Genomic DNA, 144,179 nt, shown 5'->3' with positions numbered 1-144,179 from the left:
CCGCACAGTCCTTCCGTGTTGTCCATGTCGTCGGGCGACGGGAAGATCTGGACGTTCATCGTCTTCCAGAAAGTTCCCACATGGTAGTCTACGTTGATCATGGTGCCTTGTGGCAGGTAGAACTGAACAACGGAATAAGCGATTATGAGACCTTTAAGTTATCATAATTAAATTAAAATAAACGGACGTTCCGTGATCGAGGCCGAACGAAACAACGGAATGATCGATTAGTGGGAATTTCAAGTTATCCCAATTAAATATAAATAAACGGACGTTTTATCATCGTCCTATAAACTAAATAACGGAATGAGCGATTAGTGGGACTTTCGTGTTATCCCAATTAAATTTCAAGAAACGGACGTTTTATCATTGTGGTAGAATAAAACAACTGAATGAGCGATTAGTGAGATTTTAAAACCATGGAAAGAAGATACAAATAAATATAACTTTTATCCTCATGATAAGCGACAGATAGAATTAAATGACAATTATCATTTAGTTATATATGCCGATCTTGTAATCATTGTGTGTATTTGATAGCATCGTCCTTCTTCGAAAACAAAAATAATACAATTAAACAACAAAATATTTACCCCATGATTCTTTTTTTAAATTACATTTTAAATTAAATTTACTTACTTATGTCCCATGTGGTATGAACAACGAAATAACTGAATAAGTGAATGTATATCTATTAATACAACCTTCATTAGTAAACATGTTAATTTTCAAAGCTATTTATTTGAGTAAATGGTCCGACACTTACTGATTGCATGTAACCTAGAAGTTCCCTACCGACACTTTCTGTATGCATGTACCCGGGGAGTTCCCTACCGACACTTACTGTATGCATGTTGCCTGTGAGTTCCCTTCCGACACTTACTGTCTGAATGTACCTTGGGAGTTCACAAACGACACTTACTGTGCTCATGTACCAGGGGAGTTCCCTACCGACACTTACCTTATGTATGTACCCTGGGAGTTCCCTACCTACACTTACTGTATGCATGTACCCTGGGAGTTCCCTACCGACACTTTCTGTTTGCATGTACCCTGAGAGTTCCCTTTCCGACACTTACTGTATGCATGTTCCCTGGGAGTTCCCTTCCGACACTGACTGTATGCATGTACCCTGGGAGTTCCTTTCCGACACTTACTGTATGCATGTTCCCTGGGAGTTGCCTTCTGACAGTTACTGTATGCATGTTCCCGGGGAGTTCCCTACCAACACTTACTGTATGCATGTACCCTATGAGTTCCCTACCAACACTTACTGTATGCATGTACCCTTGGAGTTCCCTACCGACACTAACTGTATGCATGTACAATGGGAGTTCCCTACCGACACTTACTGTATGCATGTACCCTGGGAGTTCCCTTCTGAAACTTACTGTATGCGTGTACCCTGGGAGTTCTCTACCGGCACTTACTGTATGCATGTACCAGGGGGAGTTCCCTTCTGACACTTACTGTATGCATGTACCCTGGGAGTTCCCTTCTGACACTTACTGTATGCATGTACCCTGGGAGTTCCTTTCCGACACTTACTGTATGCATGTACCCGGGGAGTTCCCTAGCGACACTTACTGTTGCATGTACACGGGGAGTTCCCTACCGACACTTACTGTATGCATGTACACGGGGAGTTCCCTACCGACACTTACTGTATGCATGTACACGGGGCGTTCCCTACCGACACGTACTGTATGCATGTACCCTGGGAGTTCCCTACTGACAGTTACTGTATGCATATACCCGGGGCGTTCCCTACCGACACTTACTGTATGCATGTACCCTGGGAGTTCCCTACCGACACTTACTGTATACATGTACCCGGGGAGTTCCTTACCGACACTTACTGTATGCATGTACTCGGGGCGTTCCCTACCGACACTAACTGTATGGATGTACTCTGGAAGTTCCCTACTGACACTTACTGTATGAATGTAACCTGGTAGTTCCCTTCTGACTCTTACTGTATGCATGTACCCTGGGAGTTCCCTATCGACACTTATTGTATGCATGTACACGGGGATTTCCCTACTGACACTTACTGTATGCATGTACCCTGGAAGTTCCCTACTGACACTTACTGTACTTAGTTACCGGGGAGTTCCCTATCGACACTTACTGTATGCATGTACCCTGGGAGTTCCCTACCGACACGTACTGTATGCATGTACACTGGGAGCTCTCTACCGACACTTACTGTATTAAGTAACCGGGGAGTTTCCTACCGACACTTACTGTATGCATGTACCCTGGGAGTTCCCTACCGACACTTACTGTATGCATGTACCCTGGGAGTTCCCTACCGACACGTACTGTATGCATGTACCCTGGGAGTTTCCTACCGACACTTACTGTATGCATGTACCCTGGGAGTTCCCTACCGACACTTACTGTATGCATGTACCCTGGGAGTACTGTATGCATGTACCCTGGGAGTTCCCTACCGACACTTACTGTACTTAGTAACCGGGGAGTTTCCTACCGATACTTACTGTATGCATGTACCCTCGGAGTTCCCTTCTGACACTAACCGTATGCATGTACCCGGGTTGTTCCCTAACACTCATGATCTTCTCCGTATTCTGGATCGTCTTGATCATGTGGTAACCACCACAATGGTTGATAGCGAACACGTCCTTGCCCGCATTCACAGTCACACCACATGTGCAAGCCCCTCCTCGATTGCATATCTCGGTTTCTATTTCGACCTGACGTAAACAAAACAACCACACTACTCTTTTTGACCGACCTGACGTAAACCTTAATACAAATCAAAATACTCATTTTCAGGCAAATGTATGTACATGTTTCTTTTAAGCCACCAGCTTGACCTCAACAGCGTGTAGCATCTGCAACTGTAAGCCTAGTGTCAGTACCAAAGATCACGTTCAGTGTACACGATTTGAATGGAATTGATAGGATTATCTTACCATAATGTAGTTTTTCATCATACTTTCCAAACTTGACTTTAGCATATTTGCTAATGTTTCAACTATGAGTCAACTGCAACCAACGTGATACAACTATTTAATATCAAACATCTTTTTCGTCAAGACATTGCCTTTGTTATTGTAAAATGTTGTACATACACTAAATGTTTGCATACGTATATTTTGAAACTCAGATTGACATGCACATACATGTATATCTATTACATGAGCATTCAACATAGTAAAAAATATTTAGAGAAATCAGCATGGTATATATATATATATATATATATATATATATATATATATATATATATATATATATATATATATATATATATGTGTGTGTGTGTGTGTGTGTGTGTGTGTGTTCAACATTTAGGACTGCAAATTAAGCAATTTATCATAAAACACTTGAACAGCAAACCACTATTTTTACCCTAAAACTGTGTATACAATAAACAGGCAGTCATCTTTATTGTTTTATCAAATTTGTCCGTAAAATAGAACAGGCGAGTCGTGTTTTAAAGACATCAGTAATACAACAAAGGGCGATTGCGGAACATATTTCTAAGTGTCTAGTAATTACCCGAATAGGAAGTGTTTTGTGTTTGTACAGCGTATAGTTCCCGGCATTGTTCAGGCTGAAGTAGCTGCAAACGTAAAGTTACGGATATTATGTTCAGAGATATTTTTACTTTCACAAATTGATTGCCAAAAAACACTTCGTTATTCAATGCAAATTTCATATAGGTTCTAGAATAGTGTGTGGTAATCATAAATCAGCTAAGAGATGAATTCTAATTAAATATTTTCTGGTCTTTTTTTACAAACCCAACACATTCACAGATATTGCAGCTGGGATAACCATATATGACAAGTAAATGGAAATATGTGTTGTTTTAATTAATTTGATCATATGGGTTTATCTTGAATGGAACATTTAATTTTCATAGCATGTGATAATTGTATGCAATTTTGTATAAGGCTTGTTTATTAAACGGAAAAAAAACATATTTCGTTATTCGTTTAATGGTTTTCTCAACATAAGTACACTTACACCCCGTCGAAAGTTCCAATTCTAGGATCGTTGTTTGAATAACAGTAGTTATGCATCCAGTAGTTTTTGAAGTCGTCGACCTCGACCTATCAAACAATTAAAACTATTGACTTAATACGGTGTAATTACTTATTATTGGTCTTAAACGATTTATCTTAAAGCCTCTATAACGCTTACAATCAACACAAATTTCGTAAAGTATTTCGTAAATTAAATTAAATTTGGTTCTTGTTTAAGAAATGGGGCGTCCACTGAAATTCTAAAGAAATAAAACCCTGAGCGAAGCTTATCAATCTTCTGATAATTCTTAATTCTGATTCCAAACAGCAATGGCATTATTTACTCAGACAGTCACTAATCAATTTACCGCAATCAACTCAAAATGTGATGCCACTACTACTACAGTGAACGCTATTAAACTTAAACCCACACAATCAAAGTCCCAAAATAATGCGTTTTAAATATAATTCATGAAACATTAGAAGGAACAAACCGAATACGTTGGCGTAGAATCTATAATTACTAATGCATTTAGTTCTTTTCAAAGCTATTCAGACATTCATGCGCCTCTGTCCGGCAGAACAAAATAGTGTATAATGAATTATTAGCTCGTCATAAAAGTAATTATCAAATAAGAGCGTTTCTGAGAACATAAATCCATATGATTAATTTCGAGACGCAACTTGTTGCTGTCTCACATATGTCATGTTTTTCATGCACAAAAATGTGGACTCGTGTTATGAACGTTTAAAATCCACGTCAAATACTCTTAATGTATAAACTGTTTATCAAATAATCAAATGGAATTTTAGATACAAGTTAGTCCATAACACGTTACATGAATTATTCACTTAAATGGTTTATTTCATCGGCAAATGATTTAAATTGATGCAAGTGTCGAGAAATAAGGGTTTATATTTTAGATTAATTCATAATGTGAACAAACAATTTTGATTGTCTTAGACGTTTTACTAAAACCACTAAGGTGAATACATCGTCTTATAACATTATCAGCGATTATATTTGACATGTAAAGGTATATGTAAAACTTATAAAAGATGTATCGTGGAACTTTATCATTTTTAATGTTTTGTATGTCGATTCAACTACATTAGAAATGAAGTAAATTCCCCATACTAAGCATTTGATCAGTTACTGTGTTCCTTCTAAATGTGAACCAAAGAAAAAAATACCTTGATTTTCGTATTAAGTTTACAGTTGTCCCAGAACTCATCCACCTTTCCAAAGCCTTCTATCTCCATGGTCAGCGTAAACGTGTCTTTTAGCTCAAACCAGTTGTTGTTTTTTGTTGTAATCTTTATCGACTTGTTCATACTGTCAGTGGTGCTCGCAATATTATTGGCACCTTCAACGATGTCTCCGCACATGCTTTTGTGCTGAAAGCCAGGAAAAACCAGGAACACATCAATTCATTGAAACAAGGTATTTAAATTTGCTGCGGTTATAAGTATTAAAACGTTACTGTTTGGATGTGTGCGTTTGTTTTATTGTGTTTTTTAAACATTTATTTTCGTTTATTTTACTGCTTTGGTTATTACGTGACTTTATAAGTCAGTCAGTGGGTAAATAGTTTTAATCGCAGAAAGCTGTTGCATCTGTGTTGACTAGGGTCCGATGGGAGTTTAATATAGTTGAACTTGATTTTTTGATCGGTGTTTACGGTCAATTGTATTCATGAACAACAGTCGAATATGTAGTTGTATTGTTATAATACGATTTAGTGGCCGTTTCTATGGTCTTAATTTGTAAAAAAAATATATATTTCTTGTCAAATACTTTGAATACCAAAAAATGTCAAGCCTTAGATAACTAAGAGGTTCTTTAGTTAGGGTAAGTGGCCAACTGCCATACAAAATAAACATACAAGATTACACGACAAAAAAACTTTCACATGTGTTTATATTTTCGGTTTTGTTTTCAAGTACATGACGCTTACCCGCGCGGCCAGCGTTGAGTTTTCGCATTTATAAGCATCACTTTCATCATAGACTTTTACGTTGATTCCACATTTTGTTCCCGGTTGACACAGGATAGGGACGTTGATGGTGTAGAGGATTTCCGCACTGGCTCCTCGGTTCAGTGTAACGTATGTAGTTTTAATCTGCAAAGAAATAGCAACAAGGTATAAACGCATATTGTTTGTTTGTGCAATAATTAATCACGTGCTTATATGTTATTGCTGCCTAACTTGTATGTCTGAATAGTCGTTTACGGGAGGGGTCTCCGTGAGTACTTAAAATAAATCTTATATACAAAGACACAATTATAAATTGAATGATACAGCCATGTTTAACAGAATATAAATGACACCACGATCCACACATTCAAATGAATATGTTATAATACAAATCCTGTTCCATTTCAATAGACTTTTTCTGTGCATTTAAGTTCTTATAGAATCACAAATCGCTGATTCAGTTTGGTACACACTTAATATTCTCCTTGACAAAAGACAAGACTAAAAATTGAATATTTTAGGATACAAGTACTGTTTAATTTAAATAGACTGTTTTCTGGGCATTGAAGCCGTTTTAATGGAAACCCACGTCGCTGAATCAGTTTGGTACTCAGTCAATATTGTCTATGACAAAAGACGAAGACTTAACATAATCTACCTTGATGATGTCCTCATACTTGCTTGCTACGGCAGGCAGAAGAGATTTTCCGGTGGCATCAACAACCGTAACTGCACATCTCCACTGCAAAGTAAGTATTAAATCATTCTATAGGCTAATTAAACATGCGGAAGGTAACTGCACATTCCGATTGCAAAGTAAGTACGTAGTCATGCTAAAGCAGGGTGCAGGATCACGTGACTTTGTTGGGTTTTCCCAGTTAAACGTTATTTGATGTAACACACCGGTAAGTGCTTTTTTTCAAAATAACTTATTAAAACATTTTTTCTTAAGAATTTAAACTAGTGCATAACATACAGATTTTTTTGCTGCTTATGACAATGTGAAATATATTAGAATTATTTAATGTAATAAGCCTGTGTTCTTGTTCAAAAAGTCCATGTATTCTGCACGACTATGGGTCACGCCAGGTGAAATTTTTGTCACCGATTCAGACGTATTCAAGGATTGATTCGTATACCTTAAGATATCGGCACAAGCTGGAAGAAAATCTGTCTTTTATGCACTAAAAATTTTTGGATATGCATTTTAATAACTTGAGATATTTTGGAAATATAAAGTTCATAACGCTGTTTTTACATTCTGACTAGCCCGTGTGTAAACCCCCGAAAACTCCGTTAATTTTGCACCCTGTTTAGTTTTTTCAAATTTCCGAACGATTGCTCTACAGACCCTTTAACATGGCATGTTCATGTTCAAATTGGTACACGGTGTCTTAAAGGTAATATTTAAAACAGCATGTTTAACGGTTTTGAATAATCCGCGGCATTTCAATTCAAATATATTCAATAATCTTCGTTCTGGACAGACCGGGTTTTCGTTAAGAATAGAAGGCATTCAAACAAAAAAGTTCATAAAAGCGAAACTTGTCGTCCCTGAGAAGCCTTTGTACCGGCTAATATTTGATGGTTCTTAGCGCATATGTGTTAAGCCCGGTTTTCAAAGACCGAGATTAACATAATCCACATGTTTCACCATGAAAAAGTTTAAAACCAATACAGCTATTGTACAACGATGTTTGTAGTTAAGTTGAGTAAAAAATCATAATTGAACATTGAGCTTTACCGCTGCATATTGTATACACTTATATTATTTTTAATGATTATTAAGTATATTCAAATTCAACATTTTGGACAGTCATGCGGTGAAATAGTACTCAAATGACACTTGTATATTACTAAATAGTATGCGAATAATATTTTGGAAAATGATGATGACACCGGTTGTTGTTGATTTCTGTTAATTGGAATAATTAAACTTACCCTGCGATTAATGGCACACGTTTTAGATAGCGTAGAATTTGCGCGATAGGCGGCTACAAGATTGGACACGGAAACAGCGTTGAAACCGGCAACGTCCGCCTTTGATATGCCTGTCGTATATACCGGGGTTGATACCGAATCCACGTACCTAAACCAAACACCCATGTATATACTATGATAGTAAATGACAATACGTATGCGTTATGCAGTAGTGCATAAACTGTCACTTTAAAGAAGGATAATGTAATGTTTCATTACACATATGCTAATTAAGAAATATGAATTGCATAACCGCATTGACTTTTAGCATGCACGTCACATTATTGTTTTCCATGCATTTAAATAAGTAATGGCAAAAAGTATTGATAGTAAATTGAAGCATTTTATCACCAAAAATAAAACTTTCATAACTACAACGTCAGCTATCTAGTAATACATGTTTTTTTATTTTTTCCAAAATTGTGATACATTTTAAATTCATTGTTTGAAGAACGGATTGTACAATTCGCCAGTGTGCATAATACTGGCCGGTCTCTTTTTCAAACGATGTTAATGGACATAGCTTAACAGGACATCTTTGTTGGATAAAATATCCAGATATGAAATAAAATGGCATTTAGCTATATTGAAGCGAGTATAAACGATTTAGTTTATTGAATATTGAATATTTAAGTCTCAAAAACTTAAACAAACATATGAATATGACCGAGGAATATTTCAACAATAATTAAATATCTTTATATGGCATAAAAAACAAAAAATATTGTCCCTCTCTTTAAAATTTATAACGATCAATTTAATGACAATACCGACACGTTTAATAGAATTTATTATTGAACTCAAATTGTGTCCATGGTTCGTATGAACACATCTTTTCAGATAAGTAGGGATTTTCAACCAAAGCACATGTCTTGTGTCTACGATTGAATAGTCTGCTGTTAAGCAAAACAGTATTTCCAATGAATACCGTTGTTGTTTCGTTTATTTTCTGCTACTACTTCCTTTGAAATTGTCTTCTAGTTGTTTCTAGTCTTTCATAAATCAACGTTTTAGCCCTTGTTATACCCCTTTAATTAAAGTGTTTATTTTATTTTTCAAAGCTCATTACATATTTTCCATTAGTCAGATTTTCAAATCTTAAAATGAATATTTCGTCATAAAAATAGGTAAATCAGATACAAACCATCCCACAACATAGTACCGCGTCTCGTTCTTGTTTTCAAACAAGCATTCTGCAAACGACTTGTACGATCCATCTTGTTGCTGTTTGTATATCATGTCAAGGACGACGTCAACCGGGGAAATCGGATCTTGTTTTGTGTGTGTGTCAGAAACAATTGAAAACCATTTTATGTTAAAGGAACTTTCACAGTTTCACAGTTGGACAGTTGTTTACAGACTTTATACTATCCAAACGACAAATTGCTGCACAGTGAATATATAAAAGCGACTTTTACTTGATATGAGAATAATTCGTGTATTCTTTAAACATGTAGCGCAATCTCTACAGTTTCGAAATAGTAGTTTCTAAAAAGTGAATTTGATCTTTCAAATGAAACATTTTAATTGCCAATAAGTCTACATGCAGCATGTCATAATAATTGCAAAGTGAACACTGACAAATATGCCTTTACTGCCTAATTTTAAAGAAAGGATTGTTTAACAATATTTGCTTTTAATAATGAATTTAATGCGGAACTTTATTGAATGAAAATATTGAAATATAGACATTTCAGTTCGTTTATATCGTATAGTTTAGAAAGATTTTTTTACATGAATGCTGTTGTCTATGGATTTATTAAACAATGAACTGTAAACGTGTCGTCGTTACCTGTCATATTTGGACCGGGTGTCCAATCGCCTGAAAACAATGGGCAAATCATAATAAGTATTATCTTATGTTCTATCCCAAGTCTCAGGTATCTTAATGCTGTGATATTTGTTAGTTTTCATCAACATGCGAAATCCTGATTGAAAACCATACATCCATTACTTTCTTATACTTACAAAATACATGTGTACTTGGACTGAATTGTAGGCAAGGTATTGATTTATAAACTATCCATTTACACTGCATGTCTGTATATAATTAATATCCATTACTTATGATACTTATGTATTAGTCGGGAACATATTGTTTGTAAAGCATACAAGTAAATTGCCTTGTTTAACATTTGTAGTTGTATGTACATTTCTACAGACAATTATTCAAAATGTTATTCTGAGTTTTCACAAGACACTTTTTCTTCGTCCCTATGTATGCATGTTGTACATCACAATTTCAAATTATAGATTGAAAAGTGTGTCTGTCCTACGGACCGTCTCAAAATTCCTTTACGGAAATCGATACTTTAATACAGTTCGTAGCATGACTTATTCATACAAGAATTAAAGCAACAGATAAGTAAATGTCTTTTTGAGGAAATATACATCTTATTTCGTTTGTAGTTGTATTTTTAGAACGATTTCATAATCACTTTTCGCTTTACTATAGTTCTTTTTTTAACAGTGACAGTTTACTGTAAACGTGTAATCTTTACCTGTCATATTTGGTCCAGGTGTCCAATTCTCTGTAAACAGGCAAATCATCTTCAGCATTATCACAAGTGCGACCCCATGTATCAAGAATCTTCATTTTATGATAATTTTTCTTTTTGATATCGTATCCATGCGATAAAGACTCACACACAAAGTATTTTCTACTTCTTACAAAATACATTCGAACTATGGGCCTTTAATGTGGGCACGATATTTATTTATGAACAATACACTGCACGTCTGCATAAAACTTGAACCAATATATAAGTATTTATATCAACAAAACAAGGCACGTCTGTAAGCAGTTTATTTCGTTTGTTGTTTGGATTTTACAACGATTATATGATAACTTTCCGCTTTACAATATTTGTGTACATTGGCTGTTTATTTTAAACGTATTATCTTTACCTGTCATATTTGTTCCGTGTGTCCAATTCCCTGAAAAAATATGCAAATAATTATCAGCATTATCTCAAGTGCTATTTTAAGTCTCAAGTATACCAATAAGTTTTGGAATCGGAGACATACAGAAAGCAGTGTTTGAATAAACAATCATTCGATAATGATCGACGGGCTTTAAGGAACGTTGGAAGTAAAATAACTCCAAAAGTTTATGGAAGTTTTTTTACAAACTTTATGATATCAAAACGGCAAATTGCTGCACAGTGAATAGACAAAAACGATAGTTACTTGATCTCAACAGAATTTAGTTGTTGTACGATGAATATAAATTGCTGCACACACACGTTTTTCGTTTTTGAAAAAAAAACACTATAACATTATCTTTTCATAAAATTAAACTTATTGAAACCAATGATTCCTAATGAAATGTATATCACACATTGAAGATATAAACACTCAAGAAAAATGACAAACCTCTTGCACAATCATGGTGCCATTTAAAAACCGTTAAATGTATATTAACCTTAAATAAGGATTCACATTTTTAAATAAGAAATATTAAAAGAATAATAATGGCAATCATTCATAAGTCGTTGTTGTTGCTGGTGTAGCTAAAAGAATAACAGTCATACTTATCAGTATAAGTGTAATTACACGTTGGCATGCATACGTGAGTTTCTTGCAAAACAGTGTTCGGTTATTTATTGTGACAACAAAGTGACAACATTAAAACTTGTTATTCTTATTTTTATCTTATTGTTTGTAAGAATCCGTGTTGCAACTATTGCAGTTAAATATTCCGACAATTGTACTGGGAGTGCTTAACAAAAACAGTGCAAGTAAGCTAAGCTGATTCATTTACGAATAACCAAATGTTACCTAGGTCTTTTACACTTATGACGACTGTCGTTCTGTCTGAATTTTTATAACAGCTGTAGTTTCCAATCGTTGTTGTATTGAAGTGTATTATGGAAACATACACTTCACTTAGGTCTGCGTTTGAGGACATGTTGTATACACCATTATACGTTGGAAGGACAAAGCATGTGAAGGAGTGAAATCCATCGTGACAGAATCCTATTGCATATGCATGATTACAGGTTACTTCTTGTGTTTCTCCAAGTATCCATTGAAATTTAAACACCAGCTGTAGATTTGTTACGCCCACATCAACCAATTGTTCTGTATATGAAGCTAGAAATAATAACAAGGTTAAAGTTATGACACCGTTTTGTGTTTTTACAGTAGGAACATGCACGGTACAGGTCGTAAAATAAATATACTCATATCCGTGGGTTGATAAATTGAGATATATATAAATATATAACAACGTCAAAATGTCATGGAAATAACGTCATATCAATTATGACGTCATAGCGTCAATAAATATTCAACAGAAATTTAATTGGGGTTTAAATACATGTATAAAATGTTGTTCTTTGGCTAACCTAGCTGAAATATTGTTTGAAAATAGCTAGGTATATATATATATATATATATATATATATATATATATATATATATATATATATATATATATATGTATTCTTTCTACAGTTTCGAAAAAGTTATTAAAATCGTAATTTGAGCTTACACAAAAACATTTTCTTCGCCCATAAGTATGCATGCATCATGTTACAATTTCAAAGTTTACACAGACCCAGACCCAGTGGGCATCAAAGTTGCTGCAACGTTGTATTTAGGTTGCATTCGAACGTTGCAGTTTGGTTTTACGAAGGGTCTAAATGCAAGTTTTCCCGACGTTTTTTCCAAACGTTGCCGCAACGTTTTTTCCAAACGTTGCTGCAACGTTGTATTTAGGTCGGATTAAAACGCAGTATTTTTAAATTCTATTTTTTTTAATAATATAAAAAATTAAAACTGTTTACTGCCAACCGTTCTTTCGATTATTATCGGCAGTTATGGAACATAATCGAGTTCGTTTCATACAAACAACCATTATTTGATGCCTAGAGAAAGTTACATGAAACGAATCGAACCCACCAACTCCCGATCACTAGGCAGATACCGCATCCACGACACCACGGCGACTGTTGAATGTTACAGACAAAAATGTTGACTATTAATATTTGGTTGAAACTTTGAAACTAGATTCTACCATTTAAATGCATAACACAACTTAAGCAACATATTTTATCCGGCGATTTTGAGTAAAGTTTATATTTAGCATCGTAAAGGTTAAGCAACTGATTTGTAAAATTAAAAAAAAAATTCTAAAATGTACAAGAAATCATAGGCATGAACTGTATTATTATAAAGTACGATTCCTACTCGGGGAGCGTTTCATTATCCCCTCTGTAGACACCAAGTACTGGTTCTTTCTAGGAAACGGACTCGACAGTGTGCATATCTGCCGATAATACTCGAAAGAGCGATTGGCAGTATATAGTTTGTTTATTTTTTTATTATAATTTAAACAAAAGAAACACTACGTTTAAATGCAAACTAAATACAACGTTGCAGCAACGTTGGAAAAAACGTCGGGAAAACTTTTATATAGACCATTGGTACAACCAAACTGCAACGTTCGAATTCAACCTAAATACAACGTTGCAGCAACGTTGGAAAAAAAAGTTGCAGCAACGTTGGAAAAAAACGTCTGGAAAACTTCATATAGACCATTGGCACAACCAAACTGCAACGTTCGAATGAAACCTAAATACAACGTTGCAGCAACGTTGGATGCCCACTGCGAAACTGCAACGTTTGAATGCAACCTTAATACAACGTTGCAGCAACTTTGGAAAAAAACGTTGCAGCAAAGTTGGAAAAAAACGTCGGGAAAACTTTCATATACACCATTGTGACAACCAAACTGTTTGATGAAACGTCCGTGTAATGTTTTGTATGCAACGTTTTGGCAACGTTCGGTAATGGTTGCCGACGTTGCGACCTAAATATTACGTTGCAGCAACGTTCGCACAACATTTAATGCCCACTGGGGACAAGTGTGCCAATCGTAGAGACCCTACACTGTTTCCCTTATGTGATTAGATAGTTTATAAGTATTTTAGTATCGTGTTTTAAATAATAAATTTAACACGGAAATAAAAATAACTATTAGGAAAAATTGATTGCAATTCTACTAAGATGTGTAAAATGAACGTAAATTATCAAGTATAAGGTGTATAACTATTAAATTAAATCAAACACAATCTCCTTTACCTTATTATCTAAAACATTCATATTTCAGAACAAACAATAATATCCACTACAAACACTATCATATAATGATATAGAATAAGTGTACATGCAATTAATTTAACGACAAGATTTGATGACACTGCGTTAGAAAAGGAATACTCAAACCCAATAGATTAAATAAGGATTATCACTCATCACCAACATAAAGTATTTTATTTGATGCGCATGACCAATATCCTACACGAGACGGGAAAATACATCCTGCCAAAGATATCAGTAGAACTATTATTAAAACGTGGGTAACGGCCCATTAACGGAAATTGCACAGCACTGGTTAAGGGAATACTTGATCTCAATAGACATAATGAAGCAGGAATTTTTCCCCAACAACAATGTCTTTATTTGAGGCGAGCGACTAATTATCTATACAGGACAATTCAAACGTAAAATAGTGATGTCCAAAAGAGCCAAACAAAAATGGCATTGTGCGTTAATCGATACAGGATAGGACAAGTTTCGCAGTGGTGTTCGATATAAGTAAGTTCAATTATGTAATATATTTCCCACGTCAACTAGTCCACGGAATCTTAGGGACTAAAGCCAAGTCTTGTTACCATCAGATATGATTACCCAATGCAGCTCAATACAAAAAAGCAAAACACAACACTGACATAAAATCGAGTTAAATCTGGATTCACCGCCGTTAAACGATCATTACACAAAATTTGCGCATTTTAGCCACAAACTCTGTTAACATGACACCTTATATTTCAGATCATACCTAACTTCCCTTGTGTTGTTGATAGAAGGGCAGCGACGAACAGGATCTGCTTCAACGTGGTATGTGGATACATACCGTTCATCTTCTGAAAATATTTTATTAAATTCATTGAAAGCATGACACGTATGCATCATTTCTGTCATATATCTGTCGGCTGAGGCTGTACGCAGTAGAGCTAGTTTTTTACGCGGATAAAACATATAAATGATAACACTTGCACCTAGTTTGTATGACAATTTTCTGTAGATAAACTAACTTGATAGTTTTATATATTTTATAGATGAAATGTATTTCTTTTTTATTGTTTTAATACATTTTTTATACTTACGGAACTAGTACACTTAAATATTTTGTGTAGAATTCGATTCACGCATCACACTTTGACATTCATGTTTATAGGTTCTGCATTTAAAGTTATATTTAAAAAAAATGATAGAGACGCTAGTTTGGTATGTGATTAATTCTGGTATAAGTATGAGGTAATAATGGCCCTCAAATCGGTTTAAACACCTTTTTTTCAAGTTACGATTTCAAGGCGGTGATCACAGTTTTGATCACTTAATGTTTACAGCTGATGTTCTGTTATAAGAGAAGTGAGTAAGGACAAGAATTTTTATCACGATATTGTTTCTGAAATTTTAATTGTGTTTCAAAACCTTCAACAAGTTGGTTAGTGCAGAGTGAATACAGAATAACTTATTTTCTTACGTAGCTTCAATATTGTCATATTTCGGTCTTCAGCGACTATAGGCAGTAAAGTTATTTGTTGTTATGTGGGTGAAACACATTTATGATCTTGTTTACACCCGCATTGTTTTTCAAGTTTCTGGAGATACATCGCTCGCTTGATAGATAAAGTATAAATGGACTTTATTGCTTTTTATGCTGATAACTTAAAAACATATTGAATCTCTTATTGTTTTGAAAGATTTAAAGATGCTAGCGACAATAGTAAACTAAAATTGGGTATGTAGTATTCGATGATTCACGTGTCACGTTATACATGTAGTGGATAAGAAACACTAGTTTCTGGATTTTTATTATTTGCTTTATTGAGTGAATAATACAACTCTATTGGAAATGTTTGTAATATTTCGATGTATCATTTTATCGTTTATTTGCGTTACGGAATACACGGTACGTATAAAAAACGAATAACGTGAAAGGTCTTAAGTTGCTAATTGACTTTAATGTTGTTAATGTTCGCCTCTTCGGTTTATATTTCTTAACTATTCCATTATTACCAATTCATTTTTTAGTCATAACCAGATCTAGAACGTTTTACGAAATTAGCGTTCCACGGTCACATATGTTATTTTTTTGGAACGACGGTAGGCGGTGTGGTTGCACCGCGTCTTATTAGATGTCACATGTGAAGTGCTCATATTCGATAGTCATTCCCAAGTATCAGCAATTGTTGTGGTGGTGATTTTATCAAAAGATTTAGAAGGATTAGTACAAATATGAATAAAAGCAAACGTAGATTTTTAATGGCCTGCGTGTAGTTATTGGTGTTGTTATTGCTGATACATTGAAGGCAATTGCTCTATCAATAACAATAGAAATAGCGGTCTGAATATGCTGCGTTTTTGTTATTTTTTATGGAGAAAAAAATGTGGAAAAAAGTACAACCATGGACAGAACTGCATGTGCTAAAATGTATTTTATCACACAATTTACATAAGCAGGACGCTGAACCCTTTTTTTAATTCCTACTATCTTCAAATGATTCCTTCAAGATGGTGAATAGCATATAAGATGTTGAATAGATCTTTAAATTTGCATTTAATATAGTGATTACAAATTCGCAATACAAACGATAATACGAGTTCATTAGATTAACCATGATTTTTATTTTTCTATTTATGAACAGGTACAATATCTCCATGTCCCTTCGAAATAAAGAGACATTCAGCTCTTCTCTGATCAAGATGCAAAAAGGTAAATATAAACAAGGACACCTTATCTAAATAAAATAAAATATAAAATATTACTGGCATTTTTTAAAAATGGTTTTATTATTGTCATATTGTTGAGCGATAAATAACAGAAACGATTATACGCGGCCTATCAAATGATCTTCCATCTTGCTTATTCAGCGGTTCATGGCAGATGGTTTAAGGTTAGATCATTTTTATATCAATTAATCTGAACAAAATATGTGTGTTCATTTCGCGCATTTTGTTTACCTTGGATTAGATCGAAAATGCTTTAAAACCATTTTATTTTATTTCGCTAGCTCGCTTCAAATGATTTTTGAAAATTTCGTCAAACACATGATAATTGTGTTGTGGCCTACGCGTTGTTTAATAAGTACGTAACTGGGTCCAAATATAATTTAAAGAATTTAATAAATTAATGTGCGGCGAACCATTATTGGCTAAACAAACTACACACCGTGTTAATGTCGGTGGAAATACTTTTGTTTGTATTCATTATGGTTTTATATGCTTGCGGAAACATAATTTGTTTGTAATTAAGAATAGTGGTGATTGTTATTAAAAGTCCAGGTTTGTTAATACCCATAACAAATCGAATTCAAATGAAATTATATTATATTAAACTAAAATATTAAGTGCGTAATCCATTGAGATAAAGGAGTAGTAGTAGTAGTAGTAGTAGTAAGTAGTAGTAGTATAGTAGTAGTATAGAAGTAGTATAGTAGTAGTAGATAGTAGTAGTAGTAGTAGTAGTAGTAGTAGTAGTGTAGTAGTAGTAGTAGTATAGTAGTAGTAGTAAGGATGTAGTAGAAGTAGGAGTAGTGAGTAGTAATAGTAGTAGTAGTAGTAGAAGTAGTACGTAGTAGTTGTTCGTAGCGTAGTAGTAGTTGTAGTGTTGTATAGTCGTAGTAGTCGTACGTTCGTAGTAGTCTAGTAGTCGTCGTAGTCGTCGTCGAGTAGGCGTCGTCGTCGTAGTGTCGTCGTCGTCGTCCGTGTGCGTAGTCGTCGTCGTCGTCTTCGTCGTCGTCGCTCGTCTTCGTAGTCGTCGTCGTCGTCTCGTGTCGTCGTTCGTCGTGTAGTCGTCGTAGTCTGTCGTATCGTCGTCTTGTCGTAGTCGTCGGCGTAGTAGTCGCCGTCGTAGTCGTCGTCGTCGTCGTCGTAGTCTCGTCGTCGTAGTCGTCGTCGCCGTCGTCGTCGTCGTCGTCGTCGTCGCCGTCGTCGTCGTCGTCGTCGTCGTCGTCGTCGTCCTAGTCGTTTCCGCCGTAGTCGCCGTAGTAGCCGAAGTCGTAGAAGTCGTAGAAATAGTAGTCGCAGTAGTAGTTGTTACCGTATTTACAGCAGTAAAATCCCAGTTTGTTTAAGTTTTCGTTATATTTTATTTGTTGAAGCCGTTTAGTCAAATCAATCTTATGTTCCAAGTATCAAGAAATATCGGAATGTGTAAAGACTCACATAATCATTTTGTTTAAAGTAAGATTGTCGTCCGTTCAAATCTCTTTTCACACATTGTTGTGTGCTCATCATTGGTTGAAAAAATATTTTTCCAATTATCGATTGTTTGAAACTTTTCTCCCTGGTACGATCACATTTCTTTTGTTCACATTCCATTTGAAAACTTTTTAAAACTGACAAATGTTAATGGGTCGTTCTTAATCTTTAAAAATGTAAAACGTATCGTAATTAGAATTTCTAAATTTAAATGAAGGAGCGTCACAATTAGATTTTGAGAATGGAATGAGATTCGAATTTAGAGTTCGATAAATGTCAAATAGCACTTGAATAAAGTTATCCTATATTGCATCATAATTGCTTTTAAATCCGTTTTTATATTGTAGAGGCAAACTTAAAACGAAAGATATCGGTTTCTCTAAATAGGCGATCTATAAAACAAATACCATTTCGCACATCAACCCTTTGGGTATGTTGGAAACCTCAGATATGTAAGAAAACGATCTTGTATTTACTTGCATAGAAAGTGACTTATACTTTCAAATGAAGTCGTGATTAAAATTCATTTTAGTAAATTTTCTGTTTAAGCTTTTAATCCCTTATATTCGTAAATATACTTTAAAGTCGGCAATAAGGACGTTTGTACAACTCCAAGAAAATGTTTTAGCTTTCATGACGAAAGTGGTTTATAGGTCCATGTTTTGATAACAGCTGGCATCAATTAACGAGAAGATGCTATAATAATTTACCGTAAAGCAGCATATCGTATACTTAGTCAGTACGTTGTCGGTCAGGTTGAAAAAAGTGTGTTACTATTACAATAAATTACTTATTGATCTCTTCATTCATAAAAATATCAAACCGCGTGACAACGACGAGTATAAATGATGCCTGAGCATATTATTGTACACGCATTACTGCTATGGAGTATTGATTTACGTGATCAGCTAGATATTGCGTTCCGTACATGGACAGTCTCTTCCGTTGTATAGATCGCCTTTAATGATTAAATTGATCGTCTGTACCAACAATAATAGTAAACCAAAAATGCACGTTTTAAATGTCATGACAAAAGTTCATGATTGTAATAAAGTATTGCTTCATAAATGGTGTTGAAAGTATTTTTTCAAAACGAATTTAATACCAAACGTATTACAGTACTGACTTAGTTTACCCACTGCCAATTTGACATTGATTAAAACATTGGGATTTCAGCCTATTAAACGGTTAAATGTTAACCTTCACTTAAATGTATAATAAAGTAAAACGATTTACGTGATCAATAGTCTGTATCTTTTTTTAAAGTATACAAAAAATTAAACTCTATACATTTAGGACAATGCATGCTTGTCGTCAAAACTTCATATTGCCAATTGTCGATATACTATGCATTTACGGATAGTACGAAATATTCGTGACAACGTTCCAGTTTATTGTCAATGTGTATGTGCATTATGAATAACGATCATTTGTTAATGGCTATTTTTCACGTTTTGCGTTGAATATTTATAATATGCATTTTAACTTCAATAATGTGAGTGTTTTGCTTTTATAACTACATATGAGATGTTTGCTGGATGATAGATATCAAATACTAGAATCACATTTTTCGTATACAATGTATATTTCATTCGTCACGTATCACATATATTTTCACATCTATAGCTTTAATTTACATTTCACATGATTCACATAACACATGTATCACGCAAATTTATCGTATTGCCTCTACAGATTGCATAAATAGTTAACATTTGCTCAATTCAAGTGTCTGTTTTGAACGTATCACAATTACGCAAGCGCGTTAAAATAAGAATTACAATTGTACTGAGGCAACGAATTTGCATATTCCTAAATCAGAAAATGATTGTTGGATGCTTACTAATATTTTTACTCAATTTTCTTATTTCTGGTATTTACATTTATATATTGTACTGCTAATATATTTAAACAAATACATATAAATTGATTTTAAATAATGTAGGTGAAACAAAACACATTTAAGTACAAAGATAAGCATAAATATAAATATGTTGTCTACTTTTACTAGTATTCACTGGTATCTTTTTTCCCAAAAGATGTTAATACTACTTTTAGAAAATGAAAGTTCAATTGGCATGATTTGTTTATGATTGTCATTATTACAGCAGCAAAAGATAACATTTTTAAATTAATGACAATTTGATTAAACAGTTTTGTTCGTTTTGCCTGTACACGCAAATGAAACTTTCCGACATTATGTTGCTTTAAAAAATATTGAGCGTCATTTAATATTTAATTCCTTTGATTGTGTGTAAAATACCCAAATATCCACTATCTTAATATCTAGTTAGTGCACATACATAATACAGAATACGGTAGCATAGAGTACACTATTTAAACGCAAAGTATTTGAATTTTGATTCGGACAAATAGATGCGGGTACATACAATGAAATAAAAAGTAAAAGACGCCAAAAAAAAATTAAAAAAGTAACTAACTAAATAAATAAGAACACAATTATTGAAATGAAACACGCGCTGGCAAGACACGTGGCTTAACGTGAAGGTTTAATTTATCTCTTACAAATGTACACAAACACCGATTATAAAGATTCAGTTATCATAAAAACTTTACAACTAATTTGTAAATAAAACACGTAAACAAGGAACGTTTAAAATATTATAGCATTCAATTGCACAAGCAAATATAAAAGAAGCTTACCAATTTTATAATATCGTATGCGAACACTTTTGAAACAACAAAACAAGATCACATCTTTAAAATAATAATGGAATATCGTAGGTCTTTTCCTGATGCGCGTATAATTGAAATCCAAGGACATAAAACCTATCAATAAGTGTTTATTTACATATAAAGAACAATGACAATCTAACTATATTTTTAAATAAGGACACGTTTTATCTGAACTAAAGAATCTACTTGAAAAGTAAATAACCTACGCTGACATACGAATATCCCGTTATGCTTGTTCAAATTACAAAAATTGTTCTAATTGTTTTTCTTTCTTAATGACTAAATATTTTTTTAATGTATTCAATGTCTTTTAAGCTTGACGTCCTGTGGCAATATGCCTCAATAGTTCATTTAAATGGGTATCGACAATTATCGATATTGCGAAACTCCTCATTGTTCTTTTTCATTGTGTACACGCCGGTCTTACTTACCTGTGAACAAACGCGAAAGGAATTGGGTGTAGCACTTCTTTTACGAGTGAAAAGTGAAAGCGAAAATAGGTCAGGTAATCGTGCTTCTGATAATCGCTATCAGTCTTAATAGAGATTTAAAATCACATTTTAATATAATTAAATAACATTTCTTTAAACAACAGTCCGTTTTTAACACACAATAAAACACGATTTTTCTTTCATTATTAACATTTTCATTCCTACGCAGAACTACTTTGGCAGAAGCATAATTCCACAAACCAGGGATGTGTGATGCGTCTTAGTATAGAGGTGACAATAACGTAGTGACGTCACCGTCTATGTATAAAATGTTTCTTTTTTGAATAGCATGGTCTTCCGACAATGTTTACGCTACAGGATGTAAATTGTTGAACGTCGATAAATGGTTCCTGAAAATATATAAAATTAATAGTCAATGAAGATTTTTTTAGATTCTTACTCACGTGTTGTTTGCTGCATTTGTTGCAAAATATAATATACAAATCATATGTCAGTACGCTTTTCTTCGTATTGGTTCACAAACACATAGGGACGGTTAATTTGTTAATTATTAATATGCACGTTCAGAAAATGTTAACTATGAGGTAAATTGATAAATAGTACTGTTGTGCGCTTAGGTGTCGGATCGACATTTTTTGTTCAATTACTAAATGCGTTAGCGGCTGTGTTCTAGATGAAATAACAACAATCTGTGTGACTAATCGCGCTGTAGTTTAACATCAAATTTGTCAACAAATCGCCGCCAACTTGAAGAAAACGTTTTTGTTTTTATGCCCCCGGATCGAAAGATCGGGTGTATATTGTTTTTGGTCTGTCTGTCTGTCTGTCTGTCAGTCAGTCAGTCATTGTATGTGTTTGTCACAAAACTTTAACCTTGGTTTAACTTTTATTACTTTCGCAATATTGAAGATAGCAACTTCATATTTGGCATGAATGTGTATCTCATGGAGCTGCACATTTTGAGTGGTGAAAAGTCAAGGTCAATGTCATCTTTCAAGGTCAAAGGTCAAATATCATTATATTTTTCGTTCCTAAAACTTTAACCTTCGTTAAAGTTTGGTCATAACTTTACTATTAAAGATAGCAACTTGATATTTGGCATGCATGTGTATCTCATGGAGCTGCACATTTTGAGTGGCTAAAGGTCAGGGTCAAGGTCATCGTTCAAGGTCAAAGGTCAAATTTATGGCTTCAAAGCGGCGCAATAGGGGGCATTGTGTTTCTGACAAACACATCTCTTGTTTGTTATTTCTTTGATGTCATGTGTTTTTGAAATGTGTAATGCACTCTTCAAATAGTCTCATTAGTTTCTACTACATAAAGAGCTGTAGATTAAATGTTGTGCTTCATTTAACATTTTAGATAAAATGTCAAAAAATCTACAAAATTTATTCCAAAATGGCGACGATTCGTTGACCAAATTGATGATTCACAGACTGCAAATACCCACCCGTGTTATTCTCTTCTTCTTTTGTGTCTTCGTCACCTTCATTATCATTATCCTCTTAATCATAATCAAAGCATTGCCTTTCTCAGACTTTTTATAACATCATAATCATGACACTTCCTTCAATGTTCCGCTTTGCGCATGTGTATTACCGATTACAGGATAGTACTTAACTTTTCATAAACAATATGCGAGAAATGTTTTTTAAAATATATTTATATTGCATCGAAAATCGATTTTTCCATACGATTCTATCAATATAACTTCACTACATACATTTCTACTTGAAAACGGTGAATATATTTTGTGTTTGAACATAATTATTTATAATTATAATGAAAACCCGTTTAAACTGTAAGGACACTATTTTGAACAATACTGTAGAGACACGTTGTAATTAGGGTACACTGAGGCAGACATTGGCGTGGCTTTCCATGCGACATGCTTCCATGAATGCCACAAACTGTTTGTAGAAGTCCTCACTTTTTGGTACTTTTTGCATAACTTTCTATTTAATACGTCACGGTCCGTGCTTATTTTTCGTCATCTTATTTTAGCTTGGCAGAGCTAACATATCACAATTGGAAATAATTCGGAGCAGGATGCAAAATACAATCATGTATACTTATACGAGTATAACTTGATCTTAATGATAAATGGTGAAGGAACCGCTATGTTATGTTGTTTGTTATCGCTAGCTTGTCGGCACGTCTCCAATTCTTAGAAGCTTAGTTAGAAACCGCCGAAAATTTTGAAACATGTACCGATCACACCATGCAATCGACTAACGCATTGTCTGTGGTTCATCCATCGGCTGCGGTACTGTATACATGTCGGGTAAAAGCGGAGTGTAAGTATTTCCCTATTCTTTATATTTACGTAATGAATTGAGCAGATTTGCGTGTGTTCTTTGAGAACCTAAGTAAGAATGACTTTGTGAACGTAATCCTAACCTTTCTAGCTGCTTACTTTTATTGAAATACGTTAGAATGTGGTCAAAAATCAAACAAAATTCACCACTCCCACTGTCAAACTCTAATTACACAGGATTTAGACCAAAGATAAATATAAACAACAATTTGTTGAAATTTTTAATCATTTCTCTTCGGCTGTTCCAAATTATAGCATCCCACTTGAACATACAACATTTTTATCAACGTTTAAATTCGAGTGGGGTTTGAAAAACGGCTCAAGACAACGTCCGTGGCTACTTATTAGATGGTCATGACATCGGCTGCGAAAATGAAATTATGCTCAAGCCATCGGATGCGGCAATAAAAATTGGCATGATGAGATGTGGACCTTACTCATTGACCATATTCTAGAAAACTATCAGATATTTTGATTACAAAAACAGTTTTATGATTTTAATTCGTATTTTGAAATAAAATAAGATGGGTGAGTGGATTTCGTTTGTAATAATTCATACTTGACATTATTGAAACAAGTCATTTGCACGCAATATGTCTCCACAACATGTAGAGTACACTTGACTCTCGCTATGCCGAAGTCGGATATATCGAAGTAATGGAAACTTCGAACATAAATGTTCATTCCCTTCTAAAATTTGAGAAACAAGGTGTTTCATAATTGACACGCGTGAATGAATTTACAAACTTAAAGACAGCTGCATGAAGGTTGACAGTAATGTTGCAATTTCCTACTGGAGAGCTTTCAGCATCGTTTGTCCCATGTATCTAGTTATAACTAGTCAGAAGTGTACAAATGTCGTGTCTCGCGTTCAAAGGGCGACACACGATATGTTGCGCGATACACGAAGCGACACATATTATTTTGCGCGATACTCAAAGCGACATGCGATATTTTGCTCGACACACGAAGCGACACACAATATTTTGCGCGATACACGAAGCGACGCGCGATTTTTACCACGATATATCGCCTTTTTGTGCTACCTTAACAAAGGCGATATTTCATGGTACATTCTCGAGCGTCAGTTCGTGTATTTCGCAAAATATCGTGTGACGCTTTGAGTATACGGCAACATATCGTGTGTCGCTTCGTGTGTCGCGCAAAATAGTGTGTGTCGCTTTGAGTACCTAGCAAAATATCTTGTATCGCGATGCAAAAAGCGAAACACGATATTTTGCGCGATACTTAAAGCGACACACGATATTTTGCTCGACACACGAAGCGACACACGATATTTTGCGCGATACACGGAGCGACACGCGATATTTACCACGATATATCGCTTTTTTGCATATTAAAATATCTTGTGTCCTACACAAGTGCGATATTTCGAGGTACATTAGCGCGCGTCGCTTTTTGTATTTCGCAAAATTTCGTGTGTCGCTTTCAGTATCGCGCAAAATATCGTGTGTCGCTTCGTGTTCCATTGGGTAAGAAATATAAGAATGTTCTTCACCGGCAACAAGGTGAGAATACCAGTAGTTATAACGATTAAGGATTACACACAATTAATTTTACCCAATCTGTATACGTCTTCGGCATAGCGAGAGTCAAGTGTACGCTACATGATGTGGAGACATATTGCGTGAAAATAACTTGTTTCAATAATGTCAAAGTATGAATTATTTAAAAAGACTCCACTCACCCATCCCATTTTATTTCAAAATACGAACCAAAATCTGAAAACTATTTATGTAATCAAAATATCTGATAGTTCTATCGAATATGGTCAATGAGTAACGTCTACATCTCATCATGTCAATTTTTATTGCCGCAGCCGATGGCTTGAGCATAATTTTATTTTCGCAGCCGATTTCATGACCATCTAATAAATAACCACGGCCGTTGTTTTGAGCCGTTTTTCCAACCCCGCTCGAATTTAAATGTTGATAAAAATGTTGTGTGTTCATGTGGAATGCTGTAATTTTGAATAACCGAAGAGAAATGATTAAATATTTCAATAAAATGTTGTTCACATTTATCTTTGGTCTTAATCCTGTGAAATTAGAGTTTGACAGAGAGAGTGGTGAATTTTGTTTGATTTTTGACCATATTCTAACGGATTTCTCTAGAAGTAAGCAGCTAGAAAGGTAAGGATTACGTTCTCAAAGTCATTATTACTTAGGCTCTCAAAGAACACACGCAAATCTGCTTAATTCATTACGTAAACTATAAAGAATAGTGAAATACTTGCATTCCGCTTTTACCCGACATGTATACAGTACCGCAGCCGATGGATGAACCACAGACGATGCGTTAGTCGATTGCACGATGTGCGATTGTGATGAGCGCGGCGAATGCCAAATGAAGTAGCGATACAGGGCGATTCAAAAGCGTTTATTCAATAGTTCGCATTAGTTTGGGAAGTGTTAATCAATGTTTGTTGGCGTCGCACTGAAGTGCGGCGACTAGTATGTAATGCGTTTTTTTCGCTTGTGGGAGGAGAAGTTATTTTACGGATCAATATATATATTTTGTTTTAAGAATATCTGACATAGTGGTGCTTTTTTGTGTAAATTAGTGTAAATAAGTACTGCATTTTTGCCTATTACATTTATTGCCAATAATGCAAAGCTTATTGTTTTAATTAATAACTGATCACAGGGGAAAGATCAAATGGACTGGGCAAATACGCGAAACTTTCTGGTTTTGTATAAAAACAAAACATAATCAAAATATATTTATTTTGTGGTGTTCTAACAAAAGCGCAGACTTTTGCTGTTAGAGTTTTAGTTAACGCGTATTTTCTTCAATTTTACAAGACGACAGCGATTACACGGTTTATTGCTTTATTGATAACCGTTACACTACAGTCACTTGTTAAGGCAGTAGGTGCCTAGTGAGATCGGGAATAGTCGGTCGATATCGCCGTATTCGGAAAGCGTTTCGGCTATAAGCGATATATACGGTAAAGTCCGGAAATTATACTAAATACACGAAATAAATTTGTATTTTTTTTTATTTAAGAGTTAAATTATCTCTTTAAGATTTAAAAACTATACATTACAGATATATGTTAAATTAATTCGTTTCATAAAATATTTGTGTCCATGACGTCACGGTTGTTGACAATTTCTTAGCAAAATGGAAGTGCAAAATAAAAGCGATCGACAACGTTGTGTTCGATAACAATTATTCATTTACCGAGCTCTGCGATGGCGATTTGTGTGAAAATGACTGACGTAAAAGCTATTCGAATTTGCTAAATGGCGTGAAAAGAGTAAGCAGAAGTGGGTGGGGGGATGGAAGAAGATTGATTGACTCGTTGAGCTGGAGGTTTTGCTAAACAAATTACAGTATGGTCAGTTTTGTAATCTGTGTCCCATTTCTTTGACAATATATAACATTGTTGGCGAACTACAAAATGGCCTCAGTGGTTATTTGTACGTTGTTTGTGAAAACCCTGACTGTAGAACTAGAAAAGTCAACCGTGTTGCTTATAGAAAGCAGCATCATCTCAAGATCAGGGGAATGCCATGCTTTGACGTACATACCAAGCTTGGAACAGGTATGCATGTCTTCATTTTTCAACCTGCCATTTCTATCAATGTTTAATCATTGTACAATTGCCATTGATCTTTGGACTTCTTACACATTTTCAGACCCCTTAAAATTCCAAGTGTCATTCCCAGTGAATATTTGTTTATCGTGTAATATATAAGGAAACATTCCGGTGTCCATCATATTCAGTTTTCAAATTTAGTTTCGCATTTGTGTTGTTAAATCCAATTGATTGCTCATTCATGTTATTTAATAATGTAATGATGATACGAATGGATTCTATGAAAATACATTGTGACGTCATTATTAAGTAACTACGGCCTCATTTCGTTTTCATGTTCGTATCATTTTCAATTCTCTTTTCAGCAATGAAAGTCAGTTTGCGCAGGCCGGTGAAGGTAAATAACTTCCTCATCACTCTAAACATAACGCTTATTGCAAAAAAAAATCTTAAGAAGATGGAGGATCGTGCTGGTGAGGCCATCAAGAAAATCTCAACTGCGTCATCTAACAAGGCTGCCATTGATGCGTATGAGAAAGAAATGGAGTAAGTGTAAAAACTAACTTTTAATATAATGTTATTGACTATTCTGGTGCCAAATTTTAGTATTTGTTCTCATCAACTGTCTTCTTATTTCCTATTCCAGATGAACATGAAACATATTCATAATAATTGTTTTATTACAGGCACTGTTTTCATAGTTTGTTAAAATTACATTGTTTTAAAGATTTTTGGTTAGAACCCCAGGGCAGGCACATTGTTAAAAATATTTGTGATTGTTATTATAAATATTTAAAGCTATTCCAAATATTACAATTGTTTGAAATATATTCATTACCTTTAGTAATAAATCTTATGAAGGAGGATAGATATATTAAAATTCTGAGCTATTCATATAAACGGTGAATTCTTCTCACAAGCTATAATTTGAATTCAACGACTTGTCAATATGTAATGTGCCTGTTGTGCTGAAAATTGATTTTTCTCATAACCAACGATCATATAAGGCGTCAGAATGAAACTTAAAGGGGAATTATACAATTCATGAAATAAGCATTGTGTGAATTTAATTTTGTATTTCAGTTCGAGGTACAGTAATGCCTGATATTACTCAGATTGCTGCTGTGCATTTGAAGACGGGTTTTAACTTATCGACATATGTGAAGACAACAGTGCCAATCTCTTCCGAAGCTCAGTAAGTGATTGGCATCTCTGTTGATGATATGGCATAATGCGTGTAAATGGTGGAAGTGTTGATAGTGTATCTATTAAAACTACTATACATGATTGTATTAAGTGGCTTGCAAAGTTTCCCAGAGCCATTTTTGTTGCTCATAATGGGCGCAGGTTTGTTTTTCCGGTTTTGGTTAGTGAATTGCTGAACACACACTGTTTTGAAACGTTTTGTTATTGTGAAAGCAGTTTTGTTGACTCTTTGTCGGTTTTCAAACATCGTATCCTGGACAGTCACACACACAAAAAGATCTAGTGAACGTGTTCTCCCTGCAACCTGCAACGCCCACAGTACTCCTGATGATGTTGAAGCTCTGGGATCTTTGCTTAAAACATTTAAAATTACTGACAATATGGCCCACATCTTTACTGTTACTGCAATCCATAATTCAGTTTGTTAAAGTCATGAAAAGCCTTAAAGGCAAAGAACATTAGATTGTTAGACGTGCTGTTGCATCGAGGAACTATAAAGCGACCAACAGCTGAAAACATTGCGGGATATGGACTGGCCTTGTGTCATTTGAAAGCTATATTTTCTAGTTCCAGAGAAAATGACTTTAGGGATACTTTCATTGCTAAAAACAATGAAGGACTACCGAAAGTCACAAACGCAAAAAATATTTTATCTGAGGTGGTCCCTAAAATCGGACAGTTTTTCAGTGACAAAAAGTGACGTAACGAGATAATATGGCATTCAAATGACACGCGGCCAGTCAAAATCACGCAATAGCATTATACTGATACTAAATCACACCGTTCAATCGATTAACGCAACGTCTGAGGTTCATCCATCAGCTGCGGAAGTGAATACATGCGGAGTGTAAGTTTTTCCCCATTCTTTATATTTTACGTATTGAATTGAGTAGATTTGCGTGTGTTCTGTCAGAGCCGAAGTAAGAATGACTTTGTGAACGTAATCCTTACCTTCCTAGTTGCTTACTTTTAAAGAAATACGTTAGAATGTGGTCAAAAATCAAACAAAATTCACCACTCCCTCTGTCAAACTCTAATTACACAGGATTTAGACCAAAGATAAATATGAACAACATTTTATTGAAATATTTAATCATTTCTCTTCGGTAATTCCAAATTACAGCATCTAACATGAACACACAACATTTTTATCAACGTTTAAATTCGAGTAGGGTTGGAAAAACGGCTCATGACAACGGCCTTGGCTACTTATTAGATGGTCATGACATCGGCTGCGAAAATAAAATTATGCTCAAGCCATCGGATGCGGCAATGAAAATTGGCATGATGAGATGTGGACCTTACTCATTGACCTTATTTGATAGAACTATCAGATATTTTGATCACAAAAACAGTTTTAAGATTTTCATTCGTATTTTGAAATAAAATGGGATGGGTGAGTGGATTTCGTTTTAAATAATTCATACTTTGACATTATTGAAACAAGTCATTTACACGCAATATGTCTCCACATCACGTAGAGTACACTTGACTCTCGCTATGCCGAAGACGGATATATCGAAGTAATGGAAACTTCGAACATAAATGTTCATTCCCTTCTCAAATTTGAGATAGAAGGTTTTCCTTAATTGAAACGCATGAATGAATTTACAAACTTAAAGACAGCTACATGAAGGTTGACAATAATGTTGGAATTTACTACTGGAGAGCTTTCAGAATCGTTTGTCACCTGTATCTAATTACACGGTGCCTAACCAATACGGATAATATCGGAAACATTTGAACGTTTCCGGGTAATACCCGAAACGGCACCAGATCATATCAGAAATATATTGACTGTTTTGAGGTAAGTGTGTTCTTTTATTTTAATATTCTCTTTTTCAAGTTAACATTTTTCATCAAACCCATATTCCACGGAACGACTAAGACATTCATTCAGTAAAGTGTATACTCGTGCTCAGTAACAAAAACGTCAATATGCAGTGGGAACCTATATTGTCCATCAGTTTATTAATAAAACCTGTGGAAACGGAAGTAAAATGCAGATATTGGTCCACATTAACAACGAAATTCAAATTTCTGATGAAAACGGCAGCATAATTATTGTGAAATCATTGCCATGATGAGTGACGGTTTAGTTTGTAGAAAAAACATGTATTTTATGTGTCGATTATTGGCACCGGATAATGCATGAAGTAGGCACCGGATAATAGCCGATACTAATGAACTTAAGTATAGTACGTTTAAAGAATATATTGGATTCTGCTGATATGGTTAACATTTAAAGAATTTCTTTATTTTAGATTGTTGAATGAATGGGTCGGTTATTTCTCGTCACTCAGCCCTGACCACTCTGTTTAAACGCCAGTTAAAACGTATGAAACATGTCTTGACCCTGACCTGAAAAAGCGTATTAAACTAGACATTAAAGGTTGCGCTCTCAGACTGATCGTGCAGTTCTTCAGGAGGCAGAAGTTTGGTCTGCGGATAGACGACCTCGTGGTCTTCATGTGAAATGATCTAAAACAAGTAAACGAAGGTGGCTGGCTAAATTGATTTTGAAACATGTAATCAACATATATTTTCAAAAAATCACACGAAAGCATTATTATATCTGGGGCACTAAGTTCCGTTTGTTTATTTTCTCTTTCGTTTCAGTCTGAAATATATACAATGAAAATGACGTCATATTATTTGCGTTTTCATTCAGTATTAACGCATAGTAGCTTAGTATGACTTTCCATATATACAACATTATCCTGTATTGTATATTGTGAACACTTGTGGTAATTTATTTTTAAATTTCATGATGAATGACAATTTACTAGTCCGGTCAAGCTCGATTGAACACACGCACGCACATGTAGTACTATACAACTGCTACAGCTATATCGAGTTTGCCGAGGGCGCGACACACATATTATACGTTTCTTCACGTTTCTCATAGATTGTTAGACGTGCTGTTGCATAGAGGAACTATAAAGCGACCGACAGCTGAAAACATTGCGGGATATGGACTGGCCTTGTGTCATTTGAAAGCTATATTTTCTAGTTCCAGTGAAAATGACTTTAGGGATACTTTCATTGCTAAAAACAATGAAGGACTACCGAAAGTCACAAACGCAAAAAATATTTTATCTGAGGTGGTCCCTAAAATCGGACAGTTTTTCAGTGACAAAAAGTGACGTAACGAGATAATATGGCTTTCAAATGACACGCGGCCAGTCAAAATCACGCAATAGCATTAAACTGATACTAAATCACACCGTTCAATCGATTAACGCATCGTCTGCGGTTCATCCATCGGCTGCGGAAGTGAATACATGCGGAGTGTAAGTATTTCCCTATTCTTTATATTTTACGTATTGAATTGAGTAGATTTGTGTGTGTTCTGTCAGAGCCGAAGTAAGAATGACTTTGTGAACGTAATCCTTACCTTCCTAGCTGCTTACTTTTAAAGAAATACGTTAGAATGTGGTCAAAAATCAAACAAAATTCACCACTCCCTCTGTCAAACTCTAATTACACAGGATTTAGACCAAATATAAATATGAACAACATTTTATTTAAATATTTAATCATTTCTCTTCGGTTATTCCAAATTACAGCATCTAACATGAACACACAACATTTTTATCAACATTTAAATTCGAGCGGGGTTGGAAAAACGGCTCAAAACAACGGCCGTGGTTATTTATTAGATGGTCATGAAATCGGCTGCGAAAATAAAATTTTGCTCAAGCCATCGGCTGCGGCAATGAAAATTGGCATGATGAGATGTGGACGTTACTCATTGACCATATTCGATAGAACTATCAGATATTTTGATTACAAAAATAGTTTTCAGATTTTGGTTCGTATTTTGATCACAGCCGAGCATGGCACCCGTTATGCGGTGCTCTTGTTAATGTATTATTATATCAATATAAATTAAAGTTAGCTAAATTTCTTCACATGTCATGGTTTATAACTGTAGCTTTTAATAAACAACTAGAAAACCCCCAAAAGAAGTGATATACAAATTTATACTTAAATTTATTGCGTGAAAATGAATTTGGGTAGGCATACTCAAAGTAAAATTTCTTGAAATAGGAACGGTAAAACTTCCTGAAATTCATTCAGTGTGTAGAAAATATGTTGTGTTAAATAAATATGTACAATATATGCATTTCATCACACTACAAGTGACATAAAACGTAATTAAAGTTTCTTGTCACTGAACCATTTGTTGTCGTTTTTTGCCAGTTTATCCAGATAAGTGCATATATTATTGGACATCAAAGGCACAATTCTCTTTTAATGACACTTTTTTAATTCTGTATCTACTAACAAAATCCAGTCGAGTACGTTTTTTTAGTTAATTGTCAAAATATATGTATATCCCATTACAAAAACCTATATATTTTGGATATAGGGTAAATCCATAGAAAACGCCAAACCAAGTCAAGGAGTAGATGTATTCAACCAAGTATAAATAGTTAACCGGCTGGTAAAAAGTTTTAAAATTTAGCAATTAGTTGTGATAAACAATTTACTATGTGGAAATAATAACAAAGAGTGTTTCTGGAAAAGTACCCATTAGGCTCACACTATCTTAATACCTTAGTTAGAAGGTGATTTTTCAAGCGGTCCCGTAGTGTAGTGGTTACACACTGGCTACACATGTGAGAGGTCCAAGGTTCGAGCCCCAGTAGAATCAAATTATTTTATTTGTGTTCTATGTAAACTTTTTGTTTTGATGTAGACATTTTAGTTTAAATAAATATGCTGTTTTATTGTAACCATTTTTTGTTTTTATTATGCACATGAAATATATGTGTGAGAGGGTGGGGGGGGTCGTAAACACATTAAAACCTTCTTTGTTCCACTATCCTAGCAACCACCTAGTTACTAATAAAGGCGCTATCGAGCGCGAAGCGCGACACGTATTATTAATTGTAATAATGAGTCTTGATACATGAAGCAGCCGCTTATCAATGAGGAGCACCATCACAGCACCCCAGTCTCATTACTATCTAGTCCTCCTACAGGTTTATTTTTAAGAACCACATATAGAAGACCGCAGGCCTGACCCGTATCTTGCCAGTGGTATGGACCCTTTGGTTTGGACTTTTAACCTCGCTCACTATCCAGCGTTTAAACTTCCGGGTTTACATTTAAACCGACTATTAATAGCTAATTAATATCTTAGTTTGAAGGTGATTTTTCAAGCGGTTCCGTAGTGTGGTGGTTACACGCTCGCTTCACATGTGAGAGGCCGTCCGAGCCCCAGTAGAATCAAATTATTTTATGTGTGTTCTATGGTAACCTTTTGTTTTGATGTAGACATTTTAGTTTAAATAAATATGCTGTTTTATTGTAACCATTTTTTGTTTTTATTATGCCCATGAAATATATGTGTGATAGGGTGGGGGTGGGGTTCGTAAACACATTAAAACTTTTACAGTGTTTTCATATCAATGAGTACTCAACCCCTATCGTAAATGAGCAACGTAACAATAAGTTCAGAATCATCTCCCCTTGAAGTTAAGAAAAATATGAAATTACGCTTACAAGATGAAGCAGATTTTTTAAAAACTACACAGTTCTGTTCCATTAATGAAAACTACACACGGATGCCAGTAAAAAAAAGGAAACCAATGTAAATAAAATGAACTATGAACTATTTGGGGGTTACAACACAAAATCATAGATAATGGTTATTTGGGGGTTATAACACAACATTATAGATAATGGTTATTTTGGGGGTTATTACACACAATCATAGATAATGGTTATACCAGTATCTTTTTCTATTTTGTTTAAAATAATCGGCCAATATATTAATATTTCCAGTAGAAAAAAATCGTTCCATGTAACTTCATTGAGTGCCTTTCTTGTATCTTATTGGATCACCATTTTACGGCGAATATGTGGCGAGACAATAGTTTGGTTATGTTTTCATTCACCGAAGAATCGCTTAAGTGTTACAGTTCCTTGAAGGCTGTTTAACCTCTCATCAAAGCGGACAGCTAGGGAAACATATTACCTCTGGCACAAAAGCCTAATAATATAATATGTGATAATTGACACATTCTGATAGTCTCTTTTTAATAAGCAACCACTCGTTTTATGTTTAACTCTTGAACCCTTTTGAATTTAATCAATCGAAAAGTATATTTTCACAATTTTCACATCTGACGACGCTTTTGATAAGTACAAAATAGAAATTTGTTAATATGTACTTCAATAGGAACGCACATAATGCTAACACATACTATCGACCGAATGGTTTTTATCTTTTACATTTGTTCGATTGCACCACCAGACATAACTTTTCAGATTTAAAATTTAACTATGAAACCTAACATATTGCCATGGTCTGCTCCGAATACGGAACATTTTTTTGTAATCAATAAACAACAAGTTTAAACTATGAGTGCTTAGATCTCCCTTGAACGTTAATAAATGCAATTATAATGTATTAATATCCATTCAACAATAGTTTTGAAATAGGTCAAAATCAAACTCTTGTACCTTGTCTGTTAATTGTACTGCTGAACAATGTAACATACGAGTTGGTATCAATTATTAAAACATGGGATCGTTTCGTTAACAAAAAGCTTTTGTTCTGTTTCAAAGAACTGACTTGTTTTACAATTCAGCTACAATACAACGAAGTTTGTCATGTCATAGATTCACATGGTTAGTCTTTTAACGCGTGTGAATGTAATTTAAAACCTCAATATAGCTAGTCGAATATAATTATTGTGTACTCCGTTAATGTTTTGTGTTCATTGTTTACCAACATTTTTAAAATGCTGTTTTTGCATAAATGTATGTCAGGCTGAAACAAAACGGCTTACGATCTAAGTACATACATATATACATGTTTACGCACATTACTTTGCTTAGCGCGTCGGTAACGTTGCAGAAAAACAAATTAAATAATGCGCAACAAAACAGGATGCAGTTACAGTACGCAAGCGTGGGAAGGTTGCGTAATAATTTTTACGGAAGAAAAAGGTTTGGTTTGTGTTCTACATATGAACTTCAACAACAAAAACACAAGTACTCCAGGTCGTCGTTACATGAATAAAACAAGCTGGAAAATAACCGATTATGTCTTAACATGTACATAGAACTTATATTCGTTTTGGTTAAGTCCAATTGCTTCAGTTTTCACATTTATGTTACTGGCAAACACATTTCAGATATTCAAGCATTCAAGTATGAGTCAATAATATTTAATATGATTGATGATCGCAATATGTACCAAAATACCGATCAAATCCAATAGATGTCCTGTTTCTGGGCACAGCATTGTCAAATATTATTTCCATAGACAACATAAGTTCAATTGTGCACGATGTACATTTTATTGAATTTATTGGTCAATAAACAAGTATGGCTCGCCCTGGGAAAACTGGACTTTATGAATATGTGTAAAGTTAATGTGCACATGATGATTATGAACGATACTCTCCGCTTTAATGCTGTTGTTTTTCTTGAAAATGAAGTCTCTTTGTAGCGAAAATCCAGACCTAGACAGTTATTTCTTGAATAGCATCTATTATTGGCACGCGGCGTTTCATCGGATTCCAATATAGAGTATGTGTTTTAATAAAGTACATGTTAAATACGGGTAAGATCATTATCTGCAACCCTTTAATTTACAGATATTATTGCTTTTCTAGGAATGCGTGTGTACCATTGTATTAAAATTTTCTATCCGATATTGTGTTACATTTTAATAAGCCTTTAAGGTTAAGTACTAGCTAATCGTATATCAGTGTCGTATATCAGAAAAAAATAACTTTGCTTAATTCCAACACACATTGTTCGTTGTTTGCTATCACAAGAATAAACGATTAGCTGTGCATATACATGAAAAAAGGAATGAATCACTTCAAAATCTACGTTATTTATTTTGTTTGTCATCGCTACCTCGTCGGCACGCATCCGTGCCTTTAAAGTTTATTAAGGGAACCGCCGAATTTTGGGAAACAGGCACCTATTGTGAAACGCGCGGCGAATGTGAAAAAGGTGTGTAGCAAATGAAAAGCTTTAAGGGCGATGCACATGCGTTTATTTTATCACTCGCATTATTGTGTCCAGTCCTAAATAATGTTGACAATTGCTTTGAGTAGCTGATTAAGGCAGTGGATTGAAACGGACTAACAATCAATATATACGAACGCATAACAATTGGAGCACGAAATAGGTTAATGGCCATTCGTTGAAGTATAGTGCCTTTAGAAAGCTTAAACTTTCATTCAAGCGAACATATAGGGAAACATGATACCTCTTGTCTAAAAACCAATCAAATTCAGATCTGATACCTACCACCATTCCGATAGCATATATATCCGCTCCTGATATTTTGAACTATTGGAAAATATCGAATAAAGTTAATCAGACAATATATGTCCATATGTAACGCATTGAACGACGCTTTTGGGAGGTTCAATAGGTACATTGGAGTTTTATCGATATCAGATATGCGAAACATGCGAACACATGCTATCGACCGCTTGATTGATGTCTTAATCAGTTGTGCTACATCGTTCGTATTGTTAATAGATCTCCCAATGACGACAGATAGCATTAAGAATAAGCCACTAAATCGGTAACCACTCATCACAAGAATTGTTACAAGCTGGTAAAATGTGACACTATGTTAGCATATACACGGTATATCAAGAGATTATTCAACTCCACCAGGTCACATCGTCCTGGCATAGCATTATCGGTCCAAGAACTTTGGCATAGCATTATCGGTCCAAGAACTTTGGCAAAGCATTATTGGTCCAAGAACTTTGGCATAGCATTATCGGTCCAAGCTTTGGCATAGCATTATCGGTCCAAGAACTTTGGCATAGCATTATCGGTCCAAGAACTTTGGCATAGCATTATCGGTCCAAGAACTTTCGCTCGATGTTGTGCCGCAGAGCCGAAGACACGTTCGGCCCGACATTTATCAGAACATTTGATAATTCATTTTCCCAATATTTTGTTTACCATATATAGAAACACGCCGGTTGTTTACAAGCGTGGGTTATTTCTGCAATAACTATTTTGAACAAGGATAATGTTTTTATTGTACTGACACATTCCGGGTTATTTAACTATGAAATGAACGTGCATAAATGCTTTAAATCATAACGGTGACAGTTATGTATCATTTTGATAATATATGGTAATACATTGTATAACAATATGGACACAGAAAAAACACCTTATTTAACTGTTTTACTTTACATAAGTGTGCTAGCATGTATTATTCACAAAGTTGTTAACTAAAATGACTTCATAAAGCCTCTTTGTTTTTAGAAATTAATCTGATCGAATTTGCTTCATTTGTATATGTGAATATTGACGACATATAGTTGTGTTGTTCATAGATGACAAATTCGGTATGCGCGAACGAGTCCACGTTGTTGAAAGATGCTCGGAGTATAGAGAACTATTGATCATACATTGCATTTGCGTGATTTATTTTTTTCGTATCTAGACTCTTTACTGTGAGTTATTGAACCCTAGACTATGAGTAAACATCTATTTCTTAAATTTATCCTTTCAGAAATGTATTGATATGTCTTATTTAAGATATACATATTGTAAATATTTTAAATCGGTAATAGCAATAATTAATTATTTTTTAAGCGAAAAAAGCTTTGAAAAGCTTCAAGTCTATTCTGTTTGAAATAATTTTCATTTTAAATCACGCGCTTTGACGATTATCTCCGGATACCGAGAGATTCCATTACTTCGGCATTATTCAACAACAAGATGATAATCAGCTAGATGTCAACATACAGATGTTCATACAGGTAACATTATAAGCCAATGGACACTCTTTTTAAGATGACTTCAGGTCTGCTAACAATAACCATTATCAATATTCACCTTTCGAAAAATATGCGTTTCAAAGCAAACAAGTTCATAATTTTACAAAATTCATCATCTTTAATCTATTTAACAATTCGTTTAAACTGCACTATATTATACTTGGTTCATTTTAGATACCGAATTTATCTCGGAAACGATCCATATAGGCATGTTTTGATCTGAATGTGATACTGTTTATGTAATCAATAAACACTTGCGAGCTTCGAGTTCATTTGAACGTTAGTCCCGGATAAATTAATGCAATTATTAAGTCGGGTACCTGCATTCATACTCATTCATTTATATTTTAAAAATTGTATGGTATGTTCAGCTGCCTTAACACAACGAAGCTTTTGACGTAATAGATTCATATGACTGGTTTCTAATAACGCTTTTGAAAAGAATTTCAAACGTCAATAGCCATAGTCGATTTTAACTTTTTTTTCTCACTTAATACAGGGTGAGGGGTAATTTAAACTTTATCTTTAAGCAATGCGATTTATTTTCAAATGTTTTATGTTCATTTTATACCCACATTTTTCAATCCTGATTTGTATAAAGCTACTATAGTCTATATAAATCGGTTGAAAATTTGAATACATAAATAAGTAAATGTACACGCACATTGCTTTGGTGTGTGCGTCGGTAACGTTGCAAAAAAATAGTTCGCAATAAAACATATTGCAGTGACGGTTTGCAAGCTATGCCTTCTAATGTTCACGGAAGCTCAAAAATTGCGCAGGAGTAAGTTGGGTTTTGTTCTACTTATCACTTTAAACAACAATTCGCAAGCATAGCAGGTGGTAGCTGTACATGCAAAAAACAATGTGACCAATGTAAACATAATTTAATTATTACTTAACTGGAACACGAATGGTAATGTCTTATCATTAAGTCGAACTGCTTAAGTTTTCACATTAACAAAACTGACAAACAAATGTATATATTATGTTTACGTAAACTAATTCAGACGTTCGATGTCAAGGCAATAATAGTGCATATTATGATAAAATGGGTGCTGATCTCTGTATAAACAAACAACAACCGAGAACAAAAAAACATGTCTGGTGTATGCGTTCATCATTGTCAAATGTAGCTGTAATTTCAATTGTAAAAAATGAGTCAAATTATGTAAAATATTAAACGATTTATCGGTCAAAATAACAAACGGGCCTAATGCATGTGCGTAAAATGTGGTCCCAGATTAGCCTGTGCAGTCTCAAGAAAAATCCAGTTTATGTGAAAAAGGCCTAAACCCTCAATTAGCCGGCAAGGTCTGCACAGGGTATCTCTGACCATACTTAACGAACATCCATTAAGCCTCTTTTTTCTAGAATGAAGCTCCAGTATAATTTCATCATATTCGCTTGTATGAAGCTCGTCCGCCCGAATCCTCGTTTCTTAATTCATGTACATTAAAAGTTCGTATATTGTTTATTTACCGACAAACAACAAGATAAGGTCATTATTTCTTAAATAGCATTGGTTGTCTGACCAAAAGGTTTCTTCGGACTCCAACTTAGATTATGCGTTTCAATGAAGTAAATATATTATGCGTTTCAATGAAGTAAATTTTAAAGACGAGTCAGATCATTGTCTGCGACCTTTTGATTATATTGTCATAATAAAGTAATTAGGAGTGCATGTTTGTTGTAGAGAAAGCCTTTAATATTTAGTTACGTCTGATATATGGTTACATTTAAATAAGCCTTGTATGTAATCATTTTACGATACATTTTACCAAGTATGTGTTACTCGATATAATAACAGGCTATTTGTTAATACGTGTGGGTTATTAAGCAATATTTTTTCTTATAAAGATTATGGTGTGTTACACAGCTCTGAAGAATTCCGGGAGATTAAACCTGGGTTGACATTGAAACCTAAATTAACGTTCATAAATGCGCTAAATCAAAATAGTTTCACAAGTGTCGTTTCTTTACAAAGATATGTTACATAAGCAAAATATGTGGTGATACAATTTATTCCTATATTTACTTAAAACGAAAATGCTATTTAAGTGTTGTTTTGGTCACGTGTGTGTTGGAATATAACACTCACTTCGGTAACGACTAAAATGACTTCATATTGATGACTTGAATGTGGCGTCTTTTTTATGTTCAGACGGTGTGATAGGTATGCATGGAGGAATTTATGCTGTAGAAAGATGTAAGGAGTAAAGACAACTATTGTTGTTATGTGTAACATTTCTTTCGCATTCGTGATTTATTTAAACGTATCAATACTCCTGATTGTTAGTTATTCGAAAACAGACTGTGATATAAAACTATATTTCTTACATATTCTAAATCTGTATGATTCCAGACACAAACACATCTTGTTATCGTAATGGTTCGCAAACACATAGGAACTGTTAATTTGTAAATTATTAATCTTGGCGTTTCAGAGAATGTTAACTATGACGTAAATTGATAAATAGTACTGCAGTGCGCTTAGGTGTCGGATCGACTTCTTTGTTCAATTACTAAATGCGTTAGCGGCTGTGTTCTAGCTGAAATAACAACAATCTTGGTGACTAATCGCGCTGTAGTTTAACATCAAATTTGTCAACAAATCGCAGCTAACTTGAAGAAAAAGTTTTTGTTTTTGTTATTTCTTTGATATTATGTGTTTTTGAAATGTGTAATGCACCATATAACCTGCTCTTAAAATAGTCTCATTAGTTTCCTGGACATAAAGAGTTGTAGATTTAGTGGTGTGCTTCATAAAACATTTTAAATAAAATGTCAAAAAATCTACAAAATGTATTCCAAAATGGCGACGATTCGTTGACCAAATTGATGATACACAGACTGCAAATACCAACCCGTGTTATTCTCTTCTTCTTTTGTGTCTTCGTCACCTGCATTATCATTATCCTCTTAATCATAATCAAAGAATTGCCTTTATCACACTTTCCATAACATCATCATCATGACACGTCCTTGAATGTTCCGCTTTGCGCATGTGTATTACCGATTACAGGATTGTACTTTTCATTAAAAACATATGCGAGAAATGTTTTTAAAAATATATTTATTTTGCATATTAAATCGATTTGTCCATACGATTTTATCAAAATAACTTCACTACATCCATATCTACTTAAAAAAGGTGAATATATTTTGTGTTTAAACATAATTATATATAATTATAATGAAAACCCGTTTAAACTGTAATGAAACTATTTTGAAACAATACTGTAGAGACACGTTGTAATTAGGGTACACTGAGCCAAACATTGGCGTGGCTTTCCATGCGACATGCTCCCATAAATGCCACCAACAGTTTGTAGAAATCCTCACTTGTTGGTACTTTTTGCATAAATTTCTATTTAATACGTCACGGTCCGTCCTTGTTTTTCGTAATCTTATTTTAGCTTGGCAGAGTTAACATATCACAATTGGAAATAATACGGAGCAGGATGCAAAATACAATCATCTATAATTATACGAGTATAACTTGACCTTAATGATAAATGGTGAAGGAACAAAAAGAATAATGGGAAAATATCAAATACAAATTTCAAATCAAGTTGCATCAGCAGGAGATAATCCTAATTATCACTATTAGGCCCTTTATTTTAGACAAGTGACCAATTTCCATACATTTAAAAACAGGGCATAACAACGTGACAAAACCAAAAACGAATTTATTTAAACTGGGGTCGCCCCTTTTAAACGGTCAATACAAGGCAGAGCATGTGGGGTTTAAATCTTTTTAAGGCCGCCCAAGACTCACACGTGGTGCGGATTTTTTCACCAAACATTTAAGTGAATATAATCAAACCGTAAACTCATAACATTACACTTGAAATATAATCAATATAATTAGTCTTTCCAAGTATGTGGTAATTAGTCATGTATCATTAGTATGTTTTTAAATTGACGGAATGTAAAATTTCTTAAGTTAACAAAAGTTGCACTTTATTCATTTTGAACATATTGGGGGTACCATAGCTTTAAAAGTGCCGTCAACCACGAAGACGAAGAATAGAAAAATTGTAAAATACCGTTTTTTTACAATTATTAGTTTATATTGATTAAAATATCAAGACTGGTATATTACATTACTTGAAAAAAGTTGTTAACTTTTCATATTTTCAGTATATTCGGTAACTAGAAATGGCGCGGCAGAGGCCGACGCGTATCCCCACGCCGCATGTTTGACCCAGGGGGCGCCCCAGGGTTGATAATGGGGCCATGCATTGTTTAGATTGACCGTATTGTCATAAGATATGTTCAGTATCAATTTGAAGTACATCGGTGTAAAAATGAAGAATTTATAGTAAAAGGCAATGTTGGGTGGGCGTGGTCTATGTGGGCTATGGCGCCATAGGGTTGGTAATGGGGCCATGCATAGTTGAGATTGACGGTTCTGTATCAATTTGAAGTAAATCGGTGTAGAAATGAAGAAGTTATAGTAAAAGGCAATTTTGGGTGGGCGTGGTCTATGTGTCCGGGGGCGCCCCAGGGTTGGTAATGGGGCCATACATAGTTAAGATTGACCGTATTGTCATAAGAGATATTCAGTATCAATTTGAAGTAAATCGGTGTAGAAATGAAGAAGTTACAGTAAAAGGCAATTTTCGGTGGGCGTGGTCTATGTGGGCGGGGCGCCCCAGGGTTTGTAATGGGGCCATGCATAGTTGAGATTGACCGTATTGTCATACGAGATGTTCAGTATCAATTTGAAGTAAATCGGTGTAGAAATGAAGAAGTTTATGTAAAATAACATACAAAAATGAGTGAAAATCTCTGACCTGGCCCCATCCTAACCCCCATAACTTTTGACCCAGGGGTCAGATCAAAATTCCAAAAAGTGCAGGGTCGCACATATGTTCAAAGCTACTATGTGTGTAAATTTCAAGGTTCTAGTGCTTATAGTGTAGCAGGAAATAGTGGCCAGGACGGACGGACAGACGGACAGACAGACGGACAGACGGCGGAGATAACCCCAATATCCCCACGCTTTTCAAAAAGCGTGGGGATAATAAATTTTACTGGGTACCGGTACCAGGTAACTTCTAGATAATGCCAGTACATTGATCATCATCGTCACGTAGTAAACCCAGGAATACAAATTGTGCATGCGTAGTGAATTTTATATATTTTATATATAAAATGATCAATCTACTTGCGTTATTTATAGTGTGTATATCGTTATGTCACATATTTTTGCGATGTACTTTCGATTTCACATCGCGAAATTTTATTACCGAATATACTGAACATTTTTCAAGTAATGTAATATACCAGTCGTGATATTTTAATCAATATAAACTAATAATTGTAAAAAAATACGGTATTTTACAACTTTTCTTGTCTTCGTCTTCGTAGTTGACGGTACCTTTAATGGAGCTTCAGCAGTATGCACTCGACCGCTACGTTATGTTGTTTGGTATCGCTAGCTCGTCGGCACGTCTCTGCTTCTTAGAAGCTTAGTTAGAAACCGCCGACAATTGGGAAACATGTACCGATTGTGATGCGCGTGACGAATGCCAAAAGAAGTAGCGATAAAGGGCGATTCCGAAGCGTTTATTCAATAGCTCGGATTATTTTGGGAAGTTTAAATCAATGCTAGTATCTTATTGGAGCACTATTTTACGGCGAATCAGTGGAGAGAAAATATTTTGGTTATTTGTTCATTCGCCGAACAATCGCTGACGTGTGACAGTTCCTTGAAGGCCGTTTAACCTCTCATTAAAGCGGACAGCTGGGAAACATGATACCTCTTGCACAATAGCCAAATAATATAATGTGTGATAATTGACACCATTCCGATAGTCAAACTTTAAAGATTGATATTGTCTCTGCTCAATAAGAAACCACTCCTTTTATGTTAAACTTTTGAACTCTTTTGAACTAAGTCAATCGAAAAATATATGTTCACAATTTTCCCATCAAACGACGCTTTTGTTAAGTACAAATTAGAAATCTTAAATATGTACTTCATTAGGATCGCGCAGCATGCGAAAACATACTATCGACCGAATGGTTGTTATCTTTTACATTTGTTCTTCTTGCACCACCAGATACACCCCCCGAGGCGATATGCTGTGATAAGTTGGATGTGCTAGGAGAAGTTGCCGTTTGATTTCGATGAATTTCGGTAGGGTAAGTAAATCCAGTTCTATAATTGTTTAAAGGCATTTTTGAATTAAAATATATTTTGGTGTATGCAAAGCAGGTATTACCATGTATGTTAGAAAAATCCTGTTTATTTATATTCAGGATTAATTGAAATATGGCTATTGAAAGTCGACGATGCAGGGATTTGTCCAATATTTAGCACTTTATTTACAAATTTCTTTAAAGGTATGCCAGTGAAAAACTTTTTGCACCGACAATTATTTTAACCAATGTCCCCGAGTAACAAATCCGCAAGGGTTTCTTTAAAAAATCGTATTGGTGGAAAAATTCGACATTCAACATGTTGATGAAAAAATGATATGACATGGTGCTGTACAAAGATGTCGAGATATGACATTAGCGCAGTTCATTTATAAACTTAAAAGCTCACTATTACAGCTGATATGTGCCCACTCTGATGCATTGTAGATCATTTTCATTGAACTTTGAGGTTTATAATTATATCCGTTCTGAAGCTTAGTTAATTTCCAGCTTATTTGTGTATTTTTACATACATGGTAATACCTCCTTTGCATACACTTAAATATATTTTAATTCAAAAATGCCTTTAAACAATTATAGAACTGGCTTTACTTACCCTACCGAAATTCATCGAAATCTATCGGCAACTTCTCCTAGCACATCCGACTTCTCACAGCATATCGGGTTTCCGGGGGTGGATATAACTTTCAAGATTTAAACTTTAATTGTGAAACCTAACATATCTGCTCTGAATATGGGGCGTTTTTTGTAAACAATAAACAACAATGTTACAATCTGAGTGCTTAGATCTCCATTGAACGTTACTCGCGATAAATTAATGCAATTATAAGATCGGTACCAATATTAATATCCATTGAACAATAGTTTTGAAATAGGTCAAAATCGTGCTCGTACCTTGTCTGTTAATTATACTGCTGAACAATGTAACATACGAGTAGGTATCAATTAATAATACATGGGATCGTTTCGTTAACAAAAATCTTTTGTTCTGTTTCAAAGAACTGACTTGTTTTGCAATTCAGCTACCTTAGCCACAATACAACGAAGTTTGTGACGTCATAGATTCATATGTTTAGTATTTTAACGCGTGTGACTGTAATTTAAAACCTCAATAGAGCTAGTCGAATATAATTATTGTATACTCCGTTAATGTTTTGTGAGGGTAATTAAACCTTGACCTTTATGTTAGTGTGTTGTTTTTTTTTCAACTATTCTGAGTTCATTGTATATCAACATTTTGATATGGTGCTTTTGCATAAATATACGTCATGCTCAAACAAAACGGTTGAAAATCTAAGTACAGACCTATATAAATGTTTACGCACATTGCTTTGCTGAGCGCGTCGGTAACGTTGCAGAAAAACAAATTAAAAATTGCGCAACAAAACAGGATGCAGATACATAAATACGTACATGTACACGCACATTGCTTTGGTGTGTGCGTCGGTAACGTTGCACAAAAAATTCGCAATAAAACATATTGCAGTGACGGTATGAAAGCTATGCCTTCTAATGTTCACGGAAGCTCTACCATTGCGCATGAGTAAGTTGGGTTTTGTTCTACATATCACTTAAAAAAACAATTCGCAAGCATAGCAGGTGGTAGTTGCACATGCAAAAAAAACATGTGTCCAATGTAAACATAATTTAATTATTACTTACCTGGAACACGAATGGTAATGTCTTAACATTAAGTCGAACTGCTTAAGTTTTCATATTAACAAAACTGACAAACAAATGTATATATCTTTTTATATAAACTAATTCAGACGTTCGATGTCAAGGCAATAATCGTGAATATAATTAAAAAATGGGTGCTGATCTCTATATAAACAAACACAAACCGAGAACAAAAACACATGTCTGGCGTATGGGTACATCATTGTCAAATATAGCTGTAACTTCAATGGTTAAACATGAGTCAAATTATGTCAAGTGTAAAACGATTTATGGTCAATAAAACAACTGGGCTTAATGCATGTCCGTAAAATGTGGTCCAATATTAGTATGCGCAGTCTCGAATAAAATCCAGTTTATGCGGAAAGGGTCTTAGCCCTTAATTAGCCGGTGCGGTCTGCACAGGGTATCTGTGACCACACTTAACGCACATCCATTAAGCCTTTTTTTCTAGCATGAAGCTCAAGTATGATTTCATCATATTCGCTTGTATGAAACTAGTCCGCCCTAATCCTTGTTTCTTAATTCATGTACATTTAAAATTTGTATATTGTTTATTTACCGACAATCAACAAGATAAGGACAATTATTTCTTAAATAGCATTTGTTATCTGACCATAAGGTTTCTTCGGACTCCAACTTAGAGTATGCGTTTCAATGAAGTAAATATAGTATGCGTTTCAATGAAGTAAATTTTAAAGAAGAGTCGGATTATTGTCTGCGACCTTTTGATTATTATGTCATAATAAACTAATTAGGAGTGCATGTTTGTTGTAGAGAAAGCCTTTGATATTTAGTTACGTCTGATATATGGTTACATTTTAATAAGCCTTTAATATAATCATTTTACGATACATTTTACAAAGTATGTGTTACTCGATGTAATAACAGGCCTTTTGTTTATAAGTTAATAAGTGTCGGTTATTTAGCAATAAATTTTGTTAAGAAGCTTATGTTGTGTTACACAGCTCTGAATATTTCCGGGATATTGAACCCCGGTTGACATTGAAACCTAAATTAACGTTCATAAATGCGCTAAATCAAAATTGTTTCTCAAGTGTCGTTTCTTTACAAAGATATGTAACATAAGCAAAACATGTGGTGATACAAATTTTCCCTACATTTACTTTAAACGAAAAGGCTATTTAAGTGTTTTATTGGTCACGTGTGTGTAGGAATGTAACATTCACTTCGGTATCGACTAAAATGACTTCATATTGATGACTTGATTGTGGCGTCATTTTATGCTCAAACGGCGTGATATGTATGCATGAAGGAATTTATGCCGTAGGAAGATGTAAGGAGTAAAGGCAACTATTGTTGTTATGTATAACATTTCTTTCGCATTCGTGATTTAATTCAAACGCATCTTTACTCCTGATTGCGAGTTATTCGAAACAGACTATACTATAAAACTATATTTCTTACAGATTCTCAATCTGTATTATTCCAGAAACATTTTAATATGTCTTGTTAAAAAGGAATCATTTTGACACGTTTTCACATTCTACAAAGTCAAAATTAACCTATAATGACATTTTCTATATCGCTTAAAATAGCTTTCAATGAAAAATTATTCCAGTACTCTCTGTATTTACATAATTATTTTCATGTTAAATTGCTCGATTGGACGCAATACTCCGTAGACGCTCCGGTTAACACCAACAAAAATCCCCGAAACTGCACCAGATAATCTTTTCAGATAAAGAATGTATTGGTGAAAAAAAACATATTGGCATGTTAACTCTGAATGTGGGACTGTTTTTATGATCAATACACGACAAGGTTAAAATCTGAGTGCTTTGATCTCTATTGAACGTTACTCCCGGGTAAATTAATGTAGTAATGGGGATTCATACCTGTATTCATACCCATTCAATCATAATTTTAAACTAGGGCAAACTCGTGATCGTACCACATCAGGAGGGGTGATTACACAGACAGACGGGGTGATTATACAGACAGGCGGGGTGATTATAAAGACTGGCGGTGTGGGTATTCAAATGCACGAAGTGCAGCATCAGATAGAAGTGCAAACGCGGAAAATAGACGTGATTGGAACGCTCGAAATAATGATTATGGTGGAAACAAGAGAAAAACCTAGACTGTATGCGGGTTTTGGAACGTCAAAAATTTTTAGTTCTGATTCTCAATCTGATAACTATATTTTAAGAGAAAATTGTATAAGATATTGTAATTTTGATTTATTAGGATTGCCCGACGCACATTTTAAAGATAATGAATCATTAAACATTGAAGGATTCACATGTTAATTTCATTATAGGAAAAATGTGCATAGAAAGGCAAAGACTGGATCAGGTGGTGTGGCTCTTCTAATAAAAAATGATCTTGTATCTGATTTAAGTTATGAAATTTTAGATACTGAACATGAGGGTATTTTGTGGGTATTGTTGAACTTTAAAAATAATCTGTATTGTAACATAAAAGTATGTGTTTGTTATTTACCCCACAGAATTCTACAAGACAAATAGATGCAACATTATATTTTGAAAATTTACTGCTACAAATATGTAAATACCATGATGCTGAGTCAATCACGTACCTGTATGAAGATTTCAACAGTGGACGAGCAGATCTCCGGGATTGCATCCCGGGTGTCGATCAATTACCAGAGAGGCATGTCGTTGAATTCACTCAGAATCAATATGGAGTTTTGTTGACTGAATTTTTTTATCAATGTCATATTTGCGATTTTCAATGGTAGAAGCTCCTTAAGTAATGACTTCACATTTATTGGTCCACAGGGTGCATCGATTGTGGATTATTGCCTTGTTCCGTATGAGTCACTACATAAAAGTTTTGGGCAGTTTGAAGTACTTAGTGTCTGATGTTGTGGATAAAGCATCTCTTTTTTGGGCAACTTGGCAAAAATGCACTAACAGATTATTCTCTTCTTAAATGGAATATATTGTTTGATGTTAATTGTAATTATGATGATATTAAACAGAAAAAAAATTCATTTCAATAGAGAAAACAAATTTTAATACAAACAATGTTGATGCAACTTTTTTGTCTGATATTGATGTACGAAATAAGATTTTACACATAATTAATCAGCTGGAGAGCTCAGTTATGTCTCAAGATAATATCAATAAAGCTTACGATGAGTTTGTCAAAATTGTTCATGGTGATATGTATCAAAAGTTAAATCATAAGGTTATTACTTTGTCTTCCTCTGGTACCACAAGGAAGAAATTTAGGTAAAAAAAGCCTTGGTGGACTGATCACTTAACGATGTTATAGACAAACATGTGTTAAGCAGAAAAACAATGGTTAAAATGTAAACCAAATTAAAAACCACATTATAATCATATCTATGCTCAGAATAGAAAACTTGTTGATAGTGGTGTGCAACGGGCTAAGAGGCAATTTGTCTATCAGGCCCAGCTTGATTTGGAATCTACAGTAAATGCTTCGTCAGGTTCATTTTGGAAAACTAATGGGAAAATAGGGATAGGAAATGAACGATTGAAGAAAATTCCCTTTGAGGTAAAATTGGCCGACGGCTTCTTCTGAAATGACCCCAATGCTGTACTTAACAAATGGGGTTCTGACTTCAGAATGCTTCTTAACGCAGAGGACACAACCGATAGTAGTAATAGCAATAGTAATACTTTTGATTGTTCAACTTCTGATGGCAATATAGATGAAGACTCTGTGTTTGATAGAATGATACATAATGAAGAGGTTCTTAAATGTATTTTAGCTGCAAAATCTGGAAAAGCTCCTGGTTATGATCAAATACCTAGTGAGTTGTTAAAGAATGATGGAGCTCTAGTTATGTTACATAGTTTATATAATAGATGTTTTATTACTGGTAAAGTGCCTAGTGCTTGGTCAAAAGGCATTATATCGCCTATACTAAAGTCGTCAACGGCAGATCCGAGAGATCCTATGTCTTACCTTGGAATCACACTCGTCCCTACTATGTTTAAGACACATTGTAGTGTATGAAATAATCGTATCGCACAATGGTGTTTAATATAAAATGTTATAAATGATGAACAAAACTGTTTTATTAAGGGAAAGAGCACTATTGATCATGTCCATGCTTTGACAAATGTAATTGAAACCAGAAAATTGAAAAAGTTTTCAACTTTCACAGCATTAATTGACTATCGGAAAGCATATGACACGATTGATAGAGCTCTTTTGTTTGAGAAATTAAGGCATGAGGGACTTCAGGACCGCCTGCTTCAAGCCGGGAAGTCCTTATACAGTGATGTGAAATGTTGTGCGAGGGTAAAAGGGTTCGATTCAGAATGGTTCGACGTCAAATGCGGCTTGAAACAGTGCTGCCCTTTGTCCCCCGTGCTTTTCAATCTCTACATAAATGATTTGATATCCTTTTTGAGTAACTTGGAGTTTGTATTGACATAGATGATAACAAAATATGTATTCTCCTTTTTTGCTGATGATGTAGTTCTTCTCGCAGAAAATGTTGATGACCTCCAACTGTGATTAGATTCTTTATCTGCCTGGTGTTTACGAAATAAAATGTAAGTTAACTGTGATAAATCAAAGATTGTTCATTTTAGACCAGAAAGTGTTCTAAACATGTGTTTAACATTGCTTGTATGAACTTAGAAATTGTACATTGTTATAAATACCTTGGTGTTATCTTGAATGAGTACTTAGACTACCATGAAATAGCAAAACGTGTAGCTATGTCTGTATCTAGAGCACTGGGTTTAGTAATTAATAATTGTAAAGCTTTTAGTGGCTTCCAGTTTTCAACCTTTACACAACTGTTTGATTCCATGGTATGGCCCATAATTAATTATAATGCGTCAATATGGGGAGATAAATCCTATTCATGCATCAACGCAGTTCAGAATAGAGCTATGCGGTACTATCTTGGTGTTGGTAAATACACGCCAAATGCGACTGTTTTGGGTGAAATGGGCTGGACACCACCAATAGTTAAACAATTAGTATCTGTTTGTAAACAGCATTTTAGAAATACGAATATGGATGAATCTAAAATTAACATGAAAATATATAAATGGACAAAATCAATATCTGTTCGAAATGGGTACACAAGATTAAAGGTGTGTTTAAATGATCTTAATATGTCTGATATTGTAGATATTAGGTAATATGTTAGCATGTTATAAATGTTATAGAGTCTAGTTATTAGAAAAGGAAATTGTTAAATGGAGAAATTTAGTTAATAGAGAATCTGGACAAAGGGACATAGGACGTAATAAATTGAGGACTTATAAACTATTTAAAGTAGATTTTTGGTACTGAAACATATATTAGCGGTAAAATACCATTCAATTATAGAAGTGCTTTAACTAAGTTTAGGCGCCGCTTAGGTAAGAGACCGGTCGGAATGAAAATATAGAGCTATGTAATAAAACTTGTTTCCATTTAATGGATAAGATCGAGGATGAATAACATGTACTCTTTCACTGTCCGTTGTTTGTTGATGCAAGGCAAATGCTAATGGATAATTTAGGTGTAAATCCTGATAATCATTCCATGTCAGATTGTGAAAAATTGAAATATATATTTACTACAGAGAATGTTATGAATTTATCAGCCAAAACCTGCTATTCTATTCTTCATGAAAGGAAAAAATACATCTACTCAAAATAGGTTTAAAACTTTAATGAGACCTATTTTGGAGTATTTTATCCTTTTCATTATTATGTCCACAGTTGTAATATGCTGGGTAGTGCAAAATAACACCCTTAAATGGTGTACACCCAGACTGAGGAGACCAAATCCTGTATAAAGTCCCACATATTGTTATGGGAAACTGGATAGGGTTGCTTATTCCTTCGGAAGAAGTATGTGCTGGATGTCTGTTCTGCTAAGTGTCTCTATCAGTCTGGAGTCACCGTTCAGTTTTTTTTTCTTAGTTATAACTTTTAACTGATATGGTTTTAAAATGTAAGTAATGTCACTATATTCTTAGTTTACAGGGCTTGTTAGTTTTTCTCTAAGCGTGGGTAACAATTGCTAATCAGTTCATTTCCAACCTGGTCAGCGGTGATAATCGATTTTTTAAACCATTTTATATTATGCGCGTTAGTGCCTCTTTTCGCAGTGTCAGCATTTTACTTCAGTACATGTATATCTTATGGCAGTTTTTAATTATGGATTAGCAATGGTAACCTAACTTTTAATTTAAATTTGTATATAGAGAACAAGTATGTAAAAACTGTGCAATATTTAACTCCTCATAGTCTGCTATAATTCTTACATAGAATGGTCATTTTCATGTTTTAATGTATGTTTTAATGATTTGTAATTAGTATGTACATGAAATGGATGAGACTTAAATAAAACATTGAATTTGTTATAGATAAATTGGTAATGTCCCATTTTAACTGACGAATAATATAATAAAATAACGAATACTATATGTTTGTACCATCGGCACTATTATTTGAGTTTATAAACGATTTTTTATGGTATTTAATTTAGGATAACGATAAAACAAATACATACAAACGCAAAAACAAGTACAGTTCAAGCAGACAAAAGTTTACACATAAACATAATACATTATATAGCAATAATTTTATTATATATTTAACAAGTGGGCACTAATACTAAGTCAATGAAAATAAGTTCGCGAGTTTTAGACAAGTAAAATCGACTTTTATGATTGTTTGACACCAGGATCTTAAATGTTGGTATCGTTGGCTATAAACGGTTTTATTTCTATTAAAGGTGAAAAACGTATTAAGCATTTTCTGTCTTCTCCTTTTATTTTACATTAACGCCCTTATTCAATTTTTAGTTTGTGTTAAAGTAGTCTGAATCTACTACTTGACGCTATTTTTATATTGTCTTTGTTCTATTATTTCTAAGTATGATTAGCGTTAAATACGTTTTATACATGTGCAATACGTGCAAAGTCTACCAGATTGATGAATATTTATGTTCTAGTTCTGTTTCAATTGAATTGGTTTAATTATACCTAGTGATAGTGTAATAGTGCCTGGGTTTATCCGAACTCCGAGAAAGTGCCCGCGGTGTGGAAGAGTACACTTTACATAATGAAAATAGTCCACTGCATGTTACGTTTACATTGCGTAACACAACTTTCCTTAAAGGTCGCAGGGGCAGGTCAGCAAAAAAATACATTCGCGAAGACGCAGCGGGATTTGTGAACTCTAAAATACGCACATACACGCGCGCAGCACAGCAACTGAGGCATGGCAACGGTTACCTTAATAACTGCCGATTCCTTATCAGATCAACGAGAGGAAATGATCAATAGATCTATTACTTCATTATGTCAATAAGGCCAGAATTTTTAATTAAATGATTTTCGGATTGTTTTTCTAAAAGTGTCGGGTAGGAGGACGGAAAAAAAAAATGGGTGACCAAATATGCACTCATTTTTTAAATGTTATGGTATGAAGTTCTTTTTACTAAGCAACCACAGTGATTGTTTTCAAACATGTTGATGTGCAATATTACAATAATCAGACTGTAGGTCTTGATGTCAGTTTTTAAATTAGTTTAAATTATGTTGACTGGTTCAAAAGGTATGCAATTTTTTCACTTGTCCATAATAAACTTTTTGGTGATTTTTTGCTGAGCATTGTGGTCATAGTACCTGTACGTTTGCGGACTTCGTGCGTGGAACAAAATAACTTTTTTTTCATTTTGCTATCATTTGAATTTATTGTTTTGTTTGAATTGTCTCATTTGGTTGAAAATTGCCATCTGTATGTATTTTTATTTCACAAGGAATCCATATTTTGCATTAAAAATACTTTATCTCAACAAACAACACAATTAATAAGCTATTGAGGTTTAAAAGAACCATTTAATAGTTTATTGTCCAGTAAAAATCAATACCGCAGACAAATACAAATAGCATAATAAAACGCTTTTCAGGGGTTTCACTGACCCCAAAAAAGTTGTCGCCACTTTATCGCGGTGTGAAAGCCGCCGGTAATTCCAACTTTATGAATAAGGACAATCATTTAAGGAACCTTACGACATTAATGAATAATTGCGGCCATTGAATATATTTTTATTACTTTGAGAAGTACGTTAATACATAAATAACAATAAGTAACTGTCAATAATACCCGCAAGGGGAGTTAGACAGTATAGATAGATAGATAGAATTATTTATTAAAACCTAGTATCACACAAATATACATAATCTGAAAGGAAAAATAAATCCAACATCAGAAAATAAAGCATCTCAATTCAATTGTTTAACAGTTACTTTTGGTCATTTGGACATGATATACATCAACTTCTGTTTATTATCAAGTTTCACAAATTCTAAAACAACACCTATTGTTAAAAGGTTTTCTGTTAGCTGTGGTGGTCGATTTCCAGGTTCAATTAAATGCATATTTTTCACATCTATTTCTTGACAGAAAGGCCCAGGAAAATAGCCACCATCCATTCTTGTTGTCTGAAATAACACAAAACATATTTTTACAAACTATATACAACAAATCAACACATAAATATCACTATCTTTATATGTCCAAATTTTAACATATCCGAAATATAGTACATCGAGGGAAAGACCTACTTTTGATTTCAGAAATAGTTGGTATCTTAACTAAAATATTTCGTTGCCAGAACATTATAATAATGGAACTGTTAAACATAAATGCTCACAAATGTCTGTTGAAACAAGTTCAAATGTGTTTTTGTCATGGTACATGTATTGATTAACGAAATAGCGTCCCTAATAATCGTTATAATTATCGATCTTCGTGACAGTTTATCCCAGGATAACATAATTGATAGTTCAATCTCATAAAGGAGCCGTTAATCCGATAATAACTCCCATAAACTTGACTATTTTATTTGGGCATTCATGGCTTGAAATCGTTTTAAAAACTGTTGATTTTGTGATTTTTGAACTTTTGGTACGAACCAGTTCGGAACAAAACCGAAGTTTCGTACCCATTTCGTACCCATTGAAAATAACGAAAAAACACATTTTATATGCACAAATTCTTCACTACAACTGCATTAAACAACACATAAAATTGTATTCTCTAAAATATGACCGTGTGTGTGCGTAAAATATGGAAGGTTTAAAAGCGTAAATTGGTTTCGCATTAGGAGCACCTGTTTAATTAGAATTGTTCTTTTCTTATTGCTTTCATAATATTTTTTTGTCATTTGAATACTATCAATTTTATAAAATTGTAAAGAAATAATAAAATATTTACTTACAAAAAGATTCCATTCAGGATTTCATTTGACGGTTGCATACTATTGGGAAATTAGCAGACTTTGCTGATGAAAGCGTTGTACATAGAGTTCTTGAACAAACAATGATGGCGTAGCTTTTGGTAAATTCCAGCACATGTACACGATGAAGGATGTTCACGTATTACACGATGATAGGGCGATTACTACAACTATTCCGCTCACCGTCAAAATTTTATACTTCTGACAAGAGCACCGTATCCTTCTGACGAAAAGAAACATGGCGAACGAAGCAATATCAGGTAAGTGGGTGACAAAATGTTTTATTATAAGACACTGCAAAATGATTGTCACTTGCGAAGCACTCCATCGAATTTCTGAACCAACATGTCGTCTATTTAATAATTTACCAGTCGTAAAATATTTAGCATGACTTTGAAATAGTGTTAACAAAAAGTCGTGTCGCGCTCGACACCATTCGTACTTGTGAGAAAAATGTAATATTCAGATGATTGTCGATGTGTCAGACCTGATGTGGCAGACTTAAATCATTGTATATAAAAAAAAGAACATGCCATACGAACCTGTTTATTAAATATCTGTTTAATGCCTATTGTTTTTGGTGAAAATATGCATCACTTACATAAATATCGATGCACCGCGCAACACTGATTATAAACACCGTATTTATATTCCGTGTCACTGAAATTCGTGGCACCGCTTACTTCTGCACATGGTTTTAAATGATAAGCTAGAAAGAGCCATCGTGTGCTGAATTTATTTACGATAATCTTCCATTTATAAGTTTCATGTCCCAGAATTGATCTTGAAAATGATAGCATGCTTGCACCAAAAAGGTTCACCGGGATCGATTGTCTTGCTTTCCAGTACGTGATGGGTACATGTTTAAGTCTCATGTTTCAATTTATCTATATTGTTGTGGTAAAATACAATCATTATTGATAATTATTATTTATTGATTTCAGATTCATAATCAGTAAAAAAGATGTCCAGCTACGATTATGGATGGTATAAGCAAATGTTGGTGTAAAACTAACCGAAGGAAATAATACATTTAGTTATGTATAGAGTGTACAAAGTGATGTTGCATTAGTTAAATGTACTGAAATATGAATTTGATGTTTGTGGCCAAAACCAAAGATATATACCAAAGATGCTCTCGACTCTTTATATCAGAAACAAAGGGGTAACACTTATTAAAAAAACTTTTTCGAGACTGTCTATAGAAGTTTGTGAGTGCATGTCTCCATAGATGAAACATTACAGCGCGGTCCGTTTTAACGAGATGTAAAGGGTTCGAATCATTTATTGTTATTTCCGTCAAGTATTAAAAAAAAATGAAAACCAAATATTTTCAAAGAAAATTGTAATTTTCGGCACCAGGAGGAAAAAGTCTCCTTTTCTTGTTTTTTGGTTTGTTCAAACATAAATTTGAACGTCTCTTCCTTCTGAAAGAAAAAATATCAGAATAAAGCGGTGCTAAAAAATCATAAAGATGCGGTGCTTTCACGGACATTGTTGAGCGGTGTTCATATTTCTATAATGTCAGTGTTGAGCGGTGCATACTTGCTCACACGTGTACATGGTAAAATCACCGTTATGGTGCTCTTGTCAGAAGTATAAAATTTCGACGGTGAGCGGAAAAGTTGAGGTATACGGGTTTTATAAAAAGTTCAAATGAGTTATAAATCATCATAATAAACCCAGTTTTAATTACCCACATTAATACACGGTGATAGGGCGAATACGTATGGGTTTATTATGATGATTTATAACTAATTTGAACTTTTTCTAAAACTCGGCAAGCGTTTTGTGTTTAAAAGCTACCTTTTGGCATCCGAACAAAATCGCGATTTTTAATTTTGTTTTGTTTCGTCAAAAATTGGAGTCGGCGGGTCCAAAAATCATTTCATTAAAAAATTCTGGCCTAAATAATAAAGAAACATTATTTGTTTTTATATGCATATACATTCTCTTTTATAAATGTTTCATAATGATTAGTAATACGCTGTTAATTGAGAAAAATCGTGATATTCGGCAATAATTTAATCATATTCATATTTAATCATATTCGCTTATGTTTGTTTTGATCATTTTCGATATTATTGTGTTTGAAATAATACATATATTAATATTAAAACCAGCTTTTCGCATCGATGGCAATCTTCGCATTTTGACTCGGTCCTCGGTCACTAAATCTTCCGGGGAAGACCTAATGGACTATCGTTAAGCGTTGATAATACAGTTTTGCTTTCAAGGTGAGGAAACAAAAACTACCGAAAAAGTATAGTGTCATGGTAAGACGGAAATCATTTAATTATCTTACCACAAATAGTTGCCGTAATCGGTAAGTCTATATGGAAATCGTTCTTGAAAAACTGAATAGGCTACCAACATTTACCAGTTTGCTATTATAAATAACACAGTTTGACAAAAAGGAGATTTTTTAATACCAACATGCGAAAATGGATCTTATGTCATATGCCAGCGTTGCTATAGCCCAGCCTGCACATCTCACAAATCTGGTCAGGGGAAACCACGACAATTAGACATGATTTATAGCGGACAGCCCAGCTCCTGTCCAGACTGCATAAATACGATTTGTGATAACTTTTATTTACGAACATTAACGTATGGTTTGATATACGTGCACTTAATACCATACATTTCAGGCGGTGAGTATATAACAAGTGATAAAAATACAATTAAAATCTTTCTTTTTGATGTAATTATTTTAAAACGTATTTTTTCTTACTATATTAAAATGTCTGGATATACGTCCAATATATTTTTAAGATATTTCGTGTTTAAACTAAGCTTCATCTTTGTAAACCTTAGTGGAGTTTGTGTGAATCCTGTATATAATTATGAGAGATTGTCAATCAATGTAAGTTCCTCTTTGATGTTTTTGCAAAATCACACCATTGTAGACAATTGTAGACAATTAAAAGTAAATTACGTTGGTGTTTGCATTTTTCGTGGCCGTTCGGTTTGCCTACGCTAAAAAGGTCGAACTTTATGTCCTTTGAATGTAATGTTAAAACATTATACGAGCGAACAGCTGCATTGCCTTCAGCGATTTGATTTTACTTATGTTGACACCATGCTCAACAGCCGAATAATTAAGAATTGGACTAAATCCGTCAAATAATTTTATTTTTCTTATGTTTTAAATTCATGCTGATTGTTCATGAAAAAAAGTTATTTGACCTTGATGACTGAAATTTTAAGTTCTGTTCCAGCTTCCGTTTTTAAAAATGTAAACTCCTGAATTTTTAAAAGTTGAAACCACCTCAAGTTGTTCGCTATACATAAATTTATCAATATTTGTGTATCTTCCACTTTTTTTTTAAATATCATTATCTACGTTTTTGCCGTTAACTTCGAGTTTAGCATGGAAAGCGATGTGTGATATTGTTTAAGTAAAATCTGATCGTCGACGTGCAGAAGTATCATACATTAGTTAAATTTATATTTTGAAAATATATCGCTGTGATTCGAGGAAATAATGTTTAAATTATTGGTAAGGCACAAAAACAATAAGAATGCTTTACAGACGCGATATTTTACTCCTGGATGTGAGTATATGATGTTCGATACCTTGTTAGTATTGTGAACTACTGATTTTAAAATAGAATACATCGTATTAAGGCGTTTATCATTTTAGTGCTTATAGTATGTTTCATTAGGTTGTTCCATAGGAAGGGAATATTTTTTATAACAGCATTTATTAAATCCATCAAATGCGATGTACATGTATATTTATTTTTCGGATGTGAATTACTTATGATATGATAGCCTGTAATTAGAATGCAATCAGAAGTGTCTTACCTTTTTAATATTAAAACTGATTTTGTATTATCGTTTCATTATTTTCTGACAATATTGAGAAACAAATGAAGAGAATTTTCGAATATATTTTGAGTGCTATTTCTTTGTGATTGTGTACTAATTGTGATCGCCCCTTCAATATTGGTATAATGTAGCCCAATCCCCAGTCATTCACGGTATTTGTCGTTGTGAAACATGCTATGTTATAGTGTATTTAGGTAAGGTGATATGACATAAAGCCCACGTTTTATCCATTATGTTGATATTTCATCAGGTCCACATGATTTATTATTATTATTTTGTGTAAAAACTGCCTTTTGTATTTCGTTTTCCGTTACTTTAAATAGTATTTTGGAGTTTAAAAGAAAAACGTTGTTGCTTTTCTGTTAGCATTTTCATTATGTGTGTGCTTGATTTGTTGATTAACATTATGAAATAAATACTTGTCCGTGGGTTTGTGTAAAAATTCAAAAGCAAATGTATTTGGGTAAATGCGGAGCGTCATTATTTCTGTAATCTTGCAAATCGTCCTCCGTCATATTTAGGTACACATAGTTAATATCATCTGAAATAGTTCCAGTTCTAGCATTGAATTCACCATCAACACAAGTGATACCAAACGGTTCATAATGTTCTGTTCATTTTTCAAATCCGTCAAAAGCTAAGGACAAATAGTTATTAATATCCGATATTGATACAAATTTCATGTGTGTGTATTACATTTGAAACGATATGCACAGTCGTCGCTTGAATATTTAAAGGAAAAAAAGTGAACACGTATATCTTATGCAACATAGATAACTAGTGAAAGTAACATTTTGATTAGCTTAACGGTTGAACTTATTTACAAAATTTATGATCTGAAATTAAATTATCATAAGTGAAAAACTTTACTTCGCACACGCACATGAAAAATAATTTGAAACATGTTTTACAATATTGCAGAAAATAATAAACTATACGCATGGAATTCCTCATAATTTGTTTAAGTTTGTAATACAATTTAATGTATTCTTTCCACCATACGCCCTATTGAAATCTTTTTATTTTACAAAAATAATATATTTTCTGTTAAAACCGATTCATTAAAATACCAAACATGAAACCACAGATTCGTAAAGACTGTACATGTTAATCGTTATAAATTGTATGGTTGTATGCGATTAATTAAATTGGGCACAATAAATCTTATAAGTTTAATACTGAATGTTATATAAATAAAACGACATTATTTTGTTACTTAATCATATGATAATTGTATCATGTTTAACTGTTTCTAGCATTCATAAGATTGTAATATGTGGATGTGACTCAAGTGAACTTTCAAACATGCGACCTTATTTGACTTCAAGCTAAGAATTGTTATTGAACGATAATTCAAATATCAAACACTTAAATGTCGACGAAATCAATGATCACATATAAATAGTTTCCGAAAAATATCCCGAATGCAGTATTCATTACTTAGGTATATTTATTTACAGGTGGTTCATAATACAATGACCTAAAGGAATAGTGTTATTTATAAAGATCATCTCAAGGTTTGTATCATTTTTTAACATTCATGCAACACTTGTGCATATAACAGTACACGTTTTTGGACTTAAGGATACGTGGAGATCGGAATGATCTCTATTAGACCACCTTGCGCCGTCTCTATGTGGAAAGCCCGACAAGCGGTTGAACACATGCTCAAGGAACGTAGGAGGACGCACGAGCCACTGAAGGAGAAGATACATGGCCCGATCTGTCAGCTTGCAACAGAAGCTGCACAGACAAGAAGATGCTTTACAGAAAACTGTCCTTTCATCTTTGTCCCAGGGCTCAAAATGTAGAGGCAATAAAGAAGAAGAATGTATATTAACCCACAAATGTACAGCTCTCTACAAATTCACGGCTCAAACTACGAATACATCCGATAAAATACTCTCCCGAATCTAAGCAAACCGAAACTCTTTTTCTTCTGTCCCCTATGAGGGTGTGTAATTTGCCATTTTCCTTCAGCGCGTTCTTTTGTCTGTATGTCGGATTTGTTTCTTGCGCGTGTAACCAAACATTCAATACATTACGGCATGAACATATTCATACTAATTTTTTCATTAATTTACTTAATAAATAAGCACACTCATTTTTTTCAATTTCACACTATTCATAAATTTTAACACGAGTAATAATTTGTTGTCTCCTTCTTAACATAATTAATAAAATTATCTAAGAAAGAAGTATTTTAGCATTCACTATTGTAGATTAGAAGCCTTATTGTAAGCTTTATTGATGTTGTTGTTGCTTTTGCATAGCATTTATTTTGTCAGCGACCATACTTAAGGTCCAAATTCGCGATATTTATTAAAAGTTAAAATTATGAAAGTTGTAATACTTGACACGTGCAGCTCTTCTATAAAAAACCTAAGCCATATGTCTGATACGTTTTATTATCAAAAGTATACAATCTCCATAATTATAAAACAGTTCTTTATTCGACATCTGTAGATAGTACTTAGTACACGAGTATACGTGTCGTTTTTCGTTTGTGTTACACGTGTATGATTGGTTTTAACATAACATCTTTATTGTGATCAAGTTAATATAGATGGTTGATATGTTATGAAAATGTAACAGACAATTTACACAATTTTGTTTTGAAGTCGTTTTATTTCCAAGTCCGCTGCAGAGTACTGCTTTTCAAATACGCTTACAAACAAATTAAAATGTTGCGTTTTCAAGAAATTAAAAACACTTATCCGTACAACAATATTTATAGAAGAAGTTAGTCAACCCAATAAAACAATGTAGTATCATATGAAGTAGCATAATAAATACAATCATATCTAGTAATGCGATTGGTTTCCATAAAGATTGTATATACACATTGTTTCAAGTAAATGTATGCACATGTTCATGTTGTTTTTAGTTACCATGCTACAATTTAGAAAACAACGTGTGGGTGTTTACGCGGGACTTGGAAATATCACAACAATGAATGAGAGAAAACATTAACACACAAACACAATTTGATATATTAGGTGAGTATCCAAAGGCTAAAGGTATGAAGGCAATATTAAATTCTCGGTAAAACATGATAGAGCGACGATATACATACCTATGTTTAATTTACATAACTCATTAATCAAATGGGCTGCAATAAATTAATATGGTTTGCATATTCGCATTTGTTTCTAAATTCACGTATACCATCCACTTAAAGTATTTATTATGCTATCATGCGTGAAAAATCATCATATGCTATATCAAAATTGCAGAATAAAAGAACGAAGGTCACACACATTTTAATCTACGTTTTTTTGTCAACTATAGTGGCATAGGAGTCATTGCATTCTATCAAACACTTAAATTTCATTACTGGCGCAATAGCTGTTTCTTACTCTTAACATTCTTTGTTTATCACGAAATTATCGTTATTTCTGTCTCTTTTTTAATCCTGTTTCGCAAGCAACACACATTTCCGGCGTTTTAGCTTTTACATCAAAATTTAAAAAACTTCCTTATGTCCCATTAAACTTATGTCATCCTTTTACCATAGAAATGCTTACATAGTAAAGAACACTTATTATACACAAAAACAAATACATCACAATACATGTAATTCTAAATCCTCCCCTAGAAAAAAGCAAATAAAAAGTATATACCAGTAACAATTCAATTACTTTGTTTTTATTTTGTTGTTCTTGAACATTTTGTTTATGACCCCAAAGCTAAAATTGTACGTGGGTATGTTTAATATGTTGCTGATATTGATTTCGGTGTCAGCATTTCTTCGTGCATGTTTATAAACTTTAATAAAATTTTATTATAATGAAAATATTGATATTGGACAGCACGGAAACGTCATAAAAGATACAATGACAAAAATTAAAAATCTATCACAGAGCAAAACTTACAATTCATTCGCCTTATGGCTAGAACTTGATGTCTGTATTCAATAACATCAAGTACTGACATAAAAATACCGTATATGCATTGACTCGAAATGAGTAAAAGAATCTGTAAAAGGTGGTTATTCTTAACAGTGTATTTTAACACAACCACTTGATGGCGCAACTTATATTGTGTACAAGCTTGCGGCGGTGTTGTTATTGTTTTGTTTGTTTTTTATTATGAAAACTGAAAATGTTTTAAGTTTTCCTGACCTTTATTAAATGTTTGTATGGTTGGTTAGTCATATATTTTTTCGTTTAATTCATTAAAAAAATCCTAAAACTTGCCAGTACGGACATTAACCAGAAACGTTTCTATTGAAGCGTTAAGCAATATTTGTTGAAAAACAAATATAATAATATAACATATATCATTTCATCTTTCGTCTTTTCAAACGTGTTAATCGACTTGAATTTCCAAGAAAAGCATTCTTATTTATTCGAATGGAATTGATTACCGACGTTCGTCCAAATGTAATCCTTCACATATTATACAAGTGTTATTTGCCTTTCTTATTACGTCTCATTCTAAGTTTTTATTAGTAATAGAAGTCGTACAAAATTTAGTATATCGTATTCCTAATTTATTTCATCGGCTTTCGTTTCGAAAGTAAATCTTCTTTCACCAACTTTATAGAAATGATACACTCCTTTGTTTCCTAAAACAAATATTCTGATCCCCTATGTAATTTACATGTAGGTGTTGATCGACTTTATTTCAAAACTAGTCCTTCCTTAAGAAGAACATATGTGGAACATCACTCCTCGAAAACGAAACTTAAAAGTACCGGACCAGCCTGTTTGATTATCAATTTAAACGATACAGAAACGAGTAAAGCATAGAAGAGTTGAAGGAAGATATTACATTAAATCAGTGAGACAGATTATGGTTGAAATTTCAACATGACGAAACTTTGGTTTAAGCTTATACATGTGTGCTTAGATACGTAATAATCAGTTGAATTACCTTAAACTGGGCCATCTTAAAAGTATGAATCATTATCTAATTATCTTTGGAGTATGAGATATAAATAGTAATATGATTTTAAGCAATCACAACAAATACACTAACAGTTACTGGGTGAGTGTTCGCAAAAAGATAAATGGGAGAAAGAATAATTCTCAATGTAGTTTGATTATTAAATAGTGTACGAGAAACACTATTTCAAAATTATCTACATACGAGTTTTTCAACCCTTAAAAGTAGAAAAAAAACACTCCCTTATCAATAATGAAAAGAAAATGCTTAAAGTAGATGCATTGTTCAGTCAAATATGGTAGTTTCATCACAGGTTAAGCGTTGGTTTCGTCGGCAATGCTCAACATTGTGTTGTAGTGGCCGGCGTCCTGAAATTTCTCCATCTCTGTCGAGGCGCTTGACATCGGTTGCGCCGTGGATGTGAATCCCACGGTAGGCGCTGGAAGCTTGTGGGCGGGCGACGGAATAGGCGTTTGAATCGACTGGCTAGTCTGGTCGTCGGAGTACAGATTGTCCGGTCTACTGTTTAGTTTGTCCGGGTTAATCTCATCTTTCGGAATATTGTAGGGCATCGCCGGTATCACTGGGTCGTAGGGAGTGGGCGTTACGCGTGTGCGAAAATGGCCGTTCTTTGGTGTTTCGTCGTATAAACCTCCATTCATTCTGCAAGCATACATCGATCATGTGTACATATGTATAGAATTGGAATCGCGGATGATTTAATTAAAGATACCATTTTTGCGCATTTATAATAGGATGGAACAAGGACAACACAACATGGAAATTCGCTTAAAAGCAACTTTAAATATTCAAAATCAATATGTAAGATGGCCCAAAAATTAAATCTAGACATGAAATTAAACAAAGTTCTGACCAAATAAGATAATTTATAAAACATATTAAGCATACACTATAAACACAAAAACGACTTGTTCGTGATTAAGAATATTGTACCAGACATGCCTTTAGTTATATTCTCAAAATGTCTAAAATGATCCAATCTGTTAGCACAAATATTCAATCTAAAACTACACCGGAAATTAGCTATATATCTTCCACATGCTATTCTTGGTGAAGTCTAAACAAAATACAACTAATTCAATTATGCCATGACATGCACATTAGCTGATTAAGTATCTCCATATCTCTATATACTCACATAATATATCATCTCAGAGGATGATAAATTTCCGTACCTTGCATCCATTATCTTTTTCGTCTGCATTTTCTTGTAGATGAGTATTCCCGCGCCGATTCCTCCTAACACCAGAATGGGGACGATTACAGCAGCCGCAATGACAGCTCCGGACACCGCGTCTTTTTCGGATAGGCATTCTGATGGGAGACATTATAAGTTTTTTTTACAAAAAAATACAGATGGGAACGAATATATTTTTTCTGCATTCCGATTTAGTTTAGTAAATGACATGGGTCATTAACGATGTTGAAGTTACAACACAGTAAAGTATTATTTGTTGCATCTTGGACTTTTCTGACAAAGAAACACATGTATTAACGTCGAAGTAAAGATGTAGACACAATTCACATTCTTATGGAAATAATATTTTTGCAACGTAATTCACATTCTAGTCGAACAAATCTATTTGCAACGAAAGCTGACCTAGGAAACAATATTTGTTTGTAACAAGAATTGATGGGATACATATTTAGTAGGTTTTTTAAGTTGCCATTATGATGGCAAACACGTTTGTTATATACTTTACTATTCTGATGAAGCAAACAATGACATGAATTTGAAATATCAGCCATTATTCTGATGTTAAACACTATTTTGAAGAAAAGGTTTGTAGCTTCTTCCTGATGTTTCTTTTAGCAAAAATTGACATTCTGGTTGTAAAATATCAATATGTTATACACTTCGACAGTCTGATATTTTTTCGTTTTATATATCAAACCGTAGCTGATATAAGAACACATTTAAAGCACATCACATGCGAGTATTTATACCATAATAATTGTCTGAAAAATGTAAGCTAACGCTGAAGCTTTTATTTCAGAACGAACTTTTTTGATTAACGCACAATACTTCAACGTCTATTATTTATAAAACACACGTTGAATAACAATCGGATCCTCACCTGTCTTGTTCACATGAGTCTGCCAGTCGCTGATGGATTCATCTGAGTCACAATACAGACAGCCGTTCAATGGATTGTCGGCTTTGTCGTCATAGCAACCACCCGAAATAAAGCACGTGTCGTCCTGTTTATGAAAGATACATTATACAAACTTCAATGAATAGCGAGATATTTAAAACACGCAATGTATATATATTAACATATACAGAATGCCATACATCCTCAACCTATCCGATTATTGACAAAATATTCAAACTCGCAATACCATTCACGATTATCGCTTTAAGATTACTGCGTTAAAGAAGCGTGTTCCTTCAATACAGCACTCTATCTATCAAATATGCGTGTTCATGGAAGTCATGTTCCGATATAACGGGATATATGTTATGTATTTCTACGATAAGTTTTTATTTATAAAAAAAAGCCCTTTGCGATTTCGAAAATAAAAATAAGTCGCGCTTCATGCTTGTGCGTAAAGGATCGTCCCAGCTTTGTCTGTGCAGTCAGCACAGGCTAATGAAATAAGACACTGTCCGCTCTTATTGAATGTTTCATATATAAAAAGTATTTTTACAACAATCAAGGTAGTTGCGGGTCTGGTGGCCATGACCCAACTTCCTGTCTGGATTTACAGATATTTCTATACGAGTTCACTGACTGCAGCAGTTAATTGATCACAAAAAAGAATAGTACTGCACTGGTGACGGTCTTGACCAATATTCACTTCGCTTCTAATATAAAATGAAAATTTGTACTTGTATATTACCAAAACTAAGGTACTTACAAACAAAAAAGCCACAAATTCGTCTTTGATTGCAGTGTGCATACGTCACAGGCTTATATGGGATGAAACCATACATACATACATGAAACCATGTTTTTCAGAGCGGGGCTTAATTTTGGAAATATCTTCTTTATCAAACCTTCATTGTCCATGATGTATTGTCCATGTCTGTGTTGCAATACCGACAGGGTATTCCCATCTCGAAGCCGTTGTTATCATAACATTGATTATCGATGACACAGGTGTCAGCCTGAAATAAGGTGTAAAACAAAATATTTACTTGTTAAAGGGAAAGTCGTTGATTCGTTTTGAAAAGCGAATCATCGACATATCTCAATAATATCATAGTTAAAAGTATCTAGGTTACCATGTTGTATATTAAACTGTCATTGGCAGATTGTAAAAAATATTCCTACTGCGTATTCATTTGTGTTTGTTAGCATGATATTTTGTGAATAAATACAATTTGGTATTTTCGCTTGATATACAATTTGTGGATTTTATGATTGTCTGATATAAAATACTTTGGACTTAAACGTTCGTTGTCCTTTTGATTTCTTGTTTCACACGACCCGCGAACATGCACGAAAATAAGCATCTGAATAATAATAATTGTTTTGCAGTAGTTTTAAGTACTCATGCTAATTGTATATTCCAGCAAGTGAATGGAACAGTCATAATATGACCCCTGAAAATGGGTCTAATGCCATATGCGGCCAGCGCAGATCCAGGTCAGCACGCGCATTCGAAAAGACTGCTCGGGAGCTACGATATCCACTAATGAGATCGCGAAACTTTGCGTGATTGTATGGCGGGTTTGATAACTCCTGACTAGATTGTGCGATGCGCAGAACATAAGTATGCTGATTAATATCACAATATAAGGTTTATCTTTTAGAGCAAAATAAAACCACATTTACAAGATAATCTCCAATAAGAAAAAAGTAAAAACATCTTAAATAAAGATCGTGGACAATGTGCATTTCTTCTATAATACTTTAGTCAATTTAATAGAAGCTAAGCAGAAAGTAGAACAACTATGTCTCGAAAACATTTCATTTAGTAACATTTAATGAATTAGTGCGTGAAGTCCCTTTTGTTTAGCTAATAAAAAGGTAATCTTATAAAAATTACCGTCTGGGTGAACTCTGTTTGACTCGTTGATGGCACACACGTGAGGCACGATTCAGCAGCTGATTTGGCATCCGATTCATTGTAACAAGTACCACCGATCTCACAGTAATCACTCTGTAAGAATTCAGAGACATCATATTTGTGAATAAAACTATCACTATTCCAATCTAAAAAATATTGAATCATTTAAAAAAATGTAAAATCACACCATCAAAAAATATGTTTATAACATTTATATTTATTATTATAAATGTATAATTTATAATTAATGTTTATTATTTTTTATCATAAGAGTGTTATTAATATGTTATTTATAGATAATTCTCATTTAACAAGTGAAAATAAACTTAATTTCTCTCATGATTATGGTTTTGAGTCCATTTTCCAGTTTAATGTCAAAACGACAACATTTGGCTATACGAAACGCACTTAAATTTCTTCGAAACCGATATTTTTAATTGATATTACTAACTGAGAATGTTTTTTTTTCCTAGTTTCGATGTAAATTAAGAGTGTTTCGTCAAATATAATGCAATTATATAATGCCCATATCGTCATGCATGGAAACATGAATTAATAGTGATTTGCCTATTGATGTATAATTAATCAATTACACCCTGTATTGAAATTATTCATTTTTTCAAAACAAAGATTTTTAATACTACTCATTTAACAATTTAATATTCGTAATTACAAAACAACAACAAGTGAAACGTGACTAACAGATATTGTCCATTCAAATCTGTTGGCCATATCACAGGTATAACATCCATCATTTTCGGTTTCCGCAGCAGCATAGCAGACGCCGTCAATGAGACAGTACCCAGCCTAGAATGTAAACAAGGTTGAGCCCTACTCTGGGAAACCCATGCTGAATGCATGCGCGTAAATGGTTGGCCCAGGGGTCCGTTTCATCTACGATCGTACGACAAAATTGGAATACGACACATATTTCAAAGACGCATTTTAACTAAACATCAAATAATAATACTATTATTTTTCCGTATATCTATTCATTTCATTGTTTTCTCACATATGGTTTATATTTTGAATGCATATTGATGAACAGCTTTTGTATTTTCAGTCTCCAAAATTAGGTCGTAAATTAAGATTGTCGTACGATCTTTGATGAAACGGCCCCCAGATACGCAAGTGTAGTCCGCAGAGGCTTAACCGGTACGACACTTTCCGTTTGTATGGAATTTTTCGTTAAAAGAAAGTCTCTTCTTAGCGAAAATGCTGTTTAAGCGGACAGATTCGTCCCTGATCAGAATAAGCGAACTGCAGTCTTGTCTGGTACGATACCTTATCATATAAATTAAGCCTCGTTTTTCAGAAGAAGGCGCAAACAGTTATTACCAAAGAATAAATAGTGTAGTATTATTGCAAAAAAATTCAACATATAATACACCTGTGGAAGTTTGAAAAAAAAACTTGTTTAAAGATTGGTGAAAACATTGATGCTGACATTTCATAGTGATTATCGGTAGTTATTGTAGTATTTCTTTTAAGCAATAAATAATTTATCACAATAACACTAGGCAATTTGTATTATGTATCAACTCTGTACATAATGAATACCTGTCTAGCAAATAATGACCTTGATTGTAAGAAGGGACCTCTAATGCATCCAGATGAAAAGATTACAACTTACGGCGAGCACAAACTTTGTCCCATCGTTTGTTATGCAAGTGCTGTCCAGAATTATATCAACGTTGGACGCTGATTCGCTGTATGTGCTACCGTCATTGCTGACTGCAACGCCAACCTATAACGAAAACGAGGAGTCTGAATTTAAACGCTGTTGTATATATATATATTCACGACGACTATATGCACAATGCGACGAAATACTGTGAAATTTTACATGACATCTTCGAAAAACAATAAACACTTGTTTTCTGAATGACTAAACACATGGTCATTCTTAATTCGTAAATTGATTAGTTATTTGGTGTTTTTCTGATCATTTATGTCAATCAAATTCTAATTAATATAATTCACAATAGCAAACTAACTGCGCAATTAAATTCGTATTGATTTTATTTAACAGTTATGACCGTATATATGCTAATTGCAAATATGAAAATTTAAATGAAGGTCGCAAATGTCCCACTCAAGGCTGGTTCTTCAAATATAACTTAATGATGTAAATGTATAAATCAGATATCACGGTGACATTGAACACGTACTATTGTGCAAAGTGATTTTTGGTTCGACAAATACATGTATCTGCAGGTCTTTTAATCAATAAAAAGCAAAATATCAGACAGTTGCGTGGATCAATGCACACAATACATACCGTTGTTCCAAGAGGCACGGTGTCAATGGATCGACGCCGACGGGCACCTGTTATGGCACTGACGTCATATTCGACATCAAAACCGTTTACGCATGTACAGGGTTGCTCCTTTTCTGTGACTGTTTTTGTTTCATCACTGTAGTGCTATGAAAGGCATACAAAATACAAGCATTTGAATGTTGGGTTTATTAATACCTGCATTATACTTTCAAAGGAGAAACCAACTGCGATGTAGAACTTGAAGAAATCGGTACACTTTAATATAATAACATTGTTTAAAATAACCTATGATTAGAGATTATATTTGTCATTGTATGTTGCATGTTGTGTTTGTATGTACATTTGCTGTTTTGTATTGTTTTGGTATAACATACAGCGGTCGTGTTGGTTCTTAACAGAAGTTAGTATTGATATCGGGAGTTCTAGATTAAAAACCTTTCTTTTCTGAATTTATTATTTTATTTTCTGTAAGTACACTATTTACATAATTTTTTTTTAAATTAACAAATATGAATAAATAATACATTTATTCCGCACTGATAATAACGTTATAATCATCGGAACAATAAGCCCTGAACACAAGTTCACACAACACGTCTTTTACCGTGGTAACATTCGCTTTGCATGTACTCTGTGATGTACATCCGCTTGTGGCAATGGTGAACGCGTTGCAGCCGGCCGCCTTCCGGTCACACTTGCCGTCCTTGAGCCCTCCTCCACTCAGGCCCTGCAGGGTGGGTTTCTGACTGCGGCTCAGTGAGCAGTTCGTCAGCGGGTCGTAGTCACCATCGCACTCGCAGGCTCCTTTGTCTGTAAGATGGATTTATTTAAAAAAAATAAATAAAAGAACTGCAATCTCAAATGCACCGGTAGTAATAACGTAACAAGATTTAGAAACCTTCCAGCTCATGTAATAATTTCAAAACAATTATATTATATCCGTTTTATTTTATACTTTTCGATGGTTCATAGAAAGCTATCAGCTAATTAAAACTGATATGCTGTTTTGAGTATATTAATTTAATCAGGAAATGTGTTTTGAAATGTGCTATTTTGTCAAACTGTGAAACATTCCTTTTAAGAATTGCATGCTGAAACGCTGAAACGCTAATTGTTTACGATCACAATCATCTGGTAAAGAAAATTAAGTTACACCGTGACCTCTTATATAAACAAAAATCTGCTAAAGAGCAAACCATTGCATTTCCCATTTCCGTTACAGTCGTCGATACACATTTTCTTGACCTTTGCGAATTGTTCTTTGTATGTATCCTGTAAAACACAATTGCACATATACTAGATCCCGTTTCATCTTTTGTTTAAAGATAAAGAGAGAGATATTACATTTTATTGTGTAGAGAAATAAAAACGCTTTCATATTAGTGTCCGTGTTAAATGTACAGAAATAATTAGCACATGTATTAAAGTTTGTAGTTTTAAATGACCATTTCTAAAAAACAACAGTCATCATTATTTTTTTCACAAGTTATAAAAAGGTTGAAAAGAGTTAAATTGGCCATAATAAGAAAACATTCACCGTGTTAACCTGAGCTATATCCGTATAACGTCAACAGTGAATTTAATACGCTAACATAACCAAAAATGCGTAAAACGTTAACTAATTTGCTAATAGTAATCGTAATTCTTACATTATTTTTGTAAAGACTACAAGTAAACTGTAGAATCAATGGTTCGATGCGTTTTGAATACCTGCGCCTCTATGTCCTTGACAAAAGTGGTGACTATGGTGGTCTTCACTGCACGACAGCTGCCTTGTTGGGCATCCGATGCGTTTGGATTCAGCTGCAAAGTCAGCAAGAACGTGCTCGACACGTGTTTCGTTTATGGTAGTCCACCATTGATATACGAAATGACGCACATATTAATGTTTATGCTTTGTATATACTAGAACTGCGACGTTAAAGTACATGTGAAAACTAAAATAGTTATTCTTATGCTGAAATTGTATTATAACTGTGTATTTTCAAAAACCCTTTTAAAACTAAGTGCATTTTTTTAATTTGAATTTTAAAGCGTTGTTGTTTATTTGTACTAAAACTATGCATATTTCATTTATATTTTTACCTGTTTCACGAGGTTACACTTCAGTATCATAATACATGAAATTCAATATATAATTATCGTTCAATCATATAATATACGATAGGTAGTGTAATGGTTCTGGGCTGAACCATACGTCGGGGACATAATTTAGACCTCCCTTAAGACAATATGTACTGGTTATACCCTGGAAACGAACCAAATAGCGTTTTAAGAAGCTCAAGGCGTTAGATGCAATCGACCTTCAATAATAAAGTTTAAACTTATAAACGATTATCTCAGTGTTCATTCCAGTGACCATACCACAAGATCCCTAGCGCAGTCCAGAGTACTTTTCTCTGTCTTATTTCCAAGTATTGTTATTCCGTCCATGCAGTCATCTTTTAGGTAAGCCTCGCATTTAGCTTTTGCATCGTCTATTTCTGCTTCGGTATACTCTTTAGCTTCCCTCTACAAAACACGTGCACAGTTAATACGGACATTCAAATATTTTCTTTTACAATTTAAGCTACTATTTCAAAAAACTGAACAGTATGCTATTTAAATGGAGGTATGTTTGTAGAAGAAAGTGTTAGAAAATGTAGAATTACAAAACCAAAAATCACCATACAATATTAAAATTTTGTCAACCACTAATTAACTACATGACGTGACCAATAATTTTTTAATTATTACTTTGTTTCATGTTTTATGTATTCAACGATATTTCGATATGGACCTTGCTCTGCGAAAAGGGGGTTTAATTCATGTGCGAAAAGTGTCGTACCATATAAGCCTTGCAGTCCGAACAGGCTAATCAGCGACGACACTTTCTGCTTTAATGATATTTTTCGTTTACATAGAGTCCTTTCTTAGCAAAAATCCAATTAAGGCGGAAAGTATTCGTGATTAGACTGTGCGCAATACACAGGCTAATATGGGGCGACACTCAACGCACATACATTAAACCCCCTTTTCACAGAGCACGGCTCATATATTGTTTTTGTCAATTTTACACTGCCCATATAAAACATGTAAACGCCGTTTAACAATGATCAATACTACAAAGCATTTCCATAACAAAACTACTTTGCTACTGCAATACGTTTCAATAAGCGTCATTGTAACACCGGTCGCCTTTACAGCACGATTCACATTTCAAAATGTTAACCTTTTTTCGCTGAAGTTTGTTCATCGCCCTCATTCTTCCCAACATCCCCAATCGTTCCGCAAGGTCATCCATATGCTGACTATCCACGGACCTCTTCGTCTCCTCAATTAAAATCTTTTCCTTTCCAGCGTAGACCTATGTTTTTTAAACATAATATGAGCATCGTACCGGAAAAACGTGTTCGCAAAGTGTCCGGCCAGGACTAATCAGGGACGACATTTTCCGCTTACCAAATGGCATTACAATAATATTGGATGAAGAAATCTAATTTTGACATGGTCCTCAGCCATCTGTTCCAAAGTAAATATATTTAATAAGACAAAAAGGTTAAGAAGATGCTAATAATATTGATAAACATTTGAAAGATTTGAGAAAGAGGCTTGTATTTTAAACTATATTCCTCACATTGGACAAAAAAGTACTTGTTTAACCAGCTTACTCGGGACATGTTTGAGTAAGCTAACTAGCCTCACTTATATGGCTGAAATACTATTTGCGGAACAATGCAAAGAATCTCAAATGACAAAAGACCTTTGAGTTTGTGCACTGCTTGTCTTCCTTCTTGTGGCACATTGGTTGACGCGATCCACCCACCAATGGACACACGCAGTACTTGGAATCATCGGCCCATGGATTCAGCACGTCATCAAGCTTTCCCTCTTGGGCCAATTGCAACAATGGAGTCTCTTCTCTATAAAAGCATATGTGTACAGTTAACAAACGTCGGCTATTTTGTGTCAATGTCATAGGCTACATATCAACGATACGCTGGGAAAATCAACCGTGTAATCTATTTGCTTGCGTGATAAGAGTACAATCCCTATATGTTCTGTATAATATTACCGCTATGATTCTTTTTTATTAGTTTTACATTCACAAAGTTTTCTCGCTTTTGCAAAAATTATAATTAACAATTCAAGCCAAAATACAACTCACCTCCATGATTCGCTGAACTCATCCGGGTCTTCGAAGAGGAAGAACCAATTCCAGTACCTATCTCCCTGTGGCAAGGTTACAGCTCCGCCCTTGTGGGTAAAGTCATCCTCCCAGTCGTTGTTGAAGTTTCCGCACAGTCCTTCCGTGTTGTTCATATCGTCGGGCGACGGGAAGATCTGAACGTTCATCGTCTTCCAGAACGTGCCCACGTGGTAGTCCACGTTGATCATGGTACCTTGCGGCAGGTAGAACTAAACAACGGAATGAGCGATGAGTGGGACTTTCGTGTTATCCCAATTAAATTTAAATAAACGGACGTTCTATCATCGTTGAAGAACTAAACAACGGAATAAGCGATTAGTGGGACTTTTGTGTTACCCATTAAATTCAAATAAACGGACATTCTATCATCGTGGTAAAACTAAACAACGGAATAAGCGATTAGTGGGACTTTCGTGTTATCCCTAGGCTATTACATTTAAATAAACGGACGTTCTATCATCGTGGTAGAACATAACAACCGAATGAGCGATTAGTGTGATTTTAAAGCCATGGAAAGAAGATACAAGTTTATAGAACTTTTATCCTCGTGATAAGCGACAGATAGAATAAAATGACCATTATTATTTAGTTAAATAGGTCAATCTTGTAATCATTGTGTGTATTTGATAGCATCTTCCTTCTTCGAAAACAAAAAGAATGCAATTAAACAACAAACTATTGACCCCATGATTCCCTTTTTTAATATAAATTTTCTCTTTATTATGACAAGCATGGTCTGAAATGTGTGATGATATGTGTGGCAAGGGGACATATCCTTTTGTATCAAACATTTAATAAGGGCATGTGTGATAAATGTTACCTTCCACAAATGTCATTGGTATTGACAATGTTGTGTTTTTTACTTATGCCCGATGTGGTATGAACAAGGAAATAACTGAATGAGTGAATGTGTATCTATGAATACAACCTTCATAAGTAAAACTGTTAATTTTTAATGTTTTTTATCTGAGTAAATGGTCCGACACTTACTGTATGCATGTAACCTAGGAGTTCCTATCGACACTTACTGTATGCATGTACCCTGGGAGTTCCCAAGCGACACTTACTGTACGCATGTACCCTGGAAGTTCCCTACCGACACTTAAAGTATGCATGTACCCGGGGCGTTCCCTACCGACACTTACTGTATGCATGTACCCTGGTAGTTCCCTACCAACACTTACTGTAGTCATGTAACCTATGAGTTCCCTACCGACACTTACTGTATGCATGTAACCTGGGAGTTCTCTACCGACACTTGCTGTATTCATGTACCCTGGGAGTTCCCTACCGACACTTACTGTATGCATGTACCCGGGTAGTTCCCTTACACTCATGATCTTCTCGGTATTCTGGATCGTCTTGATCAAGTGGTAACCCCCACAATGGTTGATGGCGAACACATCCGTGCCCGCATTTACCGTCACGCCACACGTACATGCCGCCCATCCTCCATTGCATATCTCGGTTTCTATTTCGACCTGACGTGAACAAAACAACCACAATACTATTTTTGACCGACCTGACGTTAACCCAAACAAAAATTCCAAATACTCATTTTCAAGAAAATGTATGTACATTAAGCCACTTGTTGATAACCAGGATAATCTTTACTGTGTAACATACTTTAAAATTGCAGTGTGGAATCTTCAACTGTAAGCTCAGTGTCAGAAACAACGATCGCCATTCCGTGTACGAGGTTTTAATGGAATTTATAGAATAACCTAACCATATGTAGTTTTTTTATCATTTCAAAACTTGACTTCAGCCCATAGGCTATTATTTCAGCTATGAGTCAACTGCGACCATCATTATTCAACTTTTTTATTACAAACCCTCTCTTTTTCGACACGACATTGCCTTTGGTATTTAACTAGGTTTTACATACACTAAATGTTACCATAGTTACCTATATTTTCAAACTCAAATTGACATGCTCATATGTCTATTACATGTCGCGTAGCAACATGACAATCATTCAACATAATTAAAAACTTAGAACAATTAACGTGTTATATATCGCCCCATCGGTTCAAAAATATACCATGTGATATTGAAATTAGAAGGCACGTGTCATACCTTTTTGCACCAATTGGGCAATATATTTGTTCAACCTTTAGGACTGTAAATTTAGCATTTGAACAACAAACCATTAATTGATCCTAAAACCGTGTATAAAACAGGTAGTCATCTTTATTGTTTAATCAGGTTTGTCCGTCAAATAGAACAGCCATGTCGTGGTTTAAAGGCATCCGAAATACAACTAAGAGGGATTGCTAAACATATTTGTAAGTGTTTTGTGTTTGTACAGCGTATGGTTCCCGGCATTGTTCTTACCCGAATAGGAAGTGTTTTGTGCTTGTACAGCGTATAGTTCACGGCACTGTTCTTACCCGAATAGGAAGTGTTTTGTGCTTGTACAGCGTTTAGTTCCCGGCATTGTTCTTACCCGAATAGGAAGTGTTTTGTGCTTGTACAGCGTATAGTTCCCGGCATTGTTCTTACCCGAATAGGAAGTGTTTTGTGCTTGTACAGCGTATAGTTCCCGGCATTGTTCAAGCTGAAGTAGCTGCAAACGAAAATTTGCGGATATTATGTATATAGCTATTTTAATTTTTACAGATTGTTGCAAAAAACTCTTCGTTATTTAATGCAAATAATGCAAATTTCATATAGGTTCTAAAATAGTGTGTGGTAATTATAAATCAGCCGAGAGATGATCTCTACTTTCACACGTTCTGGTCCTTTTTTAAATCAGCGCAAAACATATACATATATTGCAACTGGAATAACCATATATGACCAGTCAATGGAATTATTTGTTGTTTTAATCAGTTTATCTAATGGTTTTATCTTGAACGTAACATTAAATTTTCATAGAATGTGATACTGGCATGATATGTGATTTAGATTTAAGCTTGTCTATAATACTGAAACAAACAAACATTTTGGTATTCGCTTAATGGTTTTCACAACATAAGAACACTTACGCCCCGTCGAAAGTTCCGATTCGAGGATCATTGTTTGAATAACAGTAGTTATGCATCCAGTAGTTTTTGAAGTCTTCGACCTCGACCTATCAAACAATTAATACTATCGATTTAATACGGTGTAATAATTTATTATTGGTCTTAAACGAATAATCTTAATACATTAAAATAAGGTTTTTGTTTAGGAAATTTGGCGTCCACTGAAATTTTAACGAAAAAAAACAAACCCCCAGCGAAGCTTATAAATCTTCTGTAACAAATACTTTAAATTTAACGAAAATGTAATTCTGATTCCAAACAGCAGTCGCATTATTGACTCAGACAGTAGCTCATCAATGTGATCCCAACCAACTCAAAATGTGATGCCACTACTACTACAGTGAACACTATTACACTTAAACCCGCAAAAAAGTCTTAACATAATGCGTTTTAAATTATGAATTATGAATTTATGAAACATTACCAGGAACAAACCGCATGCTTTGGCGTAGAATCAATAATTATTAATGCATTTAGTTCTTTTCGAAACTATTCAGACATTCATGCGCCTCTGTCCGGCAGAACAAAATAGTGTATAATGAATTATTAACTCGTCATAAAAGTTATTTTCAAATAAGAGCGTTTCAGAGAACATAAATCCAAATGATTAATTTCGAGACGCAACTTGTTGCTGTCTCAAATATGGCATGTTTTTCATGCACAAAAATGTGGACTCGTGTTTTGAACGTTTAAAATCCACGTCAAATACTCATAATGTATAAACTGTATATATCAATTAATCAAATGGAATTTTAGATACAAGTTAGTCCATAACACGTTACATGAATGATTCACTTAAATGATTTATTTCCTCGACAAATGATTTAAATTTATGCAAGTGTCGAGAAATAAGGGTTTATATTATAGATTAATTCATAATGTGAACAAACGATTTTGATTGTTTTAAACGTTTAATTAAAAACACTAAGGTGAATACATCGTCTCATAACATTATCAGCGTATATATTTGGCATGTAAAGGTACATGTAAAACTCATAAAAGCTGTATCGTGGAACTTTATCATTTTAACATACATAATGTTTTGTACGTCGATTCAACTGAAGTAAATTCCCCATACTAAGCATTTGATCAGTTACTGTGTTCCTTGTAAATGTGTACCAAAGAAAAGAATACCTTGATTTTCGTATTAAGTTTACAGTTGTCCCAGAATTCATCCACCTTTCCAAAGCCTTCTATCTCCATGGTCAGCGTAAACGTGTCTTTTAGCTCAAACCAGTTGTTGTTCTTTGTTGTAATCTTTATCGACTTGTTCATACTGTCAGTGGTGCTCGCAATATTATTTTCACCTGCAACGATGTCTCCGCACATGCTTTTGTGCTGAAAGCCAGGAAAAACCAGGAACGCATCAATTTATTGGAACAAGGTTTTTAAATTGTCTGCATTTATAAGTATTAAAATGTTACTCTTTGGATGCGTGCGTTTGTTTTTTTTTTGTGTTTTGTAAACCTTTATTTTCGTCTATTTTACTGCTTTGGTTATCACGTAAGTTAGTCAGTGGGTAAATAGTTTTTATCGCAGAAAACTTTTGTATCTGTGTTGACTAGGGTCCGATGAGAGTTTAATATAGTTGAACTTGATTTTTTGGATCGCTGTTTACGGTCAATTGTATTCATGAACAACAGTCGAATATGTAGTTGTATTGTTATAATACGATTTAGTGGCCGTTTCGATGGTCTTAATTTGTAAAAATATATATTTCTTGTCAAATACTTTGAATGCCAAAAAAAGTCAAGCTGTATATAACTAAGAGGTTCTTTAGTTAGGGTAAGTGGCCAACTGCCATACAAAATAAACATACAAGATTGCACTTTTACACGTGTCTATATTTTCGGTTATGTGTTCAAGTACATGACGCTTACCCGCACGGCCAGCGTTGAGTTTTCGCATTTATAGTCATCACTTTCATCATAGACTTTTACGTTGATTCCACATTTTGTTCCCGGTTGACACAGGATAGGAACGTTGATGGTGTAGAGGATTTCCGCACTGGCTCCTCGGTTCATTTTAACGTATTTAGTTTCAATCTGCAAAGAAATAGCAAAAAGGTATAAAAGCATATTGTTTTTTTTTGCAATAATTAATCACGTGCTTATATGTTATTGCTGACTAACTTCTATGTCAGGATAGTCGTTTACGGGAGGGGTTTCCGTGAGTTCTTAAAATAAATCTTATATACAAAGACAAAATTATAAATTTAATGATACAACCATGTTTAACTGAATATACATGACACCACGGTCCACACATTCAAATTAATATTTTATAATGCAAATCCTGTTCCGTTTTAACAACTTTTTTCTGTGCATTTAATTTCTAATAGAATCCCACATCGCTGATTCACTTTGGTACACACTTAATATTCTCTTTGACAAAAGACGAAGACTCAAATTTGAATCTTTTATAATACAAATACTGTTCAATATAAATAGACTGTGTTCTGGGCATTGAAGCCGTCGTTTTAATGGCAACCCACGTCGCTGAATAAGTTCGGTACTAAGTCAATATTCTATATGACACAATACGAAGACTAAACATAATCTACCTTGATGATGTCCTCATACTTGCTTGCTACGGCAGGCAGAAGAGATTTTCCGGTGGCATCAACAACCGTAACTGCACATCTCCACTGCAAAGTAATTATTAAACCATGCTATAGGCTAATCAAACATGCAAACGGTAACTGCACATTCCCATTGCAAAGTAAGTACTTAGTCATGCTAACAGATGGGATAATCACGTGATAGTCAAGATGGCGAAGTTCGTGCCGCGGCAAGTATTTTTCGCCGTTTTATGCCCTTTATTACTTGTATTTATTACTTAAAGGAAGCTCACTTTCCAGCAAAATCAGCCAGAACGTTACTAGCGTGTATTTCGTGTTGATATTCGCTCTTAATTTCGACTTTACTCGGTGCGAACTTTCTTAGTGCGGTGACCTAATTAAAGCTCCACTACAAACAATTGCGGGAAGTAAAGTCGATATATAACGCGAATTTTAATACAAAATAAACAATTATAACATGTTAACTGATATGGCTTACACGTGAGCGTCATTTAAACATTTAACAAATGTAATAAAGCGTATACAACGGCGAAAAATAAGCGAAGCGGCATATACGTCGTCATCTTGACTATCACGTGATTACCCCCTCTGGTTCATGTCCAGTTGGTACGCTGTGTCTTAGGTAATAGCCATATTAAAAACTTCATGTTTTACGGCTTAGAAGAATACACGCCATTTCAAGCCAAATATGTTCAATGATCCTCGTTATGGGCAGACCGGCTGTTCGTTAAGAAAAGAAGACATTCAAACAAAAAATCCATACAAAGCGGAAAGTGGCGTCCCTTAATAGCCTGTGCACCGGCTAATCTGTGACCATACGCGCGCACGTGTTAAGTCCGGTTTTTCAAGACCGAGGTTATCATAATCCAAATGTTTCACCATGAAAATGATTAAAACCATTACTAACAGCTGTTATACAAAGATGTTTGTAGTTAAGTTGAGTAAAACATCACAATTGGGCATTGAGCTTTACGGCTGCATATTGTATACACTTATATTATTATTAATGATTATTAAGTATATTCAAATTCAACATTTTGACAGTCATGCGGTAAAATAGTACTCAAATGACACTTGTATATTACTAAATAGTAAGCGAATAATATTTTGGAAAATGATGATTACACCGGTTGTAGTTGATTCCTGTAAAGCGGAATAATTAAACTTACCCTGCGATTAATGGCACATGTTTGAGATAACGTAGGATTTGCGCGATAGGCGGCGACAAGATTGGACACGGAAACAGCGTTGAAACCGGCAACGTTTGCCTTTGATATGCCTGTCGTATATACCGGGGTTGATACGGCATCAGCGTACCTAAACCAAACATACATGTATATACTATAGTTACAATACGTATTTGTTAAGACACTAGTGCATGAACTGTCACATTGAAGAATGATAAGGTTTCATTAAATATACGCTAATTAAGGAATATGAATTGCATAACCGCATTGATTTCAACAAGTACGTCACATTATTGTTGTCCATGCATTTAAATAAGTAATGGCAAAAAGTATTGATAGTTAATTGAAGCATTTTATCAGCAAAAATACAACTTTCATAACTACAACGTCAGCTATCAAGTAATACATATTGTTTTTAATTTTTCCAAAAGTGTGATACATTTTAAATTCATTGTTTGGAGAATGGTTGTACAATTCGCCAGTGAGCATAATACTGGCCGGTCTCTTTTTCAAACGATGTTAATGGACATAGCTTAACAGGACATTTTTGTTGAATAAAATATCCAGATATGAAATAAAATGGCATTTAGCTATATTAAAGCGAGTATTTACGATTTAGTTTATTGAATATTGAATATTTAAGTCTCGAAAACTTAAACAAACAAATGAATATGACCGAGGAATATTTCAACAATAATTAAATATCTTTATATGGCATAAAAAATATATTGTCCCTCTCTTTTAAATTTATAACGATCAATTTAATGACAATACCGACACGTTTAATAGGATTTATTATTGAACGCGAATTGTGTCAATGGTTCGTATGAAAAAATATTTACAGATAAGTAGTGATTTTCAACCAAAGCAAATGTCTTGTGTCTACGATTGAATAGTCTGCTGTTAAGCAAAATAGTATTTCCAATGAATACCGTTGTTGTTTCGTTTATTTTCTGCTACTACTTCCTTTGAAATTGTATTCTAGTTGTTTCTAATTCTAGTCTTTCATTAATCAACGTATTAGCCCGTGTTGAAACTCTTTGATTTAAATGTTTATTTTCAAAGCACATTACAATTCGTCCATTAGTCAGATTTTCAAATCTTAAAATAAATATTTTGTCATAAAAATAGGTAAATCAGATACAAACCATCCCACAACATAGTACTGCGTCTCGTTCTTGTTTTCAAACAAGCATTCTGCAAACGACTTGTACGATCCATCTTGTTGCTGTTTGTATATAACGTGAAGGACGACATCAACCGGGGAAATCGGATCAGGTTTCGGGGCCTGTATCCACGGTTCACCCATTTCAGAGGATGTCATTGCGGGTGATGACTTGTCGCATTTGACGGACCCACTGTAGTTGAAGAAAGTCGTTATTGGATAGTATTCCGTTTGTATCTCAATATATTCGCCGTCCTCTTCCAATTCACCTTCGGCTGGGCAATGACATTCGTACACATCCTCGCTGTATTCGTACTGGGTTGGACTGGTTTTGGGCACGAACATGCTCTCTTCGGCTGTTAATCTGAAGTGTAAAATGTGAGCAACTTATAAAAAAGTATCATTATATTGTATAAACGTATTGCGGAGATTTCGTATTCAGCTTTCAGACTATCAAAGCGCTCGAAAGAAAAAAGCATATATAAACAAGAGATGTGTTTGTCAGAAACACAATGACCCCTATTGCGCCGCTTTGAAATAAAATTTCAACATATCATTTGGCAGGTTTAGAAAATATATCCCTTTAATGCTTATTACTTCCCTTAGATTTGTTTTTTAGACCTTTGACCTTGAAGGATGACCTTGACCTTGACATTTCACCACTCAAAATGTGCAGATCTATGCACAGACAGACAGACAGACAGACAGACAGACAGACAAACAGATAGACAGACAGACAGTCATTTAGACAGACAGACAGACAGACAGACAGACAGACAGACAGACAGACAGACAGACAGACAGACAGACAGACAGACAGACAGACAGACAGACAGACAGACAGACAGACAGACAGACAGACAGACAGACAGACAGACAGACAGACAGACAGACAGACAGACAGACAGACAGACAGACAGACAGACAGACAGACAGACAGACAGACAGACAGACAGACAGACAGACAGACAGACAGACAGACAGACAGACAGACAGACAGACAGACAGACAGACAGACAGACAATATACCCCCGATATTTCGATCCGGGGCATAACAAACAAAAAGCATATCGAATGAGCATTCTTACAGCCATTCTTTGAAAAAGCCGGCGCTGTTCAGCATTATGTTTCCCGTTTTTCCTTTGTAGGCATCATCCTCAAAATTACACAGACCTTGAAGTTCGCCGAAATTTTCTCTGCTCTGGGCATCGGTTGTGTTGATCAACAAGTAATGTGTGCCGTTGTTCGTCTCTAAGGTTCCTTCCATACCATTTAGAAGTTGACCCTGAATTATGAAAATCATAATCAAAGCTAATCGAAGGAAATTATCAGAGGTTGTTGTTTATTTATTTTTAAATTGAACATTCGCCGACTAACTACGACGTTCGTGAGATGCTCTTAACCGGTGGTAAGGCTTCCACTGATTTGTATTGGCCGGTTAATTGTTGCGACCCCAGTTGCATTATTTGTTGTGTGTTGTGGGTTATGTCTTTTCTTTTCTGTCTAATTGCTTTGATGTTTTTCTATTAAATGAGGGAGCATAATACGTGTGTTCTCTTGCTGCTACGCTGACGTTGTCCATTTTAAAAGAGTGTTTATGTTAACAAAATGTTCCGAATGTATAAGTCTTGAGGTTGCTGTATATTCGGTACCTTACAAGAGACGATTGTATGCAACAAAGAGAACATAAAATTACCCAGCCGTCTTGGTTACGGTACATTACATCCTCCTCTGTATCAGACACCCAGGTGAAGCCATTAACCTTGAGTCCCCCACAGATTCCGTATGAGAATATCTTGTTACCATCCCTGTGGGTCCAACCGCACACGCACACCCCATTGGATGACTCCGCGCACTTTTCAGTTTTAATGTGACCCTGACAATGGATTAAATGAAAACATATGTTCAACAACATTTTCTCTGACTTTCTTAGCGAGGGTTGTTTCTCAAACATCCTTAGCTGAATCTATTGACGTTTGCAACAATTTGCTTCTGTTTTCTAAATACAAATTAACCAACAATGTTTTAAGCACAATAGTATATTTACAAGTGTTTTGGATTCAAACAAAACAATGGTAGACGTCCTCCAACAATTCCAAGATTAATCTTAAGTACATTAACCAGAACGTATCATGTGTATGCTTAAATTTAAAGTTGTATCATATAAGTTGTCGCGACAATGTTTACATAATAAAGAATTACATCTAGAAACACAGCATCAAGAATTATATAATAAAGTCAATGATTTGCGTGCACATTTAGAGTTCACTCGAGTCAATATTCCACTCTTATATATTGGTCTTTGGGCCAAAAGAAGTATTATTTAATTAATCTCATGATTCTAAAATACATAAAACCGTACTTGGTATCGCCATGCAAGAATTACAAAAAAGCACTTTTTACCCGGTAACTCACTTACTATGCATATAGAGCATCGAAGAAAAATACCAACTGCCTGCGTTGGTTAATTCCTAAGCATCAAAACTATAAATCGAAATTGCATTCCCCGTCATCAAAGACGAATCGAGACGAAAAAACAGCAATAGATAAATTTACATTATTACCTCTGTTGGGAAGCCTACACTTCTTACAAAGAGGAACTCTCCCACACTGTCAATATCCAGAGTCCATTGTCTGAAAGCATGTGAACATGGAAGTTGTGTATTATATTTCTTATTGGTTAAGCTGCAGTGTGCTTGTATTTTCATCATAATATTGGTCAGCATTCAGTGTAAATCGTTCGAAACAAACATTAGAAATACGGTCACATATTGGAATACCCGTCTATTTTACATACCGGAATCATACAAACGTATTGTTATTTATTAAACCTGTTGCAGGTGTTCGTTCTGATATATTTTAAGTTTTTAGAGTGAGTTAAATGAATGTACTACAGAGAATTAATGTACATACTTGTCGCCCGTCGATTTAACAAGCACTTGTAGCTTTCTCTGGTGATCCCAAATTATGTCACATTTTGATCGGAGTTTGCTTTGATCCTCGATGTAGATCTGTACAGGAAATATAACACATGAACACTATATAGATCGATAGATTCAATGCATGAAAAGCGAAGAGAAGCGATTTTGGAATAAATAAAACGCTTTTAAAATAAGCAACATGCATTAAATCGTTCAAAAGACAAAAACACGGAAGTAGGAATAGGAAGCAATAGGAACTGATCGCACAACCTATGTGTACGTAAAACGGCCAGAAAATAAAACACAAACATAGCACGATATGTCACTCTGATACTGTGTCCACTTGCTCGTACCTTCACGTCCGGCAAAGCAAATGAGTCCCACAGGCGATGACCGATGGGCTTATCAGGTGCACAATACTTCTCCACGAACATGTCGTCCGTTGTGTCTGCGTCAATCAGATGTTTCGTTGCTGTTCCAGTAAGGGAATCCCATATGTAGGTATTATTTTCAAACGAGGAGAAAAAACCATGCTTCACAGACTCTGTGTAGGTCAGCCAGCTTCCGTACCGGTCAAGGCCGGCTTTAGTGAGACCTATAAGGCGGACGCCACATTGCGGCCTGTCCGAGCAGCCACCACCTATGTTCAACTTGTACTCGACCTCACAGATGAATTCTGTGGAGTTTCCTCGGCAACCCACTGGAGTGTTGAACGGTGACATGGCGATGACGGCTTTGCCGGTCGAATCGACACTGTATGCTCGCTGAAAAGCAATAATTCAAATGTTGAACCTAATTTGACATTGCCCGCGTTTCATTCTTTTATGAAAAGAATAAGTATGTGCTTTTGATACAGGTCGTTTACAATATCATTTTTCCGAGACGGCCGATAAGCTTCACGTTAGAATACATGAACAATAAAAGGACACGTGAAAAAACAAAAGGAAACAATTTAAATTTTAAAAGATCCTTCTGGCATCTATTTATTTACATATGTATCATGCTGATATTTAATGTCTTTTCGATGCGAATCATTTTTATCCTTGCCATTAAAAGGGCCTAATTTTAAATGTTAACAATTTGGAAAACGCTTATCTTGCTTAATAATTTACAAACCTTCTTGTGTTCTCTATAGTGATAGGCAAACTACATGTTCTTTCAAATATATTGACAATGAAATTAAACATTTTGGAAGAGTTTTAGTCTGATGAAACTTTACGTTAACGGCTCCAATTTGAGTGTTTACACACTTAATACTGTAGCACAACTCATATTCGACGGCACTGATTTAAAACAAATGACTTGTTTCGTGGAAAAACATTTTCGAGGTTCATTTCTAATTTTGGAAAAAAGATAATTTCCGATGATTTTTTGTTAAATTCTTAACAGGAAATTAAAGAAAATTATTGTCCTATGAATAATAATGATTGTTCAATACTTAAACTGAAAGCGATTAGTAATCGTCAAACTTTCTCAAGGAAGTTTTGTCCCAAATTATTAAAATCTTTTCACTTTAAAAAAGTGTATGCAAGTGGTAAGATGGGTTCGGAATGATTATCAATGTATCAATACAATCAATCTCATATGGTTTCAAATATCTCACCGGAATTTCGCCCACAAAGATATAGTCGCTTGTCTCCGGTTGCGATGGTTTGCCAGTCCTGTTGATGGACACTGTCATCGAACATTGCAACTGAAATCCCACCATAAGAGCTCAGATGATACCACTATTTAAATCTTAAAACCAGGTCCGTATTCATCAAACAATTATAAGACGTACGCCTTAGAATACTGACTATTATTTAAATTGGAATATTCAAGAATTGCTTTAATTCCTAATCAAACTTGACATTTTCATTATCTATGTTCATAATGTTTCATGTTTGGTAAATAGATAATCGTAAGTGGTGGACTCTATGTAAGGATAGAGTTTTTTTCTTTGTTACTAAGAATAGGTTTGGTACTAAGGGCCCGGTGTTTGATTTCGGGATTCAAGAAGGTATGTTCGCATTAATGCAAAAGTATTTTTCACCTGAACACATTCTATATAGATTTATTATATAACCTTGTCTAGATCAACAGTAAAAAAACAACCTGGTTTATAATTAAATCCATTAAAGGGGCGTGCGAACAAATTTTAAAAAATCATCTTAATCAAACAGATTACATTGCAGATGACTTGCATTTATTATTGCATAAACTCTATCTATAATGCCCTCTGGCGGGTTGAAGAAACTTTGCAAAAGGAGGGCTTGAACGTGAGAAATCGTGTATTAACAAGGCGATTCACGTGCCGTTCAAGCCCTGTTATGTGTTTTTCTTATCCATAAACTGGTCCACGCGCAGTTACTACCCATGATTCATTGGATTCAATGATGTTATTATGAACTTTGTTAATAACTCCAGCCTTTGACGACTTCCCAATCATAAATGGGGAACTGAATAAGCACCAGTTTCCTCATGCATGCAGTGATAAAGGTAATGAGTATTTCAATCCACTTGTCAAATTATACAATCTGCACTCTCGTGACAACAGCTTTATTTTTTGGCAACGTCAATGAAGTTAAGGTTATTTACTCAACACTTTCAAAAGACTATGCTGTAAATGTGTTTATGTACTTCCGACGTTCCTGATGTATGCTTTAAATACTTCAGTGACAATATGTTGGCAGTATTAATTTAAATTTTATATTGAAAACTGCCTATCCGAAGGTAAAGCCTCGTCATTTCTGATGATAACCGAGTAAGGCATATGTTTAACACAACCTTGAACTGTATGACGTCATATGAAATAATCGAATTATTTTGTCGATGTCGAATGAACAAGACATATTGTTTTTAATGTTATTTTAATTTATTTTGGTATTTGTAATTTGTTTATGCAATAGTAGCGAAAATACGCATTTGCTCGGAAATGACCATCTGCGGGCGTTCTCAAAATCCGTTCCTGCCCTCGTCCTGCGCACTCGGACAGAAACGGATTTTTCGAGCGCCCGTAGATGATCATGTCCTCGAAAACTTGTTTATCCCTCTATTGATTGTCGTTCCTTGACTTATATAAAATCTGCAAGTGTTTAATGTTTCACCTGAAAATACAACTGCAAAACGTTATTCTTACCTTCCATTAGAAGTCAAAAACAACAACAGAATATTGATGTGATTTCAGAAATTTTTGGCTTAACATTTCTTCTGAAATAAGGCCAATCACTGTTCACCCCATGTATACAACTGTATTTTTTATATTTCGCTTAGATACGAACACTTTTAATGTGCAACATGTGATCGAAGATCGTAAAAAACACAAATAAGAAATCTTCCCATTAGACTTGCAAAACACAGTCCCAAACGCAGGGTTAATCAAGCATGTTAGCATTCTTCTTAACGTTCTTATTTCAATTGCACAAATATTAACTAATTTAATAACCGAAATAATGTTCGTTTATCAATGCATGTATGTTTAGGTGAAAAAATTTAACGTGTGTTGTCCCTAGAAGTACAAAAACTGTCAAATGCCTGCGCTGGTTAATTCCTACGCATCACAACTGTAAATCAGCGTTGGAGGACTTCTTATCAACAACAAATTCAAACATGGTCTTAACAAGCATAGCTGAAATATATAAATGTTCATGTATTTATTAAAGTTAAATGCGATACGGTCAATCGTGAACTTAAGTTTACCTCGAATCCAAGAGCAGCAACACCGCATTCGTCTAGAATCTCCGATTCATTAATTATTAATTTATTAAGTTCAATCAATTGCACAGGTCCATAAGTCTTGCAGTGTTTTCCATTCACGTACCTGAAAAACGAAAAATGTATATCTACTTTATACGCAACAGCTTGTCTATAGTTTGTGTATGTTTGTATGTGCTTTGCAGAGAGCAGTGCAAATATCTTTAAAAGTTATTCACATTTATTTTTACCATGTATATTTGTTTTGCATATATATCGGCGTTTATTATACAGGAACATAATTATTCTATTTCAAAGAGTGTGTTGTTACTAAATGTGATTTGGTCCGAGAAATTCCGTTTTCGTAAGGAATTATTTCCATTACATACGATATTTTAATGCGTGTATGAGTTTTGTTATGCACACTTACTTACCAATTAGCTGTAATAAATTTATCGTCATTGGCTTTGTCATATATGTTAACACCCTGCTCAATTGTGCAATTAAACTGTATGCCAGGCACAAATTCACCATTTTGTTCCTCGAAGTAGAGATGTTGGTTTACCCTAACGCTGTACTTCCCGTTTTCAAACGGCTGACCCGAGGGAACATTGGAATCTGCGGAAATATAGCATTTAAAAAATCTTAACTACCTTGACCCACATTTAAGAGAGGATTTCTACTTTTGAAATTCTGTCTCAACCATTTTTTAGTCCAAGGAGAACAGTTTGTTAGTCAAAAGCAAGAATATGCCCTTAAGGAGGGATTTTCCAGTGTCAAAACGTTTGCCGAAGAACAACAGTAAAAACTAGAGGAAAATGTAACACCGTTTTAATATGTTACATTTTTTTTTCGTAAATAACATTTTAAGAAAGGAATTCAACTTTTGAAACGACTTCCTCAGTGCAAGATTGGTTTTAAAAAGTATTTGTTTAACTATTGCATATTGCCTTTATCAAATTGTACCAGCAATTTTACGTCCCTACAACAGGGGGAACATTGGAATTCACAGAGGAAAGGTTTTTTTAACAACATGATGTGTATTGCTTATATCAATATATAAAAGTGTATTTTGCATCCGCGCAAATGCAACATTGGGCTCTGTCGAGACAATGTTATGTGAAACCATCATGTTTTGCCTGTATCAATTTTTGAGTCTTTGTTAACGGAGAGTTTAACTTGATGCAATAACGGCTTCCACGAAGAAAAAAAAACGAAGTTACATTTAAATCCACTAAAATATGTGTAGCCATACAAATGTTATACCATATTTATCATCCGATGAATATTCGAAACCAACCAGCAGACAAATTACAACATCGAAGCTATAATAAACACAGATTACACATGATATTTTCAAGACGTCAGTATATTATGGTTCTTACAAAAATCGAAAAACGTTCTATATGTAGACCTCAAAAATCGATCATAGACCATACAACTCCTGCGATTAAGAAGAGAAGTTGAGTTATTGATATTCTTGGTTTTGCATTATCTTTGAGATAACCTCTATTAATGCATAAATAGTTCAATGCTAACAGTGGGATGCATTTAATGTTTTTCTTCGTAGGAATCTGGTAAAAAAAACAACTTTTTCTCTTATTCCGAGTGACAACGAACATTAAGTTTTGTTTTTCATGAGCGGTTCTATGGATTGAAATGACAATCCACATATGATATATAAATAATACATTTCGTAGTTCGTCTAATACGCAAAACCGTTAATACTACTCTTTATACTACCAGTTTAGCTCACGGCCAAGAAAAAAAGGTAATTTAACGAATATTTCAATATTGTAATTCAATGTACTGGTTAAAACTGCCTTCCTACCCAAACAAAAGCCTGCGTAAGCGACCGGAAGTTTTGGAAGCAGCACACGATTCTTTGCGCCACATCGCCTAATGGAGACCGGATATTTCTCTTTGATCCCGGAATCACCGCCTATTATAACCTCCCTTTGAACTGTGTCTCCGTCAGCCAGTGAAATGATAGGGGCTATGAAATACATGGTATGAACATTATAAAAATCATTTGCTGTTGTTGTTTTTGTTGGTTTTATGTTGTTGGTGTGTTGTTGTTTTGTTGGTTTTGAAGCTGTTTTAATGTTTTTTTGCACGTTTTCGTTTGTTATTTTTATTGTAGTTTAGCCACTTGTTGTGGTTCATGCAATAATACACGGAAGGTTAATAAGATTCTCGTTCTAGGAAAACGTTGCTTAATGTACGCACGTAAAAGAGCTTCCCAGATTTAACTGTGTAGTCCGAAGAATACCAGATACGACTGTTTCGCCTGTTATATCATGTTTCAGTAAAAGGAAGTCTCTTCTAAGCAAAAAACAAAAATTAGGTTGAACGTGCTGTCCCTTGTTTAGGCAAAGCGAACTGTGGACGACGTAGTACGCATATGAATTAAGCCCCCATTTTCCCAGAGTGAGACATATAAAGTTAAACATTATTTATCGTTAAGTGAATACTATATGTTACTTAGACTTCCAGGAAGCGCTTACCCCCGGTCATGTATACAGGATGCAGAGTCGCACAATCACCGGGCTTCACAGAGCTGTTCGTCGACAACATGTGTTGACCAAGGTCGAACCAATCGCTTTCTCTAGATTGACCGTCGTTGATCAGGACTTCGGTTTTCGCGGCGCGGTAGGAAGGCGACCGCCGGTCAATTTCCGGTAGAGGTCTCACATGCTCTACGCAGTCCATGCCTAAATAGTTGGGCAAGTGAGCAATACAATATTAAATATTAAATCTTAGCGATCGAACATATTTTTTTCCTTATTTTTGCCGTTATATAACTGCTTTCAGTGCTTACAACCTCCCAGGTAGAAGGCAAAATTGATATATATATTTATATTTATTATGTTTTCCCAAAATGCCCAGAATCGTGTGAATCTCTGCGTGCAGTGTGAAATTAACACTGACGTCTGGGGCTTTGGTGTATAGAACATTATTATACTATACAAGCATTAAAACATATGTTGGCACACGTCCTTGGTACCAAACCAATGAATGTGTTAAATGAATTTCTTATGCGATATATTAGTAAACATTTCGTTTAACTGAACGATGCATATGGATTTTTTATACAAAACTATGAAATGATTAAAATCAAATTAAATGAACGGCGACGCCAAACTTATGATCTTAAGATCTATATCAAAATCGAATTTTAGATACTAAAAGATCTTTAGAATTGTGATAAAATGCAATTGCTTATTGTTAATGATAAGTTTTGTAAAATGATTTCACATTTAAACATTTTTTAAATGACATGTCTTCTAGACAAACAAATAAATACTTATATTAACTAAACTGCTTAATAATAATATTGATATTAATATGAAATTGCACCTTTTATTAATCAATCACAACTGCTGTAAGCTTGTTAAACTCACTTGACATGCATTGATAGTTAGCTTCCATTGTGTCGGAGGTGCAGGTACAGACGCCATCCAGACACTCGGAGCCGTCGAGATATTGGCCACACCAATCTTCGTATCCCGTGCAGTTTTCGCCCAAAACTGAAAACAGATTGTTTGCGTTCATTAATTATTTCGCCTAAAACATAAAACAGATTGAGTTTATGAAATATTCGCACAGAACTGATAGCAGAGTGTGTGTGTTCATGAATAGTTTTCCCCAAAACTGAAAACAATCTGTGTGTCTTTATTTATACTTATATCGCCCAATTAACCCGATACTCACCAGATTGCAAAAAGTGACTTGTTCTCACATTTGTGTTGTTTTTTTAATTATGAAACTGATTGCTTTTACTAAAAAACTTTTTTAATGTTTTAAATTTAAAAAAAACACTGAACAAAGATGGCGAACACAATTCGTTTTTTTTTTAAATTAGGATGATTGTTTAAATAGTATGTCGGTTAGAAAGTTTTTCCTTTGTTATCGATGACACTCTACACACACGCTTTGTTTTCTGCTTTCGATGGATGATTACGTATAAATAAACGTGGACATTGATGAATTACTATTCGACCTTAAAACAGATACGTTTATAATAAAAACGGCGAATTAACAAAAGGAAGTGTAACTAGAGTATCCATTACATCGTGTGTGATTAGTTGAATATTTGTTCTATCGTTCCAACGGTTCCCTTTCGACATGTGTCGTACAGAATTAGCGTACTTAAACAGTTTTGACATAAATCAACAGCCCGACTGCAAATTTCATTTTATATAATGGCTCTACATGTTTTATCTACTGTGCAGTCAACACTTTAATTTTATTTTCCACAGTGCGTCTATCTTTCCCAAAGTCGTGGACGAAGTACTTAAATTTTACTTCAATGCAAATAAATACACATATGCGTATTGGATAAAGTGTCTGCCAGTGACCTTCAAATTGCGAGTTCGATCCCCGTTACTGGAGCGTTCTTTGATCACCACGGTCTCTGCGTTACGCAAAGCACTGGTTCTACCTATTAGCGGCCTCAATTGCGTTCCAACAAGCGTAAGGCTTTCGACACAATCAAGCTTACATACGCATGTTCAAACATGATAACATCAGAAACGTAGAAATAAGCGATGCTTTGAACGGATTGAGAGCCTTCAGGACGGGTTATATTTTATAGAGTTGAAAGTTAATTTTATGCAACATGGTGTTGTTTCGCCATTGCAGAAAACGTTTGTAAATAACTTAACACTTACTAGGATAACACTCCCCTTCGCGCGCGTAGAAGCCTGCATCACAAGCGCATGTCCCTGTAGCCAAACTGCAGATCGTCTGGTTGGTCAAGCTTCTGCACTGTCGGTCCGTCAGACATTGCATGCCCAAGGTGGTATCTAAATGTTCCATGAATCAATGCCTTCATAATCATAAACACTGTTGTATCTTAATGTTCAATTAAGCAATGCCTTCAGATTCATAAACAATGTTGTATCTCAATGTTCAATTTAGCAATGCCCTCAGATTCATAACCAAGGCTGCATCTTAATGTTCAATGAAGCAAAGCCTTTAAATTCATACCAAGGCTTAATCTAAATGTTCGATTAAGAAACCGCTTCAAATGCATAACCAAGGCTGCATCTTAATGTATAATTCGGCAATGCCTACAAATACAGAACCAAGGGTGTATCTAAATGTTCAATTAAGCAATGCCTTTAGATGCATAACTAAGACTGCATATAAATGTTCAATTTATAGATATTTTAGATGCAGAACAAAAGATATATATCAAAGTTCAATTCAACAACGCATTCTGATACATAATACCCAAGACAGTGTCATAATGAACAAACAATCGGAATCTCAACATGCCGATATAAAGACGGAGCTTAATTAAATAAAGACATTGTAGTATGATCATGCACACAAAGTGTTTCCTATACATAGCACAATCGTGTATGAACTTAAATGCATAAATGTGTATACATTGTATGTTTTAAGCTTAATCTGACTTTAGCGAGAAAGTGTACGTTGGCACAGTAATAACATTCAAACACGTGGTGTTAACAGAGCTTAATCAGGATTCCTTGCTATATACATAAATGATATGCAATATATCACCTTTTCATTAGTTTTTACCTTTTAAGTCTAATTCTAAATACGATAACAGTTAATATACGCTCAAAAGCTTTTGATGCGTTGTCATGTTTTGAAAAAAATTGCCGATAATTTAATAATAAAATAGTAAACGTATGTCGTATCTAAGTGTATCTTGTTTATTTATTGCTATACAATCAGCACATAAATAACCATATTGCTGCCATTGGGAATGAATTGCATGTACTTTGAACAAATTAACAAGCCCATTGTCCGATTGCACTTTATACCGATGACTAAGGAGAGTTAACAATTGCGATACATTACTTAACTGTCTACTGATATCTCAGAGGAGGTAACAAGTGCGAAGAGTTAATTAACTGTTTCTGATAGTTCGGAGATGGCAACAACTGCGAGTAGTCTTCAGGATCGTAAGCTAAAAAGTAATATCTGAATGAAACAATGAGACATTCAATTCTCGTTGTGCAGTACGTGTTTCTCTCACAGGCATCTCCCGTGTATTGGCAATATGCTGTTAACATTGTGTTTACCGTATCAATGTGTGTTTACCATTATGAGCTTATATATATATACTCGTTCACTACTGCAGAGAAACATACACTAAACCATTCATAAGTCAATAGATAATTACAGATTAAATGCTGATGAAAAGAGAAGAATCACCATATGACTTATATTCTTTCAACGAAAGCTAAGAAGAGTTATGATCCCTAATCCATACATTACTGCAGAAACAATTCTATTAAGACGATACTCCGCCAGATGAGAGAAAAGACGGCATACGCTGATTACATATTGAATAGTGGACCTACAAACTAAGAAGAGGGACCAGACATTCCGTAAACAAGTTCTTTTAAGGAATCCTTAAAATTCGTAAGACATTACTACCTCTTTCGCTCTGACATTTCGTCCCCGTGAGAGTAGTCGTTGGTGGGCAGGAGCAGTAATAGTAGTTGCACGTGAGCACCCCCTTGCAGTCAAAATCGGTGTTACATCGGTCGTACAGCCCGTCTATACCTGCATAAACAATAACATATAAGTCTCGTTCTGGCAGTATGTTCTTCAATGCATGCCCGTAAAGTGTCGTCCTAAATCAGCCTGTGCCGTTCGCACAAATTATTAAGGGACGATACTTTCCGCCTAAACGGGATTTTCGTTTCGGATAGACTTGCTTAAAACAAAGCAAAACCATAGCAGCGGAAAAGTGTCGTCCCTGCTAAGCCATTACCTGATAACAACGGGAAAACCATAATCAACATTATCTCAAGTTCTATCACAAGTCTCAAGTATCTTAATGTTCTTATAATAATTAGCTTTCAAATGTTCAACATGCAAAATTCTACATCCATTGAAATATTACTTTGTAATACTTACAAGATACATAAGCATTTTGGACCTGCATTTTAGGCCAGACATTGGTTTATCAATATTACACGGCATGTATGTATGCAATTAATGTATATTACTTATAATACTTATTTATTACTTGGGTACATATTTTGTTTGTAAAACATACCAGTAAATGGCTTTTAAAATATGGTATTTTCTGTACATTTTACTCAAACGATTTTATTCAGAATTTCAACAAGACGCATTGTCTTCGCCCCTATGTCTACAGCATATCACAATTAGAAAGTTTACACCTAAAGAGTGCCTGTCCTACAGCTGCTCTCAAAATTATTTTCAGTGAATTGATACTTACATTTACTTTGATGTATCACCTATTCATGCCAGAATCACTTTCCGCTTTACTATATTTCTTTAAACATTGACAGTTTACTTTAAACGTGTTATCTTTACCTGTTATATTTGGTCCGGGTGTCCAGTTGCATGTAAACATGAAAATCATCGGCAGCATTTTACATCTTACAATCCCATGTATAAGTACACATGATATGACTATTGTCCTTTTTGAAATCGTATTCATGCGAAATTCTAATTAACACTTGCACACATAGTACCTTCTATTATTTACAAAATACATTACAATTGTGGGCCTGCACTATGGGCAAGATATTTTTTTAAACGGCGCGCCTGTATATATTTGATATAAATAAATAATTTTATAAATCAATACAACATGGTAAGTCTCTAAGCAGTGTATTTCGTCTGTTGTTTGTATTTTAAAACGATTACATGATTACGTGCCGCATGGAAAAAATTGAGAACAATGGCTGTTTACTCTAAACGTATTAACGTTACCTGTCATGTTTGATCCGGTTGTCCAATTCCCTGAAAAATTGGCAAAGCATCATTAGCATTACCTCAAGTGTAATCCTAGGTTTCAAGTATCACAATTAGTTTTGGAATTGTTAACATGCATAATGCAGTTCGGGTATCATTTGAAATTTACTGACGGGCTACAAAGAAGCTTGTAAAGGTAATAACTCCCCCAGTTTATGGATAGTTGATAACTGACTTTATAATATTAAACGTCAGATTGCTGCATAATGAATAGACAAAGTCGACAATTACTTGATTTAAAATAAGATTTGTATTCTTCAGACATGTAGCGTTTTGTTTCAAATATTAAGTTTTTTAAATGTTAATATGAGCTTCCGAATGAAACATTTACGTTGCCAATAAGTCTACATGCGTTATGTCATGATTGCATAGTTAACACTGACGAATATGCCTTTCCTAGGGACCCTCCAATACTTCTTTTTTAAGAAAAGATAGTTTAATATAATTTGTTTTTAATTATAAATTGAATGCAGCACGTAAGTAAATGAAAAAATTAAAATATTGACATTTCAGCGTTTATTTCGTAAATTTAAAAACTATGTTTTCCATTTATGTTGTTGTCTATGGATTAGTCAAACAATGACTGTTTACTGTAAACGTGCACTCGTTACCTGTCGTATTTGGTCCGGGTGTCAAATTTCCTGAAAATCCATAATCTCAAGTATCTTAATCTAGGGATAATTGATGGTTTTCAAATCCTCAACATGCGCAATTCTGATTGACAACCATACACCTATTACTTTCTAATACTTACAAAATACGTAAGTATGTGTACCTGCATTAAAGGCAATGTATTGATTTAGCAACATCCAATTAACACGGCATGTCTGTATATAAATAATGTAAATAACTAATAATACTTATGTATAACTATGGTACATATTTTTTGTAAAGCACACAGTAAAACACTGTTTTAAACATATGGAGTTTTCTGCACATTCAGACAGAAAATGATTCATGATTTTATTCTGCGTTTTCACAACAAACATTTTCTTCTTCCCTATGTATGCATGTGGCACGTGGCAATTGCAAAGTTTACATGGAAAAGTGTTTATTTCCTACAGACCCTCTCAAAATTGATTTAAGGAAATCGATACTTTAATAAAGTTCGTAGTATCACCTATTGACTGATAAAGAACGTTGAAATGGAAATAACTCCCATAATTTATGAACCAATGTTGACTGACTTAATAATGTAAAACGACAGATTGCTACATAGAAAACATAAAGTCGACAATTACTTGATCATAACTAATATTTTTATTCTAAAAACATGTAGCGTTTTTTTCAGTTTTAAATCTTAAGTTTCTAAAATGTCATTTCGAGCTTTTCCATGACACATTTTATTTGTCAATAAGTCTACATGCATCATGTCGAAATGGCGAAGTTAACACTGACCAATATGCCTTTCTTAGAGACCATCTACCACTTTATTTGAAAGAAAAGATATATCCATAGAATTTGTTTTTGAGTAATGACATTTAGGCGAACCTTCAGTAAATAAAACTATTAAAATACGGACATTTCAGTTCGTTTATCTCGTATATTTCAGAATGATGATTTCCATTTATGTTGTTGTCTGCGGATTTATCAAACAATGAATGTTAACTATGACATGTCGTCGTTACCTGTCATATTTGGTCCGGGTGTCCAATTGCCTGAAAAACAGGCAAATCATAATCAGCATCAGCTCAAGTTCTGTTCCAAGTCTAAAGTATCTTAATGTTGTGATAATTTATAATACCAACAAATTAACCAGTATTTGGACGTACATTTTAGGCAATTACTTAGCAAAATATTTTTTAAACATACCTGCCCAGTACATTGTTTTTTTAACAAATGGCGCTTTTTGTACATTTATACACATACTTATTCAAGATGATGCTCTGAGTTTTTTCAAGAAACATTTTGTTCGTAAATATGTTTGCATGTGGAATATCACGATTTTTTAAATCATCAACATGCGCAATCCTGATTTAAAACCATACATCCATTACTTTCTTATATTTACAAAATACATATGTATTTGGACCTGCATTGAAGGCAACGTATTGATTTATCAACATCCAATTTACAATCTGTATATAAATAATGTACATTGCTAATAATACCTCTGTATTACTCGAGTACATATTTTTTGTAAAGCACACAATAAATCGCTGTTTTAAACATGGAGTTTTCTGTACATTTCGACAGAAACTGATTCATGATTTTATTTGGAGTTTTCACAACAAACATTTTCTTCGTTCGTATGTATGCATTTTGTATGTGACAACTGCAAACGATTACATAGAAATGAGTGTCTGTCCTACAGACCTCTCAAAATTCATTTCATGGAATCGATACTTTAATAAAGTTCGTAGTATCACTTATTCATACGAGCATTAACGAGACAAATAAGTAAATGTGTTTTCGAGGAAATATACATATTAGTTCGTGTGTATTTGTATTTTAGAACGATTTCGTTATCATTTTCCGCTCTACTTTTTAGCGTCAGTTTACTTTAAACGTGTAATCTTTACCTGTCATATTTGGTCCAGGTGTCCAATTCTCTAAAAACAGGCAAATTATCATCAGCATTATACCTAGTGCTATTTCAAGCATCAAGTATCTTCATTTTACGATAATTGTTCGTTATGAAATCATATTCATGCGCATTTCTAGAAAAACACTCACATACTTTTATATTAATCAAGGGCCTGCATTGTGGGCAAGATATTTATCTTCCAAACATACACGGCACGTCAGTATATAGAGAGTAATAGTTTGATGACGTGGATTGAGAATGGTTATCTGCAAAGGCGTTGGAATTTATCGGCTCACCTAATAAGATCCTCCGACGAGCCTGATAATCATTCTCCATCCGCGTCACCAACCTATTATTCTATTTATCATGTAACATTTACAACATTACTATATAAATAAAATAAATCAAATTAATACAGTGAAAACCTATGTCAACTGGCTATGTACATGTACAGCAGGCGATGTTACAGCGATCATAGTGCTTAAGCGCTTATAAAGAGTAGGTTACACTTAGTACCATTTATCACAATGTTTTGCATTTTGAATGTTTTATTTACATATTTACAAACTATTGGTCAACAAAAATCAAATCCACCCCACCCACCACCCCCCGAATAATAACAAAAAACAATATAGAATCTATGCATGTTTAAACAAACAGTAATTTACATGTATTTGGTATTTTATGAATAGAAAAAAGTATTCCGTCACCGGAGAACGACTAACGGATATTTGAGGTCACGTGATCATTAGCTTAAAGACTTTTGGGTTATAAGGTGACCTGGTTATCAGGCTGATTTAAAGGCACGTGGCAAGATAAATAATTGATAATAATTCAGTATTATGAATATCACCAAACATGGCACTTCTGTATATAATTGATATATATATATATATATATATATATATATATATATATATATATATATATATATATATATATATATATATATATATATATATATACATTATTTTAAATATCAACAAAACATGGAACGTGAGTATGCAGTTTATTTCGTTTGTGGTTTGTATTTTACAACGATTATATAATTACTTTCCGCTTTCCAATATGTGTGTGCGTACAGTGGATGTTTACTGTAAACGTATTATCATTACCTGTCGTATTTGATCCGTATGTCCAAATTCCCTGACACATATGCAAAGCATCATCAAAATTATCTCAAGTGCTATCTTAAGTCTCAAGTACTAATAATAGTATGTTATGTTATATCAGAGCCTTGCCTGCTTTGACCAGCTATATATATGCGTACAGAATATTTGCACATGTTACGCAAAATTTGATTGGCTAACTCGGGATCTCGAGATAGCGAAAATTATCTCCTCTTTTGTTTAATGCACTCTGTTTTTATTTACTGCACCGCTCTTTTTTTAATTGCACTCCGCTTTTATTTAGTTTTGCACTCCTCTTTTTTCTAGCTCGTGGCCACGACATAGCTTACTCGTAGCCACGAGATAGAAAAAAAGAGGAGAGCAATTTAGAAAAAGAGAAGTGAATGTCACCTCTATGCCACCGTATGTTTCTTCCCCTTATTTTAATATGACTTAATTTAGGGATTATAGCTAACAAAAAATGAATACAAACTCATATCGCCTATATAAATCACTTGTACAATTAATTGTATGCATACCGCCTTGCAGAATAGTATCACATAACACTTTTGTTGAGAAATATATTGAATATCACTGTAATAGTATTGTTAAATCCCTCATTCGTCCAGTTGCATGAAATAGTTTTTTTATAATTTGAGAATGTCTTACTTTTCATATCGACAATGCCAATTAGTGGGATAAAAATATAATAAATCACATCACTTCGTTAAATAACGAATCTCAAAAAGTTTGGTTAACGCCGAACTATTCGAAGCTCAATTTATAATATACTATGTATGTCACATTCTATGAGATAATATGTATAACTATCGGAAATGATATATTATTCATATAATACGTATACATATTATATGAATCATGGTACGTAATTTTTGTGCAACTATACTTATTATTTTAGACTTGGTAAGATATTAAGCAAGTCGTTAAATATGTATGTGTTGTTAATGTAATGTTGGTCAAAGCAAATCATTCTGCCGCTCCAAATACCTCATCCATACTCAAATGTAGTGGATTTGTATCGTTTACTGGTGCAAGTACAATGGTCAGTCAAGCGGTCATCGACAATTTGTTTCACAAATCCATTTTTAAAAGCTCTTACTGATAATACCTTTTTTTCGAAACACCCGTGTTCCCGTTTTTCCCCGCGAGGTATATTAACAGTATAGCAAAATAGGGCTTTACTACTTTCCGACCTCCTATCAAATTCAAATTATGCGTGGACTAGTATTTGGGAGTTTACTACTGGACAAGGTAAAGAGGTATAATTATTTTCGATATTTTTCGTGATAAGGCATTTGTCAGTGCAAACGTATTTTAAGGTATATAAGGTATATAACAACTCTACATTTTTTTGTCATTGTTTTGATAGTGAACTCAACGTTTTATTTCAACCGCTAAGTAAAACACTTACTGTTATACAGCCAATATTCATAACTTTATATTGCGATTTTTTATCTTCGAATCTTCATAAACTTAACAAGAGATAAATTATTGTCTCAACCAATAAGTTTTTTCAAGGCAACACACTGAATGCATATACAACTTCGCAAAAGAATGTCTATCCATTTCATTCAAACAATATTTTGTTCCAGAATATGAGAGATCAGATTTTAATTACTGTGAAGTGTTTTTGTAACTCTTATTACACTGATAATTGCTTTACCTGTATTGTTTAATCCATCATTTGTCCAGTTTCCTGAAAATATATATAATTTTATAAATAAAAATATATAATAAATTGTAAAATAATTTTGCACATACAATTTGACCGCGGCATATCCTTTTGTGGGTATTTACATATTTTATTTTATTGTTATGCAACTTAAAAATTCAACGTTTGCATTTATCTTAAGTAAGACATAAAAATGCCTCAAACATACTATGTGTGTGTTTAATATATCAACGTTTTGTTTAGATCATTAATTTTTGTGCATTGAACGATGTTAAATGAATACGAATTATATGACAATGTTTGAACGTTTAAAAAGCTTACATTGATTAAACTGGCCCAAAGCATGTTAACATGTGTGTTGATTTTATGAGACGCCATGTAATATATTGGGCTGTTAAATGTAAAAGATCCGTTATAACGCGAGGCGTTGTGTGAATCACATATTTCATAACACAATCTTGAAACTAATAGTAATGAACCTAATCCACTAATTACCGGTGGTATTGCTAAATGATTCGTCCATACAAAGCCTTAAGCCGCCGTACATGACTTCACATGTGTGGGACATCATGCAGTCATCGTCGTTGTCACAAGGGTCGTACAGTCCTGAAAATAATTGAGTTTGCAAAAACGTTATCAATCAAGTTCGGAGCAAATGAATGATTTTCGCTGTGAAAACCAGCACTGTGAAATCAAATAAACTTCGTTAAGGAACACACGGTCTTTTCATCTATTTATTTGAAGGCCAGCTCACTCTCATATATCTGCTTAAATGTACTCTGGAATACAAAATATGACTAATGAATATGTTTTAATATGAAATATTTCCCTGAAAAATCGTCAGCAATATCGTTTATGATGCAATTCGAACTGTCATAATACATCATTTTTTTGTTTGATATTTCTAAATATATCTGAATATTATTCTAACCACCCGATGCCTTATTCATTTACCTCTATCCACGCATGCAAAAGTCGATGTGTTCATCTTCTGCGAAGGGTCCCGGCATGCGCATGTAGAGCGGTTAGCGGTACCAATGCAGACAGTTCCGTTGAGGAAACCGCAGTCAGCATTCGAAAAACATGATATACCCGAATCTGCAATAATTAAGGTAAACTTTAATATTCCAGCTTAATATCCGAGTTGTCATCGAAAATAATCGCTAACATGTCTAAGTAGACAAATAGACGTGTAAAACCGTTCTGTATTTATAAGTGTTGGGTATTTTAGTGTACAGTCTATTTGCTGGATGTGTAAAAGGGGTAATGGCTATGTTAACGAAACAAGCACGGGCAAAGGAAATTTAAAGTAGCGATTGTTTCGTCTTACGTATAATCGAAAAAACTCTAAGGCATTTAATATTTTGCCAGATTTATAAGTTGTGAATTTCAAATATCTCTGGCCTAATGAACCTCTTCAAAACTAAACATACTGACAAGCTCATCTCTTTCTGAAGATGTATCAATAACACTGTCATATTATGCTAATGATTGAATATTCCAGTTGGGTTTACTTACCACTATCGTTCCGGCATTCAACACCGTTGTACGGGGCCTTAGATGGACACGTGCAGTTTGAACCGATGCACTTGAATGTGCCTGAACAATCCCAGTCACTCATGCAAGACTTGTAATAGTCGCCTGTTAAGATTAAAATAATTATGTTCATATAAATGTAGGATCTTGCATGAGTGGTCGTTTTGTATTGAATTCATTAAACAAGTCATCTAAATAAAGATTAAAACGAGGCTCTACGAATCTAAGATTCTATTTATAACATGACCAACACATTTTATTTTTATTTTCTGCTCTTATCACCGTTTATTTACATTGTAAAAGAGTTTAGCTGACGAAATTCGCTGGAATAATGACGTCATTTTGTAAACACTGACGTCACTTCACAGTTATATAACTAGTGTAATAACACCCGTGTAATAAACACAATTGAGCATTACGTTATTTTACTCCTGGAGCGTAGGTCATGTTATAAAAAAAGTTATTGTTTTAGTTCAGTGGCAGAACATAAATTTTATTTACTTTATTCGACCTTTACATTTTTGTAACAAATTTTTTAATAATTGAAGTCAACACACCAGAAAATTACTAACACAAACATAAAATATCTTATTTGATGCCAGTGTCTTCCATTTTGTTTTAACAAACGTATTCTGAACAATGGAACAGGAAAAATGCAAAACTGCTGTACTGCTACGAAACTGCTCAAAAAGGAGGCAGATTAAAGCTTAACACAGGCATGAATTGACCAAACAATTCCTTAAAGTTAGTCTTTTAATAAAACATGTGCTTTCAATTTGATTATCCAAAGTTGATTCCATTTTGAGTCTATTTTGGAAATAAATTCCTGTGTCTAATTCATTCTTCATGTGGAAGTTTGTGTTGATTGCAAAATTATCAGTGGAAGCATGAATAAATTCAAACTCTGGATGTGTTATTCTTAGTTCCTAATTTTTTCTATAATCGAAAGTCTTATAATCGATGGGTTAATACGGGCACCGGTTTAAGCTCAAGATGCTTTGCCTTGACCGTTCCGTTCGAGGGACTCCATATTTTTCATGTGTGTCTTTGTTGCGTATTGTTTAGTCATGCCTATTTCTTTTTTGTTCTGGCACACCGATTGGCAATTGGTTCTATGACATAAATAAACGACCATGTACTTTTATCAGAGTTCTCTATCACTTGTTCCCCTATAATTCAACTTTGTTTTTATCTGACAAATTATATCACTTGATCAATTATGTCGTTGCAATTTTTTACAACCAATTTTAACTTTACAAAGAGAATTGTGGATAATGTGTAAAGAAAGGTGATAATTGCTTCCAACGTCCTGGTTATATATATATATATATATATATATATATATATATATATATATATATATATATATATATATATATATATATATTGGAACTTCCAATATATATAACCAGGGCGGAATCTCTAATCACCAACCGATGGTCCCTTATTTATGGCACGTGACCATTTGCCTACTCGAGAAATCGCAATGCATATGAAAATACAACATTAGACATGATTTTAACTTGGGTCACCGCCATATAAACCCAGATGCAAAGTAATGGAGGTTTAAATCTGTTTAAGGCAATTCTAATTATTACTAAAGATATTTTAATAATTACTTGACGAATCTATCTTGCAAACATCACACACTTAGTTTGACGATTTAAATTATCATAAGGGTAACATTATCTGATATTGCTTGTACAAAATTATCTTATTATCTGTATAACTCATAATGATATGCAGACTAGTATTCTGTATTAATGTCTTGAGAAAATATGTAAAACATCACTTTACTTGTGTTGTTGAATCCTCCATTAGTCCAGTTGCCTGAAAATAAGTTTTAATAATTTTGATTACATTCTAAGATTGATAGCAACAGAACAACGTGCAAAAAATAAATCTTTCATTTATACCATTTCAGCAAAACAACAGTACATACATTTTGCTGAGTGTTAAATTCTCTAAGAATGGTTAATAGCGATCTCTGAAACTCGATATTATAGATAATACTTATTATAACGGATATTTTATGTGAGTTTTTAATACCTGTCATATATATATATATATATATATATATATATATATATATATATATATATATATATATATATATATATATATATATATATATATATATATAATGAGATTCCTAAATCAAAGGATAACAATGTATATCAGCAAAGCGGAATATGATGATCATTCGTTAAATAAACATTTACGCATGACGCACAACATACGATGCACGACGGACAAAAAGGAAATATCGATCAAAAAAGCTTAACTTTAGCAAGTTGGCTACAAACTCATCTGCCTGTGTCATGATGATAGGAGTCGCAATGTATTATTCAAAGCTGTCTAGTGTAAAGAGGGCGTTATATTGCGATGTGTTGTATCTATCATATTTTTCATACAACACAATTGAACATAATAGTAATGACCCTTATCCACTGATTACCGGTGGTATTGTTATATGATTCGTCCATACAAAGCCTTAAGCCGCCGTACATGACTTCACATGTGTGGGACATCATGCAGTCATCGTCGTTGTCACAAGGGTCGTACATTTCTGTAAATAATTGTGTTAACAGAAACGTTCTACATCAAATTTACAGCAAATGAATGATTTTCGCTGTGACAACCACTTACAAAACATTTTAAACTTCGTAAAGGAACACACTTAAATCGATTAATTGGAAGGCCAGCTTACTCCCCTATATTTTCTATAATGTACTCTGGAATACAAAATATGACTAATTGATTTGTTAACATAAAAAATGCCGATTACCGCTTTATCACCAATAACAATTATATTGTTATTATATAAGATCTTAAACTATCAATATTGACGAGTTGCCGAAATGATTTCCGTTACAATCTTCAGCACGATCGTTTAGTGATGCAATTCAAACTGTCATAAATACACTAATATTTGTTTGATATTTCTAAATTATTCTGAATATTATTCTTAACACCAGAATACGTTTTAAAATACCTCTATCCACACATGCAAAAGTCGAAGTGTTCATCTTCTGCGAAGGGTCCCGGCATGCGCATGTAGAGCTGTTAGCGGTACCAATGCAGACTGTTCCGTTGAGGAAACCGCAGTCAGCATTCGAATTACATGATATACCCGAATCTGCAATTATTAAGTTAAACTTTAATATTCCAGCTTAATATCCGAGTTGTCATATAAAATAATCGCACACATTTTTAAGTAGTCAAAAATAGACGTGTCAAACCGTTCTGTATGTATAAGTGTTGAGTATTTTAGTGTACAGTCTATTTGCTGGATGTGTTAAAGGGGTTATGGTGATTTAACCAACACAAGGACGGAACACGGAAACTTAAAGTAGCGACTGTTTCGTCTTACGTTTAGTCGAAAACACTGAGACATTGAATATTTTGCCAGTTTTATAAGTTGTGTATTTCCAATATCTCTAGCTTTATGCATCTCTTAAAAAGTAAACAATACTGACAAGCTCATTTTTTTCTGAAGATGTAATAAATACAATGTCATATTATACTAATTTTTAAATATTCCAGTGCGGGTTACTTACCACTATCGTTCCGGCATTCAAAACCGTTGTACGGGGCCTTAGATGGACAAGTGCAATAGGAACCGATGCACTTGAAGGTGCCTGAACAATCCCAGTCACTCATGCAAGACTTGTAATAGTCGCCTGTTTGGATTAAAATAACTATGTTCATATAAAAAATATTATTTTTGTTAAGCGGCAGGATATAAATTTTATTTCCTATATTCAATCTTTACGTATTTGATTACAAATTTCTTAATAATTAAAGTCAACACACCAGCAAACAACAAACGTAAACATAAAATATTTGATTTGCTGACAGTGTCTTCCATTTTGGTTTAACAAACGTATTCCCATATAAACCCCAATGCAAAGTAATGGAGATTTAAATCTGTTTAAGGCAATTCTAATCATTACGAAAGATATTATAATATTTACTTGACAAATCTATCTTGCAAACATCACACACTTAGTTTGACGATTTAAATTATCATAAGGGTAACAATATCTGCTATTGCTTATACAAAATTATATTATTATTTGTATAATTCATAATGATATGCAGAATAGTATTTTTTATTAATGTGATAAGAAAATATGTTGAACAAATCTTTACTTGTGTTGTTGAATCCTCCATTACTCCAGTTGCCTGAAAATAAGTTTTAAAAAATTTGAATACATTATGAGTTTGATATCAACAGAACAACGTGTAAATCATAAATCTTTCATTCATACCATTTTAGCAAAACAACAGTACATAACGTTTGCTGAGTGTTAAATTCTCTAACAATGGTTAAAAGCGATCTTTGAAAGCTCGATATAGATAATACTTATTATAACGGATATTTCATGTGAGTTTTTAAAACATGTCATATATATATAATGGTATTCCTAAATCAATGGAAAACAATGTATATCAGCGAAGCGGAATATGATGATCATTCGTTAAATAAACGTTTACGCATGACGCACAACATACGATGCACGACGGACAGAAAGGAAATATCGATCAAAAAAGCTTAACTTTACCAAGTTGGCTACAAACTCATCTGTCTGTGTCATGATGATACGAGTCGCAACGTATTATCTTAAGCTGTCTAGTGTAAAGAGGCGTTATATTGCGATGTGTTGTATCTATCATATATTTCATACAACACAATTGAACATAATAGTAATGACCCTTATCCACTGATTACCGGCGGTATTGTTATATGATTCGTCCATACAAAGCCTTAAGCCGCCGTACATGACTTCACATGTGTGGGACATCATGCAGTCATCGTCGTTGTCACAAGGGTCGTACAGTCCTGAAAATAATTGAGTTTACAAAATCTTATCAATCAAGTTCGTAGCAAATGAATGATTTTCGCTGTGACAACCAGCACTGTGAATAAAATAAACTTCGTTAAGGAACAAACGGTGTTTCATCGATTTATTTGAAGGCCAGCTCACTCCCATATATCTTCCATAATGTACTATTGAATACCAAAATATAACTTATTGATATGTGTTAAAATAAAAAATGCCGAATACCGCTTTATCACAAATAAGTAATATAGTGTTATTATTTAAGACCTAATACTATCAATATTGACGAGTTGTCGAAAAAATTTCCGTGAACATCTTCATCAAGATCGTTTAGTGATGCATTTCGAACTGTCATAAATACATCAATATTTATTTGATATTTCTAAACATTTCTGAATATTATTCTAAACACCAGATGTCTTATTGAAATACCTCTATCCACGCATGCAAAAGTCGATGTGTTCATCTTCTGCGAAGGGTCCCGGCATGCGCATGTCGAGCGGTTAGCGGTACCAATGCAGACAGTCCCGTTGAGGAAACCGCAGTCAGTATTAGTATTGCATGTAATTCCCGAATCTGCAATTATTAAGTTAAACTTAAACATTCGAGCTTAATATCCGAGTTGTCATACAAAATAATCACAAACATATTTAAGTAGTAAAATAAACGTTCAAACCGTTATGTATGTATAAGTGTTGAGTATTTTAGTGTAAAGTCTATTTGCTGGATGTATTAAAGGGGTAATGGTGATTAAACAAACACGGGCACGGAAAAGGGAATTTAAAGTAGCGATAGTTTTGTCTTACGTATAGTCAAAAAACACTGAGACATTGAATATTTAGCCAGTTTTATAAGTTGTGTACTTCCAATATCTCTAGCTTTATGCACCTCTTAAAAAGTAAACAATACTGACAAGCTCATCTTTGTCTGAAGATGTAACAATTACAATGTCATATTATACTAATGATTAAATATTCCAGTTCGGTTTACTTACCACTATCGTTCCGGCATTCAAAACCGTTGTACGGGGCCTTAGATGGACAAGTGCAATAGGAACCGATGCACTTGAAGGTGCCTGAACAATCCCAGTCACTCATGCAAGACTTGTAATAGTCGCCTGTTTGGATTAAAATAACTATATTCATATAAAAAATATTATTTTTGTTAAGCGGCAGGACATAAATTGTATTTCCTATATTCAACCTTTACGTATTTGATTACATATTTCTTAATAATTAAAGTCAACACACCAGCAAACAACAAACGTAAACATAAAATAACTAAATTGCTGACAGTGTCTTCCATTTTGGTTAAACAAACGTATTCCCATATAAACCCCAATGCAAAGTAATGGAGATTTAAATCTGTTTAAGGCAATTCTAATCATAACGAAAGATATTTTAATATTTACTTGACAAATCTATCTTTCAAACATCACACATTTAGTTTGACGATTTAAATTATCATAAGGGTAACACTATCTGCTATTGCTTATATAAAATTATCTTATTATTTGTAGTATTCATAATGATATGCAGAATAGTATTCTTTATTATTGTGATAAGAAAATATGTTGAACATCACTTGACTTGTGTTGTTGAATCCTCCATTACTCCAGTTGCCTGAAAATAAGTTTAAAAATTTGTGATATCAACAGAACAACGTGTTACATAAATCTTTCATTCATACCAGTTCAGCAAAACAACAGTACATTAAGTTTGCTTAGTATTAAATTCTCTAAGAATGGTTAAAAGCGATCTCTGAAAGCTCGATATAGATAATACTTATTATAATGGATATTTCATGTGAGGTTTTAAAACATGTCATATATATAATGGGATTCCTGAATCAATGGAAAACAATGTATATCAGCAAAGCGGAATATGATGATCATTCGTTAAATAAACGTTTACGCATGACGCACGACATACGATGCACGACGGACAGAAAGGAAATATCGATCAAAAAAGCTTAACTTTACCAAGTTGGCTACAAACTCATCTGTCTGTGTCATGATGATACGAGTCGCAATGTATTATCTTAAGCTGTCTAGTGTAAAGAGGCGTTATATTGCGATGTGTTGTATCAATCATATATTTCATACAACACAATTGACCATAATAGTAATGAACCTTATCCACTGATTACCGGTGGTATTGTTATATGATTCGTCCATACAAAGCCTTAAGCCGCCGTACATGACTTCACATGTGTGGGACATCATGCAGTCATCGTCGTTGTCACAAGGGTCGTACATTTCTGTAAATAATTGTGTTAACAGAAACGTTATACATCAAATTTACAGCAAACGAATGATTTTCGCTGTGACAACCACTTACAAAACATTTAAAACTTCGTAAAGGAACACACTTAAATCGATTAATTGGAAGGCCAGCTTACTCCCCTATATTTTCTATAATGTACTCTGGAATACAAAATATGACTAATTGATTTGTTAACATAAAAAATGCCGATTACCGCTTTATCACCAATAACAATTATATTGTTATTATATAAGATCTTAAACTATCAATATTGATGAGTTGCCGAAATGATTTCCGTAAAAATCTTCAGCACGATCGTTTAGTGATGCAATTCAAACTGTCATAAATACACTAATATTTGTTTGATATTTCTAAATTATTCTGAATATTATTCTTAACACCAGAATACTTTTTAAAATACCTCTATCCACACATTCCAAAGTCGAAGTGTTCATCTTCTGCGAAGGGTCCCGGCATGCGCATGTAGAGCTGTTAGCGGTACCAATGCAGACTGTTCCGTTGAGGAAACCGCAGTCAGCATTCGAATTACATGATATACCCGAATCTGCAATTATTAAGTTAAACTTTAATATTCCAGCTTAATATCCGAGTTGTCATATAAAATAATCGCACACATTTTTAAGTAGTCAAATATAGACGTGTCAAACCGTTCTGTATGTATAAGTGTTGAGTATTTAAGTGTACAGTCTATTTGCTGGATGTGTTAAAGGGGTTATGGTGATTTAACCAACACAAGGACGGAAAACGGAAACTTAAAGTAGCGACTGTTTCGTCTTACGTTTAGTCGAAAACACTGAGACATTAATATTTTACCAGTTTTATAAGTTGTGTATTTCCAATATCTCTAGCTTTATGCATCTCTTAAAAAGTAAACAATACTGACAAGCTCATTTTGTTCTGTAGATGAAATAAATACAATGTCATATTATACTAATGATTAAATATTCCAGTTCGGTTTACTTACCACTATCGTTCCGGCATTCAAAACCGTTGTACGGGGCCTTAGATGGACAAGTACAATATGAACCGATGCACTTGAAGGTGCCTGAACAATCCCAGTCACTCATGCAAGACTTGTAATAGTCGCCTGTTTGGATTAAAATAACTATGTTCATATAAAAAATATTATTTTTGTTAAGCGGCAGGAAATAAATTTTATTTCCTATATTCAACCTTTACGTATTTGATTACACATTTCTTTATAATTAAAGTCAACACACCAGCAAACAACAAACGTAAACATAAAATATCTGATTTGCTGACAGTGTCTTCCATTTAGGTTTAACAAACGTATTCCCATATAAACCCCAATGCAAAGTAATGGAGGTTTAAATCTGTTTAAGTAAATTCTAATCATTACGAAATATATTATAATATTTACTTGACAAATCTATCTTGCAAACATCACACACTAAGTTTGACGATTTAAATTATCATAAGGGTAACACTATCTGCTATGGCTTATATAAAATTCTCTTATTATTTGTATAATTCATAATGATATGCAGAATAGTATTCTTTATTAATGTGATAAGAAAATATGTTGAACAAATCTTTACTTGAGTTGTTGAATCCTCCATTACTCCAGTTGCCTGAAAATAAGTTTAAAATATTTGATTACATTATAAGATTGATATCAACAGAACAACGTGTAAAACATAAATCTTTCATTCATACCCTTTCAGTAAAACAACAGTACATAAAGTTTGCTGAGTGTTAAATTCTCTAAGAATGGTTAAAAGCGATCTCTGAAAGCTCGATATAGATAATACTGATTATAACGGATATTTTATGTGAGTTTTTAATACCTGTCATATATATATAATGGGATTCATAAATTAATGGATAAAAATGTATATCAGCAAAGCGAAATATGATGATCATTCGTTAAATAAACGTTTACGCATGACGCACGACATACGATGCACGACGGACAGAAAGGAAATATCGATAAAAAAAGCTTAACTTTACCAAGTTGGCTACAAACTCATCTGTCTGTGTCATGATGATACGAGTCGCAATGTATTATCTTAAGCTGTCTAGTGTAAAGAGGCGTTATATTGCGATGTGGTGTATCTATCATATATTTCATACAACACAATTGAACATAATAGTAATGACCCTTATCCACTGATTACCGGTGGTATTGTTATATGATTCGTCCATACAAAGCCTTAAGCCGCCGTACATGACTTCACATGTGTGGGACATCATGCAGTCATCGTCGTTGTCACAAGGGTCGTACAGTCCTGAAAATAATTGAGTTTACAAAATCTTATCAATCAAGTTTGTAGCAAATGAATGATTTTCGCTGTGACAACCAGCACTGTGAATAAAATAAACTTCGTTAAGGCACAAACGGTGTTTCATCGATTTATTTGAAGGCCAGCTCACTCCCATATATCTTCCATAATGTACCATTGAATACCAAAATATAACTAATTGATATGTGTTAAAATAAAAAATGCCGAATACCGCTTTATCACAAATAAGTAATATAGTGTTATTATTTAAGACCTAATACTATCAATATTGACGAGTTGTCGAAATAATTTCCGTGAACATCTTCATCAAGATCGTTTAGTGATGCAATTCGAACTGTCATAAATACATCAATATTTATTTGATATTTCTAAACATTTCTGAATGTTATTCTAAACACCAGATGTCTTATTGAAATACCTCTATCCACGCATGCAAAAGTCGATGTGTTCATCTTCTGCGAAGGGTCCCGGCATGCGCATGTCGAGCGGTTAGCGGTACCAATGCAGACAGTCCCGTTGAGGAAACCGCAGTCAGTATTAGTATTGCATGTAATTCCCGAATCTGCAATTATTAAGTTAAACTTAAACATTCGAGCTTAATATCCGAGTTGTCATACAAAATAATCACAAACATATTTAAGTAGTAAAATAAACATTCAAACCGTTATGTATGTATAAGTGTTGAGTATTTTAGTGTAAAGTCTATTTGCTGGATGTATTAAAGGGGTAATGGTGATTAAACAAACACGGGCACGGAAAAGGGAATTTAAAGTAGCGATAGTTTTGTCTTACGTATAGTCAAAAAACACTGAGACATTGAATATTTTGCCAGTTTTATAAGTTGTGTACTTCCAATATCTCTAGCTTTATGCACCTCTTAAAAAGTAAACAATACTGACAAGCTCATCTTTGTCTGAAGATGTAACAATTACAATGTCATATTATACTAATGATTAAATATTCCAGTTCGGTTTACTTACCACTATCGTTCCGGCATTCAAAACCGTTGTACGGGGCCTTAGATGGACAAGTGCAATAGGAACCGATGCACTTGAAGGTGCCTGAACAATCCCAGTCACTCATGCAAGACTTGTAATAGTCGCCTGTTTGGATTAAAATAACTATATTCATATAAAAAATATTATTTTTGTTAAGCGGCAGGACATAAATTGTATTTCCTATATTCAACCTTTACGTATTTGATTACATATTTCTTAATAATTTAAGTCAAACACCAGCAAACAACAAACGTAAACATAAAATAACTCAATTGCTGACAGTGTCTTCCATTTTGGTTTAACAAACGTATTCCCATATAAACCCCAATGCAAAGTAATGGAGATTTAAATCTGTTTAAGGCAATTCTAATCATAACGAAAGATATTATAATATTTACTTGACAAATCTATCTTTCAAACATCACACACTTAGTTTGACGATTTAAATTATCATAAGGGTAACACTATCTGCTATTGCTTATATAAAATTATCTTATTATTTGTAGTATTCATAATGATATGCAGAATAGTATTCTTTATTTTTGTGATAAGAAAATATGTTGAACATCACTTTACTTGTGTTGTTGAATCCTCCATTACTCCAGTTGCCTGAAAATCAGTTTAAAAATTTGTGATATCAACAGAACAACGTGTTACATTAATCTTTCATTCATACCAGTTCAGCAAAACAACAGTACATTAAGGTTGCTTAGTATTAAATTCTCTAAGAATGGTTAAAAGCGATCCCTGAAAGCTCGATATAGATAATACTTATTATAATGGATATTTCATGTGAGTTTTTAAAACATGTGATATATATAATGGGATTCCTGAATCAATGGAAAACAATGTATATCAGCAAAGCGGAATATGATGATCATTCGTTAAATAAACGTTTACGCATGACGCACGACATACGATGCACGACGGACAGAAAGGAAATATCGATCAAAAAAGCTTAACTTTACCAAGTTGGCTACAAACTCATCTGTCTGTGTCATGATGATACGAGTCGCAATGTATTATCTTAAGCTGTCTAGTGTAAAGAGGCGTTATATTGCGATGTGTTGTATCTATCATATATTTCATACAACACAATTGACCATAATAGTAATGAACCTTATCCACTGATTACCGGTGGTATTGTTATATGATTCGTCCATACAAAGCCTTAAGCCGCCGTACATGACTTCACATGTGTGGGACATCATGCAGTCATCGTCGTTGTCACAAGGGTCGTACATTTCTATAAATAATTGTGTTTACAGAAACGTTATACATCAAATTTACAGCAAATGAATGATTTTCGCTGTGACAACCACTTACAAAACATATAAAACTTCGTAAAGGAACACTCTTAAATCGATTAATTGGAAGGCCAGCTTACTCCCCTATATTTTCTAGAATGTACTCTGGAATACAAAATATGACTAATTGATATATGTTAATATAAAAAATGCCGATTACCGCTTTGTCACCAATAACAATTATATTGTTATTATTTAAGATCTTAAACTATCAATATTGACGAGTTGCCGAAATTATTTCAGTAAAAATCGTCAGCACGATCGTTTAGTGATGCAATTCAAACTGTCATAAATGCACTTATATTTGTTTGATATTTCTAAATAATTCTGAATATTATTCTAAACACCAGAATACGTTTTCAAATACCTCTATCCACACATTCCAAAGTCGAAGTGTTCATCTTCTGCGAAGGGTCCCGGCATGCGCATGTAGAGCTGTTAGCGGTACCAATGCAGACTGTTCCGTTGAGGAAACCGCAGTCAGCATTCGAATTACATGATATACCCGAATCTGCAATTATTAAGTTAAACTTAAATATTCCAGCTTAATATCCGAGTTGTCATATAAAATAATCGCACACATTTTTAAGTAGTCAAATAGACGCGTCAAACCGTTCTGTATTTATCAGTGTTGGGTATTTTAGTGTACAGTCTATTTACTGGATGTGTAAAAGGGGTAATGGCTGTGTAACCGAAACAAGCAAGGGCAAAGGAAATTTAAAGTAGCGATTGTTTCGTCTTACGTATAATCGAAAACACTGAGGCATTGAATATTTTCCAGATTTATAAGTTGTGTATTTCCAATATCTCTGGCCTAATGAACCTCTTTAAAAGTAAACATACTGACAAGCCCATCTCTTTCTGAAGATCTATCAATTACACTGTCATATTATGCTAATGATTGAATATTCCAGTAGGGTTTACTTACCACTATCGTTCCGGCATTCAACACCGTTGTACGGGGCCTTAGATGGACACGTGCAGTATGAACCGATGCACTTAAATGTGCCTGAACAATCCCAGTCACTCATGCAAGACTTGTAATAGTCGCCTGTTAAGATTAAAATAATTATGTTCATATAAATATAGGATCTTGCATGAGTGGTCGTTTTGTATTGAATTCATTAAACAAGTCATCTAAATAAAGATAAAAACGAGGCTTTACGAATCTAAGATTATATTTATTACATGACCAACACATTTTATTTTTATTTTATGGTCTTATCACCGTTTATTTACATTGTAAAAGAGTTTAGCTGACAAAAATCGCTGGATAATGACGTCATTTCGTAAACAATGACGTCACTTTACAGTTATATAACTAGTGTAATAACACCCGTGTAATAAACACAATTGAGCATTACGTTATTTTACTCCTGGAGCGTAGGTCATGTTATAAAAAAAAGTTATTGTTTTAGTTAAGCGGCAGAACATAAATTTTATTAACTTTATTCGACCTTTACATTTTTTTGTTACAAATTTCTTAATAATTGAAGTCAACACACCAGCAAATTACTAACACAAACATAAAATATCTGATTTGATGCCAGTGTCTTCCATTTTGTTTTAACAAACGTATTTTGAAGAATGGAACATGAAAAATGAAAAACTGCTGTACTGCTACGAAACTGCTCAAAAAGAAGGCGGATTAAAGCTTAACACAGACATGAATTGACCTAACAATTAATTAAAGGTAATCTTTTAATGAAACATGTGCTTTCAATTTGATTATCCAAAGTTGATTCCATTTTGAGTCTATTTTGGAAATAAATTCCTTTGTCTGATTCATTCTTCATGTGGAAGTTTGTGTTGATTGCAAAATTATCAGTGGAAGCATGAATAAATTCAAACGCTGGATGTGTTATTCTTAGTTCCTACTTTTTCTATAATCGAAAGTCTTATAATCGATGGGTTAATACGGGCACCGGTTTAAGCTCAAGATGCTTTGCCTTGACCGTTCCGTTCGAGGGACTCCATATTTTTCATGTGTGTCATAGTTGCGTATTGTTTAATCGTGCCTACATGTTGTATTTCTTTTCTGTTCTGGCACACCGATTGGTAATTGGTTCTATGACATAAATAAACGACCATGTGCTTTTATCAGAGTTCTCCATCACTTGTTCCCTTAAAATTCAACTTTGTTTTTATCTGACAAATTATATCACTTGATTAATAATGTCGTTGCACTTTTTTACAACCAATTTTAACTTTACAAAGAGAATTGTGGATAATGTGTAAAGAAAGGTGATAATTGCTTCCAACGTCCTGGAAATATATATTGGAACTTCCAATATATATAACCAGGACGGAATCTCTAATCACCAACCGATGGTCCCTTATTTATGGCACGTGACCATTTGCCTACACGAGAAAGCACAATGCATATTAAAATACAACATAAGACATGATTTTAAATTGGGTCACCGCCATATAAACCCAGATGCAAAGTAATGGAGGTTTAAATCTGTTTAAGGCAATTCTGATCATTACGAAATATATTATAATAATTACTGGACGAATCTATCTTGCAAACATCACACACTTAGTTTGACGATTTAAATTATCATAAGGGTAACAATATCTGATATTGCTTATACAAAATTATCTTATTATCTGTATAACTCATAATGATATGCAGACTAGTATTCTGTATTAATGTCTTGAGAAAATATGTTGAACATCACTTTACTTGTGTTGTTGAATCCTCCATAAGTCCAGTTGCCTGAAAATAAGTTTTAATAATTTTTTATTAAATTATAAGATTGATATCAACAGAACAACGTGTAAATAATAAATCTTTCATTCATACCATTTCAGGAAAACAACAGTACATAAAGTTTGCTGAGTGTTAAATTCTCTAAGAATGGTTAATAGCGATCTCTGAAAGCTCGATATAGATAATACTTATTATAACGGATATTTTATGTGAGTTTTTAATACCTGTCATATATATATATAATGGGATTCATAAATTAATGGATAAAAATGTATATCAGCAAAGCGAAATATGATGATCATTCGTTAAAAAAACGTTTACGCATGACGCACGACATACGATGCACGACGGACAGAAAGGAAATATCGATCAAAAAAGCTTAACTTTAGCAAGTTGGCTACGAATTCATATGTCTGTGTCATGATAATACGAGTAGCAATGTATTATCTTAAGCTGTCAAGTGTTAAGAGGGCGTTATATTGCGATGTGTTGTATCTATCATATATTTCATACAAAACAATTGAACATAATAGTAATGAACCTTATCCACTGATTACCGGTGGTATTGTTATATGATTCGTCCATACAAAGCCTTAAGCCGCCGTACATGACTTCACATGTGTGGGACATCATGCAGTCATCGTCGTTGTCACAAGGGTCGTACATTTCTGTAAATAATTGTGTTTACAGAAACGTTATACATCAAATTTACAGCAAATGAATGATTTTCGCTGTGACAACCACTTACAAAACATTTAAAACTTCGTAAAGGAACTCACTTAAATCGATTAATTGGAAGGCCAGCTTACTCCCCTATATTTTCTATAATGTACTCTGGAATACAAAATATGACTAATTGATTTGTGTTAATATAAAAAATGCCGATTACCGCTTTGTCACCAATAACAATTATATTGTTATTATTTAAGATCTTAAACAATCAATATTGACGAGTTGCCGAAATGATTTCCGTAAAATCTTCAGCACGATCGTTTAGTGATGCAATTAAAACTGTCATAAATACACTAATATTTGTTTGATATTTCTAAATAATTCTGAATATTATTCTAAACACCAGAATACGTTTTCAAATACCTCTATCCACACATTCCAAAGTCGAAGTGTTCATCTTCTGCGAAGGGTCCCGGCATGCGCATGTAGATCTGTTAGCGGTACCAATGCAGACTGTTCCGTTGAGGAAACCGCAGTCAGCATTCGAATTACATGATATACCCGAATCTGCAATTATTAAGTTAAACTTTAATATTCCAGCTTAATATCCGAGTTGTCATATAAAATAATCGCACACATGTTTAAGTTGTCAAATATAGACGTGTCAAACCGTTCTGTATGTATAAGTGTTGAGTATTTTAGTGTACAGTCTATTTGCTGGATGTGTTAAAGGGGTAAGGGTGATTTAACCAACACAAGGACGGAAAACGGAAACTTAAAGTAGCGACTGTTTCGTCTTACGTTTAGTCGAAAACACTGAGACATTGAATATTTTGCCAGTTTTATAAGTTGTGTATTTCCAATATCTCTAGCTTTATGCATCTCTTAAAAAGTAAACAATACTGACAAGCTCATTTTTTTCTGAAGATGTAATAAATACAATGTCATATTATACAAATGATTAAATATTCCAGTCCGGGTTACTTACCACTATCGTTCCGGCATTCAAAACCGTTGTACGGGGCCTTAGATGGACAAGTGCAATAGGAACCGATGCATTTGAAGGTGCCTGAACAATCCCAGTCACTCATGCAAGACTTGTAATAGTCGCCTGTTTGGATTAAAATAACTATGTTCATATAAAAAATATCATTTTTGTCAAGCGGCAGGACATACATTTTATTTCCTATATTCAACCTTTACGTATTTGATTACAAATTTCTTAATAATTAAAGTCAACACACCAGCAAACAACAAATGTAAACATAAAATATCTGATTTGCTGACAGTGTCTTGCATTTTGGTTTAACAAACGTATTCCCATATAAACCCCAATGCAAAGTAAATGAAATTTAAATCTGTTTAAGGCAAATCTAATCATTACGAAAGATATTAAAATATTTACTTGACAAATCTATCTTGCAAACATCACACACTTAGTTTGACGAATTATATTATCATAAGGGTAACAATATCTGCTATTGCTTATATAAAATTATATTATTATTTGTATAATTCATAATGATATGCAGAATAGTATTCTTTATTAATGTGATAAGAAAATATGTTGAACAAATCTTTACTTGTGTTGTTGAATCCTCCATTACTCCAGTTGCCTGAAAATAAGTTTAAAAAAATTTGATTACATTATAAGTTTGATATTAACAGAACAACGTGTAAAACATAAATCTTTCATTCATACCATTACAGCAAAACAACAGTACATAACGTTTGCTGAGTGTTAAATTTTCTAAGAATGGTTAAAAGCGATCTCTAAAAGCTCGATATAGATAATACTTATTATAACGGATATTTCATGTGAGTTTTAAAAACATGTCATATATATAATGGGATTCCTAAATCAATGGAAAACAATGTATATCAGCAAAGCGGAATATGATGATCATTCGTTAAATAAACGTTTACGCATGACGCAAGACATACGATGCACGACGGACAGAAAGGAAATATCGATCAAAAAAGCTTAACTTTACCAAGTTGGCTACAAACTCATCTGTCTGTGTCATGATGATACGAGTCACAATCTATTATCTTAAGCTGTCTAGTGTAAAGAGGCGTTATATTGCGATGTGTTGTATCTATCATATATTTCATACAACACAATTGAACATAATAGTAATGAACCTTATCCACTGATTACCGGTGGTATTGTTATATGATTCGTCCATACAAAGCCTTAAGCCGCCGTACATGACTTCACATGTGTGGGACATCATGCAGTCATCGTCGTTGTCACAAGGGTCGTACATTTCTGTAAATAATTGTGTTTACAGAAACGTTATACATCAAATTTACAGCAAATGAATGATTTTTGCTGTGACAACCACTTACAAAACATATAAAACTTCGTGAAGAAACACACTTAAATCGATTAATTGGAAGGCCAGCTTACTCCCCTATATTTTCTAGAATGTACTCTGGAATACAAAATATGACTAATTGATATATGTTAATATAAAAAATGCCGATTATCGCTTTATCACCAATAACAATTTTATTGTTATTATTTAAGATCTTAAACTATCAATATTGACGATTTGCCGAAATGATTTCCGTAAAAATCGTCAGCACGATCGTTAAGTGATGCAATTCAAACTGTCATAAATACACTTATATTTGTTTGATATTTCTAAATAATTCTGAATATTATTCTAAACACCAGAATACGTTTTCAAATACCTCTATCCACACATTCCAAAGTCGAAGTGTTCATCTTCTGCGAAGGGTCCCGGCATGCGCATGTAGAGCTGTTAGCGGTACCAATGCAGATAGTTCCGTTGAGGAAACCGCAGTCAGCATTCGAATAACATGATATACCCGAATCTGCAATTAATAAGGTAAACAGCTTAATTCCAGCTTAATATCCGAGTTGTCATATAAAATAATCGCACACATTTTTAAGTAGTCAAATATAGACGTGACAAACCGTTCTGTATGTATAAGTGTTGGGTATTTTAGTGTACAGTCTATTTTCTGGATGTGTTAAAGGGGTTATGGTGATTTAACCAACACAAGGACGGAAAACGGAAACTTAAAATAGCGACTGTTTCGTCTAACGTTTAGTCGAAAACACTGAGACATTGAATATTTTGACAGTTTCATAAGTTGTGTATTTCCAATATCTCTACGTTTATGCATCTCTTGAAAAGTAAACAATACTGACAAGCTCATTTTTTTCTGAAGATGTAATAAATACAATGTCATATTATACTAATGATTAAATATTCCAGTTCGGTTTACTTACCACTATCGTTCCTGCATTCAAAACCGTTGTACGGGGCCTTAGATGGACAAGTGCAATAGGAACCGATGCACTTGAAGGTGCCTGAACAATCCCAGTCACTCATGCAATACTTGTAATAGTCGCCTGTTTGGAATAAAATAACTATGTTCATATAAAAAATATTATTTTTGTTAAGCGGCAGGACATACATTTTATTTCCTATATTCAACCTTGACGTATTTGATTACAAATTTTTTAATAATTGAAGTAAACACACCAGCAAACAACAAATGTAAACATAAAATATCTGATTTGCTGACAGCGTCTTCCATTTTGGTTAACCAAACGTATTTCCATATAACCCCCAATGCAAAGTAATGGAGATTTAAATCTGTTTAAGGCAATTCTAATCATAACGAAAGATATTATAATATTTATTTGACGAATCTATCTTGCAAACATCACACACTTAGTTTGACGATTTAAATTATCATAAGGGTAACACAATCTGCTATTGCTTATATAAAATTCTCTTATTATTTGTATAATTCATAATGATATGCAGAATAGTATTCTTTATTAATGTGATAAGAAAATATGTTGAACAAATCTTTACTTGTGTTGTTGAATCCTCCATTACTCCAGTTGCCTGAAAATAAGTTTAAAAATTTTTGATTACATTATCAGTTTGATATCAACAGAACAACGTGTAAAACATAAATCTTTCATTCATAATATTTCAGCAAAACAACAGTACATAAAGTTTGCTGAGTGTTAGATTCTCTAAGAATGGTTAAAAGCGATCTCTGAAAGCTCGATATAGATAATACTCATTATAACGGATATTTCATGTCAGTTTTTAAAACATGTCAAATATATATAATGGGATTCCTAAATCAATTGAAAACAATGTATATCAGCAAAGCGGAATATGATGATCATTCGTTAAATAAACGTTTACGCATGACGCACGACATACGATGCACGACGGACAGAAATGAAATATCGATCAAAAAAGCTTAACTTTACCAAGTTGGCTACAAACTCATCTGTCTGTGTCATGATGATACGAGTCGAAATCTATTATCTTAAGCTGTCTAGTGTTAAGAGGCGTTATATTGCGATGTGTTGTATCTATCATATATTTCATACAACACAATTGAACATAATGGTAATTAACCTTATCCACTGATTACCGGTGGTATTGTTATATGATTCGTCCATACAAAGCCTTAAGCCGCCGTACATGACTTCACATGTGTGGGACATCATGCAGTCATCGTCGTTGTCACAAGGGTCGTACATTTCTGTAAATAATTGTGTTTACAAAAACGTTATACATCAAATTTACAGCAAATGAATGATTTTCGCTGTGACAACCACTTACAAAACATTTAAAACTTCGTAAAGGAACACACTTAAATCGATTAATTGGAAGGCCAGCTTACTCCCCTATATTTTCTATATTGTACTCTGGAATACAAAATATGACTAATTGATTTATGTTAATATAAAAAATGCCGATTACCGCTTTATCACCAATAACAATTATATTGTTATTATTTAAGATCTTAAACTATCAATATTGACGAGTTGCCGAAATGATTTCCGTAAAATCTTCAGCACGATCGTTTAGTGATGCAATTTAAACTGTCATAAATACACTTATATTTGTTTGATATTTCTAAATAATTCTGAATATTATTCTAAACACCAGAATACGTTTTTAAATACCTCTATCCACACATTCCAAAGTCGAAGTGTTCATCTTCTGCGAAGGGTCCCGGCATGCGCATGTAGAGCTGTTAGCGGTACCAATGCAGACTGTTCCGTTGAGGAAACCGCAGTCAGCATTCGAATTACATGATATACCCGAATCTGCAATTATTAAGTTAAACTTTAATATTCCAGCTTAATATCCGAGTTGTCATATAAAATAATCGCACACATGTTTAAGTTGTCAAATATAGACGTGTCAAACCGTTCTGTATGTATAAGTGTTGAGTATTTTAGTGTACAGTTAATTTGCTAGATGTGTTAAAGGGGTAAGGGTGATTTAACCAACACAAGGACGGAAAACGGAAACTTAAAGTAGCGACTGTTTCGTCTTACGTTTAGTCGAAAACACTGAGACATTGAATATTTTGCCAGTTTTATAAGATGTGTATTTCCAATATCTCTTGCTTTATGCATCTCTTAAAAAGTAAACAATACTGACAAGCTCATTTTTTTCTGAAGATGTAATAAATACAATGTCATATTATACTAATTTTTAAATATTCCAGGTCGGGTTACTTACCACTATCGTTCCGGCATTCAAAACCGTTGTACGGGGCCTTAGATGGACAAGTGCAATAGGAACCTATGCACTTGAGGGTGCCTGAACATTCCCAGTCACTCATGCAAGACTTGTAATAGTCGCCTGTTTGGATTAAAATAACTATGTTCATATAAAAAATATTATTTTTGTTAAGCGGCAGGACATAAATTTTATTTCCTATATTCAATCTTTACGTATTTGATTACAAATTTCTTAATAATTAAAGTCAACACACCAGCAAACAACAAACGTAAACATAAAATATCTGATTTGCTGACAGTGTCTTCCATTTTGGTTTAACAAACGTATTCCCATATAAACCCCAATGCAAAGTAATGGAGATTTAAATCTGTTTAAGGCAATTCTAATCATTACGAAAGATATTATAATATTTACTTGACAAATCTATCTTGCAAACATCACACACTTAGTTTGACGATTTAAATTATCATAAGGGTAACAATATCTGCTATTGCTTATATAAAATTATATTATTATTTGTATAATTCATAATGATATGCAGAATAGTATTTTTTATTAATGTGATAAGAAAATATGTTGAACAAATCTTTACTTGTGTTGAATCCTCCATTACTCCAGTTGCCTGAAAATAAGTTTAAAAAATTTGATTACATTATAAGTTTGATATCAACAGAACAACGTGTAAAACATAAATCTTTCATTCATACCATTTTAGCAAAACAACAGTACATAACGTTTGCTGAGTGTTAAATTCTCTAAGAATGGTTAAAAGCGATCTTTGAAAGCTCGATATAGATAATACTTTTTATAACGGATATTTCATGTGAGTTTTTAAAACATGTCATATATATATATAATGGGATTCCTAAATCAATGGAAAACAATGTATATCAGCAAAGCGGAATATGATGAACATTCGTTAGATAAACGCTTACGCATGACGCACGACATACGATGCACGACGGACAGAAAGGAAATATCGATAAAAAAAGCTTAACTTTACCAAGTTGGCTACAAACTCATCTGTCTGTGTCATGATGATACAAGTCGCAATGTATTATCTTAAGCTGTCTAGTGTAAAGAGGCGTTATATTGCGATGTGTTGTATCTATCATATATTTCATACAACACAATTGAACATAATGGTAATTAACCTTATCCACTGATTACCGGTAGTATTGTTATATGATTCGTCCATACAAAGCCTTAAGCCGCCGTACATGACTTCACATGTGTGGGACATCATGCAGTCATCGTCGTTGTCACAAGGGTCGTACATTTCTGTAAATAATTGTGTTTACAGAAACGTTATACATCAAATTTACAGCAAATGAATGATTTTCGCTGTGACAACCACTTTGAAAACATTTAAAACTTCGTAAAGGAACCGACTTTAATCGATTAATTGGAAGGCCAGCTCACTCCCCTATATTTTCTATAATGTTCTCTGGAATACAAAATATGACTAATTGATATGTGTTTATATAAAATGCCAAATACCGCTTTATCACCAATTAATAATATATTTTTATTATTTAAGATCTAAAACTATCAATATTTACGAGTTGTCGAAATGACTTCCGTACAAATTTTCAGCAAGATCGTTTAGTGATGCAATTCGAACTGTCATAAATACACCAATCTTTGTTTGATATTTCTAAATAGTTCTGAATATCATTCTAACACCAGATGTTGTATTCAAATACCTCTATCCACACATTCCAAAGTCGAAGTGTTCATCTTCTGCGAAGGGTCCCGGCATGCGCATGTAGAGCTGTTAGCGGTACCAATGCAGACTGTTCCGTTGAGGAAACCGCAGTCAGCATTCGAAAAACATGATATACCCGAATCTGCAATTATTAATCTTAACTTAAATATTCCAACTAAATATCCGAGTTGTCATAGTATTTGTCAAGTAGTCAAATATAGACGTGCCAAACCGTTCTGTATGTATAAGTGTTGAGTATTGTAGTGAACAGTCTATTTGCTGGATGTTTTAAAGGGGTAACTGATGATTTAACCAACAAACGGAAATTTAAAGTAGCGATTGTTTCGTCTTAAGTATAGTCGAAAACACTGCGGCATTGAATATTTTGCCAGTTATATAGTAGTGCATTTCTATGGACTAATGAACCTCTTTTAAACTCAACACTAATGACAAGCTCATCTATTTCTGAATATGTATCAATAACACTGTCATATTATGCTCATGATTGAGTGGGGTTTACTTACCACTATCGTTCCGGCATTCAACACCGTTGTACGAGGCCTTAGATGGACAAGTGCAATATGAACCGATGCATTTGAAGGTTCCTGAACAATCCCAGTCACTCATGCAAGGCTTGTTATAGTCGCCTGTTTGGATTAATATAACTATGATCATATAAAAAATATTAGTTTAGTTAAGCGGCAGTACATACATTTTATTTCCTATTTTGAACCTGTACATTGTATATTGCAAATTGCTTAATGCCTACACGAGAAAGCACAATACATATGGAAATACAACATTAAACATGATTTTAACTCTGGTCACCGCCATGTAAACCCCTATGTAAAGTAATGGAGGTTTAGAATCTGTTTAAGGCAATTCTAATCATTACGAAAGATATTATAATAATTACTTGACGAATCTATCTTGCAAACATCACGAACTTAGTTTGACGGTTTAAACTATCATAACGGTAACACTATCTGCTTTTGCTTATATTAAATACTCTTATTATTTATATAATTCTCAAGTATATGCAGACTAGAATACTTTATTAAATGTATTGAGAAATGTGTCGAACATCACTTTACTTGTGTTGTTGAATCCTCCATCAGTCAAGTTGCCTGAAAATATGTTTTAATAATTTTGAAAACATTTTAATTTTGATATCAACTGTGCAACATGTATAGACTAAATATTACATTTTTACCATTTGAGCAAAACAACACTTCATACACTTTGTTAAATTCTCCAAGAATGGTTAAAAGCGATCTCTTAACGCTCGATATAGATAAAACTAATTTTACACGTTATTCCGTGTGAATTGTTAATAACAATCATATATTAAATGGGAATCCTAAATCAATTGAAAAACAAACATGGACATATTAAAGCGGATTATGATAAGCATTCGTTAAAATTAAACGTTTACGCACGACTCACGACATACGATGTAAGTAGATCTCTTAAAGATCGACATAGATAATACGATTAGTACCAGACATGTTATATTATTTGTTCATAACTATCACACATAATACATGTATGCTACTTATAAACACGTAATTATGCATATCATATAACATGTCACATGAATATGGTATTAAGTTTATGATAACAAATAAACGTGTTGTTTTTAATTGTTTCATCATCCTTATCATTAATTACAAAAGCAAAGAATGTCGCACTCGCAGATTGCATTGAAACATCAAACGATATAATGCAGAGTAAAACGATCACATAATCATGAATAGTGTTTGAATAATCTCAAAATCATATGGAATTATGATCGTGATGACAAGAGAACTGCATAACGATAAAAAGTAAATGGTGACGTCGTAAAAAAAGTACTCACAAGCGACTAGTCAATTTTATTTTGCGCTTTTTGGAACTTGAAGAAAAGTTTACAAAGGTGATACACACAATGGAGCTCGAGACATATTATCATGTGACAAAGTCTTGTAACCGTCAGTAAGTTTAAAACAACTATCATAAGGCAAAACATACAACTAAAATAAATCAGATCATACCTGATTGCCCTTGTGTTGTTGATATAAGCACACAGACAACCAGAATTTGGTTCAGCGTGATAGGTGAAGACATGCCGATTTCTCCTGCAAAATTGAAAATAAAATTCATGGAAAGCATTACAATTGCGGACGTGGTAGACATTATGTTTATCATTTTAATTCTTCGATGTTATCATATTTCAGCCGTAAGATGTTGTACGCAGTGTAACTACTTTCTTATTATTACGTACATGAAAAAATTACGATAATTCTTACACCTCAGTTGCTATATAATTTCTGTATTGCTAACTTGATTGTGTACATGATCCATAATTCTGTGAATACTTATTACTTTAAAAAATATCCTCTAATCGTTTTATTATAGATTTTCGATACTTTCGACACTAGAACACTTAAAGGGGTCTTTTCACGTTTTGGTAAATTGACTAAATAAAAATAAAAAATATTTTCATATTCGCAAATTTTCGTTGTAGTTATGATATTTATGAGGAAATCATAATACTGAACATTTATCATGCTCTAAAGATCCATTATATGCCTCTTTTGACTACATTTAACTCGTTTAACTGTATTTAAAAACCTGAAATTAATAAAGTTTTGCAAAGCGAAACGATTAAATAATTTGGAGACTTCTGTATTTGTCGTTATATTATGTGATACTACGAGGATTGCTTATGTAAAGTCTAATATACATCACTCATTTAATGAGCACGAATGGCCGAGTGGTCTGAGCAATAGACTTTTACTCCAAGGGTCAGTGGTTCGAGTCCCGTCGCGGGTTACTTTTTTTCTTTCTTTAATTTTTTTCTTGTTTTTTACTAGAGCGTTTAAGATCCAATTTTTGCATTTATCAATAATTAAGCATTTAATGACAAACTTCAATACATGCCAAAATCTGTGAAAAGGCCCCTTTAAATTGTAAGTGTAGACTTCGATTCACGCGTCACGTTTACACAATTATGTTTATGTTATGTCGGTGTAAGTAGATTTGATAAAAACCGTGTGAGACGCACGTTAGTGGATAAACGCATTTGGATACGGTTTTTATTACAAAAACGTATAGCATCGCACCATTTACATCAATAGGACGCTGAACCATTTATTAATTGCTACTATCTGAATGGTTCTCTCTAGTTGGCAAATACCAAATAACACGAGTTCATTATATATAAAATTTTAATTTTCATTTAATTTTTATTTACGAACAAGTACGAGTTCTCATTGACCCTTATATATAATAAAGGGGTATTCAGCTCTCTTCTGATAATAAAATAAAGGGAAACATTAAATAATTTTTTAAGGGCGCATTATCTACGCAAAACATTATCACGTGTACTTGTTTGTCTTACAAAACGCTTTTAACTCGAGTACTATGTTTATGGTTTCATCTTCCAAATGGTATGTACAATTTAATAATTACATTAATTAAATTCTTTCCATTTATCATTTATACATGTATTCATTTGTCGCGCATAGCTTTAATATTGTTGTTACATATTTTGTTGCTTTTAAAGACAAAAATGCGAACCATGCGTTACAAACAAAAAAATCCCTGGTTAATTTGTAATACAGGTATTTAATTGAGTATGCTTTCTTATGAATAAACATGGAAACTTCCCATGTTTCGACGAATGCTTATTTTGTGTATTTGAACTTCGATACTCTGATTGTTTGTGCTTTTGCAAGTATATGCTCGGAGAAAAACATATTTAAAAAAATATTGTTACATGTATTTCACATATTACATATATTTCTTTTTTTCCCATAGAATATATATATATCACATTTATTTTGACATACAACATACCTTAAACATGTCATACATTCACTTTACACATGTGTCAAACAAATGTATCGTATGACATGTACAGATAAAGTAAATAGTCATTTTCGCTCAGATATAGTTTCTATTTTGGTCGGGAATGTTATATGACAATCAAACATGGTTATTGAATCGAACTGATGAGCGATATTAAACTTCGTGAACTATGGTTTATTTCATGTTTATTGTATTTACACTATACTTGAAGGAATATCAAAGCAATTCGTCACGAAGCTACTTAATATGGGCAAAGACATAAATTTTATACAGCACAAAAATAATAAAGCCGAACACATACATTAAATTTTCTACAACGTTACACTAAGGATAATACTTGTTTGAATCACAGATCATGCTGCGATTTTTCCAATATCTGTAGTTATTAAAAAAATCTGATGATCTATTGTTTTATTTAATAAATGGTACAGAAACGCAACAAATTTGCAAAAAGCTGCTCATTTTTTATTTCTTAATTATATTTTCACTAAATTTAATGTTTAACTAAATTTAATTATATCTGTTGTTTACAATCCTGAACTGTACTTCTAATAGATGTATTAACGTACTTTAAATGGTTTTTACAGACTGTATGTGTAATAGAATACATTTAGTACATATATCGTGTAAATTGTGAGTAAACGTTTTGAGCATCCACTGGCATTTTGTCTTGAATACCAGTTTTATAAAATAAAAGCTACATTTGCATTACTTGTCTATTAATATAATTGTGTCCGGGCTAACATATACAAGACTATTCAATTCAAAAATAAAAACGTTTCGCTCTCGCTGGCCTGTAAACTTAAGCACACAATTGAATTAGCTTTAATTATCCTGCAGTATGCTCCTATAGAAAATATTTTACTCATGAACGTCGTGTTTTTTTCGCACCGTTTATCACACTTTTTGAACTTACCCAAAAACTCAGTATGTAAGTATGTAAACACATAGAAAGTACAAATATATATTGCACAAAATACAGTTACATAGCATATACTATTTACAATGGAATTATTTCAATTACGATTTGTTTTACTCAATACGATAACAAAGAACTTAAATACCAAGTAATAACGCAAAAATTTTAAGAAGGCAACAAAACCAACATCATTCAACTGAAGACAAGAGAATGAAGCTTCGCAACTATACTGCGCACTATGTATATATGTATTTTGAAACACAAAACAAATATATTACATTTGAAATAATAATAGCGTATCGTTCTTTCTGTTGTGCGTATAAACAACTTCATAGACATAATCAATCGTTGTTTATTCACAGATCAACAACTGAAAATCGAACACAATTCTTCATTAGGACACGTTTTGACTTAACTAAAAAATCGTATTTAAAAGTAAATGACTTACGTTCACGCACTACAGTCCCGTTCGGTTTGTAAAATTATACAAAACACTATTTTGATAGATCTTCTAAACTATTAAGTGTTTCAACTGATTCCAAATATTTTCACAAAAATTCTCTTTTTTATTACACGTCCATTTAACTTGCCGTCCAGCGGCAATATATTCGTTCTATTATACTAAGTTCACTACATCATAATCTGCCAATCGGCAATTATCAATATTGCGAAACTGCTCATTGTTCCTTTTGAATAAGCTGGTCTTCCGACAATGTTTAGAGTACAGGAATCTATTTGTTGAACGTCGATAAATCAATGGTTAAAACGACGTTAATAGTTGCTCTTGAGATTTTTTTAGATTTGAATATTTTTCTCAGGCGTAGATTTATTGAATCTCTTAAAGAGAAATTATCCCAAACACGCGTAATAACGCTTACTTTGTTAATGAGAAAAACAACGTTAACCACGCAATAACTATTTTTAAATAGTCTAAAAGTTTTTGCGAATGTGTAACTATGACTTAAATTGAAAACACAATTTTGCACTCCGCTGAGGTGTCGGTCCGACATCTTTGTTCAACTAGAAATAGCGTTCGTTGTTAAGTTTCAGCAGAAATAACAACATTATTTGAAACGGTTTAACATCATTAATGCAAGCTCCTCATCCTTCCCATAATCTTTGTCATAGTTTTTAGCACCATGAAAAAGATCGGAATCATCAGCGTTATAAGTATACCCGATCATTTTCATCTCTATCATATCACATCATGCTCATTATACATCATTTATTGTTTGAATAATACTTGATCATGTTGAGTAAGCGCGCTGGTGTTCATCATCAATTTAGTAAATACATTGCCGCCATCTTGAAAAAACATGGTAGCTGTTTGCGTATTTCTTTTATTTCATGTGTTATTTAAATTGGTAATGTAGCTCAGAGCCTGCTCTAAAAACATTTAATACACGCATACACGCCAGTTTTCTGTAAAAATAGATTGAACTAAAACGCACTATCTTCTTCTGATATTCTTAATCATTACCAGACCTTCTGTTTACTCCTTCTCACCACCATCATCACCATCGGATCATTGATATCACAATAAGCCCTCAAATGCTACGCTATACGCATGCTTACTTTTGTGTCAAGTATACACACAGTAAAACTCAGTTTGCATCAGCGGGAGATTATCTTTAGCATAACTACTAAGCCATTTATTTGAAGCAAATGACCAGTTGCCATCTAAACACAGGCACAAACACGAAAAAACTACTGATGAATAAAACTAGCCAAAGTCTTAGATTTTTCAACGCATTGCACAGGATCGGGGGATTGAAAAGGTGTAACCTCACACGTGTACCAGATCTACTTATTAAAAATTTACCTGTGTATACAAATATACTTATACCAATCACACTTCAAATAGTAATAGAATAATTTGTTTTGGAGATTCCAGTACACCTGTGTGAAATAGAGACTGAATTTTAAGTCCACAACACCAAGTCGTTTCAAATATAGTGGGGATATAAAAGCTTTAATCGCCGCAATCGCTACCTCATCGGATAGCATCGGCTTCCTATGAGGTTAACAATGGAAAATTATGTAGCGAATGCAAAGCGATATAGGGTACTAATTAAGAGGCGGTTTTGTTTTGATCGCTCGTTTTATTTTGGGCGGTTCTATATAAATGCGAGTAAACGATTTTAGCTGCAGTCCATGAGTGCGAATAGAAACGGAAGAACAACGAAAATAAACTAAAGAATAACAGGTTGGAAACGGAATGGCAAATAAGTAGCGATTAAATAGTGTGTAAATTTTTCAAACGCCGCTCGTTTACTATTGCCATTTGCTGAAGTGTGGCAGTGCCTTTAAGACAGTTTAACCGCTCATTAAAGCGAACAGATAGGGAAACACGATACCTCTTGTGCAATAACCGACAATTATTACGTTTTAAACTCTCCGATAGTCAAACTTGAAGGTTTATGTTGTCTCTGTATAAATATTCAAACTTATATGTTTAACTATTTCAACCATTTGAACTAATCCAATCGCAAAATGTATACTCACAAGTGTCGCAACGAGCCTCGCTTTTAGCGGGTTAAATTTGTAAATTTTAAATTTCATACAAAAATATTTAATATTTTTGTTTGTTAAGTCCAACTGCTTTAGTTTTCACATTTATGAAACTGACAAACACATTTCAGATATTTGAGTATAAATCAATAATAGTGAATATGATGGCAGTATGGGTGTTGATATCTATATTTAAAAAAAAATAATACAAAGCAAACCCATCCTGTTTCCGGGTACAGTATCGTCAAATATAACTATCATTATAGGGGCAAACATGAGTCAAATTATTTAAGATGTAAAATAATAAACGATCCAGAAACATAGGAGACAATCGCTTCTTCATTGGACCTCGTCCGCTTCCTGTGAGCTTATAATATGGTGATACTGGTATAGATCTACCGATGAAATCAGAACAATTTGGGAACGAACTGGCGAACACGTGGCGATTCAATATTTGTGTAAATGTTTCTTACGCCGCGCTTATGACATTCGCTGAAATATGACCGTGCCTTTAACCTCGTATTAAAGCTAACAGGTAGGAAACATGATATATTACTTAACATAACTACCAATATTACATTTGAAACCATACCGATAGCCGAGCTTGAAGATTGATATTGTTTCAATATAAATAAGCAAACGCTCCTTTTATTTTGAACGATTTTAACTATTCGGAAAATGTCAATTTATAAATAGATCTTCACAATGTTCACACCTAACGACTCTTTAGATAGATACAATTAAACAATGTAAACGTTTGCTTAAATGTGCAACGCTAAGCATGCGAAATGGATACTATCGACCGATCCCTTTGCAGATATAAAATATATTCATGTATGTGAAACATAACATAATAGCATGTTCTGCTCTGAATGTGGGACTGTTTTTGTGATCAATAAACGACCAGGTAAAAAGCTGGCGCTTAGATCTCTCATGAACGTCACCCCCGGGTAAATTTATGTAATTATGAGGATTGGGTTTCTGTATTCATACCAACTCAACAATATTTTTAAACTAGGGCAAACTCGAGATCGTACCATGTCAGTTTATTGTTCTGCTGAACAATGTAACACTTGAATAGGTATCAATTATCAATATATGCGATCGTTTCAATAAAAATGCTTTTGTTCTTTTTAAAAGAAAATGATTGATGTTTCATTCAGCTGCCTTAACAACGCAATTCAGCTTGTGACATCAGCGAATTCAAATAATTGGTGTATTAGAACGCTGGTGAAAGGCATTGAAAACATTAATTAGCGATAGTCGTTTTGAATTCTTTGGTACTCCCTGATTTCTGTCAAGGTAATTAAACCTTGACCTTTTAGCAATGCGATATCTTAACTATTTTGTTTTCATTATATACGAACACTCTGCGATTCTATTTTTGTCTATACAATTGCAGGCTTTTTAAATCGGTTGACAATTTATGTACATAAATATGTACATGCACACGCACATTGCTTTGCTGTGCGCGCCGGTAATATTGCAGAGATGAAACTGTTGTAGTTTTCATGGTAACGAAACTGACAAACACATTTCAGGGGTTCGTTGATAAGATGATGAAATTATGAGTGCTGATGTCTATATTGACAAAGAAAATTTACCGAACCCATCACGTATTGTGTTTTTCGGCACAGAATTGTCAAAGTATAACTATCATTAAGCTAGAAAAAATGAGTAAAATTATGTAAGATGTAAAACGATTTATCGGTCAATAAACAAGCGAGTCTCGCTTTGAAAACAGGGCTTAATGTATGTGCGTAAAGTCTCGTCCCAGATAAGCCTGTTCAGTCTGCACAGGCTAATAAGGAACGACACTTTCCGCGTTTATGGTATTTTGGTTTAAACATAAGTCTCTGTTAAGCGAAAAGACAGTTTTGGCGGAAAGTGTCATCCCTGATTAGCATGTGTAGGGCGCATACTCATCTATGGCAACATGCATTAAGCCCCTGTTTTCCAGAACGAGAAACTTTTTTAAAATGATTTGCTGGTATGAAACTCATTCGTCCAAAGCCTCATATCTTAATTTATGCACATCAGAACCTCCATAGTATTGTTTATTGACCGACGTACAACAAGAAATACGCAAGAATTTTTTAAAAAGTATCTGTTATGGGCAAAAAGGCGTTTCTTTAAATTCAAATTTACAGAATGGATTTTAATAAAGTTATTATTAAGGCGGATCAGATCATCGTCTGCAGCCTTTTAATTGATGGTAATTAGCACGTAATTATATGTTCGTGTGGGTAGGCCTTGTGTATTGTGAGATTTTATGAGATATGATGACCTCTGACATATGGTTATAAATGTCTTCAAGGTTAAGGACTAACGTATCGGATAAGAGTGTCGTATAACAGTTAATATTAACTGTGCTGTAACCCGACACAATTATTTCTTTGTTTGCTATCAAACGAATTAAACGATTACAATCTACGTAATTGTGTTTGTCATCCCTACCTATTAAGCACGCATCCGTTTCTTAAAAGCTTTTAAAAGGAACATCATCGAAGGGCTCTTTTGAAAGTCACAATAGGTGAATTTTAGCTTTTACAGCAATAAGTTATTCGTATCACGCAAAAACATGCTATCGGCCGATTGCGTGTTATAACAACAGTTGTGCTTCATCCTTCGTACCTTTAATAGATCCCTTGATGACGGCTAATAGCAATTACAATTCTAACTTAAATTTTCAATCACATATCTCGCTAATGTATCGACAGGTTGGTGAAGCCTTTTATAATAATATTTTTTGTGATTTTATTTGAGCAAATATATTGCATATTTTACGATGATGCAACGGTAAGCGGGTCGGAAGTTCATAACACCTGGCGTAGCATAATCGGTCCAATTAAATAATAAAATTAAATAACTTAACCCATTTATGCCTAGTGTCTCGAAAACAGGCCTTGGCAAACAGCGTAGACCCAGATAAGAGGCCACATAATGCAACATCTCAACAGGGTCTGCGCTGTTTGCTTATAGGAATTTCTGAAATAAATATTCTAAATAAAGAAATAAATACACTAGACATCCCTAATTTTGGAAATAAATTGATCTTATTTAGAAGGATGGGAGAGTCCACTAGGCAAAAATGGGTTAAGCTCGTAAGCGTATGTTCTGACGCAGGGCTGATTGCATGTTCAACCCGCCGTATATCGCCGTATATCAAAGCATTTGACAAAGCATAGCTCAGGTTTTTATAATTAAATAGAATGTAGAAGTGTAGGTTTTTCAACAAAAACTATTTTGAAGAGGTTTATGTACTGTACAATAGTTAAGAAGATTTCCGGGATATTTAAAACAAAATGCGCTTTACCAAAATGTTTGCAAACTCGTCGATTCTTCATTGAGATATGTAACATTAGCATACAACTATTAGTTACATTGATAGTAACTGATGGTGTATGGGATATGCACCCTCAGTAATGTCATACCATACGGGAGCGAAGCTCGAGTATGGTATGAACGTACTGAGGATGTATATTTCGATTATATGTAACGATTATATCTCAACTGACCACTCGATTACTCGGGGTGTATGGAAAATACACCATGGGCACGTGACCGCTCTTAGCCAATCGCATAAGGGCATTTTTGTAGGAGGTGAGATATATGGTGATACAATATATAACTACATGTATCAAAATGAAAACGTAATTTAACTTTTACTTGTATTTCTCATGTGTGATTGTAACATGCCTGGAAGGATGTGTATATTACTTTGGATAAGTACTGTTTTGCCACTCACAATCTCATGCTCCTTGGTCAGAGGTCAACATTCAAGGTCAAGGGGCGTGATATTTCAGTTCTGCTTTTTTGGTAAATTATCGCTTTAAATTACGTCATATTGCGTTTTTTTATGATTTTATAGATACGCTTGACGTAATTTGCTTCATTTGTATACATGAAAATGACGCCAAGGTAGGCGCGGGTGAAAAAACCTTGCAGGAAGATGACCAGAATATAGAAAACTGTTGTTGTCATGCATTTCATTTTCCCCACATAGCGCATACGCATCTTTGCTCCTAATAATTACTTATCCGACAACACACTGTTAATAATATTATTATATACTATTAGAAATATTATTTCTTCAAGATGCTGAATCAGTATCTTTCCATAAATGTGTGTATATGTATCAATAACAAATATGATTTTAGAAATATTTCACTTTCCATCAAAAATATATAAATACCTTCAAGTATATATACATACATGCTAGCCATATTGAATAATTTCTATTAGCAAACGTGTCTATAGTTTTACAATTCAGCATCTTTAAAATATAAAAATACCAAAACACCACATTATAATAAATTGGAGCACTTAATCCGTGAAACATAACATATTGGAAAGTTCTGCTCTGAATGCGAGACTGTTTTGTAATTGTGATCAAAAAACGTCATGGGGATTCGATCTCTATTGAACGTTTCTCCCGAGTAGTTTAAAGTTATTATGAGGTCATGACATTTTATTCACAACCAGTCTACAACAATTTTGAAATACGTAAAATGTAGGTCTAAATCGTGCTCGTACCATGCCGGTAAATTGAACTGCTTTAGAATTGAGCACACGGATAAGATCAATTATCAATAATTGGAATTATTTTGATCAAGTAGCATTTGTCTCGCTATTGTGGAAAACGGACTTGTTTTGCCACTCAGCTGTCGTAACCACAACACAGTTTGCGACGTCAGAGATTCATATCGTGCGTGTATTATAACGCTTGTGAAAAGCATTTAAACTATCAATAGCGCTAATTGATTCAATAATTTTGTACTTCCTATAGTTTTGTCAGGGTAATTATAACTTGACCTTTAAGCCATGTGATATCTTTACAAATATTTCGTGTTAATTATATACCAACATTTTTTTTCATGTTTTGTATTGATCTATTTCGGATTATACAATCTCGATTGACAGTTTAAGTACATGGATGTGTGTTTATGTTCACGTAAAATACTTTGATACGCGCGTCGGACACATTGTATAAAACAAATTTAATAAGGCCCAATAATATAGAATGCAGTAACGGTACGCGAGAGTAGAAAGATTGCGTAATAATATATACGGAAGCTCTAACATCAAGCAGAAATTGGCTAGTTTGTATGCAACTTATCACTTTCAACAACAATACTCAAGCATACCAGGTGGTCGTTACATAGACCAAACAACATTTATCTTAGACAGAAACTTTGTAAGAGAGATATGGAACTGGAGAACTGGAACATTAATGACTATGTCTAAACATTATCACAGATCTATTTTTGGTAGTGGTGTAATCTACAGCGTTAGCATTTACATGCATGCAACTTACAAACAAATTTCAGATATTAAAAAATAAGTTAATAATAATGAATAGTGAATCTTGCTTTGTGAAAACGGAGCTATATGCATGTTCGTAAAGTGTCGCTCAGAAAAGCCTGTGGAGTCAGCACAGGCTAGTCAGAAATGACGTTTTCCTCTTTTATGTTAGTTTTCGTTTTAAAGGAAGTGTTTCCTAAACAAAATTCCAGCTAAGGCGGAACGTGTCATTTTTTATAAGCCTGTTTGGACTGTGCAGTTTAATCTGGGATGAAACTTTATGCGACCGTTTTTCCAGAGCGAGGCTCGGTTGTTTTGTTAGCTGATTCGCTGCCCAGAATGAATTTCATCCGTTCAAACTCACGTTGCTGAATTCATTCACACTAGACAATCCGTAGAAGTGTTTAGCGACCGACAAAATGGCAATGGTTTCTTTGATTTTATCTGTTATTGTTAGGTTTCGTTTCTTTGAACTCCACTTTATAGGATGCGACCTTTTAATTTACAACATTTATTACGTAATGAGGCGTGTGCGTGCGGATGTGTAGAATCGTACGATCCCTTGATAAATGGTTAAGTCTAATGCATGTTTGCATTTAAATCATTTTTCAGGGACATGCTGTCGTTTATCAGTTTCGTATATCAAAAAATATTCAATGTGCTTCACTTCCACATAACTATTTCGTTGTTTGCTATGAACGGAATAAAATGATTATTTTTGCAGGGCGTCACATATGAATAAAACAAATAATTAAGCACTTGAAAATCTACGTTATTTCGTTTGTCATCGACATCGCCTGCTTATCGGCACGTATCCGTGTCTTTAAAGCTTATTACGACGTCATAGATTCATATGATTGGTGTCGTATAACGCTTGTGAATAGTTGTTCAAACCTTAAAAGCTCTAGTCGAATATAATTAGCTTGTACTGTGTAAATGTTTCGTCAGGGTAATTAAACATTGACCTTTTAGTAAATTGATATCTTTACAACTATTATGTGTTCATTGTATACCACCATTTTGAAATTCATTATTTGCATTGATCTATTTCAGGCTATATAAATCGGGTGACAATTTAAGTACATAACTGAGAATATGTACACGCTGATTGATTTGCTGTGCGCGTCGGTGACTGTTCAGAAGTTCAACTGTTTTAGTTTTCATATTTACGAAACTGTGAAACACATTTCAGATGATCGATGATACGTCAATTATATTGAATATGATTAAATAATGTGTGCTGATTTCTTTATTGACAAAACATACCGAGCGAACACAAAATGTATTCTTTTTTTGGGACGGAATTGTCAATTGAATAAAATTTTAATGGTAAATATGGGTTCCATAATGTAATATGAGAACATGATTGTTCGATCTATGAACGAGTTAGCCTCGCTCGGAGAACTAGGCTTAATTTATATGCATTAAGCCTCGCCCCAGATTATCATGTGCAGTCTGCATATCTTTATCAGGAACGACACGTTCCGCTTTTACGATATTTTTCGTTAAAAGGCAGTCTCCGTTAAGCTTACATCCAGTCTAGACGGAAAGTGTCGTCCCTGATTTGTGAATGCGAACTGCACAGTCGAATCTAGGACGACAGTTTATGCAAATGCATTAAGCCCCGTTTTTCCATTATGAGGTTCGTGTTTTTTGTTATCTTATGCGCTGGTATGAAACTCATCCGACCAAAACGTCCTTGCTTAAGTCTTAAACATAAGACATTAGTATTATTGTTTATTGAAAGACAAAGAAAAAGGTATTGTTTATCATTTCTTATGAAGCATCCGTTACATGGCGTTACTTAGGACTCCAATATAAAGCATGTGTTTCAATGAAGTAAAAAGTAAATACAGGTCAGATCATTTTCTGCCCATATTTTTTAGAATAATAAAATTACGTAAAAAGTATGAGTGTATATTATTGTGCGATCCTTTGATATATATGCACAGTTAGGTCTGATAACATCTTTTATTGTATTTAACGTGTAATTTATCGTCAAGTATTAATTGTGGTTGTTTTTGTTACTTTTGCTTGAAGTATTATTATAATAAATGTTGTAGTTGTAAATAATTAATCCTACTTTTGTAATTGGAGCGTATTCACATACGTACCTATTAATTATTTAATACCTACTGGTTCCAAAGCTATTTATTGTGTTTCTTTATAGACAATATATTGTTCAAATAACCATTTCGTTACTGACCCTCTACTCGAGACTCTTCTCATAACAACCACTTTCCCACATGATATTCTATGATTTATCGTATATACTAATGTGTGTTTGATGTTTGTGATTTATCGTATATACTACTATTTGTTTGATTTTGTGTAATTCTCTGATAAATAAGTTCACATAATGTTTTCTTTAAATGTCACTGTTTTGTAACCTTTGAATGCGAATAAAGTACTGTTCTGTTCTGTCTGTTTTATTGGTATATGGCGTGTTTATAGACTTCGATTTATTATATCTATTTCAATAAAGCATATGTGAAAGCTGGATCAGAGCATTGTCTGCGACCTTTTTAATTAACAGCCGTTATCACTTTATTAAGTATGCCTGCGTACCATTGTGCGATTCTTTGATACTCTGTCTGATAAATCGTTGCATTTTAATAAACAATTCAGGTTAAGGACTAGCTTGTAAATATGAACCAACACAAATAGTTCGTGTTTTGCTATCAACAGAATAAAACTATTATCAAAACGATTACCTTTGCGCATAAATAAAACACTTAATGAATTACTTCAAAATCTACGTAATCTTGTTTGTTATTTAGCTCGATGTGCTTTGTTGCGACGCAAGGCCGATGACTCCTTCGGTCCGCCCTGTATACGATCATGTGATCAGGCATTTTGTCAATTGTTTATTTCTACATATAGTAACACCATATTTGTATGAAGTGTTCAATAATTATTCTTAATAAACCTTTTTAACAGTAGATCTTAATTAAATTTGGGATGTTAAATATGTAAATAAACTTGAATGAATTCGCTTCATCAAACTACAAATAGTTACATGCTTATGATTTCTTCACAAAGTTATGAAACATTATCTTAATATATGCTGATGAACTTTATAACTACATTTACACAAAACATACACATTTTTTATATTGTATGTGTGTACTAGAATAAAGCATTCACTTAAGTATCGTCTTTTAAGATGTCATATAGCTTCTTCGTTTTTATAAATGAATGTGAAGTCTTTTGTTGTTTTTGTTTAGATGAAAATGGCATTATTTTGCTCCGTATACTAGATGAAATAATCGGTATGCGCGCGTTTATTCACAGTGTAGCGAGAAGATTAGAAAGTTATGTGTTTTGTCACTGTTTCACAATCCACAATGTATAAGTAAATTCATACTGTAATTAATTAATAATAATTACAGGTCGCCGTTGTGTTATGGATATGGTGTCCGCCTAGCGACCGGGATGTAACGGGTTCGATCCCCAACGTGAGAGCGTTCTTTTGTCTCCCCCAAAGACACCAAGTACTGGTTCAAGGGCCAAGAAACGGACTCGGGAGCGTTTATATAAGCTTAAAGCTTTCGAAGCAATCGAGCTGGGTATAAAAAGGTTTAAACTAAACTAATTAATATTTTTTAAAGCAAAACATAGGTTTTAAATGAAAAAAAAATCCAGCCTTTTCTCCCTTCACATTTTTTCATTTAAAATCGTTTGCGGCATGCGGCAACAATACGCAGCCACGAGGAAAAACACCACACGCTATTACTTTTCTGGTTAAAAATTGGTCTTTGTAAACATAACATAGTGGCATGTTCTGCACTGGAAGTGGGGCTATTTTTTACTTAATAGACAACATAGGTAAACACTACATTCTTCGATCTCTATTGAACGTTACTGCCTGACAATTTAATTTATTTTAAGGTCGGGTGCATGTACTTATGTATTCAGACCCATTCAACAATATTTAGAAAAAGGTATAAATCGTGCTCGTACCGTGTCAGATTAGTGAACAGCTAGGAAAAAAAACACACGAATAGGTATCAATTTTTAGTGCACGGGATCTTTCCGATCAAAAAGCTTTTGTTCTTCTACAAAGAACTGACTTGTTTGGTCATTAAACTGACTTAACCATAACACAGCGAAGCTTTTGACGTCATCGATTCATATGATTAGTGATTGTGAATTGCATTTAAACTCCAGCAGCGCAAGTCGAATTCTATTATTTTGCACTCCCTACTATTTGTTAGAGTAATTAGTCATTGACCTTAGTGTAATAAGACATTGACCTTTTAACAAGACGATATCTTTTTTGTTCGTGTATATCATCATTTAGCCATTCTTTTTTATGTAAATCTATTTCAAGCTATAGTAATCGGTTCACAATTAAAGTACATACATGTGTACATGTACACGAATTACTTTGCTGTCTGCATTGGAGCGTTGCAGAAGTCCATTTGTTTTGGTTATTATATTTACGAATGTGACAAACACATCTTAGATGTTAGATGGTAAGTTAATTATATTGAATAAAGTTCAATTACGAGTGCTGATATTGACAAAGAAAACCACAGCGAACACAACATGTAGCATGTTTCTGGGTGATTCAGCCTTCTCAACGTATAACTATAATTTGCACCGCAAATATGAGTCAAATTATGTAAGATGTAACACGATTTATCGGTCAATAAACAAATGAGCTAAGCTCTAAAAACGGGTATGACTAAGTGCGTTAAGTCTCGTCCCAGATTAGCCTGTGCAATCTGACTAAGTGCGTTAAGTCTCGTCTCAAATTAGCCTGTGCAATCTACACATACTAATCAGGAACGAACGAAACTTTTAGATTGTATGGTATTTCTCTTTTAAAGGTTGTTTTTGTTTAGCGAAAAGCCAGTTTAGGCGGAAAGTGAGACCATTGTCTGTGACCTTTTAATGTACAGTCATTGTAAATAAAATGTGCATCTGTACCGTTTTACGACCCATTGAAATATTTCTGATATATGGTTACATTACAATACGCGATGACTGTAAATAACTAGCGTGTAAATATTCGCTGTGCTTTAAACCCCATTAAAATATAACTATTTTTGCGATCTTAACATGTTTATATTTGAAGGGCGACAAATACGAATGCACACGATACATCTTTGATGAATTATATATTTTTATCAACAAGTAAACTTGTGTCAAGGGAGGTAAATCAGTCAAATCTTAATCTGAACTCTCTGCAGCACAAACCTCCAATTCAGGCTTAAGGTTATCACTGCCATTAAAATTATTTCATTTTGTAATGTTTTTTATTTATTCCATATTGTATTGTTCGCCGTGTTTAACAGTTTTTAAGCCTTATCAATGCGGCCAGTCAAGGTTGGTTCAGTCATGCCGTCGGATAATTAAATCCGTAGAAAAAAAACACACATAACACACTAACTTAACATTATACGACAGTTTTACTTGAGCAAAACAAGCCCAATGACATTAAAGACGAAGATTCCATGTGGGAACTTTTGCTGCACAGTACCACG

The 144,179-nt window shown here is 33.9% G+C and overlaps 4 protein-coding genes across 4 annotated transcripts in view; all 4 read right to left on the bottom strand.

The window, feature by feature from the left end:
- LOC127834823 (uncharacterized) overlaps positions 1 to 12,164 on the bottom strand; it is a 112,046-nt gene extending 99,882 nt beyond the window's left edge. The window contains exons 1-13 of the mRNA XM_052360885.1: positions 11,741 to 12,164; positions 10,868 to 10,897; positions 10,462 to 10,491; positions 9,753 to 9,782; positions 9,105 to 9,231; positions 7,922 to 8,069; positions 6,639 to 6,722; positions 5,960 to 6,124; positions 5,196 to 5,399; positions 4,003 to 4,088; positions 3,532 to 3,595; positions 2,544 to 2,720; positions 1 to 122 (exon numbers count right to left, since the gene is read on the bottom strand). The exon at positions 1 to 122 is cut by the window's left edge and continues 129 nt beyond it. Of these exons, the coding sequence (XP_052216845.1) occupies positions 1 to 122; positions 2,544 to 2,720; positions 3,532 to 3,595; positions 4,003 to 4,088; positions 5,196 to 5,399; positions 5,960 to 6,124; positions 6,639 to 6,722; positions 7,922 to 8,069; positions 9,105 to 9,231; positions 9,753 to 9,782; positions 10,462 to 10,491; positions 10,868 to 10,897; positions 11,741 to 11,870 (1,397 nt within the window). The 5' untranslated portion in view covers positions 11,871 to 12,164. The remainder of the gene's footprint in view (positions 123 to 2,543; positions 2,721 to 3,531; positions 3,596 to 4,002; positions 4,089 to 5,195; positions 5,400 to 5,959; positions 6,125 to 6,638; positions 6,723 to 7,921; positions 8,070 to 9,104; positions 9,232 to 9,752; positions 9,783 to 10,461; positions 10,492 to 10,867; positions 10,898 to 11,740) is intronic.
- A 49,435-nt stretch (positions 12,165 to 61,599) lies between these two features.
- On the bottom strand, positions 61,600 to 83,754 carry LOC127834822 (uncharacterized). The gene is made up of 24 exons (XM_052360884.1): positions 83,616 to 83,754; positions 82,511 to 82,891; positions 81,345 to 81,492; positions 80,158 to 80,241; positions 79,475 to 79,639; positions 78,729 to 78,932; positions 77,556 to 77,641; positions 77,071 to 77,134; positions 75,867 to 76,046; positions 74,524 to 74,774; positions 74,119 to 74,278; positions 73,588 to 73,722; positions 72,741 to 72,887; positions 72,087 to 72,179; positions 71,573 to 71,648; positions 70,981 to 71,186; positions 70,377 to 70,520; positions 69,729 to 69,842; positions 68,798 to 68,902; positions 68,075 to 68,188; positions 67,080 to 67,190; positions 66,157 to 66,280; positions 65,254 to 65,392; positions 61,600 to 64,720 (listed from the first exon to the last, which is right to left on the bottom strand). The coding sequence occupies exons 1-24, from the start codon at positions 83,648 to 83,650 to the stop codon at positions 64,372 to 64,374; spliced, it is 3,615 nt and encodes a 1,204-aa protein (XP_052216844.1). The 5' UTR covers positions 83,651 to 83,754; the 3' UTR covers positions 61,600 to 64,371.
- LOC127834332 (uncharacterized) lies at positions 83,650 to 96,477 on the bottom strand. The gene is made up of 14 exons (XM_052360078.1): positions 96,450 to 96,477; positions 95,538 to 95,666; positions 93,794 to 93,928; positions 92,525 to 92,650; positions 91,628 to 91,834; positions 90,952 to 91,116; positions 89,555 to 89,738; positions 89,127 to 89,247; positions 87,052 to 87,141; positions 85,802 to 86,212; positions 85,441 to 85,538; positions 85,092 to 85,161; positions 84,224 to 84,403; positions 83,650 to 83,667 (listed from the first exon to the last, which is right to left on the bottom strand). The coding sequence occupies exons 3-14, from the start codon at positions 93,912 to 93,914 to the stop codon at positions 83,650 to 83,652; spliced, it is 1,791 nt and encodes a 596-aa protein (XP_052216038.1). The 5' UTR covers positions 93,915 to 93,928; positions 95,538 to 95,666; positions 96,450 to 96,477.
- A 312-nt stretch (positions 96,478 to 96,789) lies between these two features.
- Positions 96,790 to 124,493, bottom strand: LOC127834331 (neurogenic locus notch homolog protein 1-like). Its single transcript, XM_052360077.1, has 31 exons — positions 124,391 to 124,493; positions 123,826 to 123,969; positions 121,009 to 121,119; positions 120,431 to 120,463; positions 116,388 to 116,510; positions 115,827 to 115,970; positions 115,288 to 115,398; positions 114,729 to 114,761; positions 114,135 to 114,257; positions 113,573 to 113,716; positions 113,029 to 113,139; positions 112,450 to 112,482; positions 111,855 to 111,977; positions 111,291 to 111,434; positions 110,754 to 110,864; positions 110,195 to 110,227; positions 109,600 to 109,722; positions 109,038 to 109,181; positions 108,494 to 108,604; positions 107,914 to 107,946; positions 107,319 to 107,441; positions 106,754 to 106,897; positions 106,217 to 106,327; positions 105,556 to 105,588; positions 103,741 to 103,863; positions 103,177 to 103,320; positions 102,718 to 102,828; positions 102,214 to 102,246; positions 99,416 to 99,445; positions 98,522 to 98,551; positions 96,790 to 96,881 (listed from the first exon to the last, which is right to left on the bottom strand). Exons 1-31 carry the CDS (start codon positions 124,491 to 124,493, stop codon positions 96,790 to 96,792), a joined length of 3,009 nt encoding a protein of 1,002 aa, XP_052216037.1.
- Between the last annotated feature and the right edge of the window lie 19,686 nt (positions 124,494 to 144,179).

This window comes from Dreissena polymorpha, chromosome 6, assembly GCF_020536995.1.
Source record: "Dreissena polymorpha isolate Duluth1 chromosome 6, UMN_Dpol_1.0, whole genome shotgun sequence".
Classification (NCBI taxonomy): Eukaryota; Metazoa; Mollusca; class Bivalvia; order Myida; family Dreissenidae; genus Dreissena; species Dreissena polymorpha.
This window is presented reverse-complemented; position numbering and strand designations above follow the sequence as displayed.

Excerpts from the sequence above, each read along its gene's own strand:
- LOC127834332 (XM_052360078.1), bottom strand. The coding sequence starts at position 93,914 with ATGCAATGTCTGACGGACCGACAGTGCAGAAGCTTGACCAACCAGACG. Across the intron at positions 91,835-92,524 it reads TAACTATCAATGCATGTCAA|GCATGGACTGCGTAGAGCAT; the intron begins GTGAGTTTAACA and ends CCAACTATTTAG. Across the intron at positions 89,739-90,951 it reads TTACGCAGGCTTTTGTTTGG|ATTCCAATGTTCCCTCGGGT; the intron begins GTAGGAAGGCAG and ends ATATTTCCGCAG.
- LOC127834822 (XM_052360884.1), bottom strand. The coding sequence starts at position 83,650 with ATGCTGAACAGCGCCGGCTTTTTCAAAGAATGGCT. Across the intron at positions 69,843-70,376 it reads CCGTGCCTCTTGGAACAACG|GTTGGCGTTGCAGTCAGCAA; the intron begins GTATGTATTGTG and ends TTTTCGTTATAG. Across the intron at positions 66,281-67,079 it reads ATACATCATGGACAATGAAG|GACGACACGTGCTTTATTTC; the intron begins GTTTGATAAAGA and ends TTTCATAAACAG.
- LOC127834331 (XM_052360077.1), bottom strand. The coding sequence starts at position 124,493 with ATGAGTGACTGGGAATGTTCAGGCACCCTCAAGTGCATAGGTTCCTAT. Across the intron at positions 111,435-111,854 it reads TGAATGCCGGAACGATAGTG|ATTCGGGTATATCATGTAAT; the intron begins GTAAGTAAACCG and ends TAATAATTGCAG. Across the intron at positions 106,898-107,318 it reads TGAATGCCGGAACGATAGTG|ATTCGGGTATATCATGTAAT; the intron begins GTAAGTAACCCG and ends TAATAATTGCAG.